The sequence below is a fragment of the Mytilus edulis genome, chromosome 9 (genome assembly GCF_963676685.1).
Source record: "Mytilus edulis chromosome 9, xbMytEdul2.2, whole genome shotgun sequence".
Lineage (NCBI taxonomy): Eukaryota > Metazoa > Mollusca > Bivalvia > Mytilida > Mytilidae > Mytilus > Mytilus edulis.
In genome coordinates, this window is record NC_092352.1 from 87,198,581 (window position 1) to 87,328,928 (window position 130,348).

General features: G+C 33.7%; 4 protein-coding genes across 4 annotated transcripts; 1 reads left to right on the plus strand and 3 right to left on the minus strand.

Annotated features, from left to right (window-relative positions):
* Nucleotides 1-1,761: 1,761 nt before the first annotated feature.
* LOC139490242 (uncharacterized) lies at nucleotides 1,762-31,051 on the plus strand. The gene is made up of 24 exons (XM_071277093.1): nucleotides 1,762-2,164; nucleotides 3,197-6,141; nucleotides 6,869-6,904; nucleotides 7,361-7,486; nucleotides 7,853-7,946; nucleotides 10,044-10,156; nucleotides 11,351-11,698; nucleotides 12,077-12,308; nucleotides 12,709-12,806; nucleotides 14,138-14,291; nucleotides 14,598-14,963; nucleotides 16,073-16,194; nucleotides 17,221-17,448; nucleotides 17,814-17,984; nucleotides 18,244-18,404; nucleotides 18,793-19,123; nucleotides 19,741-20,125; nucleotides 21,622-21,761; nucleotides 22,540-22,681; nucleotides 23,063-23,301; nucleotides 24,234-24,411; nucleotides 25,247-25,677; nucleotides 26,538-26,796; nucleotides 29,313-31,051. The coding sequence occupies exons 1-24, from the start codon at nucleotides 1,762-1,764 to the stop codon at nucleotides 29,825-29,827; spliced, it is 8,217 nt and encodes a 2,738-aa protein (XP_071133194.1). The 3' UTR covers nucleotides 29,828-31,051.
* Nucleotides 31,052-32,374: 1,323 nt separating this feature from the next.
* On the minus strand, nucleotides 32,375-72,258 carry LOC139489311 (polycystin family receptor for egg jelly-like). Its single transcript, XM_071275594.1, has 36 exons — nucleotides 72,149-72,258; nucleotides 71,405-71,527; nucleotides 70,673-70,789; nucleotides 70,171-70,290; nucleotides 69,160-69,276; nucleotides 68,490-68,606; nucleotides 67,821-67,937; nucleotides 67,466-67,582; nucleotides 67,056-67,172; nucleotides 66,550-66,669; nucleotides 65,048-65,175; nucleotides 64,581-64,797; nucleotides 64,054-64,200; nucleotides 63,309-63,519; nucleotides 60,083-62,704; nucleotides 53,185-53,360; nucleotides 52,383-52,553; nucleotides 50,968-51,236; nucleotides 50,308-50,463; nucleotides 49,430-49,642; nucleotides 49,065-49,193; nucleotides 48,708-48,810; nucleotides 48,098-48,300; nucleotides 45,570-45,815; nucleotides 44,514-45,003; nucleotides 42,432-42,586; nucleotides 41,617-41,850; nucleotides 40,971-41,144; nucleotides 39,891-40,051; nucleotides 38,706-39,540; nucleotides 38,216-38,348; nucleotides 37,303-37,532; nucleotides 36,585-36,759; nucleotides 34,973-35,656; nucleotides 34,019-34,579; nucleotides 32,375-32,915 (listed from the first exon to the last, which is right to left on the minus strand). The coding sequence occupies exons 2-36, from the start codon at nucleotides 71,511-71,513 to the stop codon at nucleotides 32,647-32,649; spliced, it is 10,143 nt and encodes a 3,380-aa protein (XP_071131695.1). The 5' UTR covers nucleotides 71,514-71,527; nucleotides 72,149-72,258; the 3' UTR covers nucleotides 32,375-32,646.
* Nucleotides 71,522-84,794, minus strand: LOC139490243 (serine-rich adhesin for platelets-like). The gene is made up of 8 exons (XM_071277094.1): nucleotides 84,692-84,794; nucleotides 75,115-84,110; nucleotides 74,847-74,914; nucleotides 74,022-74,167; nucleotides 73,328-73,393; nucleotides 72,714-72,827; nucleotides 72,210-72,265; nucleotides 71,522-71,527 (listed from the first exon to the last, which is right to left on the minus strand). Exons 1-8 carry the CDS (start codon nucleotides 84,792-84,794, stop codon nucleotides 71,522-71,524), a joined length of 9,555 nt encoding a protein of 3,184 aa, XP_071133195.1.
* Nucleotides 84,795-84,883: 89 nt separating this feature from the next.
* LOC139490244 (platelet binding protein GspB-like) lies at nucleotides 84,884-100,641 on the minus strand. The gene is made up of 3 exons (XM_071277095.1): nucleotides 94,752-100,641; nucleotides 88,669-94,152; nucleotides 84,884-85,773 (listed from the first exon to the last, which is right to left on the minus strand). The coding sequence occupies exons 1-3, from the start codon at nucleotides 100,612-100,614 to the stop codon at nucleotides 84,884-84,886; spliced, it is 12,237 nt and encodes a 4,078-aa protein (XP_071133196.1). The 5' UTR covers nucleotides 100,615-100,641.
* Between the last annotated feature and the right edge of the window lie 29,707 nt (nucleotides 100,642-130,348).

Below are 130,348 nucleotides of genomic sequence, written 5' to 3' on the forward strand. Positions count from 1 at the left end.
TTTAATACATTTTTCAATTTCAAAATTCGACATTTTATTTAGAATGACCCATACATTGTTTAGACACATGTTTGTTGATGTATGTCGTATGCTGACCTCTAGATGCCTATTGACTTTTAGTGGAGTTGAGTTACAGTATCAATGACGAAACCCCAGAAGCCGTTATATTGATATTTTTCTTGACGTGGCATAACCAAAATGAAGGAAAGATAAATTAATTATGTTCAAACAATAACTAAATCTTTGTTTTTAAATACCGGTATTTGAAAGTTATCTAGTATTTCCTACTAAATGTTGTGATGTTATGCTATTGTTTCAAAAAGGGAGAAGGTTTGGTACCATTAAACGTTTAATCCCGCTGCAATTGTTTGCACCTGTCCTAAGTTAGGAATCTAATGTTCAGTGATTGTCATCTGTTTATGAGGTTCATCAGTGTTTCTCGTTTTTCGTTTTTATATAGATTAGACCGTTGGTTTTCCCATTTGAATGGTTTTACACTTGTAATTTTTAAGGCCATTTATATCTTGCTGTTCGGTGTGAGCAAACGCTCCGTGTTGAATGCCGTACTTTGACCTATAATTGTTTACTTTTATACATAGTTACATTGGCACTACCACATTTTCATATATCTCTATAGGTCAGGACAGATTTAATTTACCTACTACGAGACATCGACATTTTATTTTAAGGTTCAAACTTACCCGATCGAACTAATATTAGTAAAAAGTGCAGTGTTTAAATATCGCAAATTATCTACATCATCTTAATATAACAAATAAGCATATGAAGTATTGATGTCAGAATATGCCAGAATATACACACCATAAAAAGAGGTAAAGGAACATCACCATCCAAAAAGGAAAAATTGACAATCGGGAACGAAAAATCTTCTATTTTGTTCTTTTATATAGTCTCCCATGTGAAAATGCAACTGTTGAAATTTAATCCCACTGAATGTAAAACTTTGTTAGTAAGAAGGATTGGCTCTATAAACCCAAAAGGTCAAAAAGTATAGCCAAAAGCCAAGCAAGGAATCGGAGATATATTCCTTAATTTGAAATAATTTCCAAATATTTGTTACGGCAAATCTTAAAATTACAATGTCCGTAGTTAAATGTTGGAACTGTTCATTTCAAAAACCGGGAATCAGTAGTCTAATGGTACTTGTTGGTTGCCAATTACCATAACGGTTTCTGAGTAAAGTAACTGTTATTATCTTAAAGTCATCAAAACATTAGAAAATATTTAAAAAGGAGAATATACCTCGAATATCAGGTAGGTTCATAATTCGTCTATATATATGATCCGAGGGGTGAACGTGAGACAAAAGATCTTACGAATTTCTAGTGCAATTATCAGTATATTCAAAGAACAGTGCTTTATTCCTGTATTTTGCTTTCAACAATAATGTTTCATTTTCATGTGCCTCTTTTTATAGTACTTGACTTCTTTTTGAATCTTTTCTTGTCAAATATCAAACATATTCATGAATAATTTCAGAGCACACACTTATAGTATTTATTTATAAACAATTTACATCATCATACAAAAATAATAAAAAGAACTTTTTTCTTCACCATTTTAGGACTGTCGTTAAATGTCCTGTCTTTTAGATTTAAATACAACGAACACGATGATCTAAATATTCCTGAAAATATAGAACAGTCAGGCTCGCATGCAATTGTTGGAGACTTTCCTCATTGGTGTCTTGGAAACATTAAAAAATGCGACAATGGATTTTCATTGGACGTTTGGCTAAAGATGAATCCAAGAAATGTTGATACATCTGAACTTGTCATCCTATCAAATGGCGGTAAATCGTTCTTCTCAGAAGGTTTCTACCTTTATCAAATACTTGGAGACCAATACGAGGTCGGTGTTACTAGGGACAACAAGAAATGGCGGGTAAATTTTAGACTCATTCCAGATTATTTTATTCATGTTATGATCACGTGGAATGAATCGTCTGGGCTAAACGTTTATATTGATGAACAAGAACATAAAGATGAGTACTTTGAAGAAGAAAACAATAATTTGGACAGTTTTGACACGTTCAGTACATTTACGATTGGTCTTAATGGACATGCTGAACCAGTGACAGGCGACAATTTGTTTGAGATTCAGTCGATAGAATTCCATGATAAAGTAATTCAGAACAATTTAGGTAAGTGAAATTATTTAACGGTTTATGTATTTACCCGATTTATAAACACATTACTAAACGTCTAGGGGTTAAAAGGACAAGATACATTACACAAACAGCCAACCAATCTTCGGGTTTTGAATATACCTGCTTTCCTAAGGAAGTTAATATAATTGTAATTTGCATACAGCTTTGTATTCCGGATTTGTTTTTTTCTCAATCGATTTATGAATTTTGAACAGCGAGAAACTACTGTTGTCTTTATTTATTTACACCCCAATGAATTTACGAAAAGAAGTATTCAATTCTTAAATGAAAGTTATTAAAAACAAATTTCCCATAGAAATGTGTTTACATAGATTACCTTAGCCGTATTTGGCACAACGTTTTGGAATTTTGGATCCTCAATGCTCTTCAACTTTGTACTAGTTTGGCTTTATAAATATTTTGATATGAGCGTCACTGATGAGTCTTATGTAGACGAAACGCGCATCGGCGTACTAAATTATAACCCTGGTACCTTTGATAACTTTTTACGTATGCCTGTGAATACCACTGAGCTGATTGGTGACAGAACAGATTTAAACCGCAGTTAACCAAGGCTCATCCGAGGTTGACAACGGTTTACCGTTGGAGAACGATATGATCCATCACCCACTCACCTTTGTTTACTGAATCTTGAATTATCATTGTGTTTTAAATTATCAATTTTAAATTGAAATTGTCTTGTTTTAAATATTGTCTTTAAAATTATTATACTTAACTGATTATAATAATTGATAACTGATTGCTCTGCCGAAGAGGGTAACAAAATGTTACCCAATGATCAATGCGTTAGAATATAATGTCACTCTTGGATTGACCAATAAGATACTGCTGTATAAACTGTTATCCTTTATGGTCATACAGGTCTTCGCCTGTTCCGGTTCTTACACATCCTTAGCTTTCAAATGTCAGATTTTGAGCGTTCATGAAGAAGGTAAATCCAGAAAATCGCTTTGAAAGCCTAAAATTTAAAAAAAAAGTTTATTTTCATTTTTTTTTATATTACAGACCAGAACATCAGTCCTCTAGGTTGTTATCCTAACCACGATGATATACAACGAACGGAATTAAACGGCACTGATACTAACGGTATTATCAAACAATGTCGACAGATTTGTACCCGACTCGATAAACCAGGATTATGTCTTGTGAAAGGTAGTTCCTGTTCTTGTGCCGAGATTGATATCTCATACAGTGTGATTGGTAACAACGTCTGTGATGGTGAACAGTGGGAAGTGTACTTTGCATCAGGAATGACCAACAATAATCCGTATTCTATCAACGTGGTAGTTAATCGTTTGACTGACAGAATATACGTCAAACCGTTAGAAACCGTCATGATAAAAATGACGTCTAATCTACAAGAATTTGTTGCTTTTACTATAGACATGGGTGACGGAGTTAAAATCACCACATATGAACGGAGTGTTTACCACTATTGGTATAAAGAAGGCAACTATACCATAACTGTAACTGCCAGCTTAGGGTCTATATCTGTCTCTGGAGCTACATATTTCCTAATCGAAGATGTTGACGAAGGAGTTCCTCCACAGATGGTTCACATATCAAGCTATCACCAAACCGACAATCGAAAGGCGAAATTCGAAATTTCCTTTGCTAGTAACTTTTCTACCGATTGTTCGGTTAATTTTGGTGATGTATCACCTCTGCAAAAGGTTAGTTCATCAAAAACCTTCCTTTCCCGCCAGAATATTGAACACACGTTTCCTCAGCTCGGACTTTACAACGTTTCCGCTACTTGTGTCAATGTATATGGGCAAATATCAACCAGTGATATATTCCTGGCAAAGAGATTTGATCTTTTGTTCAATTACTTCGACGTTGGGCACAATTTTACCACACAGTACTCACCGGAATTTAACTACAATCAAAATCTAGAAATTATACAAAACGAAATGGAAGCATTATCGTTCTACAGTGAAGATGGAGATTTGACACTTCCACTTCATCGCCCGTTTGAAAATCTAGTTTCATTTGAAGTCGGGACAGAGTCAATTCAGAAAAGAATATTTTATATACAAACCAAGCTCACTGAAGCAGAGATAGAAATAAACACAAAGTCCGACGCTTGGACTCTTACAACACACATCACCGTTCTGATACCGTCGGGATACCATACTTTCGTTAACTGTACCTTTGGTTTGTCATTGGATGACATGTTCTACGTCTATGAATCTAATATGACGGTGGCAGTCGAGTTCATCATCAGCTACACAAGTATAGGATACTACGATGTTGTTGTTAGCACCTCAAACGACATTAGCGAGACAACCATGTCTAAACTTATTTCTGTTGAGGTTCCTATCGTATCTTTGCAAATAGACACAGAAAATATAATTGACAGAACAGAGCCTGTTGTTTTGAACATCAGTTTGAATATGGACATGGATGGCCCACAAAAGGCTAGGTTTAGAATTGACCATGGTGACGGTAATGTCCGAGATTATAATTATTTCAGCTCAACAAAAATGTTTTCAACATATACGAACAACTATGTGTATGCTGAATGGGGTATATATCAAATATGTGTCACTGCTATTAATGAAATCAGTAATGTGACTGGCTGCACCAAAGTACAAGTAGGACAAAATATGACTTACAACGACCTTCAAACAGACACAGATGCACGTGCTAGTACATCAGAATACGCAGAAGTAACTTTAACAAGTACATCCGGTTCGGATAGAACATATGTTGTTGACTTTGGTGACGGGTTTCCTTTTACCTTCACTGATATCGAATTAGAAAGAGGTCAAGTGTTCAGCCATATCTTCATCAATCTTGGGAACAACGACACGACGGTTCCGGATAATAGCATGACCACTACTGATAACATTCTTATGGTGACAGTTGAGCCCAGTATAGACCCTCGATCAAACGGAGTGATACCAATGTCGTATGCGAATAGATTATCATTTGAAACCATATCCGTAAAACACATGTATCGTCAAACAGGAAGTTACAGGATAACAGTAACTATTCATAATGAATTCGCACACGATGTTAAAACGTTATGCCCAACAATAGTAGTAGATGATACAGATATTGAGAATTGTGATCCACCAACAGTATCGTTTGATAACATTGATATCAGTCAACCATATGAACGCGTGCGATCTGAACAAATAGACATTTTTGTCAATGCTATGTCTTCATGCAGCAACCAGTTCACTTACTCCTGGAAGATGACGAGGTTACTCAATGGTTATTACAAGACCTTTGACAAGATGTGTGACACAGAATCCAGAAACAGTACGCGGCAGATTCCAGCAGTGTCTCTAGAGTTTGGACACTACCGTATCACCGTTACAGTATCTCCAAAGGGTTTCCCTCGAGCAGCAACTGTCAAGACGATAAATCTTGTCGTTATTCCGTCACAACCAGTTGCTTACATTGCAGGCGATGATGATATGTGGTTTCTAACGTTTGGTAGCACGACTGTAGATTTTAGGCTGTCACGTGATCCAGATTTATTGACCAATTACCGGAAAGGTCTTGAGTATGACCTGTTCTGTATGCCAGAGAGTGCTTATTCCACTATAGATAATGACGAACTGGAAATGATGAGACGAAAATCTCTATTTGTCATTGAAGATACATTGTTTGGAGGCAAAACAAGGAACCCAGCCCGGTTTTATGATTATGCAGAGTGTCTAGATCCAGCAAACACAATAAACGCCACTCTAGATATATCCCTTTCTGGTGGAATGTTTAATATGCCTTCACGTATGTTTAACTCCGACACGCCATTTAAAACATTTGTGCTATTTGTAACTAAAAGTGGAAGAACCAGTAAAACTATGAAAACAATCGAACTGCGTGTTTCAAATTCTACAGATGCTTTCAGTGAGCTTGATGCTCTACTGGCAAAGAAAGATGTAGCTGGAGTACTTGCTGCGGTGAACATTTTGTCTTCTGGTATTGGTGGAGATGTAAGTTTGTAATTAGTCATTAATTAATAAGTCGCTTTACAAAGAAATAATATAGATTTTTACATTTTTTGTTGTTGTTAAACACCCTGTCGAATAATATCTTTAACCAACTTGAATATATCTTAAAGACAATATACAAATATACGACCGTAGGAGTTTTGCTTTTGTCAATATGTCTTCTTGTTTTAAACAAAAAATATTTGTTATGCCCCACCTACGATAGTGAGGGCATTATGTTTTCTGGTCTGTGCTTGCGTTCGTTCGTCTGTCCGTGCGTCCATTCGCGTCAGGTTAAAGTTTTTGGTCAAGGTAGTTTTTGAAGAAGTTTAAGTACAATCAACTTGAAACTAAGTACACATGTTCCCCATGGTATGATCTTTTTAATTGTAATGTCAAATTATAGTTTTGACCCCAATTTCATGGTCCACTGAACATAGAAAATGATAGTGCGAAGTTCAGGTTAAAGTTTTTGGTCAAGGTAGTTTTTGATGAAGCTAAAGTTACATCAACTTTAAACTTAGTTCACCTGTTCCCTATGATATGATCTTTCTAATTTTAATTCTAAAATAAAGTTTTGACCCCAATTTCACGGTCCACTGAACATAGAAAATGATAGTGCGAGTGGGGCATCCGTGTACTATGGACACGTTCTTATTTTTCCATATTTCTTCTTTTACGATGTCGTTCCTAAGCAAATGAAGCCAGTAACCAATGTTTACTTTTCTAGGACAATAGTACGGCTGCCCAAGAAGAAATGACTGAGGTAAGTGACATTTAGTTTTAATGAATTCAATATTAGAACACAATTACTACTATTATGGGGGTGTTTCACATGCATTTCAGATCGCATCGAGTGCAGTAAAATGTGGGTAAATAAATAAAAACGCAACAGAACAAATGCGCGCAGTAATTTCTAAACTGAAATTATTGAGTTGATTAAATAAGATTTGTATTTATAGTTTATCGTATTTCAAATCTATGGAAACCTTCGTAAAAAAGCCACGCACAAATAAAAGAGAGACGAAAGATACTAAAGGATATCAACCTCCCATAAGTTGAAAAGAAATCTGAAAATGGTAAAAAGTGACATGACGAAAATACAAACAATAATACACAAAACACAACATAGAAAACATATGACTGAGCAACACACCTTTAAAAAAAGTAACAATCGGCATATTTCATATTCACTTAACACTTGTATCTTCTACTTTATAAGATGAAAGAAGCATTAGTAAATTATGTTGAGGCTGTATCAGACAAAGTTCAGAATCTGGGTCAGGCAAAAATGGCAGCCTCGGCTGTCAACGGACTTACAGAAGGTGATATTAGTATGAAAACAAGGGTAAGTTTACCTGTATATTTGATAATAAATGATTTCTCATTTATTCAATTTATTGATTGAAAATATAATGTATTTACATAAAATAAAAAAACCAAAAAGGGCCAGGAAAAATTTAACAACGATCATGCAATGTTTAGGAAAATTACAATAAATTGCCAGATAATGGAGATATGTTTTATACATGTTATATCTTACTTTATATTAGTAGTATCAAATTATACAAGTGTTACAAAATATTAAAATAGTAAAAATGTGTACACATGATCAGAGGAAGAATATATAGTTTATCATTTAAAGTGCACTGTAACATTATTCAATTTGAATAATTTTGTAATACTTAGTAACAGAGACTTCTTGTTTCATTAGTCAAAAGGTAGTGGTGCCATAGCCAAGACTGCTTCCAGTATGTCATCTAAATTTGCTGATGAGTCCATGGGAACACTGACAGATGTTGCAAGCGGTAAGAGCTTTGTAGTTTATTGTGAATCATGGCTCACAGTTGAATAACAACTGTTAAAACAAAACAATAATGGTTTAAAAAATTAATATGGTTTCATATTAAAGCATTAATATACAACTTACGTACATTTATGTTTGGCTCGTGCATGTAGACACTATACGAACTTTATATAAAGGAAAGTGCTTCCTCTACAGAAACTGTTCAACTGAGTTATGAGGAGGAAATATTAAAAACCTTTATGGACACTTCACGAATTGGTTGATCTATATGATATGTATGTGTCTGAATTTACGTATGTCATTTTTACTGTGTCTTAGACTGTGGTTTAACTTCTATTTACACCCAGTTCTATTGTTATACTTTATAGTTTATATTTTTGAAACACGTGTAAATTGAATAGATCTATTGTTACGAATAACAATGGATTTTGACCACAGGCTGTGAAACCCCTGCTTCTACGTCCCGCAAACAAAGTCCATTGTTATTCGTAACAATAGAAATTGATTATTCTTTTAATAGCATGAACATAAGAAATTACTAATAGTGTTCACTACACATTATTTCAAGATATTAAAAAAAGAAAATTCCAATAGCGAAAAAAAAATTAAGCATCTATTTTGAATAAAAAAACAATCCTTTAATTACTCCTTTGCTGAAAGTAATATTTTTTTTATCCCAAGTCATATGTTTCTATTTAAACAAAAGGGGGGATTCTAACTCTCGGATCCATTGTTATCCGGGGTAGGGGTTCCGCGGGTTGGACCCGTTTTAAAAGATCAAAGTACTTTGGGTTATAATATTGCCTTCATCTTTAGTCTCTTCTGCCAAATCCAACGCTTGCCAAAAAATGTCGTCCGTCTCATATCCTTCCATAATGACAACTGCATACAAGGAGAATGACGTATTTTTTGTATGTAATATGTATACACTATACGGCCAATCTTGACCTGCTGATCCACGTACCATCAAAGATTGGAATATCCTACCAATAAAAATGTTAAATATAGAAGATGCAAAGGCATTCAAGAACAGCCTCACATCTTATCTAACAGAGTAGTCACGCAACAAACATTTCATTTTAATTTCACATGTAAATATGTTTTTAATGAGCACCATATTGAATGACCAAATTAGTACTTGCGTGATGGGTCTTAGACCCTTTGCATTTCAACGATGTAGATGTAGATGTAGATGAAGAAACCACTCCGGCATCCGACCGACGGAGTTTCTTATCCAAACACACCTTTCCCTCGGTGTATAACTATTACGTCGTTTTCATTCAAGTACAGAGGATGATCTATATGACTGTTTTGCAGAGTGTGAATTTGCATCATTCATGTATTTATTTACGTTTCTGTTGTGTTTTCGGCTTGATAATTTGTTATGTTTTATCGTTTGTGGTTAAAATTTTGTACTTTCGGTACATTTTACATATGTCTTATTTGTCAGTATAGTCGAGTTAATTTCTATTTTCCATGGACAACGTACTGTGTCAGTCTGAAAAATTATGACGTCGTCACAGCATTTATTTAAATTGCCTTTCAATACCGTCATTATCATGATAATTGTTTGGACTAATATTGTGAAAATAATTGTTTGAATTTCAGTATTACATATGTTACATATTCGGTACAAAAATACGTCACAGTTTGTGATGTCCTGTGCCGTATGTTTTCAATGGAAGAAGTTTGTTGTTATTCTTCGGTTAACATCTGCTAACGACTCTTATATTTTTGTTTGTTCGTTTCTCTGTAACGAGTATTCTTGCGTTTGTGTGTGCTGTATAGCTGTCACGGAGTGCTGTCATTTTATCTATATTTGGTAATATTGCCATATAAGCAGGAGGTTTGGCTAGCTATAAAACAAGGATTAACCAACTTTTTTTTTTGTTAAAATGTCATGTACCAAGTCAGGAATATGGCAGCTATTATCAAATAATTTTTATGAATGTTTGCGTTTGTTTTTGTTGCACTTCAGTTTTTTTCTGTTGTTCGTTTGTTTATATGACATTTGAACAGCGGTATACTACTGTTGCCTTTATTTAAAGCGTATTTCATTGTATCGATTTAAAGATGAATAATCTTGGATTGTTTTTAGTGGGATTAAAAGGTATAAGCAATGTTTTGCCCAAAGAATCAACCGAAGACAAAGACAAGACAGAAAAGCGTAAAAAGAGACAACTGAAACTAGAAAATGACTTATCAGTGAAGGTAAAGTTTATGTGTTTTGTTTTATTCTGAAAAGTTTTTGAAAGTTTTATAAATACATAAACCAATTTAAACGGTCTTTATATGCATATTTCACTGACTGTTACAGTAGTGATAACATCAACAATTAGTATGTAGTCCGTGTTGACATGAATATAAGTATGTGATCATTTTTATAAACTTTCTGTTACAAAACTTTTTTAAAAACTAAGGATTTTCTTATCCCAGGAATAGATTACCTTAGCCGTATTTGGCACAACTTTTTGGAATTTTGGGTCCTCAATGCTCTTCAACTTTGTACTTGTTTGGCTTTACAACTATTTTGATCTGAGCGTCACTGTTGAGTCTTATGTAGACGAAACGCGCGTCTGGCGTAATAAATTATAATTCTGTTACCTTTTTATACCACTGGGTCGATGCCACTGCTGGTGGACGTTTCGTTCCCAAGGGTATCACCAGCCAGTAGTCAGCACTTCGTTGTTGACATGAATATCAATTATGTGATCAATTTTATAAATTTTCTGTTACAAAACTTTGAATTTTTTTAAAAACTATGGATTTTCTTATCCCAGGAATAGATTACCTTAGCCGTATTTGGCACAACTTTTTGGAATTTTGGGTCCTCAATGCTCTTCAACTTTGTACTTGTTTGGCTTTACAACTATTTTGATCTGAGCGTCACTGATGAGTCTTATGTAGACGAAACACGCGTCTGGCGTAATAAATTATAATCCTGGTACCTTTGATAACTATAGTCACAATATTTTAAAATAAATACTGTGAATATTATTAAGTTTCCCATATTCATTAAATCGAAAATCATATATACTTTATCCAAAGATGTCTTATATCACTTAAGTCTTAGTCTTGAGTTTTCTATGTCGTGTCTTCTGTACTATTGTCTGTGTGTTTGTGTGTTTGTCTTTTTATTGTTAGCCATTGCTTTGTCAGTTTATTTTCAATCTATGAGTTTGACCATCCCTCTGGTATCTTACGTCCGTCATTTAAGCCGTAAAAGGCTCCTGGTCAGAGATAACTAATGATATTTATGAGTTGCTTACACATACAAGGACCAAATATTAAATATTCACATGGCTGCTGAAATCCAATGATTTTCACAGATCTGTATAGACGGTGAGATGAAAGCTGGATAAACATAATAAATCAAATGAAATGAATATTTCTTTTTTTTCATAGATTGACCATTGTAGAGTGGAGACCTCAGTTCCAACCGAAGATACCGAAGAACCAGAGGAAGAGGAAGAGGTTGATAGTTATAATGCTTTCCTTAAAAGATATGACTTAAAAACCTCAAAAGAACTCCTGTATTTTTACGACTGTCTGTATGATTTCCCTAAGGCATTCCGAGGTGCCGTTCGGAAGTATGGACATATTATGTGGTTTCCTTTGTCTATTCTAGAAGTGGATAATGAGAAGATATTTGCTAAATATTCAGTTGAATGGGAACCTTTTGATGTAGATGAATACATTAATGAATATTGTATGAAGGAAATACAGAGGCTTGATCGAGAGAAACTCGAAGCTGTAAGTTTGTTTTTATTTAATATAAACTAACAAAACGAGTTCCATTAATAAGACGCAAAATTGAAAATAAAAACTCTCGGTTTTTATGGATTTGTTAGTTTGTGATGGTTTGGTATACTGAATTACTATTTGAACGTCCACATTTATATCTGATCTATTATAAATTTATATTTCACCAATCTAATTAATAATAAAACAATCATTTTACGTTTCTCGACACAATTGTTATTTCATTGAATCAAATACTGCATGGTTAAAGCCATTCTATTAAAAACAAGTAAAACAGGAGAAATGTTCACAATAGAGATAAAGACAATCAAAAACAACACATTTTCTACCTGTTGTTTGTCTATTAATAAATGTTAATCTCAAATGCAGGATAAAGATGTGGCATCAGCTAGTATGAATGCTATAGGAGACGTTTCTAACTTAATGCTTGGAAAGATGGAAGCCTCACGACGTCGGAGAAGAAGGAGAGAGGCTATTGCTAACGGGACCGATCCTGGCGGTGACGATGACGACGACGATGTTGAGGACGTTGATCAGAGCTTGACGATAGAGGCCGATAATGTTGCTGTACAAATGCAGAATATAGACCCTTATGCTGAAGGTATGTTTCAGAATAAACATTTTCCTCATTTCAACTAAAGAGACGAACTTTTTTTTTATTCCCTTAATTCCATCAATTGCTTGTTACATTGTCTTTTGCAAGTTTAAGCTCCTAGACAGACAACCTTAGTTAAAATAGAGCTAGAAATTTCTCTGGTTTCACTCCAAATAACTAATCATTAATAACAGAATTACAATTGTGTACACCTGACTCGCGTTTGGTCTACAAAAGACTCACCAGTAACGTCGATATCAAACAAGTTAAAAATCCAACTAAAGTACGAAATGTAAGAGTATTCAGAACTCAAGTGATTCAGTGTTCATGATTTGAATAAAAGACTTTTATCAAATGTTGTAGATGAGTCTGTCATTTGCTTGTAACTTTTCTTGGTTCATGACAGGTGCTCAGGCAATGGGAACTGACTCGGGTGGAGCTTCAATGGATCCGAGTTTGTTTGGTGATATGGGAGCTGAAGGAGGCTGTGCTGTGGGTGCCACTGTAAGTCATTCATACAGCTATTTAAGTTTTTAATGTAGTTTATGATACTGTGGATTTATTTACTTTTGTTGGTACCAATCTTCGCGGATTGCGGAAAACGTACTTTTTCATGGATAAGTTATTTCGTGGATTTGCTAAAGTCTGTATACATACTGATAGAAAACTCAGTTGAGAATTAAAATTTATGGTTCACCTATACCAACAAAAACCATAAAATTGGAATACAACGAATAATAATGAATCCACAGTATATACATTTGATTTATGTACATTTAATGAATATTTTAAAATGGAATTCCCTATCCTATCACAAAACCATGGTAATATGGATCAAGTGCAAACTTAGAAATAACGCTTTGCTGTCGTTACAATAGATGTTCGTTGTTATTCTGTGGTTTGCCTGTTACTAGTGTATTTTCATATTATTTACTGATGCTGGGTTTCCGAACTGTTGTCTTTTTAGCAGTATATTTTTTAACATTGCCATATAAGCAGGTGTTTTTTTCTAGCCGTAAAACGAGGTTCAACCCGCATTTTTTTTTAAATGTATAGCAAGTTAGTAATACGGCAGTTGTTAATGGTCCGTTTTTATGTATGTTTGTGGGGTTTTTTTTGTTGCACTACAGTGGTTCTGTTGTTATGTTGTTTTTCCTCTTATTGTTGATGTGCTTCCTTCGATTTTAGTTTTTAACCCAGATCTGTTTTCTGTCAATAAAATGACTTTGAACAGCGGTATGCTAATTAGGAGATAACTGTATTGTATTTTTAGCTCCGACGATATCAATTGGGGATTTGATGGTCGCAAATTAAGTTTACTGGCGACGCGTTCATTCTAATGAAACTGACAGAAAACAACGTTAAAACATGTATTTAAAATCTGTCATATACCGTCTGCGCTTGCGCGTACGTCCCATATGATCAATTGTCAATTGATGCCATGTAAGAAAGTGACGTTATCCAATCAAAATGAACGTTACAAACGTTGTTGCATTAGAATATTGCATTTATTTATGCCTTCCACAATGTATGCTTATACCGTGTTGTGAAATGTAACTCCGATATGGATACTACCCAACGTTTAGATTCCTATTATGACCAACATCTGTGTTATATATTATCATAATCAGACGTACATACAGTTGCTTTTTGGACTCTGGTTTGTAGTTGTCTAATTGACAACCAAACTAAATCTTTTTATTTATATAGTTATTTATCCATACAGAATTATTACCAGCGATCTCATGAATAATATCGATTAGCTATTCATAGTTATCAAAGATACCAGGCTATAACTTCATTAAAAAAAGGTTAAAAAAAATCTATTTCGACAGGTTGTTGTAAACAAAGACAATCCTTTTACATTTGGAAATACCTCAGATTCTAATGTGAAGACCAGAGTAGTTTCTATTGATTTGAGTAATCCCTGCACTGGACAGAAGGCTGTTGTACAAAACACGTCTAAACCTATAGAAGTAGAAATGGAAGGTAATATATATGTAAAGCATGGCTTTAAAATCACTAAGAGGCTGCTTCACCTGCTGTTTTCATTATGAAACATTACATTACCATTAAAACGGAAAAAGCAGTTTTGAATAATAATTTTGTTTTTACAATTAATGAGTTGGCCACTTTTTATGATAGTGAAGATTCATGTGCATTGCTAAGTAAAAGTATGAGATAACCCAGAAATAATACACAATCATAATAGTAGTTTAAATGCATATACTTTTTCTACGTGCACTACCAATATTTTCATTCACACCACACAATTATTTCCTTATCAAACTGCAGGAAATCCAGATAAGATAGATTGTCCTATGGAATTTATACTATGTCTGTCCCGGAAAACAACTGGTGAAGACCCAAGAGAGTACAACTATCACCCAGTTCAAGTGGATACCAACGATTCAACAATACATTTTACTATATGGCCTGATAGAGAGGGAGATCGGTTTAAAGTGTTTTTGAAATATGAGGACTACCCAAATGCTACCTTCTATGACCACACTACCATAATACCTCATGACAAGGATGCTTTTCAGCATATTGACCCGGATAAGTATCCGGAGAAGAGAAGATATCTACAGCATACATACTTCCCTCCTCAACATTTAACTAAGCTGAATGGAACCTATAGAATTGCTATCAAGTTACATGGTAAGGCTTTGATATGACTTATAAATCTGAAGGATTGTCATGTTTGCTGACTTGTATGTTCCTTTCTTTGTTATGCAAAATAATTCTATACTAGTATTTGTTTTATTGTATTTGTGTTTTATCAGTTTTGTTTGAAAACACACATCTTATAACAGACGTTGGCAAAGGGTTTGTATATGAATGTCGTTTCATATTTGGGAATAATGATACCTTTATCATATCATATTTGTATTAAAATATTAACGGATTGTAAACATTTTATAGCTTATGATACGTATAAAAACAATGTTCTGCTTGTATGCTCGAGAACAAGATTTGCTTGTTTAATATTTTAAAGTATAATAACCGAAAATCAGCTACAATTATGAGTAACAAAATTAAAAGGTCAACTTAGATTGCTAGTTGTAATCTTAAAGTTAATTCGATTACATAATTAATCTAGTGAAAATTTAAAAATGTGATTTCTGAAGCACGATCTATTTGGAAGAAGATACGTGCGGCTACTAACATTCCACCAGCAGCAGGTGAAAATATAAACCTTTGATACTAATATTAAAGTGCATGGAAAGTGTATCAGGAAAAACATTTAAAAATGAGCAGTCAAAATGCTTTTGTATTGATTTAATCACTCTATCAAACAGCTGCTTGAATAATTAATTGTGAGCTGCATCTTCTTTCGTTCCGACTTGATGGTGAATATTTTCATAGAAACCGATCTGTTCTCGCAATAAAGATGACAACTATTGTAGTAAAGTTAATCATTGAAGATAGTTTGGCTGTTTTTATATGTGTAGTCTCCTATTTATGAACACTTCTAATGATGATCGGACTTTTTGATTGAGTCTGTCCTGATGACTATTTTAAGAAGTTATTTCGATCTCAAGTTAATAAATGTAGTCTGTTAAATTCGGTTCCAAATAATTAGATGTTATCATGGTAATGTCTAATAAATACGGATTTAATGTTTGTGTACTAGTATTATTTTAAAAAAAAAAAGACTTTGATATAGGACATTTATATAGTAATACATACTAGTAGTGTATATATTTTTCTGTTCTGTGATTGTTATTTTGAAAACGTTAAACTTCTTTTTCTTTTCTTTAAATAAGAAAAGACAACAGTAAATTTTGAGGAGACAAAAGTTTGTTTAAATTACTCTACACAATTGATGATATCCGGATGTAAATTCTGGAGTGAAGAAGATCAAACGTACAAAGGAGATGGTCTTTTGGTAAGGTTTAATAATTTGTTTGAACGCCTTGACTAATTTCTGTTTGAATAATTCAATTCTGCTTTTTGTTTTATGTATACAGATTACACTATAAAAGTTTGTAGAGCATGACCATTGTTTTACAATTAAAAAGTAAAATAACAAAAATACTGAACTCCGAGGAAAATTCAAATCGGAAAGTCCATAATCAAATTGTAAATTCAAAAGCTCAAACACAACAAACGAATAGACAATTAAAACGTTCCGATATTGAACGGTATTTATTTCTTGTTTTCTGAACAATGTCTTTTTATACCTTGACTTATGTATGAAACGTAAATTCATTGTAATCTTGTCTAGCCACCTTAAAAGCAATAACAGCATTTGCCCACAATTTAACTTAATAGACCTGTATATAATTCATAGTAGCTTTCTATTTATTTCTTGTGATGTTTGATAAAATCTGAATTGATAAAATCTATATGAAAGAGTTCAAATCAATTTTCATTGATAAATAAAGGCAAAAGTGTTATACCGATGTTCAAACTCAGAAATCCATGGACAAAAAACAAAATCGGGGTAACAAACTAAAACCAAGGGAAACGCATAAAATATAAGAGGAGAACAACGACACAACACTACAATGTAACACACACAGAAACGGACCAAGCAACAGACAAACCTTTTTATGTCCACAAAAACTGTACATATCTCAATAATTTTTTGTTTTCAATAAAATGATTCAACTTAAATTTCAAAGACAGATTACTCTTGTTAAAACCGTTTAACATGTTTGTACTTCTAATTTCATATGAACTTACAGCTTATCTAAAATATACAGAATACACAAACTATCTATTCATATGGGTTCATTTGAAGAAAAGCTATTTGTCCGACCTCAAACTAGTAATATGCGTTTGATAACAAATACGCTTTGCCTATAAGTGTGTATTTGTAGAGCAGATTATTTTTGCTATCAGGAAATTTGTTAAATGAAAACTACATAAAAATGTTAATGACTTTTTGATAACGATTAAATTATTGCAGGTTTCTAATGAAACAACAATCTGGAAGACCAAGTGTTTATCAACTCATCTTACGTCTTTTGGTGGTGATTTTGCTGTTCCACCTAATACAATTGACTTCAGCAATGTTTGGGCCAAATTTGATTTGACCAGCAACGCTGCCGTATTCTCAACAGTTATTGCACTTATAGGTCTGTACATAATTGGTATTATTTGGGCACAGCATATGGACAAGAAGGATCTTTTAAAAGTAAGTTCTGTTATACTAATATATGAAACTTAAACATCTTAAAGGGAGCAAAGTGTTCATAGCTTTATAGTATGAGTGTTATCATATACTCTTTTTTTTAATTCTACAAGTTTGAATTAAAGACTGTGGTATCCTTAAAGATAAAAACGGGATTTCAAAATCGACTAAAAACTTGAAGCCCATATTTAGGGTCTAGTCAAACTGCAGTAATGATATTCAACACATTCTATTTTTAGTTATTAATGTTTATTTCCATTCATGATCTCGTAGCGGTTTTTGGTAATTTTGTTGATCAGCTCATCTCATATAAGACGCAAATTTTATCTAATGTTGTAACCAGCAAATAATGAATGATATTTTCACAGTGGGGAGCGACACCTTTGGAAGACAACCTTCCTACTGACAATTATCACTACCAGGTAACAGTTCAAACTGGAATGAAAAAGAAGTCTGGTACCTCCTCTAAGATTAGTTTTGTAATGTCTGGAGAAACAAACGACTCTGGAGCTAGAAGACTATATGATGGACACAGAAAGGTACTAATGAATATTTATAAACCTCATGTGATTAAATTCAAAGTACAATTTTTCAAATTACGTTATAAAATTAGAGCATTCTTATTGTTATGATCGAAGTTAATCTTTAAGAATCAACGAACCATAACAACGTATTTTTTCATTATACGATACTATTATTCAAAAAGATATATATTCCCCATTTCCATTCTCAATTTTATAGATTCACGTAAAAAAAAATTATCACAAAAAATATTGAAAATTTTACTTATATTTACAGATTTTACCCACTGGGAGTATATTGAATTACATTCTAAGTGTTGAACGCTGTTTAGGTCCATTATCATTTCTCCGAATATGGCATGACAATAGTGGAAAAGGAAAGATGAGATCTTGGAAACTGGACCAAATACAGGTTTCAGATATACAAACAGGGGAACGGTAGGAAAACGTTTAATGTGTTTCTAAGACATGGGAAATTATTCAAATTCAAATATATTTCACTCTCTCCAGATAGAAAAACATATTCGTTTAACCATATTTTATCGAATAACAAACACTTATCATGATTATATACTGTGTTTAAAAATCAAAAAGAGAAATAATTTCTTTCACTGTATTCAATATTTAATTGTTATTTGTTATTGTTATTCCAAACTTTTTTTCGCATTTAAACTATCTTATGCCTTCTACCAGAATCTGCGATGTATTTTTTCTACCTGCAGAAGACAAGATATGTCAGCATTTGTTTTAAATGGAAAGCTTTCCGTTATTAACCATTTTCCAGTCAAGAATGGTCAATTAATTAAATGAGACATTATGTTTGCAGATACTTCTTTTTGTGTGACCGTTGGTTAGCTGTAGAAGAAGACGATGGTATGATAGATAGGATAATACCTGTTGCTGGACGGGAGGACTTAGCTGCATTCAAACATCTCTTTACCTCATCTATCAGAAAAAAACTCACTAGTGACCATCTATGGTTTTCAATATTTTCTCGACCAACAAGAAGTAATTTCACACGCGTCCATCGTATTTCCTGCTGTATGTCTTTGTTATTTATGACCATGATATCAAATGCCATGTTTTTCAAGTCAGAAGAAAACGGAACGCAATCAAATGCCATGACAATTGGACCAGTTTCCTTTACTCTACAGCAGGCAAGATTTAAATCAATTAGTTTCTAAATGAACCCTTTTTAAACTTTCCTTGAATATATATCTTGTTGATGCGACTGTCATCCAAGTGAAAGGTTAAGCATGCTTTAAAATCAGATTTTATCAACTTTTTTCTACATAAGAAAATGCCTGTACCAAGTCAGGAATATGACAGTTGTTGTTAATTCGTTTGATGTGTTTGAGCTTTTGATTTTGCAATTTGAAAAGTGACTTTCCCTTTAAATTTTATTCGAAGTTCAGCATTTTTGTGATTTTATTTGTAAGCATTGTTGTAACATTTTATGATAATAATGATATGTATTTGATAAAAAAATGTGTTAGTTACAATTATGATGCTCCTTAGTTATGACTTAATTATAGGTTATTTGTCTATTTTAAAGTAGGCCAAGACAACATATTCGATAATTTATACGTACTCTAACTGTCCATGACATAGATTATAAAATTAGGATGATTGTCTATTATATCCCCATCTAACTAGTTTCAAAACAGAATTTACCATGTAAGGTTAGTTTCATTAACATTTCATATTTTATTTAATGATATAGCGAGTTGAACATGATATTTAATGTTCAGATTTATTTTTTATCATATTTCAGGTTTTTGTAAGTTTTGTAAGTACTATGATAGTTCTTCCTGTCAACCTAATTATAATCACGTTCTTCCGCCGTTGTCGACCAAAGAAAAACGCCATTATGCAAATTAATCAACAGATGCCAAAACGCGGGAAGTGGAAGAATGTGACTAATACTTCGCAGATTTGGGGTAATGCACCAAAAAGGAGTAAATGGCAAAAATTCAAAGATTCAATTGAAAATATAACAAACTTTCATCAAAGATCGAAATATAATGCTCAGGACATCGATCCTGAAGAAGAAGATAAACCAATGCCAAAAATTGTAGGAATGCCCGAAGAAAAACAAGCAAAAAAGAAAAAGAAGCCAGGAACCTTTCCTCATTGGTGCATCTATATTGCGTATGTATGTAAGTACCTATTTATTTAAAATATTGCAATTCAGTTTATTCAAAGAAAAGGTGTAATTTCTTCCATATAATACTTGTGTTCTGTCCTTTAGAAATAAGAAGATACAAAGAAAATAAGATTATTTTGTGATTTTACTTTTTAAACCCATGTTCAGAAAAGAAAGAAAATAGTTGAAAAGTGAAGATTGAGCAATTCGCAAGCCCCCTTAATGGGGTGAATGTAGATGCACAAGAACAAACTGGAATATAGACCAGAAGAAGCTTACCACAACAAGTAATGTATTCGATCAGATATTTCACTCGAGTGATTAATGGTTAAAACCTAATAGAGATTAAAATTCGATGCATTTTCTGAATCTGATATAGTTTTTCTTTGTAGCCTAATCATTTGGTTTCCATAATTATTTTTGTTTTCATTGTTAATAGTACACGAAGCACATACATTTTCTCAAAGTATTATACTTTTGACATTTTTGATGTATAACTCGTTTTTACACTATACGGACTTAATATACAGGGGTGTGCTCCTAACATAGAAACTGCTCCAACAAAGTTATGATGAGGACAGATTAAAAATGACACTCCGTAAATTTTAAGGACACCATCACGATTTGGTTAATCCATACAATGTATCTTTGTCCAAACTAACTATGGACATTTTACCACGTGTTAGATTGCGGTTGGTCATTACGTCGTCTGATCTTTTTATTACCGAACGTGACTTATTCCTGAGTGTGAATACGCATTGCTATAAGACGTGTCACTGTACTTTTCCATCCCGAATTCATTTATTTGGTTTTGATGTTATATTTGTTTTTGTCAAATGTCTTTACGTTTGCAGTTCATTTATTAGATTTTAGTTTGGATCAACGAAATTTACACTATATATTTGCTTTACAATTTGATTCAGAAGACCACCGACATAGCTAAATAATACAAAAAAATCAACTAATTACTACTACAATTTGATATTAATTCGTATTGTAATTTTCACCGTTAGAGAAGTCATACAAATCTAATCTTGATTTATTTGTATTGTAGTCCGGTCATGTAATATTGTTATTTTAATGTTATAATTAACATTGCCATTAAAGCGGGAGGTTTGACATGCCACAAAACCAGGTTCAACCCACCATTTTTATCTTAAAATGCTCTGTACCAAGTCAGGGAAATGGCCATTGTTATATTATAGTTTGTTTCTCTGTGTGTTACATTTTAATGTTGTGTTCCTTTTGTGTCGTAGTTCTCTGATATTTGATGCGTTTCCCTCAGTTTTAGTTTGTAACTCGGATTTGTTTTTTCTTTATAGATTTAGGAATTTCGAACAGCGGTATACTACTGTTGCCTTTATTTCAAATATTTATCTATTCTTGTGAAAAAAGTGTTAAATGTCACGCAGAACAATCATAGTTTAGATTACATGAACGGTAAATAATTTTGTATAGAATATATTAGTCAGTATAAAATAACATTCCATTGCTTTTGTTGAATTACAGTAACTGTGATGAGTATGATAGTACCAGGATTTTTTACTATACTGTACAGTATGGAATGGGGACCAGAGAAAGCAAATGAATGGCTCACTACGTTCATCATGTCATTTTTTCAGTCAGTTATTGTAGTTCAACCACTCAAGGTATTGTATAAGAAAGAATATTGCACGTTTTGAAACTTCAAATTCAGATCAGATGGATGATCAATTCATTAAAAGAGTCCTATTCAAATGCTTTTGTTGAACTATTGGTCAGCTAGTTTTTATGGCCCATTTATGGGCATTATGATTTCTGGTCTGTGCGTCCGTTCGTTCGTCCGTCTATCCCGCTCTGATATGATCTTTCTTATTTTAATGCCAATTATGAAAAATTTCCCCATTTTCACGGTCCACTGAACATAGAAAATGATATTGCGGATGGGGCATCCGCGTTCTATGGGCACATTCTTGTTTTAAATGATTTTGCCGATATATGATTAATCTTTTAAAAGTTAACTGGAACTTGATATGTTAATGGTATCATTCTTTAGACAAAAATAAGATAAGAAATATCATGATGCATAAGCCAATACGGAAATAGAATCGTTGAACATCCCAAATGACTTTAATAGAGAGACGAAAGATACCAAGGGACAGTCAAACTCATAAATCTTTAACAAACTGACAACGCCATGGCTAAAAATGAAAAAGACAAACAAACAACAGCACACACGACACAACATAGAAAACTAAAGAATAAACAACGCGAACCCCACCAAAAAACTAGAGGTGATCTCAGGTCTCCGGAAGGGTAAGCAGATAATATTCTTTCACTTTCAATACATTGTTTTTGTTTGACCTATTACCTAACTATCATGTTGCAGGTTATGGTTTTGGTTGTCTTCATAGCATGGTGACCTATTACATAACTTTTATATTGTAGGTTATGGTTTTGGTTGCCTTCATAGCATGTATAGTAAAGAAACCAGACATTGACGAAGAAGACGGTGCTTCAGAAGATATAAACAATGTTATCGCAGCCCATGATGAAGTAATGTTACATAAAGATCACGAAGAACTGGATGGTATTGCTATATTTCTTTTTTTGTTAAAACCTTACAAAAATAGCATTCCAAATAGTTGAAATTATAATGAAATTTATACTTCACTATTTCGTTCTGTCTGAAATGACCTCTAATTATTGGTACTATATTTAAGCTATTGATTGTACTGACCAAAATATGTTTTAACCAAATAAAAATAAGAAGCCACGATATGAGTGAAAATGAGACAACGCTCCATCCAAGTCACATTAAAATTACAGGTCAAGCCTTCAACACAGAGACATGGATCATACCAAACGACTATTTATACTGAACAATATCAAATTTATAAATGACGCACCTTGGTTCAGGTCTAAACTTTTGGTTTTCCAATCAAAATAAAATGTGATAATTGTTTTTCAGCAATTGTAGCAAAAAGAAAACTAGCGAATGAAGACTGTAAGCCAATCGATATGGAAGCATTGAACAAAGCTAGAGAGAACAGAATGATGGAGATTAAGATGGAAACACTGTTAAGGGAGATTGCTATCTATTTATTATTTGTCCTAGTTCTTTTTTTCCTGTCATACCAACAGAGGGATTCATTTTCATACCAGATGGCTGCAAATCTAAAAAATTATTTCGATAACGGATTTACATCGGTAATTATTCAGTAATTCTTTTAATTTGCAGTCGACTTACTATTAATAAAATTGAGAATGGAAATGGGGAATGTGTCAAAGAGACAACAACCCGACCATAGAAAAAACAACAGCAGAAGGTCACTAACAGGTCTTCAATGTAGCGAGACATTCCCGCACCTGGAGGCGTCCCTCAGCTGGCCCCTAAACAAATATATGTTTGTTTTGTTCACACATTGTTATCAATAAAGTGATATATAGCTAGGTGGAAAGGGATTAACATCAGTTGTAATAACTTGTTTCCAAATCCACTATTAATAAATTGTTTAAAATGATATAGTGGAATTTTATGTCACTGTCATTCAAGTGAGCAGTTTAGCTATGCTTTGTCAAGTGTACTATTGTTTGTCTGTTTGTCTTTTTCATTTTTAGCCATGGCGTTGTCATTTTATTTTCGATTTATGAGTTTGACTGTCCCTTTTGTATCTTTCGTCCCTCTTTTAGCTAGCTATAAAACCATTTTAAATACACCATTTTCTACGTAAGGAAATATGACAGTTATTTTCCTTTTCGTTTCAGCTTTTGATTTTGCCATTTGATGACGGACTTTCCGTTCAGAATTTTACTTGGAATTAATTCGATATTTTTGTTGATTTAATTTTTTTCTTAGTCAAGTATGCATAATAGTTATCAAAGGTACCAGGATTATAACAACTTATTATAAAACTTTCATCATTTTCACATTCTTGTCCTTCATTGAATTTTAAAAACTAATCAACCTTGACGTTCGGAATCACTTGTTGCAGGATAGTTTGCTGGCTGGTCCTTATTAGTTCCGGAAGATAATATGTTTGTCATTACTTATCCAAGGTGTTTTGCATTAATTGATTTTATTATCTGTTTGATAACATAGAAAATATTGATATTTTGGTTTTTATTATTACGCATCACAGATAACTACAACCGAAGGTTATTGGAAATGGATGGATAAGAAGCTTATTCCAGCAATGTATGCCTCGCATTACGCCAATGGCACAGAAATTATACAGTGGTGGGATAAGAGGTGTACAGCAGATATGGTTTCTCGTAGGGTTGGTATTCCGCGACTTCGACAGCTTCGGATAAAGCCAGGTAAATATTGGTCAAGTACTTATACTAAAAAGTTATTCCCTTTTGTATCTTCCGACTCTCCTTTAAAAATAGTAATTTAATAAAAATCACAAATTTTGCTCGAAAATGTTAAATAGAATGCAGTATTTATCCTCAGACATATGGTACTCGATTATATTATTTTATAGTTTCAGCAGCCCTTAATTTTATTTACTAAGATTTCATCAAATCATTTATTGGAAAACAAAATATATATACATGTAGATATATGCACACTTATGAAACAGTTGACCTAGTATGTTAAAAAGTCATTGGAATATTGGAAGAGGATGGTGGAAAAGTATAATTGTCAGTTCAAATCGTTTCCCCGGAGTGCTAATTTATTAAACCAAAAATAACGTTTGATTTATTGTCAACAGTAAACATATGGGATATTAGGCAGGGTAACATATGTATTACAAATAAAACGTAGACATATTGGATATAAGGCAGGGTAACATATGGGATATAAGGCAGGGTAACATATGTATTACAAATAAAACAAATTTGTAAAACAAACGGGAATAACAACTATAAGCATTATGGAAATCTGATGGTGTTTGAAGATAAAATGTTTGTCATTGTTGTACATTAAAATCAAAATGGATGTGAATGTCTTGCTTTATGATTTAAACATATCGCTTGCTCCAATTCAATGAGAAATAATGTTCTTATATTTTCACCTTGAAGTCATCATTTGTTAAAAATTGGAGTTAACTATGTACAATTGTATTTCTTACTAATTTTGTGCTGGAATAGATGTTGTTTTTTTATGAGAAAATGTGATTTCGATTGTTAACTGAATTTAATGTTGCAGATACTTGTTCGGTAAATCAGCGGTTAGGTAGTCTAATTAACCACTGTAGAAACGAGTACGGATGGACAGACGATGACGCTAAAGATTATCTTCCTGGATGGGTGAAGCCTGATATAAGTAACCTCTCGGCGGTAGAGGAGTCAAAAACGCCTTGGGTTTACAGAAATTCTTTTGAATTAGCTAATGCTCCGTATCTTGGAGAAATATCAACGTATAAAGGTGGTGGATATGTGGCAATGTTTGAAAGAAATGTTGAAAGAACTAACGAACTTATTGATCATTTACGGAAAGAGGTTTGGTTAGACGTCTATACAAGAGGAGTTTTTCTGGAGTTCACTGTGTATAATCCCAATCTTAATTTATTTGGTTCGATGATAATGCTAGTCGAATTCATGCAATCAGGCGGTGCGGTAACCAGAATGGAGTTTAAGGTAATAATCTATCTAGATATATAATTCTAGTACAGTGATATCCGAAGTTTCTTTTATACTAAAGAGTAAACTTAATTGATTTATGTACTATCAATCATAATACACCTTTTGTTTTTGTTTTTTTATTGATATAAAATATTATTCCGGCATACTTATGCAGTTTATGTTACAATTTATTTTTGACTTAAACTTTATTAAAGAACAAATTACACCCATAAGAGGGCCAAAGGCATGACAATTACATTAGAAAATGCCTGTACCAAGTCAGGAATATGACAGTTGTTATCCATTCGTTTGATGTGTTTGGACTTTTGATTTTGCCTTTTGATTTTTGATTTTCCTTTTTGAATTTTCCTCGGAGTTCAGTATTTTTGTGTTTTTACTTTTTACATGTAATAACAACATTATAATGATGATATTAAAATTTACATAAAAAGTAAATATAAACCAAAACATTAAACACAATTAAAAGAAGATCAGGTAGCACCTCGTGTTACCATTAATATTCAAAGAGGACTATAATTTTGTACGCCAGACGCACGTTTCGTATACAACACACTCGTTTGGGACGCTCAAATAAAAATGTTAAAAAGTCAAATAGGTTCGAAAAGGAAGAGCAATGGAACCAAAAATTCAGGGCAATATAGCTTTAAAAGCATCGATGACAAAAAGTCCAAAAGGCTTAACTGCAAAGGCATCGATGAACAAAATTTCGAGTTGTTTGGCAAAATACAGGTATGATAATCTACGTGAAGTAGAAAATATTCAGTATGTCGAATAATTTAAAGTTATGTAAACAGTTAATTATAAATATGAATATTTCAATGAAAATAAACAAATATAATTTTATCTTCTAACAGATTTTTAGACTATTGAGCTATATCGGAGGCATGGGAGTCGTTGTTATGCTATTTGAAGTTTTGTACGCCTGTTTCACACTGTACTTCTTTGTCCACTTCGTTAAGAAACTAAAGAAGGAGAGAAAGAAATATTTCAATTCGTTCTGGAACAAATTAGAGTTTGCTTTGATGCTGTTTTGTGTTACTGTGATAGCTATGTATGCTTTAAAACACATTTTGACGTCTGTTGCAATGAACGCTTTGAAAGACAGAGAGCGAGGTACGTATATCGGTTAACAACAAATGGTTTACTTTTAACAAATCAAAGTTTTTTTTAAAATTTAGATCAAGTCTTTTGGAAGACAACCAAGTAAGAAGTCTTAAAATCACAACTTTTGACTTATTGGACTAAAGCAGAGGCGAAAGATACCATAGGGACAGCCAAACTCATAGATAAAAAAAAAAAACCTCAAAAAAACGACATGGCTAAAAAAGGAAAAAGACAAACAGACAAATAATAGTATACAAAACACAACATAGAAAACAAAAGATTATATAACACGAACCCCACTAAAAACTGGGGGGATCTCAGGTGCTCCGGAAGGGTAAGCAGATCCTGCTCTACATGTGGCACCCATGGTGTTGCTTATTTTATTACAAATCCGGTAAAAAGTCGTATTCGGTAGGTCACATTCGTGAAAAAGTAAAGTTTGGTAACAGAAGCTTTGTGTTCTTCAAATCTCAGAATTTGATAAAGATTGTGCACAGTCAGGTAACAAACAAAAATTGAGGGAAGTTGCACTAATCGCAAACGGAGCCAGGTCCATGCTTAAACAGAGTAAACATATCTTGCTATGCACGCATCATCTGCGAAGATAAACGACACTTGGACAAAATATCACAATCTGTAGTTTATGTTGTCAGCGAGTTGACACACAAACATTTCATATCGGTCAACCAATGCGTGATGATGACAGTTAAAAGAGGGAGTGTCAATTTTATTTGATTTTCATGATAAATAAAGACAACAGTAGTATACCGCGGTTCAAAAGTTATAACTCGATTTACCTGAAACAAATCCGGATCACAAATCAAAACCGAGGGAAACACATCAACAAAATGGGAAAACAACGCAACAATAGAAACACTTAGCTGTTACAAACACAAACGCCAACATACATAGAGACGAAATATTTGAAAACAACAGCCGAAATCTTTACTTGGAACACAATGAATGGTGGTTTGAACCTGTTTTTATTAGTAGTTAAACCTCCTGCTGATATGGCAATGTTAAAAAACCCACTCAAATGACAATATAACGTGACAGAAGCACATACAAAAGAACGCAGGAACCTATAGGACAGAGAAATACACAAATAAATGATTTTTATAGTACATTACAACATGTAACCACAGAATGAAAACGGACACCCCATTAGATTTACGACAGTACACAACAATAGAATTATGAAATGTGCGTTACACGAATGTATCCACAAAAATGTGACGTCACAAAAAAGGCTCTGTTTTCTTCCTTATGGAGCCAACTCATGTAAAAAGTAAAATCACAAAAATACTGAACTCCGAGGAAAATTCAAAACGGAAAGTCCCTAATCAAATGGCAAACTCAAATGATAAATAAAGGCAACAGTAGTATACCGGTGTTCGAAATTCATAAATCGATTGAGAAAAAACAATTCGGGTTACAAACTAAATCTGAGGGCAGCACATCAAATATAAGAGGAGTACTCTGACACAACAGACAACCAAACATCTAAGAGTGATCTCAGGTGCTCCGGAAGGGTAAGCAGATCCTGCTCCACATGTGGCTCCCGTCGTGTTGCTTATGTGATAACAAATCCGGTAAATTGTCTAATTCGGGAGGTCACATTCATGAAAGGGAAGAGAATTGTAGTTATGACGTACGGAACATATCCGATATCATTTGTGAAACGGTTATTTCATAACGGTCAACGAACTCGGGATAGCGTCCGTAAAATTTATGAAGGGATGTTTTTAACTTCACCATTTGGAACTCTTGGTTTTAACAGTTTCCTTGTCAGCAAGGAAATGCAAGCATGGAAATATCGTATCAATTGGGAGATATATACCCCGTATGCAGGTGCTGCTGGAATGTTGCTACTTAGAAATGGAAAGTTCACAATTGGAAAGCTAAAATCATCTCCTTTGTCGTAAAGTTTTGTTTTCAACCGACCCTCATTGTCAATTTCTAGATGTAAGTCAAGATATGAGGCCGACTTAACTGTATCTGTAGTATCCTTTATTTCAAGCTCGATGGGATAGATGTACGACAGTCGCATCAATTTCCATTAGATTGTTAATGATGCATGAACAAAATGTCACAAATAGAGGTACAAAAACTACACGGACCAACCCATTAATTCGAACTGAAAATATTTTGTTTTGTATTTCTCTGGTTGTAATAGGGGCCCATCAATCTCGTCTTCAATTTAAATCATAACTTGGTATATTATCAATATTATCAATGTTTAAATCGCCTTATTAAGTGCTCACGTTTAACAATGTGAAATATCAGGTATTTTTTACACGAAGCAGACAGTCATATTCGCAAAGTATAAATTTCATAAAACTATACAATAACCTAAAACCGCTTAATCGAAAAAACATGTATGTCGTCAGTTATGGACTAGTTCAAAAATAAACATTAATTCACTTATTAAGTTGTAACAGTTTCTCTTGTAGAAAAGAATATTTTTTCAATGTTTATACACAACCATGCACTTATTAATACCGGTAATGTTTTTTTTATTACAGCTGACAACGTTAATTTCCAGTCTCTCGCTGCGTATGATGAACTTTACAGTTATATGGTTGGAATAGTCGTGTTTCTTGCTACCATACAGTTCCTTAAACTTCTACAGTTTAACAAGAAAATGAATATGTTGGGAGATACAGTCAATTTAGCATCAAAAGATCTGAAAGTGTTTTCGTTTGCGTTCATTATGTACTTTTTAGCGTTCACCATATTTGGATTCCTGCTTTTTGGTTCTACCTTGTATGCATTTGCCAGTTTTGTCAGTGCAGCAGAATCAATGTTTGCATTTACGTTGGGTAGTTTTGATTTTGCCGCAATGGAAGCATCACAGAAGATTTTGGGTCCAATATTTTTCTTTTTGTTTATTTTTATAGTTTATGTTGGATTAATGAGTATTTTCCTAACGATAATTGCTGATGCTTTTAACACCGTAAAGGAAAATGTAGCCAATCAAACGAACGATTATGAGATTGTTGATTTCATGTGGAAAAAAATTCAAGGTGTTATAGGATAAAACTATTAAGGATGTTCGCATCTCCTGTTTTAGAAATTATGTCATATATTCGGAATCCTTTGCTTTTATCTATGTAAAGCCATTAAAAGTTGGATAGGTAACCCCTATTTTTCTTTTCATCATTACATTACATACATTTCAAAAAGGCATCTTTAAAAATCTTATAAAATTGAATCCTTGTTATTTTTTCATAGTTTTTGATAGAATAAAGCGTTTCCGGTGTAATTTTCAACGGGTTCGGTCTAGAAAAAAGGACACGGACCCTTCATTTCTTTCTGATTTGTAAGTTCCTCTATTAATATACTATCAAGTAATAAAAGTCTTTTAAGGAGGATCGCGGGTATAAAAATTTCAGAAAAAAATTGAACAGTTTTTTTTTTCATTACAATTTTTTTTTTATTACTTTATTAGTTACTTTATCATATGGAACAAAAATCATTCAATAAAATCAATTCGTTTTGGCCCAGATGACTTTCAATATGTATATATTATTGAAAAAGCTCCAAATTATCTCCCTTTGGTGAAAAAAATAGCATTTTTTGGCATTAAAATTGAAATATCTTTTTTAACTCATCGGAGACCTAAATGTTTTATCATTATTTTTTAATAAACTGTACTTAAACTAAACTATTGCAAAATTTGGGTGATTTCTGTAATTTAGTTCTTTTTTTATTTCGATATTACCTTATTTTCTCCTATTAGTTCAACAACAAAAAAATATTTTACAAAAAATGTATGCTTCTTTCGAAGGCAGATTGTGAGCTTAAATGAACGGTGACCCCACTTTTTTTATTTTATTTTTCTATTACGTATAAGATAAAGTTCATTTATAGAAAAATATAGGGAAATCCTATATTTGAAGACAAATTTGGGTTATACCCGCGAGCCCCCTTAAACAGCTTGTTATTTTGAAAAAGAGTAGCGAACATCCTTAAGTGAGAAAAGTGTTTATAGAAGTTAAACGATACTGGCTTGTTATTGTTTCCTGTTATTTGTACTAAGAGTGTCCAAGTTTTATTCATATCGTTATGTTGTTTGTTATAAATAGCTATCTATTCACAAGGAAAGTGAATTAAGAATACTGATGTTTGAAAGAGAAAGAATTCACATAGCGCCATTCACTGATATATTCATTCACAAATCGATTTTTGACATGTTTTGTGTTAGACTTTTTCTCAGGGAAAACTTTTCCGTATCTACTACAAGAACAAAAACGAATATATTGGAAATATTCATGTTGAGCAGATTCTAAAAATTCTTGTCAACGGTTGAATATTAGGACAATCAGAAAAAAATGGTCTTCAAGCAAGATTCCTTCACATGTATAGTATTTGACATAATGGTGACCAAACAGTAAAATACCTTTAAATATGGTTTACAATTCTCGAAGCCTTCTTTTATACACTTACTCCAATGTGTCGCACTTTTATATGACAACAAATCTTATTGATTCGCCAATATGCACATTATTTATCTCAAAGCATTTTTTCACATGCAAACATTACAATGGTTTAAGTGAATTGGGAAATAATTCCACTTTGTGGCCATACTAATAAATTAAGCATTGTTAATTAATTAAGTCTTGTTAATTTAACTACGAAAAAAAGTTATCAGAAAAACAATTAGCAGTTGTATACATACATGCAACTTCAAAGATCTCATTGTTATGTTTCTTCGAACTTTTAGTTTGAATAAAATTGATGCAAATTGTCTCCTTTGAGTTACTTGTCTTTTCGCAACAGATCACGTGTTTAAAACGAAATTGCTTATTTATTACATGCATCAGGTACATCTTATTACAAACAAAGATCCTGATTAAAATGTTTAAAGTTTTAAAGTTAATTGTAATAACTCGAAAAGGCAAAAAAACAAAAACAACAGCAAGGACACCAGGCTTATAATCAATACGCAATTCTGAAGACGCATACATAATCACGCAAAAGACGCGAGTACATAAGATTCACCAATGGTAAACAATTAAGAATTTAATGCTCTTTTTTGTATATCTATTGGGGTGTAGAAGCGTTGACCGAAGTAAATTTCATACTTAAAATGTGCGCACGGTCAACGCTTTTACAACCCTATAAAGTTACAAAAAAAAGCATTCAATACTTATAATTACATTTTTACCTATAGGATCATGAAAACACTCCTTTTATCAAGTTTTTATTTTATTTACCTGTGCACTTTATTGTGGGACCTCGTGTCATCATGAATGAGAAGTTTTATTGAGTGATACAACTGCTTAAGGAATAACACATGATGTGCAGTTAGCCAATCAGAATAACGTATTGTAATGAAACCTACATCTAATGTAATTATTCAAAATTAAAAAAAAATCCACAAATTCGCATTCCGAGATCTAATACATATATATGTGTATGCAAATTTTCTTTAAATCGTAATAACATTTCTCGCTTTTAAATTGCTACTTAAAAACTCGCAATACTAAATGCTAGTAATAATTTCTCACTTTTCTCTATTTCATTTTTGGAATTTTGAAGGCAAAGGCAATCATATATTAGATTAAAAGTATAAACAACACAATTAAAACATAACATTTTTTATTTCTAACTAACAAGTCATCAGGACCTAACAGATTTATATTGGCAAATAATAACATATCAAATACATATTACTCTTGTAGGTAAAGAACATTAGTTGCAACTATTAAAGACACGGCACACATGTTAACTTGTTAACAAATCTTAATTATGAAAACTGATACATAATCGTCTTTAAAAGACAAAGGTCAATGCACAATCAATGCTTTCGTAACTTCTATTTTGATAATTTTTTATTTGCATAAGATGCAAACCTTAACATTTAGAAGCATCTGGTGCGTACCATTTTTCAGTTTTAAAAACCGGATGTTGTAGTGAATTCCCTTGTTTAAACGTAATCGGTTTCTTAAATGACCCAGGGAAAAGATGGGAAAAGACGGGAGGTTGTAGACCACTACTCTCTCCAAACGAATTTTCGGATTTAGTGCATGCCGCAGCTAAGTTGTCAAGCCGTACAAATATATCATCCAACTTATCCTCGATGTTGTCAACAGATTCTCCTAGTTCTTTAATATCTTCATCACCTACAATATAAAATAACTAATGTTACTAGATCTTTTATATTGATTAGACCGTCGATTTGCCCGTTTAAATGGTTTCACACTAGTCATGTAGGGGGCCCTTTATAGCTTTACTGTTCGGTGTGAGCCAAGGCTCCGTATTGAAGACCGTACTTTGACCTATAATCGTTTTTCTTTTTACAAATTGTGATTTGGATGGGAAGTTGTCTCATTGACCTCATACCATTCTTCTTATGTATATTTACATTGTCTAACTAGATATGTATTCGACAAATGTTTTTAGACAAATCACCGACTTACTTACAATAGAAAAATACACAAAAGGCGAAAAAAAATGATTTATGTTTACGAGGAATGTGTGTAAATAAACTCATCATAAATACCATGAGTAAAATTTTATATTTACGCAAGACGCGCGTTGCGTCTACAAAAGACTCATCAGTGGCGCTCGAATCGTAAAGTTTATTTTCGAAAATTAAAATCCAAATAGTAGTTACGGTTTTTATTGAATTTTAAACCTGATGCTTTTTGTTATCTATTAATCATGTTTTTCTGTGTCTAATATGTTCTCCTATTTATTTGTATTGTAGTCCTGTAATATTATGTTGTCATTTCAATGTTATATTTAACTTTGCCATTAAAGTGCGAGGTTTGGCATGCCTTAAAACCAGGTTCAACCCACCACTTTTATTCCCCTTTAAAAGTGTCCTGTACCAAGTCAGGAAGATGGTCATTGTTATATATTGTTCGTTTCTCTTTGTGTTGCATTTTAACGTTGAGTCGTTTGTGTTTTCTCTTATTTTTGAGATATTGAGATAAGACGTGGCGCGGTACTTGTCTATCCCAAATTCATGTATTTGGTTTTCATGTTACATTTGTTATTCTCGTGGTGTTTTGTCTGATGATTGGTCTGTTTCTGTGTGTGTTGCGTTTCGATGTTGTGTCGTTGTTCTCCTCTTATATTTAATGCGTTTCGCTCGGTTTTGGTTTGTTACCCCGATTTTGTTTTTTGTCCATGGATTTATGAGTTTTGAACAGCGGTATACTACTGTTGCCTTTATTTAGACAGTCTATATATAAAACTATGCAAAAGGTTTAATACTTACTTAAGAAATATTTTAATTTCATATTCTGGAGAATTCTGTCAAAGTTTATTCCTGTCCACGCTATGAATCTATTCCAAACAAAAGAAACAAGTTCATATTCGTTGCTCTGTTTTGAAACATCTTTTTTGATGGCTGCTATAGATTCATTCAATATAGCAACAAAAATGTTGATCAGCAAAAACATTACAGAAAAAAAGAATGCAAAGAAAAACATCGGACCGAATACTCTGTTTACTTCTTCCAATGATCTGTAATCATAACTTCCCAAAGCAAACGCCAATAGAGTCTCTAAAGAGTCCAGCATAGTCCGATATGAAGCTAACTTTGGTCCAAACATCATGTAGCCCCATATAGCATAGCCAAGCATAAATACTGTTAATGCTACTGAGAAAGCAGCCAGCTCATTTGCTGAGTTCTTAATGACACCCGCAAGCATAGACATCTTACGATTAAATCGAAACATGTGTAAAAGTTTAATTATGCACACAAAAATTGTGAAAGCTACGAGATATCCAAATACCTCATCCCACATAGCAAGTCTTTGGAAGTTATAAAATCTATCTGAAAAGAGAATAATAAAAACACTGTTAGCAGCATTGTTGATAAACACAGGTCTTCTTATCGCATCAAATAAAAATAGAATCTAAACTTCGAATCGAATTTAATTGAAAACTGCTCAGATATAATGGCTAAGTTAAGCAATCTTGTGTCTGTAAAAGCTGTTAAAATTTTAAAGTCAATTTTTCTAATTGAATTTATCCGTGCAATCACATACAACAAGTCCATAAGCATCGTCAAATGAATTCCAATTCTATTCTTTTTATAGGTTGAATTGAAAACGTTTAAGCCGTGTGTCCCGATATATTATATTGTATACGAAATAAATGAATATAAAATTTTAACAAAAACTCAATTCGATAAAAGGATTAAATTCAATATATCAATACTGGTTACCTCTCAATTTCGTCACGCTTCTCAGTGCGAGGGTGGTAATAGCATGTCTCATGCTATACATGGCTACACTAACAATGGCTAACAACAGATTACTTAGTTCTAAAACGTTCCAGAAGCTTTTGAAATACTGTCGGCCTTGCCTTCGTATATGTCTTATTTCACGTACAAGATAATAAACAATAAATATAACAGTCAAAATCTCACATGCCACAACAAATAGCCCGAAGCCACCAATATAGGAAAATAAACGAAATGTTTTTAAGAAAAATTCTGGTATCATTTTCCCAGAAGTACTATGCTCAAATGATATAAATATGTTTGAAAACATATTGACGTTTGGGTTATATAAAGTAAACTCGACAAATATTCCTCTCGAATATCTATCTATCCAATGATCTTTTTCTAATTCCTCTACCGTTTGTTTAACACGGTCGTATTTTCCAATTAAATCTGCGACATAGCCTCCTCCAGGGTAAGTACCAAATGTACCCTTATATGGAATGCCTTCATTATCCATTAGACCTCGATATTTCCAGGGATAATTTGGTATATTATCGTACGTCACTCCTGTTGGCAGTGGTAACCAGCCTTTACTATAAGTTTGTTCATCTCCTACATCGGTTGACCAATCCAGACTGCAGACACCAATAACAGAATGGATAACAAACGGAATATTACAAGATTCTGCAACGAAATATAGAAATTATATTGTTTGCTTGTAATCGTTTGATAAATTCTGTTACATTTTTTTTTCAAACCACGAAATGCTGAAATTAACTCATCATAGATATCTGGATTAAAATTAAGTACGCCAGATGTGTCTAAATAAAGACAATAACAGATAACCATTTTATGATCTTCAGACATAAACCCTCCATGTTAATTTTTTCAGAGGAATTGTCCGAGTTCACATTGTGTGGTACTACACTTGAATTGCGTTATTTAAATTCTTTTTCGTTAATCGATTAGGAAATATATATATCAAGGTAATAGTAAAATAGAAGACATTGCGTAGAGTTCAAAAGTAGCGAGACAGGGTGCGTCGACATGCTTTGCAAATAAAATCTATATAGATATCAGATGCACGTTATCTAAGATTCAGAAAAATGTTAAATGTCAAAAATCAATCAATGTGTGAATATTAAAAGAGCACTGGTGAGAAAAATGATTTGATTTTTTCTAATAATTTGCCGATTTACTTAACCTCTATAAGTAATTATTTCGAGATTAAGGCTTTCAGAAACCTTTGTTGATCTTTGTTAAGGTTATATTTTTATCAAAATCATATACTAGTATGCAATTTTAAAATCATAATAAGCTACTTGTAAGCTGTACAATCATAAGTGATCACAATTCATATTAAACAATTCCATTAAACTGTGCATAATTTCGGATTCAATTGATCAAATGTTCCATCCTTGTGGTATCAGAGTTACTAACAAACTACTGTCAAATTTCTACTGGACACATAAACACTAAGAAACATCAATGTAATACTTTTCACAATCGTCCTATTGATGAACCCTCGAATTTGGTGAGTTGTGTGTTCCATATATACCTAGACACACGAACAAACTTAGCAATAAATAAGTTTCACTAAAGAAAGTTTTACCGGGCCTAACTCGTTCTTGTCTTAATCTTATCGGACCAACTCTGTACGATTGTAATGTTGAAACAATCCTTTCCCCAAGAGAGCCCAACGGATCGCCATTCCAATGCTTTGAAACATAGAGATTTGGCAGTAATTCCAACTTTATCCATTTCCATATGTGCTCTTGTTTGTGGATCTGGAAACATACAAAAAAGATTATTTAAAGTCAAAACATCTGAACATTTAATATTTTGTAGAATTGATAATGCATATTTTTGAATATGTTAACCAAAATATTGAAACATCAACCTTCATTAATGATAAATTTACAGAAGATCACAAGATGATTGGGATGGCGTGTTTATCACGTATCGATGGTGCTTTCAGGGTTTAGGCATGTGCCCTCCCAGTCGATTGAAATTATATTTCAACAATAATGCAAATATTTATTGGTGTATTTCATTTTATCCAAACCCCTAAATGTACTATTTTTTTATTGTTCGAATAGTGTCATCACAATAGATCTTGTAAACAAATGTATTTCTGGTGGTGAGATGTCTCATTTGCAATCATTATACATCTCCTTATTTCATATAAAATAAAGGCAACAGTAGTATACCGCTATTCAAAACTCGTAAATGTATGGACAAAAAAACAAAAAACATATTAGTACATTTCAGGATGGATATCATTTTAATAACATGTGAAAAAATATCTTTATGACCATTAACTAACAAACCTTGGTTAAATTTTGTTCCACTGTTAACATTTGAACAATTGCATCTTTTACATTAAACGATCTTGTATCTCTGTTATGATTTGCTACTAATATCATCAACGCAAGAAATAGAAAATAAAATACTATTTCCCTCAATGCAGCGTGCATTTTCATCTCTTTCAACCTTATTTCTCTTGCTTTAGCAACTTCTTCAGGATCTGGTGGTTCAATGTGTAAAGATGGTCGCATTTCTGCAAATGTAAAAACATTTAAAAACTAATAAAACAATCCTTATTTCGTATATTTGGTCAAAACGCTTTTCAAATATTAATCTTATAATTAAAACATCTTTGCAGTGGAATGTTTGTTAAGAAATTGATATTATTTATTATGAAGTTGGTGTGTTTGAAAAGGTTTTCTTTTATCCGCTCCACAAAGAAAGCCTTTAAACAAATATACGCTAGGATATGTTTAAACACAGGAGGAGCAAAGGCACCCAAAGATCATAATACCCAAAATGCAATTTAATTATTAACCAATAAATACATTTTCCTCGATACCATTTATCTCCCATATCAAAAAATCACATCATGAAAAAATGAACCTATTCCTCCGCTAGCTACAAAAAGTATCCAAAAACAAAGATATTCTATCATAATAATTTGATAATTAATGGAATTAGTGTGTCTTCAAAGCCGGTCTTGGACATAACAAAACTAAATATTAAAATAATAAACAACACACCAAATGCTCAGGTTGGTTCAGGTTGTCAGAATTGTGCAACACAGTTAATAATATAGAACCCTATTCGGAAAACATAGAAATCCCTTTAGCATACACTGTCAAACATATAAACATACTATCCACACTGATCTGTGTCCTCACGTGTTATTTACCAATAAACATTTTTTGAATACATATCTGTAAGAATTACCTCGTTTTGGTGAGGAATGAATTAATTCCTCATCTGGTTTTGGGTGATTAGATGCATCCTCATCAAAGTCTGTTTCGTCTTCAATATCTGGTTTGCGCAGTAATGCAGCAATAAGTACGGCAATGACGATAATCTATCGAAAGACAAGAAATAAATCAAGACAACATTAAAACGAAGATTGCATCATAATTTGACAAAAGATTATCTAATCATTAGTGATGATTAGAATACATTCTGTGAACAAATTATAGATTACGACTTGTTGTAAAATGATTTACTCAAATGTGTACTAATATTTGCTCTGTTTGGCAAGAATTGAAAACATGTGTGTTTCCCTTTTATGGACATATTTGATGAATGTAACTTCTTTTAAACAATCTCCAATTGCACTATTATATAACAGAAATTCAGATCAGTTAAAATAAATAATTTTAATGTGTCCTATAGGGCGAAGTCTATCTATTATTTAAATTGACATAATAGTACTTACCTTGGTAGGCTGTATGACTGTTACCGATTCAAATATTGATAGGATCATAGATGATAACCAGTTTAATGATTTCTCTTTACCCCATTCCATGCTGTACAGGAACGTAAAGAACGAGGACACTCCAGCAGATATAAAAACTAATAACCAACCAATGTAAACACACCAATGAGGCAATTTGAACTTTTCTTTGCGTTTTACTGTTTGAGAATGCCCGCTCGATGACTCTGGAGTAACAGATTTATTTATTTCATCATCCAGACAATGTTTATGTACTGAATCTTCCTGTGGTACAATATCAAAGTCTGATACCTCTTTTATAGACATATCATCGGACTTAAAATGTCTTGGTTTTAATCTAATTTCTGAAAGTGTTCTCACTGGTTTAACATTTCCCATGAATGCATTTGTAATCTTTGTTTCCTTTGGACGTGATTTTCGGAATATTAAATCAATTAAAATATTTATAGGAAGCACAATAAAACTACATACAACGCTTATGTATAAACCATGTAATGTAAATTCTAAGGGTCCTATTTTGAATGACTCAACATTTGTAACTTTTTCCTCGGCTTGATAAAACATAGCATTTGCCACCATAGTAGTGAAAACTAACGATAGAATACACGAGAGTCTTTGTGTTCGTGTAAAACTACTTCTCTGTGGTCTAGAGAAAATAGATATCCACAGATGTGAATCACTGAAATTTTTCCTTGTCTTTGTCATAAAGACGTTGTGAAAGCTTGTAAGATCTTGTGATCCTGCTACTGGTATCAACCTATCAACCATACCATCATCCTCTTCTACGGCAAACCATTTGTTACACAGAAAGAAAAACCTGTAAAGAAAGGAACATTCATTATTGCCTATTGTTTGCTTATTCTATTTGTTGATTGCTAACTATCATCACCATCTCTGTTTCCGTTAGACATATTGTCCTGACCGATATATATATATATCTAAATGGACCACCGGTCTAAACACGTAACGTTATATATATGCTTTTTTTCCAGCAACCAGGAACTTGATTTACTTAAGATATAAAGTTTTCAATGTTGAAATATTGGAATCACGATTACTTTTTGAGAAAGGAAAATTCATAATTTAAACAATTTTATTTAAATACTACTAGTACATGCTTTATGTTGTGTTGTTAAAACTTCTCAGCTCAAATATATAAATTCTTACGTTTCCCTTGTTTGTAGGTCAGTGATAATAATTTTAATGAGATACCATCCCTGATTTCTCCCCTTCCCACTATTATCATGCCACATCCTAATATAGGTCAGAGGTCCTAGCCATTCTGGGACACTCATTATGTAATGATTTATACTTCCTCTGGATAGTGTCTGAAACAAATTAAAATATAAACATTATATCAAAGCTTGGCCATAGAAACAAAGTTATTGTATTACCTATTAGATAAAATGTACAAACCCAAATTTATGTGTCGACCTGTTATATGTAAATATGAAACAATTCAATTAATAGAGAAAACAACAGCAGGATCTGCTTACCCTTCCGGACCACCTTAGATTACCAGCCAATTTTGGTGGGGTTTGTGTTGCTACGTCTTTTCTATGTTGTGTGTTGTGTACTATTATGTGTCTGTTTGTCTTTTTCATTTTTAGCCATGGCGTTGTCAGTTTATTTTCAATCTACGAGTTTGACTGTCCCTCTGGTATCTTTTGCCCCTCTTTCATATAGCGAAACAATTTACGAATAACAAAGATGATCGACATGAACCAACGACAACCACTGAACCACAGACTCCTGACTTTAGACGGGCACGTAAAGAATGTAGCGGGGTTAAAACAAAATGTGGGCGCCCATTCCTATCCTAACCCCGCACAGTGGTGAAACAGCACAACATAAGAACAAACTATAAATACTAGTTGAAAATGCTTATCAGATGGATAAAAAGCAGAAAAACACCAATGAACAGCACAGAACGGACGTGTTAGAGTAACTATCCCTCAGGCTTAGCGAAAGACACTAAGTACATATCTAAGAGTAATCGGAGTTACTGCCAGATAGTTCAAAGTCAATGACAACTAATATAACTAATCATGTAGCTCAGAATAAAATGTGATTAGTATATATCCAACATCAAAGTTAGATTTATTTAATTTGAACTATTGTCCACATAAAGCAGATACAATTGGTTAACAACTTACATTAAGTATTAATGAAAATGCTTAATTATGCAAACAATTTTGTATCTTCACAAATTCCTATGATTTGCATTTTGCTTTTTCATATATTAACCTTTATTTGTTTTTCATCTTCTAGTTGTCGCACACCAGTATCCTTCAAATCACCCGCCAGAATAAAGTTGACATGTGACCTGGTTCCTGCCCCTCGCCTCATTCCTGTACACACTGTTATCTGGTAACAGTAGTTGTCTTGAACAATGTTGTCCATCAGAGGGGAAACTCCCCACTTAAAAAAGACAGATTATTTTTTTAAAAAGTCATCACATTTAAGCACGACACAAAGAGGATATAAAGATAGATAAAAAAATTACTATGTAAGTCATACCTAGGGGCATAATTCAAGGTTATTTGCGTTAACAGAATATTATAAATATGTCCATTTTTTTCACAATCGCATTTTAATAACGACAAACCTTGTGTCATGGATAACAACGAATGTTACTGATCAGCGAACTTCCACTTACCATGGGCAGAAACTTTTTACCCTTCCAGAGCATCCAAATTCGTTCCAGTTTTTGTATTTGGCTCGTGTTCCTCATTTTTTATCGAATAGTATTTTGTAAACTTTTGAATGTCTCCTAGGTTTTTTTCTGTAGGTAAAAGTTTGTTTTCTTCTACATTTTGATTGTTGTTTTTTTCTGTATTGTACATTGGATAATTAATGTATATCATCGTAGCAAATTCAGTAAACTTAGTACCTTAATTATATCTTTCTTATCCTGGTACCTGGTCCATATGACACCCACTATATAGAAAAATATAAATCCACACAGTGTTGCCAAAACAGCCCAGTTATCCTTAAGTTTCTGGTCTAAGTTGTTGAAGACGGACTTAAAGTCTATTTCATTTGGCGGAACGAAGAAGTCAACACCAAATGACGTCAGATGGTTACAAAGACATCTGGTAAAGTTTGTGTTTGATAATGGACTGACCTATAAAAAAGTATGCATCAATATTTTATAAATCATATATATACTAGTATTCGTAAAAGACTAACGATTGTATTCAAGTTGACATCAGATGAAAAAAAAAGAAACAGAGACAACAATCATTATAGACTTGTTTGTCTTGTTAAGTGTAATTTTTCTCTTCGACTTATTGGTTTAATGAAGGATTTCCTAAAAAGTCAAGATAAACCCCGTCAGCAGATTTACTAATATATATTATTCAATTATAGCCTTTGTATGAGGTCGATTCGAGGTTATATCGACCAAACAGAAACATATTCTATAGGTCGATATAACATCGTATTGATCTCAACCAAAGGCTTCAATTGTTAGATCATTAATCAGCAACTATTGCATGAACAATTTTTAACTATGGATTTCTAGAATTATTTTAGTAACATGCTGTATGCCCTGTGCGATATGATGTTTTTGACCTAAAAAAAAAAAAGAAGAAGCTAAACACAACAGTATTAGAGTGCAAACTGCTAAAAAACAAATCTACTTAAAATAAATTTTTAACCAATCACAAATCCTTCAAATATCCGATTAATAATATAAGAACATACAGAACAGTTATCGGTCGTCCATTTATCCTGTATATCACTCCAATAATAGCAACCCGACGTCACAAAACTTAGAGTGTAGTTAACAAAGACTGGTTCTTCAGGTTCCAGCGTATATTCATAGTAATCTTCGTATACATCTTCTTCTGTTATATTCACTAAAAAATAAATTTTTGAATATTGAAATATTGGCTTAATTAAGTCTTTCCACTTTTCTGTGGAAAGACTTATTGTTTTTGTTCTGATTATTTAATATTATTATCAGGTCTTTCCACCTTTCCGTGGAAAGACCTATTGGTTTTCTTCTGATTATAAGGTCATTCCACCTTTCCGTGTTTTCTCCCCTTATGTATCTGAAATCAGTATTTCTCCACAACCATGCAAATGATTGACCTGGGCTCTTTTGGTTTGAGATCACTGACCGACATGTATGACCGTGCAATTGAGGTTAAGGTCTAAGGTCAATTTGACGTTCTAGATTTTGACCTTTACTAAAAATTATTTTCTGTTCATAATAAAACAATTAAGTCTTCTGCATATACCTATTATTTTTTTTTATATCAATTTGAAGAACCTTATTACATCAACAAGGAGTGAAATTTTCTAATATCGTTTTTTAAATTTCATTCTTATTATCCAGGTGAGGGCCCTCATGGGGTTTTTGATTATGTGAATACTTGGCCGTTTTTTTAATGATTATTTGATTATTAAGCCAAATATTTCATGATTATTTGATTACCTAGGACTGTATTTTTAGTTTATGATTATTTGATTACTAAAGATAAGCAAATATTTAATGATTATGTGATTATATTGGCAAAAAAATGGTGATTATGTGATTACTAGGACCCCCCCCCCCCCCATGAGGGGCCTCCCAGGTGGAAAGACCTTCAACTGTTCTCTGAAGAATTGGTTTTTAATTATTATTTTTTTCGTCTGCCTAATTTTTTTTCCTTCGCTGTTTTTGTGTTTCGCAAGATGTTGCTTAGATATTTGAAATATGATATCAAACAGTTTATATGCTTTTGAAACTGACCCTGCTTAACCGAACAATTTCCCATATCTCCCCGAACACTGTTTTCTTTGTTATCGCTTAATATTCACAACCGTATAAGAAACCGACAAATTTCTTTTACCAAATTGCTCGTTATATCCTCAGGATGATTTGGTCACTTTTGAACGAAGCTACCCGAAGACTCCATATGAGAGTTATTTCCACTTTTTTATTTGATATAAGTGAAATGTATTTCTAACTGGAAAACCATAAGTGATAGAGGCCTAGGGTCTTTTGATTTTAGGTCCTTGGTTCAAAAAAATGAAAATGAGGTCAAGGTCAAAGGTCAAGGTCATGTTCAAAATTTTGATTTTGGCTTGTTATCTCTCATTTTTAGAAATCTTATAAGATATCGACAAAATATTTTTCAAACCATTGTTAGTTGCGACATGTCAGAACACATAAATTTTAGTCGAAAGGGTACCAAACATTTGATGCGAGTTTTCCCACCTTTTATATCTTATATCAGTCGTATGATAAGATAACTCATCAACAATATAAAGTAGAGACCTAGAGTCTTTTGATTTGAGGTCCTTGGTTTATGACCTTGAAATTGAGCTCATGTACTAATAGGTTTATTTCCTCCTTCTGAATGTTTTTTTTTATAAAATAATGATTTCTAAGGGAATAACGGCAGTGGTAGCAAAACACGCTTGCCAATGATGCATCAAAGTCAACCTGTTCACAAGTCTTTTCCGAATTAACCGTAGGCTTTGATAACCCTTTTGTATACTAATTCAGTTGATTTCTTAGTTATGCAAATTCAAAAAATACAAAATAACTGAATGAATCCAAAACCACAAAGTCAAGTATCTGCAACAATACAATTACTGTTGGTTATCGAAAAAAGGTACCCACGAAAAAAAGGTACCCACGAAAAAAGATAACATTCATAAAAAGAATAAAATTCTAATAAAACTGTACATCACATCACATCACACATCATCTCCTTATTTTCATATTAAACACAAAAATATGGAAATTCAACAATTCCAATATAAAAAAAGAAAAGAAAAGGCTTATAACCATACCTTCTCCTCGGAGTCCAATGAAGTAGATACCTTCTCCATGTTGTCGTACATATTCCTGTGACAGGAACACCCTGTGAGACAACTCTTCAAACATATCAATATTACTTTTCTCCGACGTCTCAGTAACTGAATGGGGGATTGTAATATTCCAGTCATGATCAACCACAGACGGGAAATCTCCGAATTTCACAAATACTTCTAATTTCCTGTTTATTTCACCTGTCTCGATCAAAATACTTAGAACGCTATCATTAGAACGAACACTAAAAGAATGAAAATACAAACTATCCGAATTATCAACATCTAGAGTAAATGTCTGTACATTCAGTGCTGAGGAATCTACTGAAATATCAATGACAATATCGTCCAGAAGGTTAGTTACATTTATTATCTGCCCTTGGTCTCCATATATGTCCATCGTCACGATGGCGCTATTGATGTATTTAGCTGTAGCATCCCATATGTAAGGGTTTGTTTGTGAACTAAGTACCTGTAATTTAGAAATATAGTTACTTTAACATGTCAACACAAAAAGCTATATGATTTGCAATCTTTTAGAAGGAAATGGTTTTACTTTTGGGAGTTTTAAGTTGCGATATATTAAAACATAATTTTTTGAATTACTATCTATAAACTTCTAATGAATAACATAAATAATACTACGTTTTCATTCTGATGTTTTAAATCAATCAATGATTATAATAAATATCGCCTCGTTTTTAAAAATGTTTATTTTTTTGTAACTGAAACACTAAGAATATTATATAGCTTCATTCAATTTATTATTTTATAGAGTCGTGGCGATTTATGACTTGACATTTTGTATTACGTTGTTGAAGTCCTCATGTTGACCTCTTTTGTTCATTTTGTTTTGGTAGCATTGGGTTGCTGTCTTATAGATGGAACTTTACATCCCATTTTATTCACATGAAATTATCTCATTGGTGATGATATACAATATTCATGCACGATTTCTTGCAAAAGAAGATTGGTCCTTTTTTTTTAACTATGCAGACGTTTTTCATAGAAATGTCTTATTTTTGCGAAATGTCCCACCTTAACATCAACGTATGTTGAATTCTCCATGTTCAATAGAAGTGAATCAGATGATGGCATTTTGAACGATCCACCGACTGCTTCGACATTGGAGTTATTGATTTTGGCTATAGAACTACGTTGTGCTAGAACTGTAAGGAGTGGAGATTGCAGTATGACAGGTGGTTCATCTGTAGCCTGGTTCTTTATCACAGACTGGTATATCGTATCTGCTACACTCAAAACTTTGGATGCGATTTCTTTAACCTGTAGAAATGAAAATAGGGGAATACACACTTTTACTTTTAATCAAGTGTGGGGTATGATATTCGTTGATGTTAGGGATAAACAACACAATACGAGTTTAAAGGTTCAAAATAAGAAAAAGAAATATGAGTTTGTAAATATAATTAGTAAATCCAGAGAAGTAAAGTATCCATGAAATGATTTTTTTTTAAATCCAAGAAATTTTGTATGAACGGAAACAAGAAAACTCGTTTTAAAAACGTTTTGTTCAAGGCGTTTAAAATGTCTCTCAAATATTACAAATTATTATACCTCATGAGTTTAATAAAGGCAACAGTAGTATACCGCTGTTCAAAATCATAAATCCATGGACAAAAAACAAAATCGGGGTAACAAATTAAAACTGAGGGAAACGCATAAATATAAGAGGAGAACAACGACACAACACTACAATGTAACTAACACACACAGAAACGGACCAAGCATCAGACAAAATCCCACGAGAATAACAAATATAACATCAAAATCAAATACATGAATTTGGGATAGACAAGTACCGTGACACGCCTTATCGCAATGTCAATTTACACTCAAAAATAAGAGAAAACAAACGACGCAACGTTACATTGTAACACACACAGACACGAACTATAATATAACAATGGCCATATTCCTGACTTGGTACAGGACATTTTTAAAGGAAAAAATGGTGGGTTAGTTTAAACATATTTATTTATAGTGGATTGGGAAACAAGTTTTGCAACTTATATTAATCCCTTTCCACTTTGCGGGTGCGAGTGCTGCCTTGTAGCGGCATTAGCCTACTCTTTTTCGAAATCTACAAGGGTGTCTTTAACGTGCAAGATATATGGCTCTCTCTTAACACGGGCCAGCCAATTATCGTCCCCTTCCGATGGACTATCATCGTTTCCTCAAGACCATACTCGAAGATGGTTTCAAGGGAGAGCCGAAAATTGAGTTCCTGAAATTTTCATCCCAAACGGGAATCGAACGAAAAAATGGTGGGTTGAACCTGGTTTTGTGGCATGCCAAACCTCGCACTTTAATGGCAATGTTAAATATAACATAGAAATGACAGCATAATATTACAGGACTACAATACAAATAAATAGGAAAACGTATTAGACAAAGAAACACATGATTAATGAATAACAAAAAGCATCAGGTTTAAAATTTAATAAGCCAAAAACGCGCCTCGTCCACACAAGACTCACCAGTGACGCCCAGATATAAAAGATCGAAAGCGAAAACAAGTACAAAGTTGTACAGCACTGAAGATTAAAATCATTTTCAACTCTTCACCCAAGGGGGAATGGGGAATAGAAATATGGTGACTACATATCTTCTTCCGTTCGGAAGTAAAAGTGGGGCGTCCGTTTGGCTGTGCGGAATGCATTAAGTACGCAGCCATGTTCGGTCTAAATGGGGACATTAAATCTTATTCGAGTAAAGAAATTGTCACGATCTCTGCACGTTAAGAACCTTTTGGAACAAATCTTTACGTAGTCCTTATGTTGTCAGTTGCAAGGCTAAGTTTCTGTCCTTAGCCAATATACCCTAATTTTCCAGTGGAATTCTAAATTTTACCGACCTGCAACCAAATTGACCTTTATATTACCGGATAACCTATTGTATTTATTGTAAATTTGTCCTCATCCAGAACATGCATAACATATTTGCCACTGGACGCCGGGGAACCATTAATCAATCAATCAATCAATCAAACTTTCAATTGACAATATAATCAAAATTCAAATCTTTTACAAAAACAAATCGTTGGTTTTCCTGATTTACACTAGTCATTTTGGAGGCCCTTTATAGCTTGCTGTTCGGTGTGAGCCAAGGCTCCGTATTAAAGACCGTACTTTGTCCTATAATGATTTACTTTTTCAAATTATGACTTGGGTGTAGAGTTGTCTCATTGGCTCTCATACTACATATTCTTAATATGTAAATATCCTTAGTACACAAAGAACGTATTAAATATCAGTGTGTGTCTATATTTTGTGTATTAAGTTGGTTACCTATACGAAAATAGAGACAGAAGGTTGGAAAAAGCCAAATATTATGTTTTATATACTTAATATCTTCATATTATTTACCATTGGATTTGGAGACTTTTTTTTTACAAAGTAAAATTCGTGACATTTTAATAGACAATTTTTCTTTTAAATTCAACGATACAGTTTTTGAGCTAAAAGATTTTAAAACATTCCAAATATGATTAAAAGGAAAGAAAAGACACAATTATATCACAAAACAATTGCAAACAATTTTTATACCTTTGCCTTCTTTTGCTCCGCTGTTATAGTTGGGGACGATGTTGTATTGTTTGTTTCTGCTTGTGTACGTTCTGCCTGTGTAGACTGTTCAATAATAGTTTCTGTGTCGATACCAGACGATTCCATTCTGTTCTGTTTAAAGATGTTCATAATTTCTTCTCCTGTAGCGGCAAAGACTATACTTCCTAATGTTGCAATCATATCTAAAAAAAAAATGAAATTTCAAATCTAATGAAAAGTGTCAAAAATAAATTGCCCTATTATAAATAATGAATAAACAAAAAATATATATGATGTTTCTATACTCCTCACAACTCTTTATAGAACTTTAACCAACTTCAGCTCATAAGTCGAAAATAAACCGTCAACGCCATGGCTAACTTGAATAGAAAATGATAAAAAGATAAACAAATTAAAGTATATAAAACACAAGGTAGAAATCAAAATACTGATGATCAACATGAACCCCACCAAAAACTGGATGTGATCTCAGGTGCTCCAGAGGGGTATTATATCCTTCTCCACATATGACAGCCGTCGTTGATTTCGTATTTCTAAAAGTGTTATAATACCATCAACAATATTTTAGGAAGTATTTTAGGTCTATTACCTTCCGCAGTACTGTATTTTTGACCCTGTGCCTCTGTTTGTTCGGATTCCACCATTAACTGGAACGTGTCAGCCATTTTCTCTATAGCATCAACTGCAACACCCTTTGAAATATTTAGTGAAACAGAAGCATAAGCAGCTAGTAAATTCACAAATATGAAAATTTTAGAATCTGTTTTTAACTATTATACGATTTATCTATCTTTTCTAAGATGGCGAGTTTCCTCAAGATACTGAGGGCAATAAAAGAAACAGCTGAATCATAAAAATGAAACCATTCTCGTGATGTTTAATTGTTTTATTTATTAAAAAAAAACCATGAATGGTGTCAATAAAACTGTTATTTATTTTTTTTTACCTGTGATTCATCCGATATCTCTGAACTCTCGTGAGTAATGACTCGAAAAGCCATAGCTGTTTGTTGTAGGGAGTCCAGAGTAGGGCTTTCTGTTTCCAAGGATAACGTTTTAATAACGGAAGTTCGAAGCTGTAAGATAGTATTAAATTATTATTTTTTACAAATTCTGTAATGTTGTTTTATTAGGTATCAAGGATAAAAGATACGTGTCATTTGTTAATTTATTTTTTATGACATTGAATGAAAATTACTAAATATATGAATGTGTTAAACCATTAGGTAACGCTTTAAATGAATATAGCATGTATATCGTGTTCAGTAACATTAAAATTGTTCTATAATTATAGAAATGACATTTATATTACCTCGGTCCTTAATTTCTTTTCTTCAGCTGCCTGTTCTTGTCTCAATCTCTCTACCTCTTCTGGATCAATAGTACTTCCTGGTTCGATAGACGTGTCTCCTGGTAACAAGGTCGTAGTCTGGTTTGTCCAACCACTAGTTGTGCTACCATCTGTCGATGGTGGGGTATTTGGTGCTGTTATCATTTGTAGGAGTGACGCTCTTGAAACTCCTATCTAGAGAATGAACATTCAAATGAGTAAAGAAAAACATAGACCCAATATACGAGACATGATAAGCCTTCTTCTTCTATTGACATCTATAGTAAGGGTACATAGAACACTTCTGGTGTTGAGTACAAACAGAATAATAGTATTATTGGTCATCAAAACTGAATAAGGAAATTTTATACAAATGAATTTCAATATCAGATTCATTATAAAATAACTCATTATAGTAAGTCAATTTTGTTCTTTCAATTCAAAGTAAATGTAGATATAAATATATGATTGTCTAATTCACAAAAAAAAAAATGACCGACTGTGCGAGGACTGTATAGCCAGTCAATGTCGTTTAAAACTTCTATCATCATCATCATCATCATCATCATCATCATCATCATCATCATCATCATCATCATCATCATCATCATCATCATCATCATCATCATCATCATCATCATCATCATCATCATCATCATCATCATCATCATCATCATCATCATCATCATCATCATCATCATCATCATCATCATCATCATCATCATCATCATCATCATCATCATCATCATCAAAAAAGATAAGCAACATCTTCCATAAATATTTACTGTTTCTTAATATATTATCTTGGTTTACTTAATAATTCGAACTTTAAAGGTGGTCACAATGAAGTAATTGTTTACCAGAACTGGTGAATAATTGATCAGTGATGCCACAGCGACCACCAGTTGCTTAGCTTCCTGTGCTTTACCAGATGACAACAGAGTAGTTAATTGATTAGATTCTCCGCTAGTAAGAGTAAGAAGGTCCGATACATCGTCTTCCTTTGGTTCTTTAACCTTACAAAATGAAAGTTAAACGTTAATACATTTATTGCGTCGCAAATATAAGTGACTCCAAAGACAAAAGCAAGGATACTTTGAAAAAACTTTAAGTATTTGTGTATATGTACAGGTAGTACTGTTTTTCAGGTTGTATTTTGCAATCTGCTGTATCGATTACGTATATTGCTGTGGCTTGCTTAAATTAGGTACTATGAGACGCACAAAATAATAATTGCGCTCTGAAACTAAAAGTTTATTTTAACACAGCTTCAGCACACATTGTGATGGGAAAACAATATTATCCCACGTGAATTCAATGATGCGTCATAAATGGGAATTTGCATTATATAATGACGATTTCAAACTTCAATAATTATTATCTATTGTAGAATAATAGCTATTTTCTTTTAACATATCTATCAATTATTTACATTTACAATTATATTTAACAATTGAGAAAACTTAACCCATTCAATTGATATATACGATTTTAAGTTAACTTGACTTTAGTGTTCATACCTTTACTTTAAGATACGTTTCTACGAACTCTCCGATAGGATTGGAAATTCTAACTACAACGTCATGAAAGAAGTCATTGTCCACAGGCCCAAGAGAGAATTTGCTCTTAGGGGTGAAAGCATCTTTTCCATAATACAAAAGCTGTGTATCAAAGGATCCATGCGGACGAGACCAAAATCTGTATAACAAACCACGTCCTAATATTGCTTCTTCTCCAGGGTTTAACCATCCGCGACAACGTATTTCAAACTCTGTCTCTAATGCATAACCTGAAAACAGTTCTCAGGATTTACTAACACTGTTAAATACAAGACCTAACAAGTATTTTTTCAAAAGTTTTTAAATGGTAGTAATAGGAAATAAAAATTGACACATCCAATCGTAAATCAAAACACATTTTGGTAATACTAATAGTACAAATTATTATAACATAAACTGTACTGGTGATAACTATGATACGCCAGTATTTAGATACAAAAACAAAGAAAATGTGGTATATTTGCCAATGTGACAACTAGATATAGGAAGATGTGGTGTGAGTGCCAATGAAACAACTCTCCATACAAATAACAATTTAAAAAGTAAACCATTATAGGTTAAAGTACGGCCTTCAACACGGAGCCTTAGCTCACACCGAACAACAAGCTATAATGGGCCCCAAAATTACTAGTGTAAAACCATTCAAACGGGAAAACCAACGGTCTAATAAGTCCACAAGAGACCAAATGACACAGAAATTAACGACTATAGGTCACCGTACGGCCTTCAACAATGAGCAAAACCAATACCAAATCTTTTAAAGCTTTAATAAAATTAACGGTACCAATTTTCTTGCACCAGATGCGCATTTCGACAATACATGTCTCTTCAGTGATGCTCGTGGCCAAAATATTTGAAATCCAAAGCTTAAATAAAAGATGAAGAGCTATAATCCAAAAGGTCCAAAAAGTATAGCCTAATCCGTGAAAGGAATCAGAGCTTTGCATGAGGGAGATACATTCCTTAATTTATAATAATTTCTAATATTTTGTAACATCAAATTTTAATAACACAAAAAATCCGTATTTTCATGCCAGTACCGAAGTACCGGCTACTGGGCTGGTGATACCCTCGGGGACTAATAGTCCACCAGCAGAGGCATCGACCCAGTGGTAGTAATAAAATTAACGGTACCAATTTTCTTGCACCAGATGCGCATTTCGACAATACATGTCTCTTCAGTGATGCTCGTGGCCAAAATATTTGAAATCCAAAGCTTATATAAAAGATGAAGAGCTATAATCCAAAAGGTCCAAAAAGTATAGCCAAATCCGTGAAAGGAATCAGAGCTTTGCATGAGGGAGATACATTCCTTAATTTATAATAATTTCTAATATTTTGTAACAGCAAATTTTAATTTAAAAGTGTATTTCTACCTGATATTGGATCAATGTCGCAAGTTCCTCCATATGGCGGCAGATTGGTAATAAATTCATACTCAGTAAAGCTAGGAGCGTAACCATACACTTTGCCATCTATTCTAAATCGATATATCTGTCCTCCAATAAGGGATCCCTGTTTGATTTTTATTGCCTGAGAGGATGTCCCTGAAATACAAACTATTCATGATCAAACTTGTCAATAGGTCAAATGAGAGTTATGACTAAATTTGAGAAGGATTCTAAATAAAAAACGATAAAATTTCTTTATAATTGCAAAAGTACAATAAGGTAAAATACTGTAAAATCCTATCTGACTTATCACCTCTGATTTCAATATTTTTCTTAAATTTTGTTACTAAAAGGTCATAACAAGATAAAATTGAGATAAGTTGTTCATTTTAACAAGTTAAATTTCTGCAGAAAATTTGCCTATTTTATATCTACATAAATCATTTGCATCAGAGATTAATGTACACTCTAACTTAGTGAAAACTATAAGAAAAAATAAATTAACAATAATTCTAATTTCGATAGTAACTAGAAGAATATTAACGTCTTATTGAATCAGAAATTCTTTGAAATAACATTATGTTGTCTCAAATATCTCGTATTATTTAAATAATGAATTTCTATCATTTCCGACTGGTAATATCACTTGCAAAAGATAAATTTTAAAGTGTTTTTGTGATTTATTGCATTTTATTTTTTTGAAAAATTTAGTCTACTGAACAAATAATTTCATGCACGTACTTTAGACAACTACAGTTTTAATACATATACATGTCTATAAATATACCTGCTTCGGTCAGACCATCTAAGTTATTGACGGGATAGAAACCTCCTAAGGTCTCATTCTTCAGATAAAGGCTCCATTTGTACTCCTCTTTATCGTAGTTAGTACATTCAACACACGTGACCGAAAGAGTGAATTCACCAGAAGGATTCATCTTAGATTTGCAATTTACATGGCAACTGCAAAGTATATAAATAATAACTAAGACAATTTCCTTGTTATTGTTATTATTACCAACTCAGTTAAAACGGAATAAGGGTAATAACAAAAATAATTGGTAACAAACCATTAGAAGGAAAAATTAAGATTAACGAAAATTATCGCACAAAAATAGGATAGCTGATTGAATATTGAATACGACTTTCAAATTGGTGCTAACAACTTCATTTGCATCGACATCTGAGGATATGCACACCATTAAAGCATATATAAAACAAATGCTATTACATAAACCATATCTATTTATACTTATGTATATCTATATAAAAAAAAGTATAACCAAAATACAGTAATTCATAGTTAATTTAACTAGAGGCTCCAAAGAGCCTGTGTCGCTCACCTTGGTCTATGTGCATATTAAATTTAAACAAAGGACACAGATGGATTCATGACGAAATTGTGTTTTGATGTTGGTGATGTGTTTGTAGATCTTACTATATTGAACAATCTTGCTGCTTACAATAATCTCTATCTATAATGAAATTGGCCCAGAAGTGACAGTGGAAAAGATTTTGTAAAAATTTACAAAATTTACAAAATTTATGAAAATTGTTAAAACTTTACTAGAAAGACAATAACTCCATAAGGGGTCTATTGACCACTTTGGCCAAGTTGACTTATTTGTAGCTCTTACTTTGCTGTACATTAATTCTATTTACAGTTTATCTCTATCTATAATAATATTCAAGATAATAACCAAAAGCTGCAAAATTTTCTTAAAATTACCAATTCAGGGGCAGCAGCCCAATAACAAGTTGCCCTATTGGTCTGAAAATTTATGGGCAGATTGATCTTGACCTTACAAACAATTTTATCTACTGAAGATTTTTTTTAATGCTTTGGTTTCAGAGATATGAGCCAAAAACTGCATTTTACCCTATATACTATTTTTAGCCATGTCGGCCATCTTGGTTCACGGGCGGGGTCATCGGACACGTTTTTTAAACTAGGTACCCTATTGATGATTGTGGACAAGTTTGGTTAAATTTGTCTTAGTAGCTTCAGAGGAGAAGATTTTTGTAAAAGATTACAAAAATTTACCAAAAAATTGTTAACAATTGACTATAAAGGGCAATTACGCCTTAAGGGGTCAACTGACCATTTTGATCATGTTGACTTAAATGTAGAAGGTACTTTGCTAAACATTTATGCTGTTTTCATTTTATCTCTTTCTATAATAATATTCAAGGTAATAACCAAAAAGAGCAAAATTTCCGTAAATTACCAATTTAGGGGAAGCAACCCAATAACGTGTTCTCGGATTCATCTGAAAATTTCGGGGCAGATAGATCTTACCTGATAAACAATTTTACTTCATGTCAGATTTGCTCTAAATGCTTTGGTTTCAGAGATATAAGCAAAAATCTACATTTTACCCCTATGTACTATTATTAGCCATGGCGGCCATCTTGGTTGGTTGGCTCGGTCACCGGACAAATTTTATGAACTAGATACCCTAATAATTATTGTGGCCAAGTTTTGTTTAATTTGGCCTAGTAGTTTAAGAGGAGAAGATTTTTGTAAAAAGTTAACGACGACGACGACGGACGACGGACACAAAGTGATGAGAAAAGCTCACTTGGCCCTTCGGGCCAGGTGAGCTAAAAAGGGGAAGTCAATAAAAACTGACAAAATCAAACGTTATCAGCCAATGGAACCAGCGAAAAACGACTATCGTATGACTGACTAAGTACAGAGGTGGAGGACAGGGGGTACCCATTTTGGCCTAGTAGTTTAAGAGGAGAAGATTTTTGTAAAAAGTTAACGACTACGACGACGGACGACGGACACAAAGTGATGAGAAAAGCTCACTTGGCCCCCTTCTCCCCCCTCTTCTCCTTTCTCCTACCCCCGTTCTCCTTTCTCCCATTAGAATAAAACATCTCCTTTTGAGATATTTTTTCTTGAAATATTAGAATTTTATTTAAAAGGAGAGATATTTTATTTTTTCTCCTTTCTCCAACCTTTTCTGCTTTTTCCCAGCCTTCCTCTCCTTTCTCCTACCCCCTTTCTCCTTTCTCCCACACCTTTCTCCTTTCTCCTACCCCCTTTCTCCCTGTCTCCCTTACCCCTGTCCTCCCCCTCAGTACAGACATTGTCGGAAGAAAATGGTGGGTTAACACTGATTAATATATAGCCAGCCAAACTTTTCACTTACAAGACAGTAGTTTACATTCCCCAATGGCTATAGTTTATATATTTGTGAATCATAACTGGGAGGTAAACCCAGTAGATCCTGTTCAAAATGTGACACCACTTTGCTGCATATTGAGTAAAAATTAGGTGATAAATCTCATTCAATGATGTCTCAAACGAGGAAAAGTAAATGGGTTTGTTGCTATGATTATTGGAACATATTCGTGATCAACTGTAACAAAGTCAACAACCTTATGAAATCGTCCGTAAATTAATCGAAGGGATGAATTCAATCTAACTACAAAGAACTCTTGCCTTCAATACATACCGTGAAAAAAGCAGCCCCTATCAAAGCAATCATGAAAGGAAAGGCCAGCTCTGGAATATCGAATTAAATATCGTGTGTTAACTACAGTTGTTTGTGAGTATCTTCTGTCATAAATTTGCAGATTTATTAGGTCTTTCCACCTTTCCGTGGAAAGACCTATTGAATTTGTTCTGATTATTATTAGGTCTTTCCACCTTTCCGTGGAAAGACCTATTGAATTTGTTCTGATTATTATTAGGTCTTTCCACCTTTCCGTGGAAAGACCTATTGAATTTGTTCTGATTATTATTATTATTAGGTCTTTCCACTTTTCCGTGGAAAGACCTATAGGTTTTGTTCTGATTATTATTATTATTAGGTCTTTCCACTTTTCCGTGGAAAGACCTATTGTATTTGTTCTGATTATTATTATTATTTTTTTTTTTTTTCTTCCGCCTAAATTTTTTTCTTGCGTAGTATTGATGTTTCAAAAGATGTCGCTTAGATATTTGGAATATGATGTCGTATAGTTTATAAGCTTTTAAAATTTACAACTGCGTAACAAAATACTTTACGTTGTAAGAGTTATCTCCCCAAACACTGTTTTTCTTGTGGCCACTACTCCTTCGCAACCGTAAAAGATTACGACAAATTTATTTTACCAAATTGCTCGTTACTTCTTCAGGATTAGGCAATTCATTTGGACCAAAGCTATCTGGAGACTCCATATGAGAGTTATTTCCCCTTATGCATTTGATATGAGTGATATGCGTTTCTAACTGGTAAACCATAAGTGATAGAGACCTAGGGTCTCTTGATTTGAGATCCTTGGTCCAAAAAAATGAAAATAAGGTCAAGGTCAAAGGTCAAGGTCATATTCTAAAATTTGATTTTGGCTTATTTTCACTTATTTTCAAATACTGTATGACATATTGACAAATATTTTTTCCTAAATTGTTAGTTGCGACATGCCCTTACTTGTATATTTTGGTTGAAAGGGTGCGCATACAATAAATTGGAGTTTTTGTCCATCTTACATTTAGAATTACGCGTAAAGTGGTATTACTCATTAACCAAACATATTAAAGACCTAGGGTCTTATGATTTAAGGTCCTTGATTTGTGACCTTGAAATTGAGGTCAAGGTCATAGGTTAAAAGGACGTTCTAGATTTTGACCTTTGCTTTAAATTCATATAAATACATCATAAAGCCATAGGAACTAACATTTTAAACTGATTTTTCATATTTCAATATCAAAATAGACCTTTACTTGTGGAAAGACCTTCAATTGTTCTCTGAACAATTGGTTTTTAATTATTATTATTATTTTTTTTTTTTTTTTTTTTCTTCCGCCTAATTTTTTTTCTTGCGTAGTATTGTTGTTTAATAAGTTGTCGCTTAGATATTTGGAATATGATATCGTATAGTTTATACGCTTTAAAAATTTACAACCGCGTAACAAAATACTTTACGTTATAAGAGTTATCTCCCCAAACACTGTTTTTCTTGTGGCCACTACTACTTCGCAACCAAAAAAGATTACGACAAATTTATTTTACCAAATTGCTCGTTACTTCTTCAGGACTAGGATATTCATTTGAACCGAAGCTATCCGGAGACTCCATATGAGAGTTATTTACCCTTATGCATATGATATAAGTGATATGTGTTTCTAACTGGTAAACAATCAGTGATATAGGCCTAGGGTCTTTGGATTTAAGTTCCTTGGTCCAAAAAAATGAAAATAAGGTCAAGGTCAAAGGTCAAGGTCATATTCTAAATTTTGATTTTGGCTTATTTTCTCTTATTTTCAACAACCGTGAAAGATATTGACAAATTATTTTTACTAAATGGTGAGTTGCGACATGTTGTAACTTATAAATTTTGGTTGGAAGGGTGCGTAATCAATAAATGAGAGTTTTCGCCCATCTTATATTTAAAATCATGCCTAAAGTAATATAACTCATTAACCATACATATTACAGACCAAGGGTCTTTTTATTTGAGGTCCTTGGTTGGTGACCTTGAAATTGAGGTCAAGGTCAAAAGTTAATAGGACGTTCTAGATTTTGACCTTTGCTTTAAATTCATATTTATACATTATAAAGTCATAGGAACTGACATTTTAGATTGATTTTTAATATTTTGATAATAAAATAGATCTCTACTTGTGGAAAGACCTTCAATTGTTCTTTGAACAATTGGTTTTTAATTATTATTATTTTTTTTTTTTTTTTTCTTCCGCCTAATTTTTTTTCTTGCGTATTATTGATGTTTCAAAAGATGTCGCTTAGATATTTGGAATATGGTATCGTATAGTTTATACGCTTTAAAAATTTACAACTGTGTAACAAAATACTTTACGTTGTAAGAGTTATCTCCCCAAACACTGTTTTTCTTGTGGCCACTACTCCTTCGCAACCGTTAAAGATTACGACAAATTTATTTTACCAAATTGCTCGTTACATCTTCAGGATTAGGATATTCATTTGGACCGAAGCTTTACGGAGACTCCATATGAGAGTTATTCCCCCTTTTCCCTTAAATTAAGTGATATGCATTTCTAAATGGTAAACCATAAGTGATAAAGACATAGGGTCTTTAGATTTGGGGTCCTTGGTCGAAAATAATAAAAATGAGGTCAAGGTCAAAGGTCAAGTTCATATTCTAAATTTTGATTTTGGCTTATTTTCATTTATTTTCAAATACCTTATGACATATCGACAAATAATTTTTCATAAATTGTTAGTTGCGACATGTCCTTACTTGTATATTTTGATTGAAAGGGTGCGCAGACAATAAATAGGAGTTTTTGCCCATCTTACATTTAGAATTACGCGTAAAGTGATATTATTAATAAACCAAACATATTAAAGACCTTGGGTCTTTTGATTTAAGGTCCTTGGTTTGTGAACTTGAAATTGAGGTCAAGGTCATAGGTTAATATGACGTTCTAGATTTTGACCTTTGCTTTAAATTCATATAAATACATCATACAGCCATAGGAACTAACATTTTAAACTGATTTTTAATATTTCAATATCAAAAAAGATCTTTTCTAGTGGAAAGACCTACAATTGTTCTCTGAACAATTGGTTTTTAATTATTATTATTTTTTTTTTTTTTTTTCTTCCGCCTAATTTTTTTTCTTGCGTATTATTGATGTTTCAAAAGATGTCGCTTAGATATTTGGAATATGGTATCGTATAGTTTATACGCTTTAAAAATTTACAACTGTGTAACAAAATACTTTACGTTGTAAGAGTTATCTCCCCAAACACTGTTTTTCTTGTGGCCACTACTCCTTCGCAACCGTTAAAGATTACGACAAATTTATTTTACCAAATTGCTAGTTACATCTTCAGGATTAGGATATTCATTGGACCGAAGCTTTACGGAGACTCCATATGAGAGTTATTCCCCCTTTTCCCTTAAATTAAGTGATATGCATTTCTAAATGGTAAACCATAAGTGATAAAGACATAGGGTCTTTAGATTTGGGGTCCTTGGTCCAAAATAATAAAAATGAGGTCAAGGTCAAAGGTCAAGGTCATATTCTAAATTTAGATTTTGGCTTATTTTCATTTATTTTCAAATACCTTATGACATATCGACAAATAATTTTTCATAAATTGTTAGTTGCGACATGTCCTTACTTGTATATTTTGATTGAAAGGGTGCGCAGGCAATAAATAGGAGTTTTTGCCCATCTTACATTTAGAATTACGCGTAAAGTGATATTACTAATAAACCAAACATATTAAAGACCTTGGGTCTTTTGATTTAAGGTCCTTGGTTTGTGAACTTGAAATTGAGGTCAAGGTCATAGGTCAATATGACGTTCTAGATTTTGACCTTTGCTTTAAATTCATATAAATACATCATACAGCCATAGGAACTAACATTTTAAACTGATTTTTAATATTTCAATATCAAAATAGATCTTTTCTAGTGGAAAGACCTACAATTGTTCTCTGAACAATTGGTTTTTAATTGTTTTTGTCTCTATACATCTGTCATTGTAGTGGCTGGAATTTTTATAAAACTGCCTCACATAGATTTTATTGTTATATTCAATTAGTAACACCAAGTGGAAATTATTCTGATAATCAAGATGTGCATTTTGACAAATAATTTCCCCTATAAAATATTTTTGACCTGTTTCTAAATGAGATTTGTTAAGTATCATACTCTTGATAGGTTGACACCAAGATAACCACACAAAAATAAACACTTACGTAATGATAAGCGTTGGTGGATCTCCTTCAACAACATAAACTAACTGTTCAAACGAACCCATTCTGTCATCTTTATACACTTCTACTTCAAACACATTCTCTGTATTTGGTTCTAAATACAGAGTACTGATTTTCAATTGTGACTCGTGAAATGGCAGGATGCCAATACCTGTTCCAAAACACCCATCCTGTCTTGTCATATTGACATATATATCCCATTCAGGAATATCAATCTGTGAAATCTTTTCTCCATACGCCTCTGTGGATTGTCGGCATTTCCATATAAATCTCATTCCTGTCTTGTTGTTAGGGTCATCAATATCTGGGTCAAATGATTGTTCCCCTGCATTCACAATCAACATTTGATTATAACCAACAACTCTAGCATTGCCGCCGCTTATTTTAACCTTGAGAGGAGTTGGTATAATTTCTATGTAGGTGAAATCTTTAGCTGACAATCCGTAAATTTCAGTCATTGAAACGTTTAAATTAATTCGGTATTGCCCAATCGGTAGTGTTCTTGGTATGAAAACTAAATTCAAGTTATCTAATTCAACAGAATCTTCTATCTTGTAGTTTTCAAATATATAATCTTGAAAGGTTTCTCCTTGGCTAATTTTGTAAATATTCCAAAGATATGAAACCGTCTGTGAAACTTTACAATTAACCTCTGCAGAACTTTCTAGTGTTATCCTCTGTGATTTCTGGATAACCTCTGGTCCATCAATATCTTGTCCACCTCCGTTTATATGAACATCCGGGTAAAAACAACTTATTCCACTTATTATGGCCATCGATGATATATTTTTAGATGAAATAAGATTAGTTCCTGTAAGTAACACTTGATATGTTGAATTTTTACGGTACATATGAGTATGAATAAGACTTGAGGACGGCTTCCAGTACATGTATTTATAATTCAATGACGTTGCAATTTCTTCACAGTTCTTCTCACCATACAAAACAATTGGTGATTTATCACCCAAGTCCCATTTATAGCAAGATTCTGTACCAGGTTGACTAAAGTGAAGAGTAAACGTAATAGTTTCAAATGCATTTGTAGGTCCGTTGTTACTTAACGTTGAAATCAAGACCGTCTGGTAAATGGACATATTGAATGATCTAGTGATATGCGACAGTTGATTACTGGCGTTTACAATAACTTTAAAATTTCCGCCATTTATAAATTGATATGTCAAGGTAGGATCTTCAGTTTCCCTAACAAAATTATTTCCAAAATCCCACACATACTTTATATTGTTTCCGCTCACGGTTGAGGCATCAAATGTTATATCTCTTTCAGTTGGATAAATATTTTCTTCATCTCCATAACCGAAACTAACGTCTGAGCTGTGATCCGACAAATAAAAGTATTTTGTAATTTTCAGTCCTGTCACAGCTTCTAACACCCATACATAAGCTTCTGCATATTTTTGAGATACGCTATTGCTAGCATGGAATATTATTTGAAATTTGCCTTTTTGATTATATTTTTGAGTTCTATTTATTTGAAAGTTACTAACAGAGTCCTGATTTATATTATCAGAATATTCTGTACCATCTCCTACAGAATAGTTGTATTTGACTTTACTTCCGCTTTCAATGTTAAACATGAAGTCAATAGAATTTCCGGATGGAATATACGGTATGCTGTGGTGAATAGATATACCGGAAATTGGTTGTTGTAGAGAAGTCCACGTGGTAAGTGACATGTGACTTATTTTGTTCAAGCAGTTCATATCTATCTTAAGTTCCCCAATAAAGCTGGCATTATCATATTTAATGTTGAATTGTTCCGATTTACCAACTTGCATCTGGTTTATGTAAAATATATCCGAATATATGTTTCCGAACGTAACATTGCATGTCACGTGTGATGGTGGAGTTATGATTCCGTTGTAATCCACTGTCAAAAATATGTCTCCAGGTGGATTAGCAATTACAGGATCTGTAGATAAAATCAAATCCTGCACTTCATTTTCGACATATACCTGGTCCTTGATGGTAAAAGTTTCAGAAGAAATATTATTTGAGGCTACAACAGACACATTATATATCCCAACTTTATTTATTAATACTGTGTGATAGAACAATGTTATTCCACGTTTCTCATTTCTGAGATATACGGTGTCATAGTTTTCATCGTTGACAAATATGTCAAAATTTAAATTTGATCCGTTACTGGTCCGTATGGTAAGAATCACATCACTGTTTGGTTTAATTGCATACGAGTTTGCTATCACAGTTAGATCATGGACAACTTCATCCACAGTATAGTTGGACTCTATTATCTGATAACTCACAAGATTAGATATATTCACTTTTAAAATGTATGTTCCCACGTCATAATAATGGTATTTTGATATTTGTTGAAATTTTGCAACAATCTGGTTTGAGATTTCGCCGTCACCAAAGTTTATTTGAAGAAGTATATTACTGTAGATATATTCTGAAGAAATTATGTCAATCATTAAGTATCCAGAATACACTGGATCAAGCTGTGTTGTGTTCAGAACAAGGCCAGCAATTACTTTCTGCATGATGATTTCTGTACTGGTATGAAAATGACTGTTGGCATTTGTTGCATTTACGGTTATTGTTATATTCCCTTCATTCGTATACCTTAAAACAGTAAGTAGAAAATATAGTACACATTTTTATTTACTCCTTTGCTGTACTTGATTAATAAATTAAGATGAATGAAGTATGTCCACGATCTCAGCAACCATTTTTTTAAGTTTATTTTGCTGAAATCTGTTTACCTCCAATATTTTGTTTTGTGTTTACGATAGTTTAGTTGTGACTTCAAACTACTATTTTCACGTGTATTATTCCTTTGCTGATTGATTTTGTTAATGAACGTATATGTTTTATTTCACGTCAGAGGGTTGGAAGTCAACCTTAGTGAAATTATGTTAGCATTACATTTTGAAAGAAAATTTTAAAACTCATATATAGTAGAATCACCAGTTTTTCTTGAGAACGGCATTTCATTATAACCTCAAAATGGCTTACCAAATATCACTATCTAGTAACCATCTGCTCGTATGTTCAAAACAGATTCTTTAAGTCACCCAAATAGAAAAAAAATAATATATAATAGCCTTAGTTACTTCACTACTTTTACTAATGATTTCGTTATTCAAACAACACCAACGGTATTATGTAGTTAAACATTAATATGCCCAAGTTTTTGTAAGGAAAATATGGCAATAACATATCTTACTCATGAGAAAAGGACCAAGGTGACATGAATGACAACATCTCTGGATCAGTATAACTAGAACTTGTACCGTCACCAAAATCCACGTGATATGATACGTCTGATCCTCTCTTTAACGTTACTGTACATGTAACTATGTCTGATAGTTTGTAATAATGTTTATTACAGGCAAGCTTCACACCACTGATAGGATCGACATTGTCATTATCAATCACTACAATTTAAAAAAGAAAAACTTAAGTGTATGTGCTGAAAACTTCATCGATTAACGCCATGAACATGTACAATTCATGTTTGTTGAAAAGTGTTGTCCTGTCTTATGAATTTGAAGTTCGTAAACATAAGACAGTTTAAATCATCGTTTTGTAACTTTCAGAAAAATCTTCTCGTTGAAATTTAAATGTTAGTACTTATACCATCATTTTTTATTCACCTATAATATAAGATTACTTGCCCTCATTTAACAGATTTGGAAATAGGTGTACTTATTCCGGATCATATTATATGGCATTTATCTAACTCTTTTCCTTTCTGTGTGTTTAAAAAACACTTTCATATTGCAATGCAAATTTAAAAATGAAATACAATTTGAATCATTTAAAGTTTGTTTTAATCCAATTACAAATGCCAACCCGCTATGAAACAAAGCCTGGTGAATAAAACTATAGATTTAAAAAAGAAGAATATAAAGTGATATATATATATATATTTATCTTTATACTTTTCAATGTAACATATTTATTCTTACTTCCACATGAACGTCCAGGCCGACTTGTATCTACTGATATATCCAAATATCCTGTTTTACATGTACAATTATAACGGCCCTCATAATTCGTGCAATCTGCATTCAAGTCGCAGTCGTTCCAAAGAGAACTTTCGCATTCATTGATATCTGAAATAAGAAAGCAAAGATGCATTTGTTGATATTGTAAAAACCCTATATTTTAAAGTTGACCTTCATGTGGACCTGATTTGTATACATAACGGGTGCCATATTGGATGTTGATCGTCTTACCCTTTTGGTGGAACAGACCAATTCGTATTTTTGGTAGGTTTCCGTGTTGCTCAGACTATAGTTTTCTATGTTGTGTTTTGTGTACAGTTGTTTGTCTTTTTGTCTTTTTCTTGCACAAAAGGTGTGTTCATTACCTGGTGAAAAGTCTGCCTCAAATTTTTACTGATAACATATTTCTTGTTAAAGAAATTATAAAAAAATATCCACAATTAATTCTAAACCTATCAAACTTTTTTTATCTGTAAAAATATAAATACCTTGAACAGTCAAGTTGTCTGATGAGAACTCTATCCCATAATCTAGAAAATCACCACCTCCGTCAGTGACAGCTGTATACAGATCCATTGCCGAAGCGTTTGTTGTTAATTTGTAGTATACATATATATCCACTATGATACTGCCAGGCAGAACGCTATGAATTGCAACGTCTTTGTATGTTTCGTTCATAAAATTGGACTCCATTATCTGTTGGAACTGTGGTCAAAAGTTTTTGAAATAAATTACTGCTGAATTGAATTATTAATTATTAATGTGCTGACGAGATATGTTTGCGCCTAAAATTAATGCATTATAAAAGTCAATTTTTTGTTTTGAATTCAAAAGTAGTAGGACAGCACTTCTTAAAGGAGAACAAAAGAATAACACTTGATCATTCAAACTTATTCTATTTAAAACTGTTTGCAATTACTACTACATATACACTATATATATCATATTCACTTACGGAACTTTGTAACTGTTTCAGCAATTGCTGATATACAGGTGATGACGAACTTTGCATATCAGAGGTATATACAGCCTGACTTCCATTTAATTTCGTGATCTTCATCCCCAACTCAAATATTTGTAGATCTGCACAAAGTCCATATGAAGAAATTAAAAACAACAATTGCCGAACATAGAAAAGTATAAAGATGACTATATGATTATAGGAAAGTATAAAGATGACTATATGAATATAGGAAAATAAAGATGACTATATGAATATAGGAAAGTATAAAGATGACTATATGAATATAGGAAAGTATAAAGATGACTATATGAATATAGGAAAGTATAAAGATGACTATATGAATATAGGAAAGTATAAAGATGACTATATGAATATAGGAAAGTATAAAGATGACTATATGAATATAGGAAAGTATAAAGATGACTATATGATTATAGGTAAGTATAAAGATGACTATATGATTATAGGTAAGTATAAAAGAGGGACGAAAGATACCAAAGGGACAGTCAAACTCATAAATCTAAAACAAACTGACAACGCCATGGCTAAAAATAAAAAAGACAAACAGAAAAACAATAGTACACACGACACAACATAGAAAACTAAAGATAAACAACACGAACCCCACCAAAAACTAGGGGTGATCTCAGGTGCTCCGGAAGGGTAAGCAGATCCTGCTCCACATGTATAAAGATGACTATATGATTATAGGTAAGTATAAAGATGACTATATGATTATAGGAAAGTATAAAGATGACTATATGATTATAGGTAAGTATAAAGATGACTATATGATTTTATAGTAAATGAATAAAGATGTGCGTATTTTCTTTCCAAAATTAACAAGTTATATTTATCTTTTCGACAGTTTTAAAAATTGTGACCTCTATCATAAAAATGAGAATGGAATTTCTATGTTGTGTTTTGTGTACATTTGTATGTCTTTTGGTATTTTTCTTGCAAAGAAGGTTTGATCATCACCTGATGAAAAGTTTGTCGGAAAGTTTTACTGGTAACATAGTTCATGTAAAAGAATTTACAAAAATTCTAGTTTTCAGAAATGTCAAATCCACGATATGAATAAAATTAGGTATCAAAACACATTTTTCAAACAATCGACGAAAATACATAAACCAACAGTTAAGTTCGTGTTGCTTAATCTTTAGATTTATATGTTGTGTATTGTGTACTATTATTTGTATTTTGTCCTTTTCATTTTAAGCCATGGCGTTGTCAGTTTATTTTCAATCTATGAGTTTGACTGTCCCTCTGGTATCTATCACCCCTCTTTTAAGATTAACTTAGGTATTGACATTACTTCCGCAAATCGGACCAAAGGTGAAATGTGGAACTTGTTTTCAATTCTTTCTGCTTGGTGATATTATTGAATTCCTGTCAATACCTTATTGTATTTTTTGCGGTCGTTATATCGGTAGCACGCTCTTTTGCTCATGGTAAGGATAGCAACATATACTTTAATTAAAGATACATACCTAGACAAGTAAAATCATTCTCTTGATAGAACCCATCATGACATCCACACCAATAACTTCCGTCGGTGTTGGTACAATTGGAATGGGACGGGCAAGAACTCTCCTTACATTCGTCAATGTCTGTAACATTTTAAAATTTTATGGTTTAAATGTTTATAATCATATTTCAATCATACTCTTACAATTGATATGAACACAGTGAACAACTAAAACCCTTAAGACTGAAATAATATCGCATGAAAAAATAATTTACAAATATATTTTTTTTTTAAATTATCACAAATCTGAATGAGCACAAACCAATTTAAATTATCAGTAAATTTGGAACAATCCTGCAAATGGAAAATTCTTTTAGTTCTTAATATAAAAGTGATCATAAATAGTTTACTTTTGTCATCATCTTAACCATCTTAATCTACAAACATTCATTCTCCAGACTTAATATGTTATTTTGAAATCAAACACAACTATACATTAATTTCTAATGAATTAAAATAACATAATACCCTGACACTGTCCATTCAGCAACTGATATCCTGGTATACAGTTGCATGTATAGCTACCAATCGTGTTGATACACTCTGTATGATCCGAACATGGAGAAGACAGACATTCATCTAAATCTGAAATATAGATTAAGACGAAAGTGTAACAATTTCAGACATTTGGTCTAACAAAAACACTTTTATGAAGTTATGAATTTGATATTCACTAATGTAATGATCAGATTATCAAAACATCACTTCAATTACTGTTTCCAATAAATGAGTAAGTCATAAACAATTGTGTGGAAAGCTATGATGTTATGATATGTTGTTTGTAAATGTTTGTAATAGATGATGCATTTTCATGTTATTTGTATTGTCAAATTAAATTATTAAAACAAACTAATTTATTTTAAGATTATGAAATTTACCTTCGCACTGCTTGTTGATCATCTGATAACCAGAAGAACAGTTACACATGTAGCTGCCATCGGTGTTAATACATTCTGATTGTGACGGACAGATACCATACAAGCATTCATTAACATCTGAAAAATATTTACACGTTCACATTAACATGTTATATTGATAAGGTGAGATTATATTCAAAATTAATATAATTACATTTACAATCGAAGAAAAAAAAAGAATCATCAATTGGTTTGAATTTTGAAATTCATAATGCAAATCTAATTTATTTAAAACATTAATGATGAGGAGTCTTTTTTTCAATCTTCATTCATTTTCTTAGCTAATGATACCACTCGCAAAAGAAAGTTTACTCACCGCGGCATTCCGTTCCTGTGTTAATGTAACCAATCAAGCAGGTACAGGTAAAACTTCCATTAGTGTTTGAACAGCTTGAATGATCTGGACATGGGTTATTCTGACATTCATTGACATCTACAAAAAGACCCTTTCACTAGATGGGATAACAGTGCTTACAATGAAATTCGCAAAGTTAATTTTATTTCCGATCAGTCAAGACTATAATATTATCTTTAGGCTTTCTGTTGTACGAAACAGTCTTAATATTATTATTCAGGTTTCACTGCATTTAAAATTCAATATTGTCTATACGATATAACATAATAATATTTCAATAAAAATAAGTTTGAACACATTTAGGATTACGATATTGTCATGTTTGATACTCTTGTTTTAAAATTATGTTATTTTCTGCATTCACATGAAATATTTTACACGAAATCGAGTGCAAAAATATTATCAGCAAATAAATTAATCGGAAGTACCCTTCCATTGCTTTAAAAAAAAAATGGAAAGTTTAAATTTCAGCATTTTACCTATATTTTGAATTGGTAGACTATTTAAGTAATATTAGTATAATTTTTTTTCGAACTTCGTAACAATTAAACAAAACTTGAATTCACCATTTTTGTACTATATTTTTTTTCCGAATATTGCAATGTTTTTGTACACAATATCATAAAATACCTATACAGTCACCACCGAAATCCTGGTAACCAGCTCTACAGGTACAACCATAACTACCCTTCAAGTTGTTGCAAACAGAGTTCATAGGACATGGGCTATTCAAACATTCATTTATATCTGCAACAAATATGGTAAATGAATTAAAACGAATGGTATACCGGTACCATGTATTGAACAAGTACCTTTTCGCTTTCCTAATTCTTTTGTAATACATTCTCTCTTAAATGATTTCATACCACCAAGGAAAGTGTCTTATTTTGCAGTAAAAAACGACGATGATATTTATGTATTTTCTTTATAACTGCACGTGTCGTTGAGATTAAAGGACGTGTTATTAAAAAATGTACATACTTTTCAGTTTATTTTGTGAAAAGTAAAGAGTTATAAACCGATTCAAGCCCTTTCAGTGTACAAACTGAACGGTACCTACAATGCGTTGCTTCATTTAAACATTCCTTTAAATTCATGACAATATAGTTTATATACTCAATGCAAAATCTTACATATTTTCTCTAAATGTCTACAAGGCCGCGGCTGCAGTACTATTGTATAACCTTTTAAAAAATGTTTAAAAATAAATAAAGGCAACAGTAGTATACCGCTGTTTTAAATTTCCAAAGAATGATGATACTAAGGTTTTGAAAGTATAATCAAATAAGAATATATTGACCTTCACATGCGTCTTGTGACTTTACAAATCCAGTATTACATGTGCATATATATTTTCCATCTGTATTGTTACACGTAGAATCAGAAGGGCAAACGTCTTGCAAACATTCATTTATGTCTGTAAAACAAAGAAAATAGATGCAAATACATTTCTGAACAAAACCAGTTAAGGCAGATCATCCAGACATATAATACACAAAATAATTGCACCTGATGTACATTATTTTCTAATCATCTTACTTTAGATATATATATATATGAACAAGTATAAATTGAAAACTACGTTCAAACCTATGATTGCGTTGGATAAAAACCGCAATTTTTATACGTGTGCATGTAAAACAAATTTCGTTGTAGAAGGGTCTAAATACAGCACAAACAACATTTTCCAAAAGACTAAAAAATGTGAAAAAGTATATTTAAACAAAACGCATTTGACTAACAGGTCGAACAACTGATGTTCTTAAACCCTGCTGACTGCCATTGGCGATTGCCAAATAAAATTGATCACGAGATGTAACAAAATGGATCTTAATACAAATTTAATACTAAACATAAAACAATAAACTTGTGGCCAAGATGTTATGCCACAAACACAAGGTGTCAATATTTTTTTTGTACACCAGATCTAGATTTCGACAATATATGTCTCTTCAGTGATATTAGGGATCGAAACGGTATTTGAAAGGCCATATAATTTACCGTCAATTTCAGATAGACTCTTGAATTTTAAGAGTCAATATAGGATGAACGGATCATATAAACCGGAGGGAAAATATGATACAAGCCCAAACGAAAAAATATAAACAAGTCTAAATTGAAAACTACGTTCAAACCTATGATTGCGTTGGATAAAAACCGCAATTTTTATACGTGTGCATGTAAAACAAATTTCGTTGTATATATATATATATAGTCTTATTGTTTTTTGGTGTTTTTTTTTTATCTTTCAACATTATTTTGGTATGTAATTTTGAGATTTATTTATAAAGAATATCAACAATTAACCCACCTGTACATATACCACCTATATTTTGATATCCGTGATCACATACACAGTAAAACCCACCATCTATATTTATACATGTGGAATGGTTGGAACATACGTCTGGATCTGAGCATTCATCTATATCTAGAATTCAAGAAGGAAAACAAACAAGACTTAAGCAGGACTGTGGAGAACAGCAGAAATGCAAAAACATTTAGTTCGAGATCATACTAAAGTTATTCATTTGTTCCATATTAAAATTGAGGTAATGTTTCAAATTTATATTCTTTGACAGATCTATCCTATCATTTGTCAAAAATTATTAAGACATTTCACTTTAGTATATTTATAATGTTTTTAAAAGTAGAATTCGTCTAATTTTCAATTTAGATATGATGAGAGAGACCTTGTTAAAGTGAAATTCTAAGGCTGCCCTCCTGAGGATTACTGGTACATGATTCGTGTCAACGATTTAAATTAATTTAATCTTAAGCTTCTATATATAAGTACTGCATCTTTAAAATACCTAGGCATGCTCCTCCAGATTCATAGAAGCCGTCTTCACAGGTGCAGGTAAAACTGCCAATAGTATTGTTACAATAAGCATGGCTTGGACAGGCATAGTCTAAACATTCATTAATATCTACAAGTATATACTATTGATTTCGTTATTCTATATTAAGAAAGATTCTATAAACAAAAATTTTGGTTCTATTTGGTAGAGGATGAACCGGGATGCTTTATTGTTACTCCCCTAGATTTTCTTTAGTTTTCTGTGTCTTTTAATTTAATTTTATTTTGTTTTGGTCATGGTAATGTATGAAATTATTTTTTTTGTCTAAAGAAGGTGGTTCTCTACGGCAACTCCCATTTCCTCGACCAATTAAAACTGACCTCTGCGATAAAGTCGAAACTAGCTGAAAGTGGCGTTAAGCACACACAATCAACAATTCCACCTAACTCTATCAATAATCTAGTCTTCAAATTAAGATTGTCCTCAAAAATACGATATACTTTAGTCATTTACCATCAATGTCATTATTCGGACGAACGAAATTTATTTAGTGCTATTTTTATTTTTATCTATGTGAGTTTTTGCCAGGTTTTTTCATCAATCTTGTAAATAAAATTTTGTTTCAGTATATTTGAATAGGGAAAATGTTAAATCCATTTATCTTAATGGCTTCTTCGCTGCATGAGTTCTTGTTAATGTTTGTGTTTTTCAATAAAATAAAATAAATCTTATATAAAATTTGACCTTCACAGAGTCCAACGTTGGATTTCTTGAAACCTTCATCGCACTGACATTTGTAACTTCCAACAGTGTTTATACAAGATGAATTACTTGTGCATATATCTGCTGTCATGCACTCATCTACATCTGCAAAATGTATTAATAACAAATAACATTAACTGTTATAATTTTACTGCACAAATTGCGAATTCCAACAAATAACGTCTCTTCGGTATTGCTTATGGCCAATATATTTGAAAGCTTAAAACCCGATACAAACGTTAAAGTGTTAATGAGAACAATTACTACTTAAATTAAAGTCGAACCCTAAAAAGCAAGCAGTGCTATGTGCGAGGGAGATACTTTCCTTAATTTAGAATGCATAATAAAATATACCTTATAACGAAAAATTGAACTATATATTATATTCACGTATATAGAAATGCTGGTCTCGTTGCCTTTTGAAAAAAAAATGCAATTTATAATACTTAATGTTAATGTCATAGATGTAGGCAAGACCGTCGACTTCAACTTAAGGGTTTCAGCTTAAGTTATAAAAGATATGTAGTCAAAGATCATCATAACATGAGTTAGGTTGTGTTATTATATATTTTCTATTTCTTTTTCTCTTAACAATCTAATGGTTGCTTTGCTTTTTAAATTTATTAACTTTCAATGTTGATAATAAAGATCGACTTAGAAATGCTCTCCAAACGCAGGTATTTTTGATACATATATCAATACATCTATTGCATAAAATAATCTTACCTTTACATATGTCATTTTCTTGATAGAATCCTGCTCTGCATGTACATGTATAACTTCCTACTGTATTATTACAAATGGAATACGGTGGACAAAGGTAATTTGTGCATTCGTCAAAGTCTGAAAAAAAAAGAAGATACATATCAACAATGGGGAAAACCATACAGTGGACAATACTTTGACAGAAAGTTGATAATAATGCAATGTGGTATAATATAACTTCATAGTAAGTTATCCTAATTCTGATTTAATTTTAATAAGATAAAAAAAAGGTAGAAGATTTGTTTTTTCAACTTTTGATTATTAACATTACCTTATCATTTTTATTATATTGAACGCTTACATATATTTGCCTCCCTGGCATTGAAAAACATAATACCATAGTTGCTGTGAACACAACGTCTATATAACAACATTATTTAGTGTGAGAATTTACTTATACATCAACATTGGATCTACGATAATGGTCTATTACGGTCTCGCATAAAAACAGCATTCTTCGTTACATCTAACGCACACTGTGGTTAACATCCGAACGTGTTTTACGATGACATTACAATAAACTTACCCTTACAAGAACCAACATCCAAGATGTATCCAGGATGACAAATACAAGTATGATCGTGTCCAATACTGGAACAATTACTGTTTCTTGGACAGGGAGCAGATAAGCATGGGTCAACTAAAATATATTATCGACGTCACACTAATGCTATAAGATATACATGTAGTGTACATATACTAGTATTCATTTATTAGAAGCGTCTGACTCTAGTTGCATAGTAAAATTCATGTTCTTATATGACTTTCTGTTTTTTTAAACAATATTTAATGTGTAAATGAGTATTTTTACTAATTGGATTCACACATTAAGCAGCGTATTATCATTTTGTAGTATTTTGCAGACTGTAAAGTTACATCACAAGCTATGTAAAGTGTCTATTTAAAACCGTTTTTACAGGAAATAAAAGCTTAAGTTAAACGGAATGCACATTGAAAATTCTCTAAAGGGAGATATATCCATGAATTGTAGAGCATTTCGTTGTATCATTCGAGTCTACGATCTACCGAAGTCGAATTATTTCAATATGGGTACCTTTGCAGTATTTATCTATATCAAGTACTTTTTTTAAATGTGCCTGGTTGTTTGGTACACCATTATCTAGTATTAAAAGAACTTACTGTAGGGTGTTGTTAAAGGTGGAGTTGTAACAACATCTTCAGCTGAGGTCGTTCTCGTTCCTTGTTCTTATAAAACATAAATATGTACAAAATGAAATGTTTATTAGTTCTGCTGATTAGCTAAACACTGTCTCGTAATTGAGTGAAAATACATAGAAAATACACGTAGAATGTCAATTAAAGTGAAAGATAAAACAAAATATCATATCATATAAAAAAAAAGTACCTCGCTATCACATTATTGGACCTTGGAACTGTTTTCCCGAATCAGAGCTAGGGCTAGTCAAACCTTACTGTACTGTGTTAATATTTATTGTTCGCAGGATATGTAAAAAAAATATCATGCGTACCACGACATATGAAATAAGTGGTACAAAAAATGAGTTGTTGTTTTTTTCCCCTTTGTATGGATATGTTTTGCATTTTTGGTATATATAATTTTCATACCATTGGTTTTGTCACTTTTATTTTAAACAAATCAATGTATTCTTCATGTTCTTTAAAGTGTATGAGTATGCGTTGGATAATAGTTGAAAATATGCACTTAATCAAATATATTAATTGTTCCATTTGTATCAAAAGTAAATTAATGAAACAATATCTGTTCAATGAATATCATTTAAAAGTATAACGTAAAAATAACGTTTTATTTGTTACCTTGTTTATTTAATTCATTGTAATATAGCCACTTTACCTATAAAGGAAGTCTCTTGGTCTTTAATAACGTATCCAGGATTACTGACTGCATGATACCCTTGGTTGAGTTTGGCCTTCATAGTTGACGCATCATATTCTACATTAATCACAATGACGTCAAACCGTACTACTATACTGCCAGGTCTATAAAACATGCACATAGGTTATTGGATAAATTTACCTTGAATTTCAAGATGTTGTTGAATGTAAATGGTACCGTTCATTCGTTCCATTTGCAATTGATTTTTGTTGTATGATCTTTCAAAAATATTTTCATATTTAATTTAATAAATTTTTTTTACAAATACGAACCAAAACAAAATGTTGGGTATATTATTTGAGAAAAAATGTCAATCAATATTTATTTTCCAAAAAAGTCTGACTTTATATGAAAAATATTATAATAGTTATCAAAGGTACCAAGATTATCATTTAATACGCAAGACGCGTTTTTCGTCTACACAAGACTCATGAGTGACGCTCAGATCGAAATAGTTATAAAGCCAAACAAGTACAAAGTTGAAGAGCATTGAGGACCCAAAATTCCAAAAAGTTGTGCCAAGTACGTCTAAGGTAATAACAATTTAACGTGCATCCTCAATTTCCATTAACACATTTAAGTTACAAATAAGATAAAGCTATCACATTAATTCGCTAAATAAGGCTACAGCGATAGTAAATTAATGTATTCAATCAGTGCATCTACGTGAAAGATTTATTTAGTTATCAACATAAATCAGTGGTATTCTGCAACTGTATGCGACAAATGTTTCAAGAATCCAATTATAATGCTATGTAGTGGCGAATATATTAGAATACTTACTGGAAACCTGTTATTATGATATCATCTATTAGTCCTGCTAAGTCAGAATTTGCGAATAGCATCATAAGCTGAAACAAATTGATTAAAACTGTTGCAAAATTAACACATGTGCACAATCCTACTGAAACTTTATTTCAAGATAAAAAGAAGAAAACTTAACTCCGTTGTTTTGATAATAAATTATACAAACATTATGTTATTTTTAGCATATGTTGAACAACAGTCACAAATATTATTGAAACACATTCCTTAAACATAATATACTCACAAATTGTCTAATTTGTTCAGCTTTATCTTTAAATGCTTGTGAATTAGGATCATCCAGGTTATCGTCCCACTCTTCATCTGTTACTATCTGACCTTGGTATTCTGTTTTAGAAACTTCACTTCCAGAATCAGTTACCAATCCGTTAATGGTTGGTGTAGTACTTTTATAAGCCTCATTGACTGTAGTTATCCAATTTGACTCTTCAATCGTCGACAAATGTGCCAGATCTTTCAATGTTGAAGTATCTGTTGTGGCCACAGCATTTTTGTCATGGGTTGATTTAACTTGTGGTATTGTGTATAACTGAGTTGATATATCATTGGTAATCGTGTAAGTAACCCCTGACATGTTAAATATGTCTTCTGTCATAGTAATGTGTTTATCTGTGATTGTTGTTCTGACTTTGGGTACATCCTGATTTTCTGTAACAGTCTGTCTTTCAGTGGTGGTTTCCTGTGAAGTACCATCGGGTTTTGTTCCATAAATTGTAGTACTTTGTTTTGTACGCGAGGTTGACTTAATCGTTGTGTCTGTATTTGTGTGTGTGCCGTAAGAAGTGGTAGAGGTACCCACAGTTGTTTGTGTGGCGTCAGAGTTAGTAACGGGACCCACAGTTGTGTCTGTGGTGTCAGAAGTAATAGAAATACCCACAGATGTTTGTGTGGCGTCAAAAGTGGTAGTGGTACCAACAGTTGTTTGTGTGGCGTCAGAGTTGGTAGAGGTACCCACAGTTGTTTGTTCGGCGTCAGAGTTGATATAGGAACCCACAGTTGTTTGTGTGCCGTCAGAGTTGGTAGAGGTACCCACATTTGTTTGTGCGGCATCAGAGTTGGTAGAGGAATCCACAGATGTTTGTGTGGCGTCAAAGTTGGTAGAGTAACCCACTGTTGTTTCTGTGGCGTCAGAAGTAGTAGTAATACCCATAGATGTTTGTGTGGCGTCAAAAGTGGTATTGGTACCAACAGTTGTTTGTGTGGCGTCAGAGTTGGTAGAGGTACCCACAGTTGTTTGTGCGGCGTCTGAGTTGGTAGAGGAACCCACAGTTGTTTGTGTGCCGTCCGAGTTGGTAGAGGTACCCACAGTTGTTTGTGCGGCATCAGAGTTGGTAGAGGAATCCACAGATGTTTGTGTGGCGTCAGAGTTGGTAGAGGAACCCACAGTTGTTTCTGTGGCGTCAGAAGTAGTAGTAATACCCACAGTTGTTTGTGTGGCGTCAGAGTTGGTAGAGGTACCCACAGTTGTTTGTGTGGCGTCAGAGTTCATAGAGGAACCCACAGTTGTTTGTGTACCGTCAGAGTTGGTAGAGGTACCCACAGTTGTTTGTGCGGCATCAGAGTTGGTAGAGGAATCCACAGATCTTTGTGTGACGTCAGAGTTGGTAGAGGAACCCACAGTTGTTTCTGTGGCGTCAGAAGTAGTAGTAATACCCACAGTTGTTTGTGTGGCGTCAGAGTTGGTAGAGGAACCCACAGTTGTTTGTGTGCCGTCAGAGTTGGTAGAGGTACCAACAGTTGTTTGTGTGGCGTCAGAGTTCATAGAGGAACCCACAGTTGTTTGTGTGCCGTCAGAGTTGGTAGAGGTACCCACAGTTGTTTGTGCGGCATCAGAGTTGGTAGAGGAATCCACAGATGTTTGTGTGGTGTCAGAGTTGGTAGAGGAACCCACAGTTGTTTCTGTGGCGTCAGAAGTAGTAGTAATACCCACAGATGTTTGTGTGGCGTTAAAAGTGGTAGTGGTACCAACAGTTGTTTGTGTGGCGTCCGAGTTGGTAGAGGATCCCACAGTTGTTTGTGTACCGTCAGAGTTGGTAGAGGTACCCACAGTTGTTTGTGCGGCATCAGAGTTGGTAGAGGAATCCACAGATGTTTGTGTGGCGTTAGAGTTGGTAGAGGAACCCACAGTTGTTTCTGTGGCGTCAGAAGTAGAAGTAATACCCACAGATGTTTTTGAGGCGTCAAACGTGGTAGTGGTACCAACAGTTGTTTGTGTGGCGTCAGAATTAGTAGTGGTACCCACAGTTGTATGTGTGGCATCAGAAGTGGTAGTAGTACCCACATTTGTTTGTGTGGCGTCAGAAGCGGAAGTGGTATCCACAGTGGTTTGTATGGCGTCATAAGTGGTAATAGTACCCTCTATTGTTTGTGCGGCGTCAGAATTGGTAGTAATATCCACAGTTGTTTGTGTGGCGTCAGAGTTGGTAGAGGTACCCACAGTTGTTTGTGCGGCGTCAGAGTTGGTAGAGGAACCTACAGTTGTTTGTGTGCCGTCAAAGTTGGTAGAGGTATCCACAGTTGTTTGTGCGGCGTCAGATTTGGTAGAGGAACCCACAGTTGTTTGTGTGCCGTCAGAGTTGGTAGAGGAACCCACAGTTGTTTGTGCGGCGTCAGAATTGTTAGAGGAACCCATAGTTGTTTGTGTGCCGTCATAGTTGGTAGAGGTACCCACAGTTGTTTGTGCGGCGTCAGAGTTAGTAGAGGAACCCACAGTTGTTTGTGTGGCGTCAGACGTAGTAGTAATACCCACAGATGTTTCTGTGCCGTCAACAGTGGTAGTGGTACCAACAGTTGTTTGTGTGGCGTCAGAATTGGTAGTGGTACCAACAGTTATATGTGTGGCATCAGAAGTGGTAGTAGTACCTACATTTGTTTGTGTGGCTTCAGAAGCGGAAGTGGTATCCACAGTGGTTTTAATGGCGTCAAAAGTGGTAATAGTACCCTCTGTTGTTTGTGTTACGTCAGAAGTGGTAGTTGTCCCAACATTTATTTGTTTGGCGTCAGAAGCGGAAGTGGTATCCAAAGTTGTTTGTGTGGCGTCAAGAGTGTTAGTGGTATCCACAGTTGTTTGCGTGGCATGAGAAGTGTTAGTGGTAGCCACATTTGTTTGTGTGGCGTTAGAAGCGGTAGTGGTATCCACAGTTGTTTGCGTGGCGTCAATAGTGGAAGTAGTACCCACATTTGTTCGTGTGGCGTCAGCAGTGGTAGTGGTACCCACATTTGCATGTGTAGCATCAAAAGAGGTAGTGGTATCCACTATTGTTTGTGCTGCGTAAATAGTGGTAGGAGTACCAACAGTTGTTTGTGTGGCGTCAGAAATTGAAGTGGTATCCACTGTGGTTTGTGTGATTATTTGAATAGAAGATGCATCTTCCGTAGATTGATCTAATTTTAAAGTCGTGTTGGTAGAATTTGCTGTTGTTATACTAGTGTCAGAAGGTTTAGACGTCTCATCGTATGTTGTTTCCTTAGAGTATGATGTGGTTGATTGAGTAACTCTTGTTTTTTCTGTTATGTCGGAAGATGAAATAGGTGTTATATTTAGTGTCTCTGTGTCTCTTGTAGTCCCTGAATCTGTGACTGTCATCTTACTAGCTGATGTTTCAGTATGTGATGTAGTTGATACTTTTTCTGTACTTCCTTTTATCGTGTTTGAAATATTTGACGTTGTCGTGTTATCGTCTGTTCTTGTTGACATTACGGTACTGTGTTCTTCTGTGAATACTGAAGATTCTTGTGTCGCAATGCCATCTGTTATTATTTCATTTGTGATTGAGGATACAGTTGTTGTATCATATTCATCTGTTTTTGAATTTTGAACAGTAACAGCAGTGGTTTCAGCTTGTGTCTGTAATGTAACAGGTGTCCCTGTAGTTCCTTTTTCTGTGTATGCTGTAACAGTGGACATGTCTAATGATGTAGTACCGACTGTGGTCGTATCATTTAAAGCAATTGAATCTGCCGTTTCGGAATACGTTGACGTCTGGTCGTGAGACAATTTCATGTTTTCGGTGTACGTCTCCGTGCTAAATATCAACCCTGATGATATATGTTTGTCAGAAGTGTACACATCAGTTGATAAACTTGAATTGGTGTAATAAGTTTCATCGGAAGGAGTTTGAAAATGAAGTGTAGATGATACTTCAGCAACTGGTGTTAAACTCTTTCCATCTTTAGAAACATCAAAAGTTGATGTTTCAACAACGCCATCTTCAGACACTGTTTCAGTGATTGACGTCGTTTGCGTTCCCGTTTTAGAATTGGTAACCATTCCATGAACTGTGGAAATAAAATCTGAATCATCAGTACTATGAATTGAAGCAGAAATATCTTTGAATGTTGTCTTACTAAATGATGCTGCTCCGTCGTCGGAAGATGGAAGAGTAGTCTCCGGGTAGGGCGTTTCTGTGCCCAATGTCGTTTCCACGTTTTGAGAAGTGATGACAGTACTTGATATTTTATTCGTCAAATGGTCAGACGACATATCAGTATATGGTGTAGTAGTAATCATTAAAGAAGGTGCACTTGTACCAAGTAATGTAGAAGTGGCACCTTGGGACGAAACCTCTTCAATTATTGTTGTATCTGGCTGTGTTACTTTGATGATTGACTCTGTAATAGCAACGCCTGTTAGAGATGTTCCATCACTACTTGATGTTGTAGCAGTATCAACTGTAGAAAGGACTTTAGAACTTGATCTTGTATTTTGCTCCTCTGTTTCGATTGCTTTTGTGGATGTTTTATATGAAGCATCAGAAGATGGTAATATATTACGTGTTAAAGTTTCTCCCGATGTATGTTCTTGCGTTAAAGCTGTTGCCTCAGAGGAAGATTCGTCAATTTCGAATTGGGAAGTTACCCCTGATGAAACCATACTAATCTTTGTCGTACGTTCTGTTACCTCTGGCGAAGTTTGTACAGTACTTGATGTTGTTGAAAATTCTTCAGAATAAGGTGTTTCCTTTTTCGATGTAGATGTCCCTGCTAATAATTCCTTAGAGGTAAGTTCATCTTCAACATTAGATGTTGAAGATATACTTTCTGAAAATACAATAGCATTTGTTGTTCCACTAGATTTATGTGAAGAATGTTGCATAGTATTTGATGAAACATCAGACATATCAGTTGAAACAGAAAAGATGTTTGGTGTCGAAGTCGCAGTATATGGGACACGAGTATTGGAAGTTGTAGCAGGTACGTCATGGGAAGATGTTTCGCTAAATGTTACAACTGAAATGTCTAGAGGTTTCAAAGTGCTTGCAGCTGCAGTCATTGCCTTTTGAGAAGCGGCTTCGCTGTTTGATGTTATATGTGTAACTTCCGAGGAAGATATTTCAGTTAGTAGAAACGTAGTCGCAATATCTGATGAGGTAGTCTCTATTCTCGAAGACGGTTCATTTATCATTGAGGTAAAGGTTTCTAAATCAGTAATAGGTGTTTTAGTTGTTGTCGTGTTAGACCTTGTCTGAGAATGAGCTGATGTTTCCTCGTCATTATCCTTAGAAGTCATCTCAGTGTGTAATGTTACATACAATGACTTGGCAGATGTCACCTGATGCAGAGATGTTTCAGTACCAGAAGTTTCCGCCGCCTCTGTAGCATATGCGATAGGAGTTGACACAGCAGTTACATCTGGAAAACTTGAAACCTTTGCAACGGAAACTGTGGTTTCTATCTTTTCAGAAGACGTCTTTGTTGATGTAGCAACATTTGGAAATAAAGACACACCAGTAGTCTTCTGTGAAGATGTTTTACTAATTGACAATGAGGGGTCATCCGAAGCTGTATAAGTTGACGATGTTCTTTCATCTAATCCAAGAGAATATGCTTGGGTAACTGATACTGTATCCTCAATTTTCGTAGACGGTGTGTATTCAACAAAGGTTGTTAAATCCATTTTGTTGATAGAAGACCGAGTTATTGATTGTGCATCATCTGTCACTCTTTGGGGCGTGTCATTTATTAATGTGGTTCCCTCTACACCTGAAGATGATACTGGTATAACAGATGTTGTTTCCTCATATTTCGTCGAAAGTGCATCAATAATAGATATTGTACCGTCAACCTTATGAGTTGTTTGTTCCCTTGACGGAGTAGTTCTACCTTCGTCAGAGGGAGTTTTGCTTATTAAAGTAGTAACCTCCATCTCCTTGGTAGGTGCAGTTGTAACGGATGTTGTTCTTTCCGTCTTTTGGGAAGTCGTCTTACCAGTTGATGGAACCTCAGTATCTGAAGCTGTAATTATTACTTCTGGGGAAGCTACTTCAGCATCTGTCGTTCTAGTTATAACTTCCTGTTGTGACGTTGCCTCATTATTTGACTTTGAAGACACTGATTTTGTAGAGAAAACCTCGGTTTTTAACGTTGTTACTTTACTATATGGAGACGTCCCTTCAGTTTTTGTTGTTGTAGATGTCATTTTAGGAGATAATAACTCAACATCCGATGGTGTAATCATTTCCACTGTGGTCGGTGAATCACTACCTAAAGTAGTACTTATCATCTTTTGAGACGTGACAGCCGTAGTTGAATATGTAGTCTCAACCTTTTGTGACGGTGCATCAGTATTCAACGCTGTACTTATACCCTCTAAAGATTTAATGTCAGTTACGGGTTCTGTAAACACCACCACCGTAGAAGGCACCGTTGTCGCCTTTGATGCAACATAACCTTGTGTTGTCGAAGGCAAATCACGAAAGACAGTTCCAATTGTTGTTGAGCTCACAGATGCAAATTCTTTGTCAGAATTATCTGTAAAGGTAACGGTAATGCCTGATGATATTTCTTTGTCTGATGTCACGATTGCATTTATTTCTGTTCTTCTTGAGTCAAAAGTTGCATCTTCAGAAGTCATTTTGGAACCAAATGGTTCACTAGATGTTCCAATGGGAGATGTGTTTGACATATCAGCTGTCCCACTTTTCGTTCGAGAAGTACTGGAATCACCAGTCGATGTATCCGTATATAGTGAAATGTCGTTAACTGAATCTTTAGTTGGAGAAATCTCAGGTGAGGATGAAGCAGTAAAGCCTACAGTTGTGTCCGTATGTAAGTGTCTAGTGGAAATTGACGCCGTAGAAGGAACATCCTCTGTAGTGTATGTTTTAGTTACCTCATCAATACCGGTTGTAATCGAATTACTTACAACTTTTTCAGTATATTCAGTATGTAATGGAAAGCCAGATGAAAAATCCTCTTTTACTGTGCTAGATCTATATCCATTTTCAATATTAAAGGTTGATTTTTCAAAGCCTGTTGTTTCAATGCTTTCATTTTCCGTACTATTGCTTGACATACCATCTGAAATCGATGTTGTAATGATAGTTTGTAAATTATTTGTCGTGTCTTTCAATGAATCTAAGGTTGACATCTTTGTTGCAGATTCTTTATCCATGGATGATGTTTTCGAGTCTGATATACTTGTGTCATGTCGACTTGTTGCTGAAGAAAAATGTGCCGGCAGTTCAGTTGTTATATCAGCTGGTGATGAAAGTTTGGTGTATGTCGTCTGTCTTGAAAGCGAAGGTTGTGAACCATAAGCTAAAGAGCTTGTGAGTTTTGATGTCGGGATTGAAGATTCCGTACCTTCATTATTGGATGGAGTTGGTGTACTTGATTCTGAAAAAGCAGGGAATGTATTATCATATGCATTAGTACTCATATCTGTTTTGAAAGTATTTGTTATTGTATCAGTATTTAATTTATTTGTCAAAGTACTTATAATATTCCGAAAACTCGTAGTAGTCTGAGTAATGTCCCTATTTTGTGAATAAGTTGCAGAAGTAAAATCGATGTTTGTATTATCAACACTAGAAACAGTAGATTTATCAACCATATAACCTGAATTGTGTTTACTATCTTGTGTTGTGAGAGTTTGTGAAAGGGTTAAAGCCTTTCCACTAGGGGTCAATGCAGAACTATGAAAATTTTGTAATAATGTGTAATCAGTTGTGGCGTGAGTTATTCTATCTGATGGCTCACCGCCAGTTGTAAGTCCTTCTGTAAAATCATTGTCTGTAAGTTTTGCAGTTTGATGTTTTGAAAAAGTATCAGCTGTAGTTTCTGGAGTTTGTGTTGTTGTTTTACGTTGTCCTTCAAATGTGGTCGATACATCTTCGACTGGTGTTGTTTTCACAGAAATTATTGATGATTGCTGGTTTTCTGCCGAAGCCTTTGATGTAGAGGCATAAAAAAAATTTGAGGTTTCATCTTCTGAAGAAGTATCAGCTGTAGTTTCTAGATTTACTGCTTGTGTTGACGTTTTACTTTGTCCTTCGGATGTGGTCGATATTTCTTCGACTGGCATTGTTTTCGCAGTAATTGTTGACGGATGATGGTTTGATGGCGGAGCAGGGACTTTTAATGTCGTATAGGTTCCGAAGAAAGCTTCTGTAGGAATATCATTTTCAGTTGCTTTACTGTTGGACATCTCTAATGTAGTAGTATAAGTATTAGGAAGAGTTGATCCTCCTGTCAAGTGATTATTGGAAGTTCTTGTTTTTAAGGGTGCAATTTCTGTTATAGTTGGATTACTTGATATCTCTGAAGTGGTCATTGGGATTTTTGTTGTCGCCGGGGTCCTTTCGAATGTAGATGCTGATATTGGTATTTCTGTTGTAATTATACTGGTGGGTGTTTTTGTTCTTGAAATTGTATTTATTTCTGTGGTTGTTCGATCCTCTGAATTGGTTGGATATGTTGTAATGTTCGTTATAGCTGGATCATTGGAAATAGTTCTTGAGACAGTGGTTGTTGCTGTTGGCATCGGATAATTAGTTATTGTTTTGGAAGTTGTCGGATTATTGAAAAATGTTGATAATTTTAGAAATTTAGTTATCGATTGTTCTGTTTCTTGTAAAGATTGTGACAATGTTTCAAAATTATGTGGGGTAGTTCCAAGTTTTTCTGTGCTTGATATACTGGAAGACATTTTTGTTTCCGGCTCTGTATACGACTCAGCATAACCAGTTACTGTGTTTCTTTCGTCCTTACTTGATGTTTTTTTCTCCTGCTGATTAGTTGTTATAGAAGTCGTTTCTGCATCAGGAAATAATGTTGTTGCTGCAATATCATCTGTCGTCGGTAAAACTGTTTCAACCGCATCAGAGGTCAGCTCTGAAGGTGTTGACATTGCACGTTCTTCTTCGTTAGTTGACGAAGATGTTTGAGTTATAATTCTGTATGTATCGTCAGTGGTTTGCAAATTCTTCGTTGTTATTGTATCTGAAAATATTACAAATGTGATAAAACTATTTTCGAATGGTGAATGGTAGAAATTTATACTGTTCGTTTAACTTAAATGTACCGTTGTTATTGTCATCTCTTTCGAGACTTGGAAAGTTTCTCTGAATTTTCAGACATTTTTTTTATAATTGAAAATGATAGTTTTTAAATGATTCATTTTAGTCCTATAAATACTTATTTGCCAAATACAAACGTACATTGTTGTGCAAAATTTCAATATGGAACACTCTTTACGCATGCAGTAATGTGTTTGCAGTATAAGTTTTATTTTGACACATCCCGAACTGCTGATAATTTTTTTTTAATTTTCCGACGCTTTTTATTAAACTATAGAATATATACTTTCTGTTTCAGAACTCGTTATATGATTTTGAAACTGTTATTTCTTCATAAGGGTGAAAACTGTCGCCAGTTTTATCACTTGTAATTGTGAAGAAAAACCGAAGCTGCTGTTTCATAATAATATCGTTGAGGGTTGGTATATGTCAAATAGATACTAGTAGTAACAGCAGTGTGTTCATTGTTTTTCTCAAAAGTTTTCGACAGCAATATGCTTTAACCATTATCAACAGAATTCACCATTGCTGTAATTTCTCTGGAAGTCATTCTCTGGTCAATAATTGTAGCTGCATCATCAGCAACTGATATGTTTTGAGAAACCATTTTTTACAAGGGTGGTTTGTCAATCTTTTTTCATAAACCTTCTCCGCAGAGCTGCTTTTTGCAGTTGATGAAAGTGTTTGTAAGGTACTTTAATTATTATTGTACTCACTTGTGGATGCCTTGATTTTTGCATGCTGAACAGTAACAGGTGTTGTGTAACCTGTATGGTCTCCAGGTTTACTGGACTGTGGAGTTGTATAACCATTTACATCTGTAACTTTATCACTGACGTATTCTGTACTTATTCTGTTTGAATCAGTAGTTTGTAAGTTTTCTGAAGTGAAAATGGAACTTAAACTGCTTCCAGGTGATTGTGTAACATGTCTATCAACAGTTGTTCCACCATCTGTAGTACTTATACCAGTACCGACACTTGTTAATTGTTCGGTGGTAGCGGTCGTTATTTCCTTGTCTAAGTTCATTCTTACGTTGCTGGTAGAAGCGCTATTTAAAGGAAACGCTGTGGTACGTTGGTTTGTATTTTTCATAGTACTACTTTTCCTGTCAGTGGTAACAGAATTAGTTGTATGAAGTGAAGATTTAGTGGTTCCTTTTTCTATGTTTAATGTTGGATGTGTTTTTCTCTCTGTACTTTGATCAGCAGATAAACGTTCTTCTGAGGTTGATATTAGTACTGAAGTTGAATCTTCAGATATTAAAGAAGTCGATGATTTGTCTTGACTCGTAGACATCTGACCATAGTTTATAGTTGATTGTGCTGTACCGGTTTCTTCTCTATTCTCAGTTGTGTATTCTCTTTTATCCCAAGAAGTGGTACCTACTGTAGTACTAGTACTGTAGTCCCTTGCAAAGGATGCAGTTGTTTCAGATTCTAATACGAGGGGTTTAACAGTTGTGCTAGGTATACTTTCGTGATGTGTCGTATCTTGAGTAGAAATTTCTTCTGTATAATGAATGGCGTCGTTGCGATAAGAAGTACCTGTACTTGAAACTTCTGGTGTTTCTATCGTAGTGGTGTCTGAAAATAAATCCAAATCCTATCTTTGTTACTTGCGTTCCAAAAAGGTGCGTGTACAGTTGCGGCGTAAATCAACCATCAATCAATCAATTAAATAATTCAGCCATTTTACAGTTGGAGACAGTCAAGGCTTAAATAATATCTATGCGGTAAAACAAGTTCAGTGGGAACTTTATGTTTATGTATCAAGAACAATGAATAATTTATTTTGTGTACATCATTCCCTCTTCTATCCCAACCACACAAACGCCCCCAAAATGTGCATCTCGTTTTATAGGTTTTCTTGATTTGAATACTGGAGTTCTTTAGATTTTCTTTAATGAATTGATATTTGAATAGCTACCAAGTTTGTCTCATCTTTATTTTTACATCTAATCTTATTGATCATAATCATTTCAAAATTGTAGAAACAGGTTTTCTGTAAATTCTGAATTATGCATTACATGAGATGCTTATCCTACCGTTGCAACTAGACTATTCCTATCAATAGTTTTAACTGTGGTAATGTTAGTATGTTTTCCCTGTGTACTGCGAGATTACATTGTGCATTTATTATGCAATGTTTTAATCATAGCAGGAAAATAAATACATTTAAACAATATTGAATAACCGAGTAAACGATAATCAAACATTAGTATGACTCAAGAAAACATTGTATTTTTGAGTATCGATATCATAACATCAATTAGCACATAGTTATGCCTTCTTAGGGAGGCTCGAGAGTACAAAAAAATCACAGAAAATTTTTTTGTTAATTATTATTTTTTTTTTTATTACTTTATTAGTTATTATTTTTTCATATCGTACAAAAATCATCCAAACAAATCAATTCGTTTTGTCCCCAGGTGACTTTAAAAGTATATATATCATTAAAAAATCTCCAAATTATCTCCCTTTGGTGCACAAATGCCATTTTTTGTCATTAAAATTGAAATATCTTTTAACTCATCGATGACCTATATTTTTTTTTTATTATTTTTTTTCAAATAAGCTGTACTTAAACTAAACTATTGTAAAACTTGAGCGATTTCTGTAATTTAGATTTTTTTCTATATCGATATTACCTTTATTTTTCCTATTAGTTCAACAGAAAAAAGTACCTTTACAAAAATGTATACTTCTTTCGAACGCAGATTGTGAGCTTAAATGAACGGTGGTCCCATATTTTTATTTTATTTTTCAATTAAGTATATGATAAAGTTCATTTGTAGAGAAATAAAGCGAAATCCTGTATTTCCCCCCAAAAAATGATTTATACCCGCGAGCCCCCTTAACACAACATATGTGGTTTTCTCATTGGCAATTATATTACATCTCAAAAATTGCTAAAATAACCCGTTCCACAACGATTTCACTTAAATGGTAAATATGTTTTAGACTTCATCAGGTTTGTTTTTTTTATAATATTCACAACAGTGGTTTGCTAGATATAGGAAGATGTGGTATGAGTGCTAATGAGACAACTCTACAATTATAAAAGTAAAACATTAAAGGATGTATGTTTTCCAAGTAAATTGTAAGTAGAAACTCTCTTACTGGATTTTTATATTGTACTCCTTGGTGATATTCATAATCAAAATGACAGAGAGTATATTTAGGTGCTGGATAAAATAGTTAACCAATACCATTAGAGGTTTCTTTTATCGTATTTTTTATGTCTTTCATAGACCAGAATATTTTCGTGTGTGTAACTCTTTTTAGCGTGTGAACAGTATATGAACAACATATATTGACAATATACTTAACAATATAAACATAGCTACAATGTACACATAAAAACATATACAATATGATTTTGATAGGTTTGTTTCAACAATTACATACACTTAAGGATTTTTGCTCAGTTTGGATAATTTTTTGTTAACTTGCTGAAATATTTATGTTATCGTAATGGCCACTCTTATTGTAATATTGCATTGTGTTCAATTCTTTTTTTTTTTCAATACATTTATAAATGTTACATATTGTTATTGTAACTGATATGACAAATATCTAAATACATAATTCTAATGTATTGCAATTATTAATGATGTGCCTGTATTGCGAATTGCGTGCTGATGAAACATACATACGATGAAATGATAATTAAAAAATCAATTGATAATTAAAAAATCAATTGATTGATTTAACTAGTGCAAAATTGGTAAGGTGGTTATAAGTGTGGATGCTAAAATGTTTTGGGATATAATCAATATTGAATTCTCTCCTACATGCGACCATCGTTGATAAACGATTCACTTGATTAAAAAATTGTGCACTGCCTTTATGTTCATGTTATATTTATAGCCATTTGAGTTGTTCATCATAGGGTTTTAGTGATAATGTTGCTTGTTTTGGAAAATCTTCGTACCATAATTATCATATTTCTTCTTGAATAACTTCATTATCTGTCTTCCCAAAGCCTTAATCGTTTTTACTTTTGTATTGCAATGTGACACTATAAATGGACAGCATGATATTTAAGAGCAGATCTATTTCTAAGTATGTTCCAAATTGACAAATCACAAGTCCAATTATATGTCTCTCCTTTTTTGTTCTATTTTTGGATTGTTATTATTATCGGTTTGCAATATAGGAATATTTTGTGAAATATTTACATAGCGGTTAAAATCGAACAACGACACATAAGACAACACAAAAATAAGGAATAAAGACGTCCTTATATATCCAAGACAATCAGTGGATACCACATGCATGCAATATGGCCTCATAAATAAAAGATTACGTGGGTTCTGTTTGCTTATTATGTTTTAAATTCCTGATGAAGGTTTATAATAAAAACCGATACAAATGCAGCAAAATTGGTATTGTCATCTTTTTTTGCTATAAATCTAAGTATATTGTTTGATATTGAGTTGTAATGAAACTGTTTACAGAATTTACAAAAGACAATACCTTGTATAATTTCTTCTTTTTGAGTTGAACTTGTTTCGTTAAACTTGATACCTGCAGTAGTTGTATCTGGTAAATTTGACAATGTATCGACTGTTGTTATACCATCTCCGACACTGGACTCTGAAGTTGTATCTGGCACCATACCTGCTGTGGTTGCACCTGAATCTTTTGGCATTGAATCGTCTGAGGTGGTTTGTGATACGATGGACGTTATACCTGGTGTGGTACCACCTGTCTCTTTTGACATTATATCGTCTGAGGTGGTTTCTGATACGATGGACGTCATACCTGCTGTGGTACCACCTGGCTCTTTTGGCATTATATCGTCTGAGGTGGTTTCTGATACGATGGACGTCATACCTGCTGTGGTTGCACTTGGCTCTTTTGACATTATATTGTCTGAGGTGGTTTCTGATACGATGGACGTCATACCTGCTGTGGTACCACCTGGCTCTTTTGGCATTATATCGTCTGAGGTGGTTTCTGTTACGATGGACGTCATACCTGCTGTGGTTGCACTTGGCTCTTTTGACATTATATTGTCTGAGGTTGTATCTGATACGATGGACGTTATACCTTCTGTGGTTGCACCTGGCTCTTTTGGCATCATACCCTCTGAGGTTGTAGCTGATACTATGGACGTTATACCTGCTTTGGTTGCGCTTATCTCTTTTGACATCATACTCTCTGATGTTGTATATGATGCGATGGACGTTATACCTTCTGTGGTTGCACCTGGCTCTTTTAACATTATATCCTCTGACGTTGTATTTGATATGATGGACGTTATACCTTCTGTAGCTGCACCTGACTCTTTTAAGATTATATTGTCTGAGGTGGTTTCTGATACGATGGACGTTATACCTGGTGTGGTTGCACCTGGCTCGTTTGACATTATATCGTCTGAGGTGGTTTCTGATACGATGGACGTCATACCTGCCGTGGTACAACCTGGCTCTTTTGACATCATATCGTCTGAGGTTGTATTTGATACGATGGACGTTATACCTTCTGTTGTTGTACCTGGCTCTTTTGACATTATATCGTCTGAGGTGGTTTCTGATACGATGGACGTCATACCTGCTGTGGTACCACCTGGCTCTTTTGACATCATATCGTCTGAGGTTGTATCTGATACGATGGACGTCATACCTGCTGTGGTTGCACTTGGCTCTTTTGACATTATATCGTCTGAGGTGGTTTCTGATACGATGGACGTCATACCTGCTGTTGTACCACTTGGCTCTTTTGACATTATATCGTCTGAGGTTGTCGCTGATACGATGGACGTCATACCTTCTGTGGTTGCGCCTATCTCTTTTGACATCATAGCTTCTGATGTTCTAGCTGATATGATTGACATCATACCTGCTGTGGTTGCGTCTATCTTTTTTGACATCATACTCTCTGTGGTTGTATCTGATACGATGGACATTTTATCTTCTGCGGTTGCACCTGACTCTTTTAAGATTATACCTTCTGAAGTTGTATCTGATACGATGGACGACATCTCTATTGTGGTTGTACCTCGTTCTTTTGACATTATACGCTCTGAGGTTGTATCTGATACGATGGGTGTTATACCTGCTGTGGTTGCACCTTTCTCTTTTGACATCATACCCTCTGAGGTTGTGTCTGGTATAATTGACGTCATGCCTGATGTGGTTGTAGCATGTTCTTTCGACATCTTACCCTCTGATGTTGTTTCTGATACGATGGACATCATACCTACTGTAATTGCACCTTGCAGTTTGGATATTATACCCTCTGAGATTGTATCTGATACGATGGACGTCATACCTGGTGTGGTTGCATCTTGCTCTTTGGACATCATACTTTCTGAGGTTTTATCTGATACAATGAAAGTCAATCCTACTGTAGCTGCATCTTGTCTTGTGGACTTCATACTTTCTGATGTTGTATCTGATACGATGGACGTAATACCTGCTGTGGTTGCACTTTGCTCTTTGGACATCCTACCCTCTGAAGTTGTTTCTGATACGATTGACGTCGTACCGGCTGTGATTGCAACTTGCTCTTTTGACATCATACCTTCTGAGGTTGTGCCTAGTACAATTGGTGATATACCTGTTTTGGTGGTATCTTGCTCCTTGGGCATTCCCTCTGAGGTTGTTTCTGATACGATGGACGTGATACCTACTGTGGTTGCACCTTGCTGTTTGGATATTATACTCGCTGTGGTTGTATCTGATACAATTGACGTCATACCTGGTGTGGTTGCAGCTTGCTCTTTGGACATCATACGCTTTGAGGTTTTATGTGACACGACGGACGTCATACCTATTGGGGTTGCATCTTGCTGTTTGAATAATATACTCTCTTTGGTTGTATCTGATACGATGGACGCTATTCCTGTTATTGTTGCACCTTGCTCATTGGATATCATACGCTCTGAGGTTGTATCTGATACGATGGACGTCATACCTGTTGTTGTTGCACCTTGCTCAATGGATATAATACGCTCTGAGATTGTACCTGATACGATGGACGGCATACCTGTTGTTGTTGCACCTTGCTCATTGGATATCATACGCTTTGTGTTTGTATCTGATACGATTGACACCATACCTGTTGTTGTTGCACCTTGTTCATTGGATATCATACGCTCTGAGGTTATATCTGATACGATGGACGTTGTACCTACTGTGGTTGCAACTTGCTCTTTGGACAACACTCTTTCTGAGGTTTTATCTGATATATTGGAAGTCAAACCAGATGTGGTTGCAACTTGCTCTTCGGACATCATACTATCTGAGGCTTTATCTGACACGATGGACGTCATACCTACTGGCGTTGCACCTTGCTGTTTGGTTATCATACCCTCTGATGTAGTATCTGATACGATGGACGTCGTACTTGCTGTTGTTGCATCTTGCCCTTTCGATATCACTCTTTCTGAGGTTTTATCTGATATATTGGAAGTCAAGCCAGATGTGGTTGCAACTTGCTCTTTGGACATCATACTATCTGAGGTTTTATCTGACACGGTTGACGTCTTACCTCCTGGGGTTACACCTTGCTGTTTGGATATCATACCATCTGATGTAGTATCTGATACAATGGACGTCGTACCTGCTGTGGTTACACCTCGTTCTTTGAACATCATACCCTTTGTTGTTGTTTCTAATACGATGGACGCCATATCTACTGGGGTTGCATCTTGCTGTTTGAATAATATACTCTCTTTGGTTGTATCTGATACGATGGACGCTATTCCTGTTATTGTTGCACCTTGCTCATTGGATATCATACGCTCTGAGGTTGTATCTGATACGATGGACGTCATACCTGTTGTTGTTGCACCTTGCTCAATGGATATAATACGCTCTGAGATTGTACCTGATACGATGGACGGCATACCTGTTGTTGTTGCACCTTGCTCATTGGATATCATACGCTTTGTGTTTGTATCTGATACGATTGACACCATACCTGTTGTTGTTGCACCTTGTTCATTGGATATCATACGCTCTGAGGTTATATCTGATACGATGGACGTTGTACCTACTGTGGTTGCAACTTGTTCTTTGGACAACACTCTTTCTGAGGTTTTATCTGATATATTGGAAGTCAAACCAGATGTGGTTGCAACTTGCTCTTCGGACATCATACTATCTGAGGCTTTATCTGACACGATGGACGTCATACCTACTGGCGTTGCACCTTGCTGTTTGGTTATCATACCCTCTGATGTAGTATCTGATACGATGGACGTCGTACTTGCTGTTGTTGCATCTTGCCCTTTCGATATCACTCTTTCTGAGGTTTTATCTGATATATTGGAAGTCAAGCCAGATGTGGTTGCAACTTGCTCTTTGGACATCATACTATCTGAGGTTTTATCTGACACGGTTGACGTCTTACCTCCTGGGGTTACACCTTGCTGTTTGGATATCATACCATCTGATGTAGTATCTGATACAATGGACGTCGTACCTGCTGTGGTTACACCTCGTTCTTTGAACATCATACCCTTTGTTGTTGTTTCTAATACGATGGACGCCATATCTACTGGGGTTGCACCTTTCTGTTTGGATATCATACCATCTGATGTTAGTTCTGATCCGATGGACGTCATACCTGGTGTTGTTGTATCTTTGGACATCATACTTTCTGAGGTTGTATCTGATATGATAGACGTCATACCTACTGTGGTTGCACCTTTCTGTTTTGATATTATACCATTTGAAGATGTATCTGGCACGATTGACGTCATACCTGCTGTATTTACACCTTGCTCTTTTGACATCATACCCTTTGAGGTTGTATCTGATACTATGGACGCCATAACTGCTGTGGTTTCAACTTGCTCTTTTGACAGTATAGCCTCTGATGTTGTTTGTTGTATAGTAGTCGTTTTACCCGTTAAGGTTGCATCTTGTAAACTGGGTGTTAAACTATCTGTGGTTATACCTGGTAGACCGGATGCTTTGTCTGTTTTGGTTGAATCGTATACACTGGATGTCATACCTGACGTAATCGTATAAAGAACGTTTGATCTCGTACGCTCTGATGTTGTCTGTTGAACAGTAGACGTCATATCTGTGATTGTGGCATCTCGTAAACTGGGTGCATACACATCTGCGGTTGTACCTTGTACATTGGACGTTGTACCTGTTGTGGGTGAAGCATGTTCATTGGAGGGCATATCTGTTAAGGTCGTATGATGAACATTTGACTTCCTATCTTCTGTGGTTGAATCGTGTCTACTGGATGTTATACCAGCTGTGGTTGCATCTTTTACACTAGTGGTTGTACCTGCTGAAGTCGCATCATGATATTTGTAAATCATTTCCTCTAATGATGTTTCCTGTACGCTTGATGTCATAATTGTTCTAGTTGCATCTTGTAAATTGGACATTGAATTTGATGTGATTGCATCTTGATCAATAGATAGTGTAGCCGCTGCTGTCGAACTATGATCTCTGGACATTATTCCCTCTGAAGTTGATTGCCGTTCACCGGATGCCATACTTGTTGTAGTTCTTGACGTTAAACCTGATGTGGTCGTACCTTGAACACCTGGAGTCATCTCTGAAGTGGTTGGTACAAGAGAGCTGGACGTCATACCTGCTGTTATTTCAACTTTTTTACCTGACGTTATATCTGCTGTGGTTGAATCTTGTACATTGGAAGATATACCAGCTGTAGTCGTATCATGGACCCTGAACGTTTTACCTGCTTTTGTAGAATATTGTATTCTGGATGTTATATCTGCTGTAGAAATATCCTGCGCATGGGAAATCAAATGCCAAGAGATTGTTTTCTGCACGCTTGACATCTTATCTACTGTGGTAGCATAATGGACACCGGACGTTAAACCATCTGTGATTTTATCTTGTACACTAGATGTTATGTTTGTTGTAGTCGTATCTACTTCATTATAGTTTATACCTGCCGCTGTCGAATCTTGTATCCTTGTTGATAATCCGTTAAAATCTGTTGCAAATTGTTGATCATTAACTGCAAAATAAGGGTACGTAATGATGGTGTATGATTTATAATGTTTCGTTGATCCTTAATTTTCGAAATTTTATTATAAATATAGATAGGGTATACTATTTCTGTCAACTTCGCAGTGGTTTTGAATTCGCAGTTGTTTTGATTCGAGTGTCACAGATAAGGTTTGTTCTGACGAAACCAATCCCGTCCAGCCTATAGCATGGTATCGTTGGTGAATTGTTACGCATCGCTTGTTTGCAGCTCTCATATTATAGACTTATTCAGAATATCGCGCATTCTTGATTGCAACTATGATCAGATGTAACTAACTGAATAGACATTTCATTAAGAGAATATTTATTTTTAGGAAGAAATACATTTTATACAAAACATCACAGACAAAATCATAACATACAGGTACATGCTATGACATTCACAAACGCAAAGACATAATTATATTTTTGACATAAATGAGTATTGATGTACAAATACAACGATCGTTTTTGCTATTTTCGTTGCATTTTACTGTGAGTAACGTTTGATCGATCTGCATTATGAAGTGTGTCATTGATTTTGATATCCTGTTTGTCTTTTGTACAATTACATAGACAAAAGCATACCTGTTGTTTGGATACTTGTAAGATCATCTTGTTCTAATGGTGTTGATAATTTATAGGTAGATTTGGGTGACTCTGTTGTTTCTTGTGTTGTTGGTGTTGAATGCGTAGATCTTGTCGAATGTATAATTGTCGACGTAGTAGGTTCCTGCTGTGTAGATGATATAAGTTCAGTGGCTATTACAGACTCACTCGTCTTCTGTGTTAAATCATTAGATCTAGTAGTCTCTGGAGTTGTTGAAAGTTGAGTAGCATCGGCAGGGGTTGTTGAATCCGGATTGGTCTGTGTTGGTGTTTGATATTGAATGGTAGATCCTGGAGTTTTTAACGATCGTAAAGTATCAGTAGAAGTCTCTGGTTCAGCTGGTGGTAGCTGAGCAGACGTGGATGCCTCACTCGTAGTTTGTTTTGAATGTTTAGATGGGATACTCTCTGGTATAGTTATTGGTAGTTGGGAAGATGTGATTGACTCTGGTACTGTTGACTTTGAATAGTGAGACATGATCGTCTGTGTAAGTATTGGATCCTGAGTATTCATAGATGGCTCAAGAGATGGTTTTGTAGATTGAGTATGTATCGCAGACTCTGCATCCTCTAACGACGGATCATTAGTTGTTGTAGATTCCAAAGTTGTCAACGACTTTGCAGCGGAAGGTGACGACACTGAAGTCATTTGATAAATCGATGTAGTAGACTTTAAAGCCATCATTGTTTTAGACGAAGACGTCTTTGGTGCATTAATATCCCACGCTGTTGATTTGTAGTGAGGGAACATACTTGAATCTGAAGTTGTTGTATGATCATTGGTCTTCATGATTATATTGTTTGTTGAAGCTATATGTTCATCAGTAGAAAATGATGACAGCTTATTGGTCGGCGTGTCAATCTCTGATGATGCGGATGGCAGATTGGTTGGCGTGGCAATCTCTGATGATGTGGATGGCAGATTGGTTGGCGTGGCAATCTCTGATGATGTGGATGGCAGATTGGTTGGCGTGGCAATTTCTGATGATGTGGATGGCAGATTGGTTAGTGTGGCAATCTCTGATGATGTAGGTGGCAGATTGGTTGGCGTGGCAATCTCTGATGATGTGGATGGCAGATTGGTTGGCGTGGAAATATCTGATGATGTGGATGGCAGATTGGTTGGCGTGGCAATCTCTGATGATGTGGATAGCAGATTGGTTGGCGTGGCAATCTCTGATGATGTGGATGGCAGATTGGTTGGCGTGGCAATTTCTGACGATGTGGATGGCAGATTGGTTAGTGTGGCAATCTCTGATGATGTGGGTGGCAGATTGGTTGGCGTGGCAATCTCTGATGATGTGGATGACAGATTGGTTGGCGTGGAAATCTCTGATGATATGGATGGTAGATCAGTTGGCGAGGCAATATCTGATGACGTGGATGACAGATTGGTTGATGTGGACATCTCTGATGATGTGGATCGTAGATTGGTTGGCGTGGCAATCTCTGAGGATGTGGATGGCAGATTGGTTGGCGTGGCAATCTCTGATGATGTGGATGGCAGATTGGTTGGCGTGGAAATCTCTGATGATGTGGATGGCAGATTGGTTAGCGTGGCAATCTCTGATGATGTGGATGGCAGATTGAATGGCGTGGCAATCTCTGATAATTTTGATGGCAGATTGGTTGGCGTGGCAATCTCTGATGATGTGGATGGCAGATTGGTTGGCGTGGTAATCTCTGATGATGTGGATGACAGATCGGTTGGCGTGGCAATCTCTGATGATGTGGATGGAAGATTGGTTGACGTGACAATCTCTGATGATGCGGATTGCAGATTGGTTGGCGTGGCAATCTCTGATAACGTTGATGGCAGATTGGTTGGCGTGGCAATCTCTGATGATATTGATGGTAGATCGGTTGGCGAGGCAATCTCTGATGATGTGGATGGCAGATTGGTCGACGTGACAATCTCTGATGATTTGGATGGCACATTGGTTGGCATGGCAATCTCTGGTGATATTGATGGTCGATCGGTTGGCGTGGCAATCTCTGATGATGTGGATGGCACATTGGTCGACGTGTAAAATTGAGAGGTGCTTGATGGAAAATCTTTGGTCGACGTCGACACTGTGAATGGCTGACTACTATTAGAATCCATATTCGTTGATAACAAGTAAGTTTCAGCTGTCGATATTGCTGATGATTGGGTCGATGGTAGTACAGGGACGGCGGTAGACCCCGACGATGTTGACAAAACATTAGTTTGTGTGGAAATCTCTGAGATTTTTGGTGATACATAAGTGGATTTTGTTGATACAAAAATGTTTGGTTTTGTCGATCGTATAGAAGTAGGTGAATACTTACTTGATACAGTGGAATCGTGTATTGTTGATGACTGCTTTGCATTATCATCAAAAGTAGGCGACATATCTTGCATTGTTGAAGAAAAATCACCAGTTGTTGTCTGGCTTGTAAAAGAGTTTAAAATTGATGGAATCTGATGTGTAGACGTTAATTCTGATACAATTTCCTTATTAGTTGAGACAGAAACGGTCGTTGCTTGTTTTGTTGTAGGAGAAGCAGGTGGTGTGTTTGTATTGGCTGTGGTGCGCTCAAGCCCTGTATCTCCATTTGTGTTGGAATCAGATGTTCTTATCGTGAAAACAGACTGTGGTTGCTTACTGGTTGTAGTAGAATCAGGAATAGGCCATGAGTTTGTTGTTGATTTCTTCGGATTTGTTGTTGTTACAAAGGTAACATCTTGATGTTTTGAAGTAGAAACAACGGGGGTAGTCTTTAGGGTCGTGGTTGTTTTAGTAGATGTTGCTTGATTTGTTATTGCCTTTTCAAAAGACGTTGCTGGGTAAGTATTCGTAGTTTCAAGTATATGACCAGGAATTGTTACGACAGAGTCTGGTAATTTAACTGAATTTATAGTGGTTAAAATAGGTAGCAACGCCTGGCTTATCTTTGAAATGTCTGATGTTGTTTTGCCTATTGTTGTAACATCACCAGTTGTTGTTTGATCTCTTGTAGTTATTGCATCTGAAGTTGTTTGGTCTCCAGTGGTTTGATAACCGAAAGTTGTTTTGTATACTGTGGTATCTTCACCTGCTATTGTTTGGTCTTTTGTGATAGGGTCCGCTGATGTTGTTTCATCTCTTATGGAAACACCACCTGATGTAGTCTGAACTCGCGTTATAGATTCAGTTACTGTTATGTGATCTCTTGTGGTAGCGTCACCTGATGGTGTTTTGTGTCTTGTGGTTGATTCAGCTGAAGTTGGTTGATTACTTGTTGAAGATTTAGTTGATGTTGCTTCATCTCTTGTTAAAGAGTCAGTTAATGACGTTTGTCCTACTGTGGTTAAGTCACCCGACTTTGTTTGAAATCTTGTGGTATGGGCAGCTAATGTCGTGTGAACTCGTGTGGCAACATCCCCTAGTGTTGTTTGGTATGTTGTGGTAGAGTCATCTGGTATTGTCCGATCTCTTGTGGTATGGTCAGCTAATGTTGAGTGAACTCTTGTGGCAACATCCCCTAGTGTTGTTTGGTATGTTGTGGTAGAGTCATCTGGTATTGTCCGATCTCTTATGGTATGGTCAGCGAATGTTGATTGAACTCTTGTGGCAACATCCCCTAGTGTTGTTTGGTATGTTGTGGTAGAGTCATCTGGTATTGTCCGATCTCTTGTGGTATGGTCAGCTAATGTTGTGTGAACTCTTGTGGCAACATCCCCTAGTGTTGTTTGGTATGTTGTGGTAGAGTCATCTGGTATTGTCCGATCTCTTGTGGTATGGTCAGCTAATGTTGTGTGAACTCTTGTGGCAACATCCCCTAGTGTTGTTTGGTATGTTGTGGTAGAGTCATCTGGTATTGTCCGATCTCTTGTGGTATGGTCAGCTAATGTTGTGTAAACTCTTGTGGCAACATCCCCTAGTGTTGTTTGGTATGTTGTGGTAGAGTCATCTGGTATTGTCCGATCTCTTGTGGTATGGTCAGCTAATGTTGTGTGAACTCTTGTGGCAACATCCCCTAGTGATGTTTGGTATGTTGTGGTAGGGTCATCTGGTATTGTCCGATCTCTTGTGGTATGGTCAGCTAATATTGTGTGAACTCTTGTGGAAACATCATCTGGTGTTGTTTGATATATTGTAGTAAAGTCATCTGATATTGTCTGATCCCCATAGGTAACACCACCAGTTGGTGTTTGGTCCTTTCTGGAAGAGTCGGTTAGTGTTATTTGATCTCTTGTGGAAAAGGAATTTGAAGACGCTTGACTTGTGATAGACTCACCTGATGTTGTTTGATATGATGCGGTCAAGTCATCTAATGTTGTCTGATCTCTTGTTGTAGATTCAGATAGTTTTGATTGATCACTGATTGAAAAGTCATCTGGCGTTGTTTTATATCTTATGGTTACGTGATCTGATGATGTTTGATCTCTTGTGGAAGCGTCAGTTGATGACTTTAAGCTCACTGAGGTAGACTCACCTGACGTTGATTGATATCCATTGATCGAATCACCTGACGTTATCGGATCTCTTGTTGTAGGCTCGGTTAATATTGTTTGATCTCTTGTTGAAATGTCACCTGGTGTTGTTTGACTTCTTGTTGTAACGTCACTTGATTGTGTTTGATCTCTTGTTGAAATGTGACCTGGTATTGTTTGACCTCTGGTGATAACGTCTAATGAATGTGTTTGACCTGATGTGGTAACGTCAACTAATGGTATTTGATCACTTGTAGAAGAATCAGTTAACGTTGTTAGATCTCTTGTGGAAGAGTCAGCTGATGTTGTTTGGTCTGTTGTGATTAAGTCATCCGTTGTTATAAAGTTTGTCTTTACAGAGTTAAGTGATGTTCTCGCATTTGTTATAATAGAATCTCGTGGCGTTGTCTGCTCTGTTTTATCAGAATTCGACAGGGTTATCTCCTCTGTTGTAACAAATTTGGACAGCGTTGTCTGAGCTAAGGACATATAATCAGTCGATGTTGTCTGTTTTGTGGTGATTGGATAATAACCTGTTGTCTGCTCTGTAGTGATATAATCAGACGGCGTTGTCATCTCTGTTTTTGTGGAATAGGTCAGTGAGGTTTGTTCTGTGCTGACCGGATTGAATCCTGCTGCATGTTCTGTAGTGATAGAATCAGATGATGTCATTTGTCCTGTGGTAGCAGAATCTGCCTTTGTTGAATGTTCTTCAGCGTCTACAGTGGTTTGTGTTATTAGCTCTGGTGTATTAGAATCAGAAAATGCTGTCAGCTCAGAAGTAGTTTTCCGTTTGGCAGTTAAATTGGAAAAAGTTGTAATGTCTGCTGTAGAACCAGAAGGCGTTGTATGTCTGGTAGTTAAACCTTGCGTTATTTGGCTAAAAACATAAGATTCTGACTGCCTTGGTAAGTTAGTTGCAGCGTCATCATCCACTGCCGAAGATTCCGTTGAGGTTGTAGATTCAGATAATGTTGTTAGCAGTGAATTTGTTGTTTGTCTTTCACTGTAACTTGTTGTACTTGGTAAACCTTTTTTAGATGCTGTTAGGCCTTGAACCGTGGAAAGGAAGATTGTTTCGGTTGGTGTTTGTCCAACTGTACTTGTTGATTCAACTGACACAGTACTTGTCTTGAGATTTATATCACCAGTAGTAGTTTCCTGATATTCATCGGATGACGATGGCGTGGGCTCGTCTGAAGTTGTTGTACTTGAACTGTGTTCTGATGATGAGGTTACCGTACTTATTGTTTGTCCAGTATCAACGTATGGAATTGTGTTTGTAGACTCTTGTTGTATCACACTATTGGTAGAATGTTTTAATATTTCAGAATTTACAGAATTGGTACCTGACGCTGGCTCCGTATTGGAAGTGCTGTTTTCTAATGGTTCGACTGACTGCATTTCTGTTGTACTGGCTGTGATTCCAACTGTATCTGGAAAACAATAGTACTCGTGTAACGAAAAGCATATATGTGTTGTTTCTAAAAATTTTACTTTCAGCATGAAATCAATAATCTTGAGGAACCATTAAGATAAAGTATAAATTTGCTTCACAAAGAACACTTCAATTTTTGTAATTGTGACTTTGATTCAATTTGATTATATATATATATATATATATTTTTTATTATTTGTATGATTAGGAGAATTTTGAGTGTCATTAGACGGAGGTGTAGAAAACACATAAGGTGTACCTACACGCGAGTACGCTATTCAACATAAATCACATATTATGGAAATTGTTTCTTCGTCTTTCAATTAACAATCATCATATTATATCTTTTACTCAGCAACAAACCTGTTTTGAAAGTTGCTTTATAATGTGAAAAAAATATATATAAAAGCTAGTAATTAATATGTGTAATCTGCACGTATAAGAATTTTGAAAATGTATAAATATTCTTTTAATTAACAACACGTAAAAGGCAAATTTCCAATTTGTGATTTTTTTTTATCGTAGGATGTTACTGACATCCGCCAATGGCAGCTTTCGTCAGTTTAATTTCGGGAAAAACACTGCTTACTTATGAGATTTTCTATTATTCATAACATACCGAATATTATCACTTCATCAGTGTCGATGGTGAAATTAAGTGAATGAGAGGAATTATGGATAGCTTGTCTCAGCAATTCAGTAATTGTATCTGCTGACTGTGTTGTTGACGAATCATTGGATTTCAGTTGAAGCACAAATAACACTTCTATGCTTCCTTGCCTGGTAAAAGGAAATACGTAATTATTACATGTTTGTCAAGTTATCGATTCTTTCTTTTATTTACACATTATGAAAATTACAAAATTGCTGAAACAATTATGAAACGAATAGATCAGGCGTAATCTTTTTTTTTTAATTCATTATGCGTCATTCCTTAAAAAGAAATAATAAATCAAATTAAAGAAACGTTTATTTCTTTGTAATAGCGTGCCATGTTTTTTATTTATATAATAAATCCCTGCTTTGATTATAGATCTCAAGTTATAAAGGGAAAAAAACTAAATAAATATAAAAAATAATAAGATGAAAGTCATATTGTTTAGAGTCCTTGTCTGTTTGCATCAAGTGGGAAGATTACGCTTTCAACTACGAACTAATATTCAACATGTGCATAAAAGTAATTTGAGAACAATTTGTTTATTCAAAAACTGAAACTCTTTACATTACACTACAAAGGAGATTTTAATTGTAAAACATAGTGTGACGTCTTTAATTTAATTTCCTGTAAAGTAAACCGGGAATTATATCAGTTTTTGCAACATTAAATATTTATTCAGCTATATTCATTTTTTCTTTTAAATTTTACCCTTTGAAGTCCCACAACAATATCATAACAATAGTTTTGTTTTGAGAGGAAAACAACGTAAACAAATACTGAGATAGAATAAGTTAAGAAATTACACAGATTACTAGTACATGTGTAGCTTTAAAATACAAAAATTTGCACTCACAACTAACGCAGACAATTACAAGTTCAGAATGTAAACTAAAGATAATACAAAGCTGAATATATCAATTTTCGCTTAATAGTTTCGTTACATTTTTTTTTACCAAAAAAAAAATAATGTATGAATTCCATGTGAAATTCAACACCTTTTTTCACGTGCAATCTACAAACAACTGATTTTTTAAAGTCTAAAACAGCCGACAGCTATTTGTTATAATTATATTATATGTTTTTCTTTCTTGAGATGAATTGTCACTTATTAATATTTATCGTAGAATATATTGAAAGTACTTAATTGTTAATCGGGAATGAATAAATATAGTTCAATTTGATAGAACATTCAAGAGAGTTCTGTCCGATTTACTCCTCACCTATGAATTAAAAAAATAAAAAAGAGTTAAAATTATTGAAAACGAAAAAAATAATTTTAACAACAGTTCTCTTTACCTATGCAGCTTAAACTAATTTGAACACTTCTTGATCACTATGAAACATATTTACATAATTACGAATTCAAAACATGTGCAAAATATCATGCGGTAAATTCACTCTTTTGAAATTATTTATGTTGTCATGTAATTGGAAATAAAATTAAATAATCTTTTTCCTAATGCTACAGTCACAGGCACAACAGAGAACACTAAAGTTTAAAACAAAGCGACAAAGCTAAACGCAAAATCACTCGTAATCACACACATTCGCTTGTAATCACTTAAATGATTAACAAAATGTCAGCGCCTCTATTTTGTCGTTGTTAAAGAAAATAAATACTAAAGTGTCAAGAATTAGGTGTAATTGTTGCCTTCATTTGAAAAACAAATTTGAGATCAAAGTTTACTTCTTTTTTTTTTTAATTTTCTTGATTTACGGTTATCGAGAAAGATGCAAGTGTGAAAAAGGTGAAAGGCGAATATATAAGAAAGACATATCAATAGTTCTGAGATAGCATGCAGATATAGGCATACATACAGTCACACATCATCAAACCTGAACGACTCGACTATAGCGTAAGAGTAACTGTTTCCGAGTGGTCCGTTGATCAGAAAATTATTGAACTGAAATAAAAAGAAAACATCTTTAAAAATCAATAATTAAAAACAAAAGACAAGAATTATGTATACAAAAGGAATAATATCTTCCTTAAAGTAAATCATATATTTTTAAAGATGTGTTGAATTTATTAAAAGTATAGTTTGATGACTACTGACGAGTATTTTTGCATTATGTATATTTTATATTTTTCAAACATCATTTAAGATAACTATGAAAAAGCAGTCAAGGAAATTTAAACGTTGACACATTTTTCTGAACATGTCAATAATAACTACTTTCTCCCTCTAAAACAAAATACACACACATAAAAACCTCGAGAGAAAACTGGAAAAATAATTGTTAATAATTCACCGAGCATGTTTCATACCTACGCAAAGTGAAGACAATATAGATCACAAAAAATGTGTACATAGTTTGGAAAGGTTTTTTTTACGTTTTTTCATCAATGAGAAAGCAACCGAAAACATGTTTGTTGCTATAATTTACAGTTCAACGACTAAAAACTAACATTTGTCAATATATATATAAATATAAAAACGAGCAACACAAGGTCATATTTTTCTCTGGCTGTTTATGATGTCTTTACACTAAATCCATTGGATGTTGGATGTGTACGGATTGATAGTTTAGTCTTAGATGCATGATTTTTTATTAGTTGTTAGTGGCTTTGAACTAGCTGTCAGATAACTGCGAGTACTCTCAGATCTGTTCATTGTGTCTTTTTGTGTCGGGATGTATAAGTACCCGGCCACGTCCACTTATATTTTTGTCCATCTGATGAGTTAAGCCTTTTTCAACTGATTTTTATAGTTCGTTCTTATGTTGTACTGTTATACCACTGTCCCAGGTTAGGGGAAGTGTTGGGATCCCGCTAACATGTTTAACCCCGCCACATTATTTATGTATGTGCCTGTCCCAAGTCAGGAGCCTGTATATTCAGTGGTTGTCGTTTGTTTATGTGTTACATATTTGTTTTTCGTTCATTTGTTTACATAAATAAGGCCGTTAGTTTTCTCGTTTGAATTGTTTTACATTGTCTTATCGGGGCCTTTTATAGCTGACTATGCGGTATGGGCTTTGTTCATTGTTGAAGGCCGTACGGTGACCTATAGTTGTTAATGTCTGTGTCATTTTGGTCTTTTGTGGATAGTTGTCTCATTGGCAATCATACCACATCTTCTTTTTTATAAGTAGTTATAAAATAAATTCGTTCTCACAATGGCATTGTGTATTTTTTTTTTTAAAGGAATTGCAATGATACTCCTCACGTCACGAAGAACATCATACATTATATGTTGTACGAAATGAAGCAAGAAATAATCATTAAAAATGTATTCTACGAAATACATTGAAACATGTACGTAGACAAAACGAAACCACTCGACTTTAAAACGTAGTTACTTTTTTTCAAAAAGGGAATACATATGTTTCAGTAATTAGTGTTATAAGGCCTGAGTGTCAATGCGAATGTTTCGTTGAAATATCTCTCAATGATCAGTTTCACAAAGCTGTATTAAGACTGAAACATGTATTATAATGGTCTAACAATATTTCCAAGTCCTAAGTCGGTTTTACAAAATAGTCCTAACTTGGGACATTTCTTAAAGTTGATCATGAAGTTAGGATTACGCGAGAGGTGTCTTATGATAGTCTTAGGATAGTCATAAGTAAAATAACAAAAATAACAAAAATACCGACCTCCAAGGGAAAGTCAAAATGGTCAGTTCATTATATAATGGCAAAATCAAAATATTAAAAGTATCAAACGAATGGAAAATAACTTAGGATAGTCATCAGTCTTATTCACGGCTTCAAAAAGCTTTTGAACTCTGGTCCGTTGTAATTGCGACTCCTTTTCCTGCTCACTACTTAATCTTTATATGTTGATGAAATATCAAAATGATCAGAAGACTTGTTCTGAGATATTTCTCATAATAGGTCTTGGATACATTCGTAACCGGCAAAAACAATAGATATAGTTTTCGGTAAAATTAAGCGGAAATTGTCTTTCATCAAAATGTCGGGAATCGAAATTAAACCATTATATTAAATGATAGTAAAGAGTTTATGGCGTTCATGTTCGAGTAGAAACTCTGATTTAAATGTTCTTTTAATTCGTTTTAAATTTTTGTTCTTTCTTACGATGACAATAAAATGTGAAGTCATACTAAAAATCAATTAAACAGCAATTTTCTTGGAAATGATTGTCTCGTATTGATATTTGCTTTACATCCGAGCTTGTATTATACAACCGGAAAGTAATTATCTTTTTTGCATTTATTAAGATTTTCTTGAAGAGTTATGTTATGATAAATAAATTCTTCGATTATCTTCCCACGGCACAGTGACGTTATACAATCTATGACGTATTGACTATTTAAGCAGATTAATTCCTAACGTGCATGCATATATGACGTTATTCCAGATACATATTTATAGATTTATAATTAAGTCAGCCATACTGAGATAAATAAATTCTAAGCGACAAGTTTTCCTGTAACTTGATAAAACTTCAATGTTTTGATCAGTATTATTAAGGCATTATTAAGTCACATAATGCTATTATCAGAAGGTAATTAACGACAGAATTAAACTCTGTAAACCGATCATACTATGTGATATATTTCAAACCTGGAGACAAGCTAGGCGGTTTGACTGTGGAAAAAAAATAGAACATTCTCGCTATATGTTTCTTTAAAATAGTTATCAAAGGTACCAGGATTATAATTTAGTACGCCAGACGCGCGTTTCGTCTACATAAGACTCATCAGTGACGCTCATATCAAAATATTTATAAAGCCAAACAAGTACAAAGTTGAAGAGCATTGAGCATTCAAAATTTCAAAAAGTGGTGCCAAATACGGCTAAGGTAATGTATACCTGGGATAAGAATCCTTAGTTTTTCGAAAATTTCAGTTTTGTAAACAGAAAATTTTATAAAATGACCACATTATTAATACTCATGTCAACACCGAAGTGTTGACTACTGGGCTGGTGATACCCTCGGGGACGAAACGTCCACCAGCAGTGGCATCGACCCAGTGGTGTAAATAGTTATCAAAGGTACCAGGATTATAATTAAGTACGCCAGACGCGCGTTTCGTCTACATAAGACTCATCAGTGACGCTCATATCAAAATATTTATAAAGCCAAATAAGTACAAAGTTGAAGAGCATTGAGTATTCAAAATTTCAAAAAGTGGTGCCAAATACGGCTAAGGTGATCTATACCTGGGATAAGAATCCTTAGTTTTTCGAAAATTTCAGTTTTGTAAACAGGAAATTTAATAAAATGACCACATTATTAATACTCATGTCAACACCGAAGTGTTGACTACTGGGCTGGTGATACCCTCGGGGACGAAACGTCCACCAGCAGTGGCATCGACCCAGTGGTGTAAATAGTTATCAAAGGTACCAGGATTATAATTTAGTACGCCAGACGCGCGTTTCGTCTACATAAGACTCATCAGTGACGCTCATATCAAAATATTTATAAAGCCAAACAAGTACCAGTGATAATATAGAAGCAATGCAAAATATTCAAAATTTTGATTGATCAGGTACAGTCGAAATCTGAATAATTTCTGAAAAGGGGAAAAAACTTCAAAATGAAAACTAGAAAAAATTAAAAACCAATTGTTCAGAGAACAATTGAAAGTCTTTCCATCAAAACAATGTATTTTGATATGAAAGTTGTGAAACTAAGTTTAAAATGTCATTTCAATCGTCAAATGATAGCTTCTAGTACGCTGATTCCAAAAATATTTGGTTTCCATACATTTTTTTTGAATAAGGGAGATAATTTGTTACTTCCGGTTTGAAAAATGTTACTTACGATTATATTTGAATATTTACTTGACACTGATTCCAAAAATATCTGGTTCTATATACTTTTATATTAATAAAGTACAAAAATAGCTACTTCCGGTTTACAAAAGGTCACTTTCGGTTGTTTCTTTCAAGGTTAAATGGTTTGATACCTTTTTCCAAAATTTTCATAGCTTTATCATGTATACATATAAAACAAAAGCAAAGGTCAAAATCTAGAACGTCAAATTAAGCTATGACCTTGAGATCAATTTCAAGGTCATGAACTAAGGACCTCAAATCAAAAGACCATAGGTCTTAATTATATTTGATTAATGACTTATATCACCAAACACATATTTTTAAATACAAGAAGGGAGAAAACTCCCTTTTACGTTCAACGTGCCCTTGCAATAAAAATTTATGTGTTACGACATGTCGCAACTAACTATTTAGTAAAAATAATTTGTTGAATATCTTATACGGTCTTTGTATATAAGTGAAAATAAGCCAAATTCAAATATTAGAATATGACCTTGACCTTTGACCTTGACCTAATTTTTATTTTTTTGGACCAAGGACCTCAAATCAAAAGATCCTTGGTCTCTAGCACTCGTGGTTTACAAGATAGAAATGCATATCACTTATATCAAATGCATAAGGGGAAATAACTCTCATATGGAGCATTCATATCACTTCGGTCAAAATAGGACAAATCATGCGAAGGATATAACGAGCAATTTTGTAAAATAAATTTGTCATAATATTTTACGGTTGCGAAGGAGTTGCGCTAACAAAGAAAACAGTGTTTGGGGAGATAACTCCTACAAAGAAAAGTATTCGTTTACGCAGGGTAAATTTCAAAAGCGCATAAATACCAAATATCTAAGTGACATATTGCGAAACAAATATTTATCGCAAGAACAAAATTAGGCGGAAGAAAAAAAAAAATAATCAGAAGAAAAACAATAGGTCTTTCCACAGAAAAGTGGAAAGACCTAATAATCAGAAGAAAAACAATAAGTCTTTCCACAGAAAAGTGGAAAGACCTAATAAACAGAAATTATAAGATACAAACCAGGAGTAAAACTGCAGAGTTTTAGAAAAGTTAAGACATCAAATATCCGTGTAACAACTTTAAAAACATGACAGATACAACGAAATAGAACATAAAAAAAACTAAAAAAAATATATACAGAAAGACTAAAAAATTAACCGCGATTAGTCCGTAATCACGTGCCATTAGGGTTGTAAGATCAGATATCCCAGCCCATGCTAGGGAACTAAACTCTGATTAAAAGCTATTGTATGTATATATACACTTAAAATTTACGACTAAAATCAGCAAAGACCCATCGAAACAACATCTGATACAAAATTTTAATAATACTTTTAGATATTTGAATGATATATTGGCTCTCAATATTGACGATTTCAGTATGTACACTAAAGAAATGTATCCTCTTGAACCTTCTTTAAATAAAGCTAATACTAACAATGACCACTGCCTTTTCCTCGATCTTGATATCTATATCATTAACGGAAAGCTTACTACAAAAATTTATGATAAAAGAGAGGATGTTTTATTTCCTATAGTTAATTATCCATGTTTAGATGGTAACATTCCCTTGTCACCATCTTACGGTGTTTATATATCTCAAATGGTACGATTCGCTCGTGTCTGTAACAACAATTTAGATTTTATTGAGAGAAATTTATGTTTTATTGAAAAATTATTACACCAGGGTTTTCGATATGACAATCTAGTCAAAAACATTTACTAAATTTCATAACCGGGACAAGGACATCATTCGTAAATATAGCTCAACATGCAGAAATCTTATACGTTCAGGTATTTTACATTCAATCTTTTATGTAATATTCTTTATAAAGCACAAAAATGTCAGTACTCACCTCAGAAGCTAACAAAACCTTTAAATAGACTTATTAAGAAGGGATATAGTTACGATACTGTTGTCAGGTCATTAAAGATTGCATATTTTGGCTTAAATATTGATTCGCTTATAGGGTCTCTGCATCGGAACTAAACACATTTATTTAAAAACCAGTTGTTAGCATGACACGGGCTATGTTCTTCTCATATATTTTATGATGGTATGATACTAACCCCCTAACGGGAGGGATTGTGCCTGATATTCATATGATAAAGACATAATTTTCAATCAGTTTAATTGAGGTCTGGAGCTGTCATGCCAGTTAACTGCTAGTAGTCTGTATGTATTATTGTCATTTTGTTTATTTTCTTTTGTAACATCTTCGGACTCGGACCTCTCTTGAGCTGAATTTTAAATGTGTGTATTGTTATGCGTTTACTTTTCTACATTGGCTAGAGGTATAGGGGGTTGAGATCTCATAATCAAGTTTAACCCCGCCGCATTTTTGCGCCTGTCCCAAGTCAGGAGCATCTGGCCTTTGTTAGTCTTGTTTTATTTTTAATTTTAGTTTCTTGTGTATAATTTTAGTTTAATATGACGTCCAGTATCACTGGACCAGTATATTTATATTTGTTTAGGGGCAAGCTGAAGGACGCCTCCGTGTGCGGGAATTTCTCGCTGCATTGACGACCTATTGGTGACGTTCTGCTGTTGTCTATTCTATGGTCGGGTTGTTGTCTCTTTGACACATTCCCCAATTCCATTCTCACTTTAACTTTCCCTTTTACTTTTCTGTATTCTATTTTTTTACATTGCTTTAACACAATCATGTAATTCTCATTTCAACAAATTGAATTCCAATGAAAAAGCACTTTCCCTTATAGAATAGTTTTTAAAAGTAGTTTCAACTTTTAGTTTGATCAGCGTGTTTTTTTAAGCCAAAACGCCATCTGCAGAACGGCACTAACCAATCAAAGTAAATATGTATAACGATGATATTTGCAATCTAATTATAAATCGATATTTAACTGATTATGTAGATATTTTAGCGACAAAAAATAGCTATTTATCATTAAACAGAACAATTCATCTGTCGGATCAGTTGTATTTGGTTATGAAATTGCTGATGTCATTTAATTATGCTGAATCGTTTTGATAATCAAAAACAACCTTTGAAACACGATTTCCATTCCCCGAGGGTATTAAACAAAAAAGTCAGTATAGAAAAATAGGTAGATGTGGTATGATAGCAATGGAGACACCTATCAACAAGAGAATAAATGACGTGAATATAAGCAACTATAGGTCAGCATACGACCTTAAGACCTTCAATTTATAGCATTATTAAAAAGACGCAAAAAGAAATACGCAAAGCACAATGTGTCCCTTCACCCTTGTGTAATGATCACAAAAGAGGGGGGAAATGGTTTGCCATCATTGAGAATCAAAATAAACTAAGATCATAATACACTGCACAGATAGGCTGCATACATCACAAAATTAGATAATTTCGTAAGAACATTAAATCTACCGATCCGTAGAGTCTATTGTTTCTAGAATTTCGGCATATTATCCAATATTTAAATGACGGTAAAATATAGGAAATAATTGTTGCTGGAATAACATAGAACCATGAGTGGTACATAAACTAATAACGGAATGGCGAAAAAGGCAAAAGACGAAAAGAAAAACAAGTATATATCACACTTCTATAAATCAATTTATTTTCGCAGATAGTTTATTTCGCGTTTAACCTTTTGTAAGCCACATAGCGGCATTTTAACTTTCATGATTTTAAAATTTACGTTACGTAGTCAAATGGTGAAAGATTCAAGTTTAAACAATTCGCGACGATATATGTTCGCATATTTTGTTTACACGCAAAAGGAGCGACAAAAGTATGCACGAAAATCAGCTGGACTACTATTATAAAGATACTTAAGACTCAACACGTGCTGTATGACATCATCAAATTTTAAGTTAAAAAATGATAAAGATTAATAACGTGGAATTAATATCACATAACGCTACATTGAATGATAAATTTAAGTTTACACGTACCATTTCGAGTACCTCTGCTTCAAGTTCTACAAAGGCGTCTGATGTCACATTCAGCAGATCATTGTGCCATTCTATACCCTGTATGATTTTCAAGCTGCCTCTGTGACCTGGACTAATGGTTGTCTCTGCCTGTCGTTTTCTCCGCTTGTGAAGATGGTGGTACTCCTCATCTGAGACGTCATATTCTGTCTCGTATCCGTTTGGAATGTTCACATTTTGTACAAATTCATAAATTACATTTTCCCATCCTGTTTTGGATGTTCGGAAGTCATTTGAATATTCACTGTCGTTGTAATCAAATGTATTGTCAGTTTCTAGAGAGTTGTGATTTTGTGAAAGCTTAATCAATTCGGTTTCTCTTGATGACTTCTCTTGAGATTCATTTTCTGCTTTGTTACTATCTGAAAATGAATAAGGAATGTTATAATATTCTAGTTGTTACAATATTCGGCCGAACATTTGACAGCCAGTTTTCATTTCGTTTTTCAATAACAATATTAAATGGAGGATAAAATAAGGAGTAGTAAACCATAAACTGAAAGAAGATCCACAACACTATGGCACTATGGACCAAAAATAAACCCGGAAAACAAGTCCGAAACGCACATAATACCAAAACATTGAGAAAAGCAAACCCTCTTCGTATCAAAAAATGTAAACGTATATTTAAAACAGAAATCTTTGTTCAAAACATAAATTGCAGCAAAATGTTAGATTCTGATCTATATATCTATATAAGGAGCTTTAAATACACGGTGGACATTCAAAACGCATTAGTCGAAGTAAATAAAGGCAACAGTAACATACCGCTGTTCAAAAGTCATTATTGGTGGAGAGAAAAAAAAAGGGGGGTTAAAACTAAAACCAAGGCAAAAACATCAACTTTAAGGTAAATACTTACAACGCAATGGCAAAAAGTATTGGTCAAAAAGACAACAAGTACACAGAAAATTAAAGAATGACCAATACAAATCCTTCATTCATCCGAAGGTAATCTCCGGAACCTTTAATGGGTATCATGTACCTAAAGACCAATTCTTAAAAAGTTTTGATTTTGGTAGGGTAAATTTACTCAGTTATTTGTTGAGTTTTTAGACTGTTATTTGTCTTTTCTTCATATTTTAACGGGTTTATTTATTACATTGAGATGTCAGTTTGATATCCACTTATCAGTTTTAATATCCCATTTGTTATAGTATAAGATCAAAACCACTGCAGATAGACTATGAACCCCGCATGTATCACCAGCTTTCAAATTAGTAAAAAAAAAATATGATTTTTTTTCAAATATAAAGAATCTAAGATTACAACTTCCTTAAACAAAGTTGACCTTAGACGGGTTTGGCTTTTACTGTTAGAGTCTGATTTGGTAATTTAGCTCTTTACTTGTTTCAGTATTTATACATTATTGGATGTGAATTTGTGGCGGCTTTGTGCAATACTTCATAATGTTAGTAAATCCTGAAAAGAGCATCGGATGAATACAACCTACAAACCACTTATACTAAAGGTAGAATAAGTATAATAAGTTCAAAGGAACAGCTGAACTTTACACCGAAAGTACTCCTTGCAATTCACACTGTTTCAAGTAATATCTTTCAAGCAATGAAGAAAAATCCGGATAGAAATGCTAATTATTCACAACCACGCCATGTAACTTTCCGCTTGTTATATAATGGTATAGTTAAGGCAATACTAATGGTCCTGAAGTTTTAGTTTGTATTCTTATAGCTTTGTAATGTTATTTTCTTGAATAAAGTTTCACGGATTGCATAATCGAAACAGGAGAAAATAGTGAAAAAAACGTATGTTATTTCCGAGTGTAATAACAAGTGTTCCTGTTATAATCTGCAGCATGTACACTACAGACAAAAAGGTTTACATTGTTCAGATAAAAACGTTTGATAGCAAATAGACATGAAAATCAGAAGGGGCCTTAACAGAAAAGCAAATCGTCCGGCTAGGTAAACTTTATCAGATCAATTCGCAGGATTTGTTTTCGATCACTTTCATCATAATCGATAATCTGAAACAATCTAATTTATTCCAACACAAAAGGAACAAGACTTTAAAAGAACTTTTAAGGTGGTACCAAACACTTTCACTAAAATTAATTTGGCTTGTTTAATTTTCCAAAAATTTTGTCAAAGTATTTACTTTGAGACTTTAATAAAAATATAAAATTTAAAAAATTTGAACCAACCGTTTTGTCATAAAAAATTACACTGGTTATATAGCAATTTGACAAACACCAATTTTGATCATTGAGAAGCTTAATATTCCTTTTACAACGCAACGTAATTAAAACGTTTAGCTGACTTTACAGAGTTATCTCCCTGTAGTGTTATGTACCACCTTAAGCAATGCATTAATTTTATTATTGTGTTTTGAAAGTTGTATCGGAACTATTAACATTCATCATTTAGCTAATGGTAGCCTATACCATGATAATCTCAGGATTCTACCAATTATAGTACATATAACACCGTTCTGTTGACTAACAAATTCGTATGTATTGTTTTGCAAAAGTCACATGACCCGAGTTTGCTATATAATTACAAAATATTTCAGTTTCGAAGATAATTTTGTTAAACTAGAACCGCAAAAACCTATATACAGCAACATGGCAATTATCACAAAAAGGAATGTGATTACATGAAAATGTTAGACATGTTAGATAATGAAGATTATGTTTGGTGAATTTATTTATGGTAATGTGTATGATAAATATCATAAAACCAAATCATAATATTACAAACTGATCCCAACAATACAGTAACAAAACCTATACAAGATGAGAATATCGAAATGAAAGATGTTCCAAAATCGAAACAATTTAAAAACAAGAAAATGCTTCTGTACTGATATGAGTTATAACATACCTTTCTTATATTGTCCATTGATAAATTAAAACATTAATAAAATTAACAAAAAATGTGAAATAACAAAAATACCCAACACCGAGGAAAATTCTAAACGGAAAATCCCGAATCAAATGGCAAAATCAAAAGTTCAAACACCTTAAACAAATGGATAACAATTTTCATGTTCTGACTTGGTACAGTCATTTTCATATTTAGGTAATGGTGGGTTGAACCAGGCTTATAGCTGAACTAAACCTATTACTGGTATGACTAATAAGGTTCCAAGTCTGTATGGCTAATATAGTTATTTACGTGTTTATGATATATAGATAGATATCTTAATTTTAAAGTACAACTTGGTACATATACATGAAAAACAATATATTACAATTTTAAACATAATCAGTCAATTAACATGTATATGTATACCAACCAGCCTTAAGAGGCTTATGATACACTGTCATTTATGTACGAAAAATTATATGAATAAATTTCAAATCCATTAATCCTTATAATATCTGTTGCTAAAATCTTATGTATCTACATATTCTCGTGTGTTTGTTCCTGATCAAGGTACGCGCTTTGGACGCATACAATTTAGAAAGTGGTATTCATTTATTTTGGTATCTTCCACCTTTTCTTAATCTGCAATAACATTAACGGTACCAATTTTCTTGCACCAGATGCGCATTTCGACAATGCATGTCTCTTCAGTGATGCTCGTGGCCAAAATATGTAAAATCCAAAGTTTATATAAAAGATGAAGAGCTATAATCCAAAAGGTCCAAAAAGTATAGCCAAATCCGTGAAAGGAATCAGAGCTTTGCATGAGGGAGATACATTCCTTAGTTTATAATAATTTATAAAATTTTGTTACAGCAAATTTTAATAACTAAAAAAATCCGTATTTTCATGCCAGTACCGAAGTACTGGCTACTGGGCCGGTGATACCCTCGGGGACTAACAGTCCACCAGCAGAGGTATCGACCCAGTGGTAGTAATAACATTAACGGTACCAATTTTTTAAAACCATTTTTAAAGAAAAATAATCTGAAGATAGAATAAGTATGATTTATTCAAAGAAACACTATGTGGGACAGATGAACAATTCACTTTAAGTACTTCTAGTAAATCCTCTTGTTCGTAGAAAATAGTGTTCAAGCAAAGGAGAAATATCCGTTTAAAAATACTAATTATTAACAACCACGCCAGGTGAGTTTCCGCTTGTTATATAATGGTAAAGTTGGAAAAAAACATTAATGATTTTAAAGTTTTATGTTTTTATTCTAAGAGCTTTGTCGTGTTTTTTCTTGAACAAAACTTTCAGAAATATCATAATCAAAACAGTGTATGTGATGATTTCCGCATATACAATATGTGTCTGGATAATATACATCTAGTATGCTCATGGTGAACAAACTCGAATCCCAATTAGGTAAAAATGTATAAGAGCATAAAAATCCAATGGCCAATAAAAGAACCACCAAAATCGTCTAGGAAAACTGAAAATGGAAATTTGGGCGGTGTCATAAAGACAAACCCCCTGCAAAAGAGTGAGAAAACAGCCAAGTCCAAAACTGAAAGTCAACTCGTAAGTGTCATCATAATTATATGAAACTAATAGTTGCAGACAAAATATAGATTTGGAAACAATCAATGTGTATCACCACACACAATACTAGATTTGATACTTGTAAATGATTTTTTAGCAATTCATTAATTCACTATTGTATTTGCAAAGTTGTATCGGAAATATTAATATTCATTATTTAGCTAATGGTAACCCTTTCCATGAAAAACTACGGATGTGTTTAAAGATCTCTTAAACTAAACATGTTAACTTTGCAAGAAGCAATCATAGAACATATTACATAGAGGCAGATTTAGTGGAGGGACGGCCCCTTTCATATTTGATAATTGCGTAGATGTTTTACAAGAATCACCAAAACATTGACTTGTAAGGGATCCCTTTTTTTCAAAATCTTTGATCTGCACCTGTTACACCAAACTAGTGAGTAACAAATTCGTATGTAATGTTCCGTCAAGGTCACACGCCACAAAAATGCTTTATTATTACAAAATGTATCAGCTTTCGATGTTTCCATTTTTTAAATAACAGTGCTATACCGCTGTTCGAAATTCATCAATCGATTGATAAAAAAAACAAATCCGGGTTACAAACTAAAACTGAGGGAAACGCATCAAATATAAGAAAAGAACTACGACACAACAGAAACACAACATTAAAATGTAACACACACAGAAAAGAACTATAATATAACAATGTCAATTTTCCTGACTTGGTACAGGACATTTTGAGAAAAAAAAATGGTGGGTTGAACTGGTTTTGTGGCATGTCAAACCTCCCGCTTTTATGGCAATGTTAAATATAACATTAAAATGACAACATTACCAGAACCACACAAAGTCAAATATGTCAACTTCGCACATGACATTTATATCAAAGCAAACATTTATATCAAAGCAATGAGGAATATGTTTACCCGAAAATCATGTTGATGAAGATTATTTTTGGTGAAAACAATTTTGTAAAAAGGTTTTATGAATATCATGAAACACACATATAACATAAATTGATCAAAACAAAACAAAAAAAGCCCAAGAAATTATGGTAAACAACTGCAATCAAATATAAGATGAAATTATCAAATTGAAAAGATATTTCAAAATCAAAACAATGTAAAGGCAATAAAATGCGAAATAATAAACATAACACAGAACAAACGCTTGGACAATTCAATGTACACTAGAAACCCATGAATCGAATCTGAATCTCTCACAATGTACAAATCATCATTTTGAATGTAGTAACCTTCCCAGGTTAAATGAGAAAACCGCTTCAAAGACGGCAATTAGTTAGGTATTCGTGATTTTAATTACATGGGATCGTGATCATAACGGTTCTTATGCAAGTTTGCTGTTTCGGTATCCGCCTCTGAAGTTGTTTTTTTTAATAAATTGTTGTTTGTTTAAAAAGTTGAAGATACATAAATGATACACACCAATGGAATTCAAAAAAAGTATTTAGAGGAAATCTTCAATATAGTATGGTCCTGATTCATTTCAAGATGTACGTATTTGATACAAAGTCATGATCAATTTCATATCATACTACTTTTATGTAATGTATTTACTTCTCATTAATAGAAAAATTAAACCTTTAGCCAAACACGAATAACTTTATCTCTGAAATACAACACATTCTTTTTTTTCAAAATTATTTTATATACTTATTAATTTATTTCTATCCTAACAAAAAATATGAAGTTATGAACCATATTTCTGCGTTTACAATTTGATCATGTTAATATTTATAGATATTGCCCTTGTATGAAGTAAATACAGGTAGATTTTCACAACCTCTTTACCAAGAAAACTGAGAAAAAAATATCACCAGACAGGAAGAAGATGATACCATGAAGAGGTTGAAAACGTGCACTGTAATCCTATCTTATTGTTGTGAGCAGTAAACATTTCCGTATACGTTAAAACCACGCAATAAGATGGCGATTTAAAATGTCATGGATCGTATTTGGAGTGCTATAAGATACAGTCACGATACCTTTCAAAAGATGATTTAATTGGATACTGAATCATTTATATATCTATTAACGTTTTACTTTTATCAAGGTGTTGAATTGAAAGGTGAGACCTTTGTGACGACTAAATCGGAATTTCAAATTACGGTTAGGGCACTGCCCGTTGGACCATGTTCAAACAAAAACAAAAGAAATCAGACAAGAAGAGATGCATAAATATACAACGAATGCAGTATGTCTAAAATGAGTTACTGATAGATGCATGGTTATTACATGTATACGCCAAACGACACAAACGATAACTTGAGTTTAACTAAAAGAGGGACGAAAGATACCATAGGGACAGTCAAACTCATAAATCGAAAATAAACTGACAACGCCATGGCTAAAAATGAAAAAGACAAACAGACAAACAGACAAACAGACAAACAGACAAACAATAGTACGGTCATCAGTGATAAACAATTGTCTATGAAGTATGTCATGCACTTTTGATTTTTTTATGGTCTAGAAAAGCATACAAACAAACACACTGAAAATAAAAGAACTATGATATAAACAGGGCTCGGCTTTGAAAATAATAATTTTAGAATAAAACGGGTAAATCTGTTAGCGCTTTTGTCGTTCGTAAGAAAAACATGCAAGGGTATAACAGAACCCAATGAATACTTTGATTTCTATATCTGTATACCGCCATCAAACAACAGCATACAAAACACAACATAGAAAACGCAAGACTGAGCAACACGAACTGGACCATCTTCTCTTCAATATTTCATAGGTAATTACAACACTTCATCTTTATAATTTTAAAATTAAAAACTAGAGTCCGTGTCGAAAATTAAAGCGTGTTCTTTATGGAAAGTATGTACAGTTTTATACAACTTTTCCAATCAGACCTGGGGTATTGTTGTGTATTGTTTATAAAAAGCTTTATAGTATATTTCCAGATCTACCATACATTGTGACGCAATGTCACTTACTTCACTGAATTACAATTATACCACTGTACTTCGAGGAATGAGTGTTTCTGCACTTCTTATAAAAGTAGTTCATTATTGTACTATACTGTACTATTTCAGTATGAAATGTTAATCATGTCAATCTAATCTGACTTAAGATAATCTGAATATCTAGGAAGCTAGATTTTTACAAGTGAACAATTCTCTTGATTTTTGTGACAGTAATTCGAATTCTATTGTATGCGTTCCAATTAGACAATATCGTTCAAGCTTTAAAAGTCGGAACAAGATGATTATTTGAAACTTTCTCACTGAGTAAAGTTCCGCTGCAATTAAAAGATAAAGACGAAAGAATAAAAAAGAAAAATAACACGGTCGTCAATTTATTACAAAGACTATTCTATTCAACAATTATATATGTAAATTAGATATACGCATTTCAAGGTTGCAAAAGCACTTTTATAAGATAGATATTGCAACGAACTTTCAAATATATAGTAGCCAGGGGCGTAGCTACCCGGAGGCACGACAGCACGTGCATCCACGTCGTTTTCACAACAACAACAAAAAAGAAGAAAAAAAAAAGAAGAAAAAAGCAGAAGAGAGAGAGAGATGAGTTGGTCAATCGGAATCGGAGACTTTTGGTGTCTTTTCCGTCTATCCCGGATATTAGTTTGATAACCTAGTTACAAGTGTTGATGAAGCTGTTCATTCAGAAAAAGATCGTAGCTCCGAAGTTGCGTGCACATTGATTCGGCATGCAAAAAAAGAAATGGCAAAATAAAAATTTATAAATTGAATGTTAAAGGAAACAACTATGTTGTCACTTTTTTTAATTGATGAAAAATCATTAAATAACGACATTTGGTTTCAAAATAATTGTTTTTTTTGGAGATTATGACAAAATCGGAAGGTTACTTGTATCTTTTAGAAGATTTTACTTTTGAATTTGTAATACTCAGTCTAAGATATGTAGTTTTGGAGCACATTTTACAGTGTACTGTTCATCAGTTTGGAATGAGATGTACCAATCGGCATTAGAATTATCAGATCCCTTCGATATCGTTGAAAATATGCCGAGGCGATGTGGTTGACAGACTACCGGAGCCAATCACCCTGCAACCACGCCAAAACAGTATTGGAAAGTCTCATTATTTTTTGCGTTCATAGACCATATGATGAGGCAACTGGAGAGTGGGGTCGCGTCAAGTTATCAGAAAATCGCTTCTTTGTGCTGTATCTGCTTCATCGTGTTGTAGGAAATATCACAAACGAACAAATCTCAATATTGTCTGAAACATACGAAACTGACCTAGCATGTAATTTTGACAAATTCAATTGGGAGGTCGCTCGATGCCGAACACGTTCGCTGGTTTATAACATCTCGTGAGTGCTACCATGCCATGATGGCCCTGAGATCTATCAGTCACGGTACTACGTATGTAATTGAAAACAAATGTACGATCAACAATGAAAAACGAAAGTTACATAGCATTACTGCATATTCATCGGGATTTCAGTGTGAAGGTTGACAAAGTAATAGAGAAGTTTGTTTCTGCCCAGACCCGAAGAGCAGATTTTGGACAATTTTGAGTAAATTCTGTATCACAAATATGTGTTGTTTATGTATTACTATATTCAGAAGATTTATTAATAGTTTAACATTCATAAATTGGTATCTACATATAGCTCCTCTTTAAACCGTCCTATGACCGAAAACCGAAAAAAAAAAAATTTGCTGCATAATAGGGTCCCAAAATTTTTTCACATCGTTTCTTTCTAGCTACGCCCCTGGTAGCATCATTCTATCTTAAAAGAAGAGGCATAACAGTGTAAAATTGTCGGTGTCTGCATTTAATGTAGAATGACTCGAAGTCGTGTGCAAGTGTCTAAATAAATAATCAATAGATGTCTGAAAATATTTTTTTTAAATGAAATAGGAACTAAGCTTTTTTTTTTAAATGAAAGAGTTAGTCGTAATAATAAGACACCCAACACAACTTTCTTCATTTAAATAAAAAAAAAATAGAAAAAATAACAATCCTCTTTAAAAACTTGCATTTTTCATAAATGATCTAGACATAATAGTATTTGTTTTTCGTCCGTTTTTGTTTTTTATGAATTCGGTGTGCAGCAATAAATAGTTGAATATGAATCTTTAAGTTATTTAAAACGGCAGTTATATTCAAAGTAAGAATATATTAAATGCCAATTGAAACCAAGACGCCGTGAAAAAACAGACGCTCCAAACACTTTACAGCGGACTTAGCACCAATTACCCCATCAAAACAACGGAATTAAGCTCTGAACTTTACTGGTTAGCTAGTCCTGAATAAGCATGCAATATTTGCTACTGTACGTTAAGCTAGCAATAATCAACAAATCGATAAAAAAAAAAAGCAAATTATAAACATAGCTTTCTATATATGTGGTCAAAAGGGATTATAACGCCTATACCAAAAAGCTCAACATCAGATCCGAGGGATCCCTTGTCGTACCGTGGTATAACTTTGGCACCAGTTTCCTACAAACTGTATTGTGGAGTATTGAACTCTCGACTAACATATAAGCTTGATGATATTGACTTCCTATGTGACGAGCAAAACGGTTTTAGAAAAGGTCGTAGTACTGTAGACCATTTAAGTACATTGTCTACTATTATAGAAACTAGAAAGCTTCGTAAACAATCAACATATGTGGCATTCATTGAATTCAAAAAAGCTTACGATTGGATAAATTGAAATTTATTATTTTGTAAATTAAAACACTTGGTATTAGTTCAAAAATGTTAAAATCACTGTATTCTCTTTATAACAATGTACAGTCTTGTGTTAGAGTAAATGGTAACTTAACAGATTGGTTTGATGTAAATTGTGGTCTAAAACAAGGGTATATCCTTTCGCCTTTGTTATTTATTATTTATATTAATGATCTTGTTGATGAGGTAAAGAAATTGAACATAGACATTGAAAATGATAAAGTTAGCATTTTGTTATATGCAGATGATCTTGTTTTTATCACTGAGAATGAGAGTGATTTACAAAAAAAATATTAGATGTTTTGAATATATGGTGTTGTACACATGACCTTACTGTTAATTTAGAAAAATCTAAATTAGTACATTTTAGAACACAGTCTGTATCTATATCAAATTTTTCATTTTTTTTCAAAGGTAACAATATTAATATTGTTTCCCAATACACATCTTTAGGTTTATCGTTTACTGAGCATTTAAGCTATGATAATATGGCAAAAGCAATTGCTAAAGCCGCCAGTAGATCGTTGGGTCTGTTAATATCTGAATGTAAAGCTAATGGTGGTTTTCAATATTGTACATTTACAAAATTATTTGATACACTTGTATGGTCTGTAATAGATTATGGTGCCTCTATATGGGGAACACGTGATTTTTCATGTATAAATAGTATTAAAAATAGAGCCATGCGTTTTTTCATAGGTGTAGAAAAATACACGCCTAATATGTCTTTGTATGGTGACATGGGCTTGATGCCATGTAAAATCAAACAGTGGACTAGTGTGTTTAGAAACTGGACACGTTTTAATAAAATGAATGATGATAGAGTAAATAAAAAAGTGTTTGTATGGGGTAACACATGTAAAAAGTAAAAAATTGGCATTTTAGAGTAAAAAATAAGTTTAAAAAACTTGATATGGAATATTTTTGCAATGGTGCTATTTTGAACAAGGATTTAATTAAGAATATTGAAAAAGTATGTTTTGAAAAATTTAAGGAAGAATGGTATGACAAGATTATGTCAGATGATAAAAATAAATTACGTACATATAGAAAGTTCTAAAATGTATATGGCGTAGAAAATTATTTAATTTTTAATATACCAGGTAGATACAGGAGTGCTTTAGAAAAATTTAGATGTGGCGTAGCACCCATCAGAATTGAAACTGGTCGTTATGAAAATATTGATATTGAAAATAGATTATGTTTTAACTGTACTGATGACGTTGAAGATGAAAAACATGTTTTGTTAAACTGTCCTGTATATTCAGATATTCGTAATGTTATTTTTAACCATGCTAGTATTGCTGATGAAAATTTTTTACATATGTCTGATAATGAAAAATTTATATTTCTTTTTACAAATGAAAATATGGTATTTAATACTGCCAAAATCTGCTATGAAATTTTAATAAAGCGAAAATGTATTTTATATTCATGATAGTTAACTTAAGTTGTATTTGTATTATAATTTAAGAAAAATGGTTTTATAGTCTCTGATAACTCTTTATAGAGTGACTCTTGTTGTTAACTTATGTTTTAAAAAGCTGTATATTTTATATGTAACAAGTGGTGAGACTTAAATAAAGTATTTGTCTTTTCTTGTCTTGTCTATATAATAAATAAGTGTTCACACCATATATCAAGCTCCAAATCGCTTCTAACAATGTATATTAAATAGAATATTTTGTAGACATTTCATTTTAAATCGTCATTGTTCTGAATAATTTATTGTGTGTTGCTCTACGCCAAGTCAGCACAAAAAAGGCTTTCGAAAAGAGCCCAATACTCGTTGTTCTTTATAAATTAATATTCTGTTTACATATATGAACATATATCTGTCTTTTTATATTTACATTTATTATATCGGGCATTTCAGGGGGCTTTTTCGTGTATGAAAAAAAAACCACGAACGTGCAAAAACAGATTTTTTCAGAATAATGATTTTTGTAAAAATAACAGGTACACAAATACACTTGCTGGAATTGTGCTAGAGTCTCCTGTTATCCCACTTCGGATCCATGTTGAGCCAGTGGTAGTGTGGGTAATTTTTTTTGCGTAACAGTTCATTATGGGGTCCTCTTCACATTTCTGGTTTAAACTATGCCGATTTTTTGGAGAACTCAAAGAAATTTATTTGGATTTTAAAAACAATTTCAAGTGCCTGGTATATATTGCAAGATAAAAACAATATATGTACATATTAAAAAAGAAGATGTGGTATGATTGTCAATAAGACAACTCTCACAAAGAGACCAAAATGACACAAAAGTTAATAACTATAGGTCACCGTATGGCCTTCAAAAAATGCAAAGCCCATACCGCATAGTCAGCTATAAAAGGCTCCAAAATGACAATGTAAAACAATTCAAACGAGAAAACAAACGGCCTAATTTATGTACAAATAAATGAACGAAAAACAAATATGTAACACATAAACAAACGACAACCACTGAACTACAAGCTCCAGACTTTGGACAGGCACATACATACAGATTTAGGCGGGGTTAAACATGTTAGCGGGATCCCAATCCTCCGCCTAACATAGGACAGTGGTATAACAGTATGACAGTGGTATAAAATGAATGTGTACTCGCTACGAAACAGGAGAAAAGCTCGATAAGCCTTGCTTTTAGTCTTGTTTCTAAATCTCGTACAAATGAATTTAATATTTCCAACAATGTATACATATTGTATATTTATGTTATTTATTTGTACAAATAGACAAGTTATACGCGTAAGTTCTAAGATTTGGGAAACGTTTTAAACCATGAACTCACAATAATAAACAAAATTTAAGTCGTGTGCATGCATTTGTTTAACACAATTCCCCTTTTATATGCTAAATGAGTTCTACTTTAGCACTTATGTGTACATTGTCTTAAATTGAAAACAGCAAAGTGTACGATCTTTTGAAACTATTTTGAAAGACGAGCTAGTCCGGGATTGCTCTGGCGTCCGGCTGCGTTTTTGACAGAACAGCCGTTCGACGTCAGAATAACCTCTGTCTAACTTGCTTAGATTTACTCGAACTATTGGTATAAATAAAAACATATTACAACGAATGAAATATCGCTTTAATGCTAAAGCTAGTTGTACATTTGTATTTACACTTGTATGACAATTTGTCCGTCATTAATTAAAATTACAAAAAGTTCCTAAAATCACAATTTGCAAAAATATAACGTCAAATTTAAAAAAAAAATGAGTTTTGAATGACGTCAAAATGCTATTTGGAGACAGATATATGGTCATTCGCAGACAATTCGATTGAATACAAGTATGTGTAAAAACATTTATTTAAAAAAAAAATCCCATACGTTTTCTATGTGTTTTTCCACAAATAAATAACTTTGTATGGTTGCGCACCAGAATTGATTTGGTGTTAATAATAATGCAAAATCTTTACTTTTTTAATGACATATATTTGATTCAATTTAATAGTGTAAAAAATTTAAATTCAACTTACCATTAAGTTCTAAGCATATAAATAATATTAATATAGTTTTCATAGCTAGTTTTTCATAACATGACTTTATCATAGCAGCACCAAAGGTAAAAAAGATCCGATAGAACAAAATCACAGAACCATTATAATCCTATAGAGATGTGGCGTTTTGTAACTATGCATTAAAATTATCTTTGAATCATACCACCAGTCTTTTAATGTTCTCGCGTGATTTATCGCAGAAATTCAATGATATCTCGTCTCACGATGTGTAATTAAGAAGCTGTTGATATTCCAATTTTGCAATTATTTCAGGTAGTGTCCCATTATCTAAATTGATCTAATCAAGTATCATTAAAAATTCATAAAATTACATCTCTTATCAACAAGTGATTACTTTTAATTCGAATCTTCATATAAACAAAGAAAACATATAAAGACGAAATAAAAACAATTTCTATACCAAAATAACTCTTTTCTGACAGTTTTACTTGCATGTAAAATTGTTCAATTTCCTTTAAATATTATTGAGCAATTGCAATAATACATAACTGGAGACAGGCAGGTGCAAAGAAACAAAGGTCCACAAAACTGAGCACCTGCTAAAACTGGAAAACTGAAGTTGGTGTCTTTTTATTACACTATATAAAAGGACAGCGTTATATACAAGGATGTTGTGATTAAAAATAATAACATTTCTACTCCGCTCAGTTGTTCCGCGGTAGCTTGCAGTGCTGAAAGTCATTGGCTCGATTCTTGGACTGGGTCAAATCATAGACTTGTAGGGAAATATGTATGTGTATTATTTCAGCTAAACATCTGGTATATTAGAGATAAAAACAAAAACAGGTCAAGATCGAATTCAGAATAAAGTGTCTGTGTAAGGTGAAATATCTTGAAATAAACTATTGACGCTTCCTTTACGTAAAAGGGTTTCTGAGATATCCCTAAAATCGTAGCAAGGTGATGGTCAACGTAAAAAGAAATAAAAAATTTAAATAAGGTCAAATCACAAAATTCGCTTTCTGAGACATGACCTTGACCTTATGACCTTTGTCAATGTCATTGGTTCAAATTATAATTGTTAAATACCCCATATGTCTAGGAACTTTGATTTAATAGTTAAAGTTAATTTCATTTTATTTTCAAAAACCGTTAATTGCGGTTTAACTCTTACGGCAAGGTCCAATCTCTTGGGACAAAATGTACCAAAGTTGCGCCTTCACGATGTTAACATTTTCCACTATTCAAGACTTCTGTAAGTATGATGGTTTCTGAGATTATCCCATAACAAGGAATGAGGTTTTTGTGACAAAAATGTCGGTTATTGATTTGGGGATGTACGGCGGGCAGTCGGGTGGTCGGGCGGTCGGGCGGGCGGCAAACAAATGTTGTTCGTGCATTTACTCATGAACCGTTCATCCAAAGCTTTTAAAATTTTAATATGTTGTTACTGACAACAAAATGAAGGTCAAGTTCAAGAATGATGAATTTGACTTTTACCGTTCAAGAGTTATGGTTCTTGAAAGATTGAAAAATGGCGTTTCCAGTCGTGTCCGTGCATTTACGCATGAACTGTTCAACCAAAGCTTCCCAAATTTTAATATGTTGTTACTGATGAAAAAATGGAGGTCAAATTCAATATAATGGAATTGTATGCGACTTTCATACATGTGAGAGGTCTAGCTTGCTGTAAAACTCGGTTTAATCCATCATTTGCATTTACTCATGAACCGTTCATCCAAAGCTTTTAAAATTTTAATATGTTGTTACTGACAACAAAATGAAGGTCAAGTTCAAGAATGATGATTTTGACTTTTACCGTTCAGGAGTTATGGTTCTTGAAAAATTGAAAAATGGCGTTTCCAGTCGTGTCCGTGCATTTACGCATGAACTGTTCAACCAAAGCTTCCCAAATTTTAATATGTTGTTACTGATGAAAAAATGGAGGTCAAGTTCAAGAATGACGATTTTGTCTTTTACCGTTCAGGAGTTGTGGTTCTTGAAAGATTGAAAAATGGCGTTTCCAGTCATGTCCGTGCATTTACTCATGAACTGTTCAACCAAAGCTTTGCAAATTTTAATATGTTGTTACAGATGACAAAATGGAGGTCAAGTTTAATAATGTCGATTTTGACTTTTACCGTTCAGGAGTTATGGTTCTTGAAAGATAAAAAATGGCGTTTCCATTCATGTTGTTGCATTTAATCATGAACCATTCAACCTAAGCTCTTTCAAATTCAAATATGTTGATACTGATGACAAAATGCAGGTCAAATTTGATATTGACGATTTTCACTTTCACCGTTCATCAGTTATGGTTCTTGTGATATTGCCAGGACACAAATAAATGTTAATAAATCCGGTTTGCTGTCGTTGTGACAGCCTCTTGTTTTGAAATTTTTAACAAGATCACCTAAATAAGTGACCATTGGTTAAAATACTAGGTGACTACGACTTACGATTTCTGAGTTTGAGATGCTAACCGATATCGGTTAACTTTCGAAGGGAATGAGACTATACTACCAATGTGTCCTCAAATCTTTTCAATCAAAATGTAGCGAAGAACCAGGATATGGTCCTGAACAAATTTCACCCTCTCGGTGATTTTTTCCTACATATCACGGTTACGATGTTTATTCCATAACAAGGTTTTTAGATTTCTGGCAGATAACTCAGGACCGACAAAATTTGAACAGAAATTCTCAGAAAAGTTCCGGTATTTTTTAATCCTGAGGGTGAACCTGAAAGTAACATGTTTTAACGGTTAAGGCTGCTTACTGTGTCACAGTTTGGCGAGAAAAGAATAAAAATTTTCAGAAGAAAAGGAAAGACCTTAAACATCACTTGTATTTTGGGCATAACTGAATTATGTATGTTGACCGCTAAATGTCCTTTAAATTTTACATTTGCGTTGTTGTTTGCCCTTTTCACAGCTGTGAAATTCATGTTCACTGATTTGACTCAAATTCTCATATTCGACTTATAACATACTAAAACGAATATCTAAATTATGGGAAGCCTAAATCCATCAATTTACGATGCACGAACACGATAATATGTATCAGCATTTCGTATGCATTTTAGTCTAGACTCCAGTTAATTAACAATTTATGTGATCTCCGACGGTAATTTAACCCGATATAAGTCGTAAATGTAGAGATAAATAGATAGAGATCTTGTGCCATTGGATTTTTCTAGGTCTGTTTGATTTCATATTATAGGTTTAACAAATACAAATGTATATGCTAAACGTCGTTTTATAGATATAGGAAGATATGGTATGAGTGCCAATGAGACAACTCTCTATCCAAGTCACAACTTATAAAAATAAACCATCATAGGTCAAGGTACGGTCTTCAACACGGAGCCTAGGCTCACACCGAACAGCTAGCTATAAAGGGCCCCAAAAATTGTGTAAAACCATTCAAACGGGAAAACGGGAATCGAACCTTTTAATAGATATATATATATGTATATGCATAGTTCAGGCGTAACCAATCTCTAGCTTAGAGGTTAAATCGAAAGTCACATGAATACGGATCCTATGAAGTCTAACTATTCACTTGCAAGTGAATAATTCTACAACATGTTTCTTAATCTATTTCGATAAAATAGAACCAAACTGTCCTCAACTCATCATTTTTACTATTTCACTTTCATTAATGATTGGAAAAAACATCATATCTTTTATCTGTTTTTATATCTCGTAGATAATACACCTGTAAAAAGCAAGGTAGTTTGTTGATGTTTAATTTCTTGATTAAATAAGATTTTGAACCTTCATACAATGGTGTATTTTTTTAACGCCGAGTAAAACAAATAATTCCTGATTGACTGTATTGAAATATTCTTGATGGAAAAAAAATCCGCAGAATTTATCAAAATATAAATGTAAACATTAAATAAACTGCTTCGCTGAGCGCAGCTGGAATAGCCCACAGAGGTCTAACCCTGAACAGTTGGGGCAAAAATGGACACAATATGCAAGCTTGGTACAGGTCTGGATTTGGATTGTAATTAATTATATGACATATTATATATAGGTTTCTGAATAAATGTAGTCAAAGAACTTGAAATTGGTTATATGAATTATAATAATTACTTTAAACAAATAAAACCCCATAACTCAGAAATGTATAGGGCCAGTTGAAGGACGCCTCCGGGTGCGGGAATTTCTCGCTACATTGAAGACCTATTGGTGACCTTCTGCTGTGGTTTTTTTCTTTGGTCGGATTGTTGTCTCTTTGGCACATTCCCCGTTTCCATTCTCAATTTTATTAAAATCTAAAAATATATAAACAATTCACCAGAGTTTCATGAGAACTGCTGAAATCATGTTTTAGTTATTTTCCGAAAACTAGAAAATCCCCCCTGTTTATGAATAAAACCCTGTCACTTGGAAACGTAAAACCTAAAATTTATAAAAATCAAAAGGGAGCTCATGTTAATAGATATGAACAATTCACCATTTTTTGCCAGTTGATGAAAGAATTCTTGAGTTATTGTCCGAAAACAGGGGGGTGGGGGGGGGGGTCCCCCTTTTTTATGAATAAAACCCTGTAACTTGGAAACGTAAAACCTAAAACTCATAGAAAACGTAAGGGAGCTCACGTCAATTGATATAAACAATTCACCAAATTTTATTCGACCGCAAAAAATATTTTGCGTCGTTTAATGCTATTATGTCGTCGTCGTCTGCGTCGTCCGAAGACGCATTTAGTTTCCGGACAATAACTTTAGTTATAGTGAATGGATCTTTATAAATTTATACCAGAAGGTTCAATACCACTAAAGGAAGGTTTGGATTGATTTTTGGAGTTATGGTCCCAATAGTTTAGGAATAAGATGCCAAAAAGGGGGCCCAAAATGAGCATTTTTGTAGTTTTTAAACAATAACTTGTGTTTAAGTGTATGAATCTATTTGAAATTATACCACGAGTTTCCATACCATGAAAGGATAGTTAGTATTGACTTTGGGGGGGGGGGGGGGGGGTTATGGCTCAAAATGTTTTGGAATTAGGTACTAAAAAGAGGGAAAACTTATTTCTTTTGGTCAATGGACAATTAAGACAATTTAAAAGCAGTGTAATGGAGGTGATTCAAAAACATATAACATACAATGTTGGGTATGTTCGGATTTACCTCCCTGACACTACTTGTAAATTATGATAAAGGAATGTCAGGTTTTGGACTAGTTGCAAAAAATAGGGGGTGGTAGTAGTTTTCAATATTTGTTTTCCCAAATTTCTCAAAATTCAAATTTTTTTGAAAAGTTTGAAGAAGAAATCTTTCATTCAATATTGTGCAAAAGATTTGTAAGGTCTTGACATTTTTTTTGTGTAAGAAACCCATATTATGTCAAATCTTTTATCACAATCCAAAGTCAGAGCTGTATCAAGCTTGAATGTTGTGTCCATACTTGCTGGTTCTATTACTGGGGTGCTTTTAGAACTATATACCATTATTAGATCTTAGATAACAGTTAACCAACATAACGAAAAGCCCCCCCCCCTCCTTTCAGTAAACAATCTTAATGTCCTACAAGGGGCGTTGTATAAAAGATTGTTTTAAACAAAATACAAATATACAAAGACCATGCAAGACCAAAAACACGTATTTCCAGATGACTGCATGACAAATATATTTAATTTTGTCACATAGAAAGTGATTGCAGAGTTTATTGACATCCAGTGGTTCCTTTGTATTCTACGAGTTATTTCTTGAATTTTTGGATTGACGTCCTTTTTACTTTTAATTAATAGCTTACAGGTGTACTTGTAAA

What these genes read in the sequence shown, in the direction of transcription:
- LOC139490242 (XM_071277093.1), top strand. Translation starts at nt 1,762, where the DNA reads ATGAATCCAAGAAATGTTGATACATCTGAACTTGTCATCCTATCAAAT. An exon ending in TATAGAAGTAGAAATGGAAG is followed by an intron (nt 14,292 to 14,597) that starts GTAATATATATG and finishes ATCAAACTGCAG; the next exon opens with GAAATCCAGATAAGATAGAT. An exon ending in AGATCACGAAGAACTGGATG is followed by an intron (nt 22,682 to 23,062) that starts GTATTGCTATAT and finishes ATTGTTTTTCAG; the next exon opens with CAATTGTAGCAAAAAGAAAA.
- LOC139489311 (XM_071275594.1), bottom strand. Translation starts at nt 71,513, where the DNA reads ATGACAGCAGATATATGCACAAGTAATTCATCTTGTATAAACACTGTT. An exon ending in TATAGGTGGTATATGTACAG is followed by an intron (nt 69,277 to 70,170) that starts GTGGGTTAATTG and finishes TTTGTTTTACAG; the next exon opens with ACATAAATGAATGTTTGCAA. An exon ending in TCATTCCTCACCAAAACGAG is followed by an intron (nt 37,533 to 38,215) that starts GTAATTCTTACA and finishes TTACATTTGCAG; the next exon opens with AAATGCGACCATCTTTACAC.
- LOC139490243 (XM_071277094.1), bottom strand. Translation starts at nt 84,794, where the DNA reads ATGGTTTCTCAAAACATATCAGTTGCTGATGATGCAGCTACAATTATT. An exon ending in CTGAACAAATTAGACAATTT is followed by an intron (nt 74,915 to 75,114) that starts GTGAGTATATTA and finishes AATTTGTTTCAG; the next exon opens with CTTATGATGCTATTCGCAAA. An exon ending in ATCATAATAACAGGTTTCCA is followed by an intron (nt 74,168 to 74,846) that starts GTAAGTATTCTA and finishes CATGTTTTATAG; the next exon opens with ACCTGGCAGTATAGTAGTAC.
- LOC139490244 (XM_071277095.1), bottom strand. Translation starts at nt 100,614, where the DNA reads ATGCAGTCAGTCGAACCATTAGAAAACAGCACTTCCAATACGGAGCCA. An exon ending in TACAAGTATCCAAACAACAG is followed by an intron (nt 94,153 to 94,751) that starts GTATGCTTTTGT and finishes CTTATTTTGCAG; the next exon opens with TTAATGATCAACAATTTGCA. An exon ending in AAAAGAAGAAATTATACAAG is followed by an intron (nt 85,774 to 88,668) that starts GTATTGTCTTTT and finishes ATTTATTTTCAG; the next exon opens with ACACCACTACGATAGAAACA.